Source organism: Pristiophorus japonicus, chromosome 6 (assembly GCF_044704955.1).
Source record: "Pristiophorus japonicus isolate sPriJap1 chromosome 6, sPriJap1.hap1, whole genome shotgun sequence".
Taxonomy (NCBI): domain Eukaryota; kingdom Metazoa; phylum Chordata; class Chondrichthyes; family Pristiophoridae; genus Pristiophorus; species Pristiophorus japonicus.
In genome coordinates, this window is record NC_091982.1 from 86,312,025 (window position 1) to 86,456,203 (window position 144,179).

The following is a 144,179-nucleotide window of genomic DNA, read 5'->3' on the forward strand; positions in this document are numbered from 1 at the left end:
CTTCCAGGTGAAACAGCGGTTTACTTGTATATCTTGCAATTTAACATACTGTATTCGCTGCTCACAATGCAGTCTCCTCTACATTGGAGAGACCAAATGTAGATTGGGTGACCGCTTTGTGGAACACCTCCATTCAGTCGGTAAGAGTGATTCCGAGCTTCTGATCACCTGTCACCACACTCACCTCCAAAAACAAGTGTGAGGAGCTCATGGACATCTGTCATTGGAACATCGGTCATTGAAAGTTGGCATGCAGGTACAGCAAGTGGTGATGAAGGCAAATGGCATGTTGGCCTTCATAGCGAGAAGATTTGAGTATAGGAGCAGGGAGGCCTTACTTCAGTTGTACAGAACCTTGGTGAGGCCACACCTTGAATATTGTGTGCGGTTTTGGTCTCCTAATCTGAGGAAGGACATTCTTGCTATTGAGGGAGTGTAGCAAAGGTTCACCAGACTGATTCAGGGATGACAGGACTGACAAATCAAGAAAGATTGGATTGACTAGGCTTATGTTCACTGGAATTTAGAAGAATGAGAGGGGATCTCATAGAAACATATAAAATTCTGACGGGATTGGACAGGTTAGATGCAGGAAGAATGTTCCCGATGATGGGGAAGTCCAGAACCAGGGGTCACAGTCTAAGGATAAGGGGTAAGCCATTTAGGACCGAGATAAGGAGAAACTTCTTCACTCAGAGAATTGTGAACCTGTGGAATTCTGTACCACAGAAAGTTGTTGAGGCCAGTTCGTTAGATGTATTCAAAAGAGAGTTAGATTGTGGCCTTTATGGCTAAAGGGATCAAGGGGTATGGAGAGAAAGCAGGAATGGGATACTAAAATTGCATGATCAGCCATGATCATATTGAATGGTGGTGCAGGCTCGAAGGGCTGAATGGCCTACTCCTGCACCTATTTTCTATGTTTCTAAGTTTCTATGTTTCTATTCCCACTAAACTGCTGACCACCCAACTTCCTTTTTTGGCTACCATGTTAGCCAACATTGTTAACGGTTCTCTGTCCTCAGGTACTGTTCCCCTCTCCGTCAAATCTGCTGCCATCACCCCTCTCCTCAAAAAAACAACTCTTGACCCCACTTTGCTTGCTAGCTATCACCCCAGCTCCAATCTCCCTTTCCTGTCCAAAGTACTTGAACGTGTTGTTGCCTCCCAAATCCATGACCATCTTTCCATGAAATAAATGTTTGAATACCTTCAATCTGGCTTTCGCCCCTGCCACAGTATTGAAACAGCACTCATCAAAGTCACAAATGACATCCTTTTTAAGTGTGACAAAGGTAAACTATCCCTCCTCATCCTTCGCGACCTGTCTGGTGCCTTTGACACAGTTGACCACTCCATCCTCCTCCAACGCCTCTCCCCCATCGTCCAGCTAAGTGGGTTTGCACTCATCTGGTTCCATTCTTATCCAATCGTAGCCAGAAAATCTCCTGCAATGGCTTCTCTTCCCACCCCCGCATCATTACCTCTGCTGTCCCCCAAGATCTGTCCTTGGACCCCTCTTATTTCTCATCTATATGCTGCCCTTTGGCGATATCATCCAAAAACACAGAGTCAGTTTCCACATGTCGCTGACAACAGCTAGCTCTACCTCTACACCTCTTCTCTCGACCCCTGCTTGGTGTCTAAATTGTCAGATTGCTTGTCCGATGAGCAGAAATTTTCTCCAATTAAATATTGGGAAGACCGAAGCCGTTATCTTTGGTTCCCGCCACAAACTGCGTTCCCTAACCAGTGACTCCATCCCTCTTCCTAGCATCTATCTCAGGGTGAAAAAGACTGTTTGCAACCTAGGTGTCATATTTGACCTTGAAATTAGTTTCCAGCCACATATCCGTGGCATAACTAAAACCACCTTTTTCCACCTCCATAGCATTGCCCATCTCTGCCCCTGCCTCAGATCTTCTGCTGCTGAAACCCTCATTCATGCCTTTGTTACCTCTAGACTTGACTACCCCAACTCACTGCTGGCCGGCCTCACACGTTCTACACTACATAAACGAGTGGTCATCCAAAACTCAACAGCACATGCACCAGGTCAAGATCACCCATCACCCCTGTGCTTTCTGACCTAAATTGGCTCCCAGTTAAAACAACGCCTCGATTTCAAAATTCTCGGCCTTGTTTACAAATCTCTCCATGGCCCCTCCCTATCTCTGCAATATTATTCAGCCCCACAAGATGTCTGCACTCCTCAAATTCTGGCCTCTTAAACATCCCTCATTATAACTGCTCAACCATCGGTGGTCATGCCTTCAGCTGTTTGGGCTTTATGCTCTGGAACTCCCTCCCTAAACCTCTCCACCTCTCTACCTCTCTTTCCTCCTTTAAGACGCTACTTAAAATCTACCTCTTTAAACAAGCCTTTGGTTATCTGCCTTAATTTCTTCTTTTGTGCCTCGGTGTCAAATGTGTCTGTTTTGTCTTGTAACACTGTGGTGAAGTGCCTTGGGATGTTTTACTACATTGAGCATGAGATGGAGCATTGCAGCGAGGAAGATCGAGAAGAACGTTGGCGCGATGATGCAACCTTGCTTGACCCCGGTCCGGACGTGGATTGGGTCTGTGGTGGATCTGTTGGTCACGGCTTGCATGTCGTCGCGGAGTAGGCGGAGGATGAGGACAAACTTTTGGGGGCAGCCGAAACGGAGGAGGACGCTTTACAGACCTCGCAGTTAACAGTGTCAAAGGCCTTTGTGAGGTCAAGGAAGGCCATGTAAACAAGCTCCCCGTTGTAGTGGATCTAAACTATAGAACTAGTGGAAACCTGTTCAACCTTTGTCTCCTCAAGGCTAGGTCTAAGACTGTCCCATCCTCTGTCATTGAACTACAGTACGCAGATGACGCTTGGGTCTGCACACATTTAGAGACTGAACTCCAAGCCATAGTCAACATCTTCACCGAGGCGTACAAAGACATTGGACTTACACTAAACATCCGTAAAAGAAAGGTCCTCCACCAACCTGAACCCACCACAGAGTACTGCCCCCCAGTCATCAAAATCCACGGTGCGGCCTTGGACAACACGGACCACTTTCCATACCTCCAGAGCCTTCTACCATTAAGGGCAGACATCAATGACGAGGTCCAACACTGCCTCCAGTGCGCCAGCACAGCCTTCGGTCGCCTGAGGAAGAGAGTGTTCGAAGACCAGGCCCTCAATTCTGGCACCAAGCTTATGGTCTACAGGGCTGTAGTGATACCCGCCCTCCTATATGGCTCAGATACAGTAGACTCCTCAAATCGCTGGAGAAATACCACCAACGATGTCTCCGCAACATCCTGTAAAACCCCTGGGAGGATAGATGCACCAACATCTGTGTTCTCGATCAGGCCAACATCCGCAGCATCGAAGCACTGACCACACTCTACCAGCTCCGTTGGGCGGGCCACATTATCCGCATGCCCGACACAAGACTCCCAAAGCAAGCGCTCTACTCATAGAAACATAGAAACTAGGTGCAGGAGTAGGCCATTCGGCCCTTCTAGCCTGCACCGCCATTCAATGAGTTCATGGTCACTCTTCCCCAAGGGGCCTCGCACAACAGGATTGCTAATTAGTCCTTTCTCATTACACATCACCCAGTCTAGGATGGCCAGCCCTCTAGTTGGGTCCTCGACATATTGGTCGAGAAAACCATCCCTAATACACTCCAGGAAATCCTCCTCCACCGCATTGCTACCAGTTTGGTTAGCCCAATCAATATGTAGATTAAAGTCGCCCATGATAACTGCTCTACCTTTATTGCACGCATCCCTAATTTCTTGTTTGATGCTGTCCCCAACCTCACTACTACTGTTTGGTGGTCTGTATACAACTCCCACTATTATTATAATAATTCTCCACTCCACTCCCACTCTGATCTCACTGTTCTTGGCCTCTTACACTGTTCCAACAATTTCAGAACATAACCTCTGTCAATATTTTTTCAAATGGCAGCTGTTGATGCTTCTGCCATTCCCATTTGCACTTCTTCGAGACTCATCTTTGGTTTCATTACTTGTCCCATCACCATTTCCTTTTGCTTTGCATTTTCATCCCTTTTGTCATTCAATCACTCCTGCCTTCCATCCGATCACAGATCTTCCCTTTTATTCTTTCCTCCCCTCCCCCCTTTCCTTGCCTCTGCACCGCTTAAAACCTGTTACATCTTTAACTTTTTCCAGTTCTGACAAAAGGTCATCAACCCGAAACATTAAATGTTTCTCTTTCCACTGATGCTGCCTGGCCTGTTGAGTGTTTCCAGCATTTTCTGTTCCTGTGTTAATCCTGTACCTGTGAGTAACCCGATCTTAAATGACTGAAAATTATTTAATATACAAAAGTGTTTTCTAGTTAGATTGGGGTATCGTAGTCAGTTCCTTTGTAAATATTTAACAAATGCATTCAAACACTGGCAAACGTACCTATTATGTCCTTGCGGGCAAATATTTTAGAGCCTCCTCGAAGGCTTGCAAAATGAGCGCAATTAGCGGAAGCTCACAGTGATTAATTCACCCTGGGGGTGGGGCCTGCTTTGTGGGCGGGGCCTGCTTCTAGTTTTGAAAACTAGCGCAAACTCGAGTTGCGCTGAACGTAATTTTCAGTTAAAATTCCGCGTACATTTGCGCTGGTCACACCGATATCGTGAGAATTGCGGCAAAAGAACAGGGCAATCAAATGGAAACTCCAGGACCTAATATTTAAGGTTACACAAAATAAAAACAATGTTAGCAACTAGAAAGAAGCAGGACTGTTACACAGAATCTGGTTTCAAGAATGTTATTTTACAAAAAGGGGGACAAGGTAAAGCGCATTCTGCTTTCAATTAATAAAAAGATGCTTACAAAACAAATTTTCAAAATAAATGCATTCAGCTAGGCAGAAATAATTGTCATTTATATTTAACATTCTTCTTGGTTTTGGAGGACAGCTTCGAGCAGTTATCTTTGATTAAGTTGATGTAATCCCAGTGTTTGGTTGCAGTACAAGGCAAATAAAGTACTAGGTTGCATCAACAGAGGGACAAAGTACAAATCAATAGAGTTTACATTCTGTTGCCTTAAGCAGCTCACAGTCGATTCACAGAAAGGTAAAGGTAAATTGGCTCACATTATAGGGAGTTCCTGGGGTGCAACTCATAACCCATATTATGAAATATTTTGTTCAGTCCTCTGCTATGCTGAGTGTGAAATAAATCCCAACAGTATTTTGAACAAAAAATAATAATGGTGATTTTAAACCCTGCCCACTGACATTTCACTCTCTTCCCACAATCCTCAACTTCAACCTGCTCATCTGATTAGGCCATTGGCAGATCCTTCTTTAAATATGCAGATCGGACTCTGAGGACATCATTGGACCCCGATTACTATTTAACCAGTGCCCTGAGCGAGGAAACCGTTGGAGCTTTTCCGTCAAGTGATGCTAGCAGAAAGAAGAATTGGGGCCAGAAGAGTCCCAAAGAGGTACGTTTATTCTACTTTTCTTGTGGGGTCAGGAAGAGCAGGAGTGCTCCACCGGGCCCCACCTGGAAATGTTAGGTCAGCACTGCCCCGGGCTTCCCCTTTTGATTGCGAGGCCCTCCCTTCCCTTATACTTAACTGAGTGGCGGGAACTGTTCCCGTTGTCCCCACTGGCAGCTTCCTGTCACCAGACATTCCAATCCCTCTGACCGCTTCCCGCCGTTTTCGGGCAAGCAGGCAGATGAGGCCCAGGGGTTTCTCAGGTCAGAGTGTTTGCCATTTGCTTCGATCCCTACCCACCCACTTTCTGCCCCAAGCTAATGGCAGGGCGAAGTTTTCCCCCATCCTGACTAGCAATCCCATCCTCTATGTTCAGAGTAGCCATTTGATGAATAATTAAACAGTTTTATTACTAAATAGAATAACACAATGCTATTTAAATATATCCGTTTCACTTTTCTCTCCCACCTGCTCCTACCATCCATACACAAGTAAACAGTGCAGACCAGTTCATTCATCTCAACTTGAAAATAAAATAAAAATGTCTATCCTCATGTTTTTACTGCGTATAATTTTATATCATTTTTCTTTTCAGACCTCTACAACTCATTATTTGTTGGATGCAGCACGAAGATTCCATTTTATTTGATGGTTGGTTATACTAGAATAAACTAACTACAGGTGGGTATTACTTAACGGGTAGGATATGTGGACCCATTGTATGGCCAATTCAATGTATAAATACATCACATCTCACGACCTTAGTATGGACTCAATTTTCCCCAGTGATTTGCACCATTTTTTTGGTGCAGGTGGCTTTTTTTGGTCTAAGTTAAAAAACCACAGTTTCCCCGATCAATTTGTGCCAGCGTAACTCAGTTAGTTATGACTTTTTTAGGTACTTTTTTTCAGTCAAAGGGAATCCTGTCAACCGTGCTAATTCTGGCCATTTAGGCAAGTTTGGCCAGTCTGAGTTACTCCAGTTCTTCTTTGGCCAACGTATGTAGCCTCTGTAGAAAAATCTTCTGGAGAGTTAAGGAAATCGGCGCAGGTAAGGAAATCGGTGCAGGCAAATGCAGCAGATGCCCGGATAGCAGCAGCAGGAGAGGTAAGAGAGAGGGGGAGAGAGGCGGGAGGAGGCCTGTCGAATATAGTTAGGTGCGGGGACCGGGAGGGAGAAAGCTGTTCGGGCTGGGATAGGGGCGGGGGAGCTGACCGGGAGGCCATTCGACCAGGGCTAGGGGCGGGGGAGCGGACTGGGAGGGCGTTCGAACAGGGCTAGGGGCGGGGGATCGGACCTGGAGGCCACTCGGCCAGGGCTAGGAGCAGGGATCGACACCGGTTTCTGGAGAGGAGGGGGGGGGAGGCGAGGCTTTAATAATTTAATGGAGGTAAATTGCTGTAATGTATGTTATTGTGTTTGTGAAGTTGCTGCAATGTATTTTAAGGTGTTTTTAAGTTGCTGCAATGTATTTTATTGTGTTTGTGCAGGTTTGCGAGCTGAGCTGTGTTACTTTCCAGCCTCAGCCCGCATTGTGTCCCTCATTACCATGGCAACCCGATCCTTTTGGCGCAGATCAAGGCTCCACTCCCAAAACTAAAGGACAGCTTAGGCTGCGTCAAAATGAAGAAATCAAGTGGGGAAATTTAGAACTTTTTTTTTTGGCGTACTTGGGCTCCCAAAAAATGGGCGTAACTTTTCAAGTACACCAAAAAAAAGCTTTGGGGAAAATTGAGCCCAATGGTTCTTTCTGTCATGTGCTGTTGCAATCAGATTATTATTATTGTTACATTACCTCAGCAAGCTGAATCTATTTGTTTTCATAGTAATAGCAGGCTCAACAACTTTGCTGCTGGAATTATTTGCTCAGCTATATTTGTAGCCCCTAGTGTATCGATTTAATGTACACTGACTGAGGGAATCATAGGTGATTCCTCGAACGAGGATGACTTGCTTCCACTTGAGTTCACAGATGTTTCAATGAAGGACCCGATATTCCAGTCCTGAACTCCAATTGAGGGGGTAGAAGATGTCTGTGCATGGATTTTTTTAACGTGTGGTGACCATTGCACATCAGCCACCACACCCGCTTGACAGAGCTAGGCCTTTATCCAGTGGCCAGGGTTAACCAGGACGACTGGAGACCTGCTCTGCTGCATGGACCTAGTGCGCACACATATCGCAGTGTGGGCTGGCCCGTGCTGCCCCTGGGCTCTCGGCTCTTCTGGGCCCTGTACCCTCATTCGCCGCACCTCTGCCACAATCTCCTGCCACACCTCCGCACCAGACATTTGCCGAACCCCCGTCAGAATCACGCACCAAATCTCAGCCACAATCCCTCATCATTCCTCCGCCCCGATCACTCGTCGCAAGTCCGCCATGACCTTCCCACTCCTCTGCTGTAGCAGGACCCCGCCGATGCTTCTGCCCAAGCTCCAAACGGCAACCTGGATCCTGATGATGTCACCCAGTCGCCTACCTCGAAACCATCCCACATTTGTGTCAGCTCGCACTGGAAGCTGTGTATGCTCCAGCTCTTTTTATAGCCCCGAACTGCAGAGATGTTCTCTCACAGGTCAGGGTGGCCCATTGAGGGAATAGAATACTAATGAATATCATGCTTCAATGTGGGTTGTGTATCATAAATGCCTCAATATAAATAAAAAGATATGGGTTAGCTCTAGATATGTGCCATTCTATTTTTGTTTAAAATGAACAAAATATACATGTACATTAGTTACAGTGATTAATATTTGATGCAGTAAAATGTTTATTTTTATTATTAGGCATTAAACCGCTGGATTTCAAGGCTTTAGAATATAGGGGCTAAAAATCCACTGAGAATTCCATCAGTGACCCTGCCTGATAGTCTGGGGCTGTGAACTTCCCAGCATTTTCCCAATCTTGGTGGTTGCTAGGGGTGCATCTTGAGTGCCATGCCAGACAGGGAAGGTTGCCTACTCTGAAGGCCCAGAAAAAATCATCCCTAAAAAAAAAAATATTCTTTTAAAGAAAAATAATTGTTGTAACCAAAATGCCTTCTGTGGTCCAGCGCTGGATCCCCACACAAGGCCCACGTGTGCTCCTGCAGCTGCTGGTATATTCTCTTACACTGGGCATACTGGCCATTGTTGTCCGAGCAGGCCAGGGATGAGGAAACTTTCAGCTTTGGAGCCCCCAACCCCTGATCATGACTTCTCTGATGAGGGTTACTTGTTTTTGGGCAGTACTTGATGAATAGAACCGTAACACAAGAATGCCATCGCTTCATCATGCATGTCTAACTTTAATTAACACTGTGCTTCAAATCTGCATGCTGATAGTTTGCACTGCAGTCTTTCCTCACGCTGTCTGATGGGACAGCAACATCAGTTGAATTTATCATGTGTTTAAATATTTATTCAACATTTTATATATTTCTATTATTTTCACCATTTGCTCCTCTGATATTTTTCCTGTAATGTTTTTATTTATAAACATCAGTATTCTGGGCATATGAGCATTAAGGTATAAAGTAATTATAAAGTGTGGGCTTTGGCAGTATGTCTGATGGTTTGACAGTTTGACTTTACGGTTTACATTTTCATTCTAAGCAGTTAATATTAGTTGTACAGTCTCCCTTAATGGTTCCAGATCAATCTGCTGGTGGTTGAGGATAGAATCCACAGCTGGAGCCCAGGGGAAGGCTTTATGTAAAAAGAAAGTGGCTAATTTATTGTCAGCCTTGTCAGGTTAACCAGTTACATGGTGTAGTAATCACTCTGGAAGCAGTACAGATTTAGAGCCAAAATGTGAATACCAGGGGATTATTTTGTGCATTCATGTTGGCATTTAATATTATTGTACAACTCAATTTTTTTCCCCTTACTCTGATCCTTATTGAATATTTCACAAACAAAAGCATGTGTATTGCTTCAGGATACTGTCCAATTACGGCCAGTTGCTGCTTTTCAATAAGAGGCCGGTTCGAACCATTGAATGACCACTGGTCATTGTGTTGTAACAAAATAGGTTTGAAACATTTGCTAGAACTTGACAAGAGTAATAGTTTCATAGAGCAGTAAAGGTCACAATTAATAAGGTGCTTGTGCTGCTGTCTCTCAATGAATGTCAGAAAAGCAGATCAGATGCAGTCGAACAGCTTCAATCTCCCTTGGGTACTGACTAATGTCTGCTCATTTTAAGGACACAACTAAGATTTATGGGGTTCTCCATCACGAATCTAATCTGTACTATTGCTGTCATCAATGGCGTGAAAAGGATATGAAATGTAAGCATAGAGTATTAGATGGGTTAAGGGTATGCAGAAAGCAGGATATCTTTGTTTGATTAGCGGGAGTTGTTCATTCTTGTACATGCACTCAGGAGATGGAAGTTGAGCATCAACCTGCATTGTGCACTGGGGGTGAGGTGTGGGGAGTGGGCTATTTCAGGTCTTTCTTATTTTGGGGTGAGAATGCCTTAATAATAAAAACAAATATGTCTTCACTTTGACTTTCATCTTCAGGGATACTGAATTAAAGTGCATCGAGGAAGTTGAAAGCTAGAAAGGTAGGAAGAAGTGAAACAACGCACATTAATAAAATTGGGGTCTTTGAGTAACAATTATAAGCCCATATTTTGCTGAGACGGGGCATCCTGTGGTGTGTCCTGTTCATTAGATTTGTTCGTGCACCTTTTGGTTTCAACGTTTTTTTTCCTCACAAAGTTTTTGGAAGTGCGAGCTGATAACAGTGCAACAAGGGTAACAGGGCCTCTGGGACCTTGGTCAACAATGGGACCAACATTTATCTCCTTAACCAATGATATTTAAGGATTGAGAATGAAACAGAGGAAGGACTAACAAGGAGGGTGAATTAAAGTTAGGGCATTAAAATCTGATGTTCACAGATGTCTGGGACTCTATGGTGAACAGTTAGTTATAAGTTTGTCTAAATGTGGAAGTCCTGTGACGGGACAAAAACAGATGAAATCTGGAAGCGATCGCTAGTGTGTGCTCCATTGTGCAACAGACACAAAAGCAATATTAAAATTGTATTAAAATTGGATTCAATGCCAAATCAGGTATAGATAGAAAAATATAGAGGGAAAGAAAGATTGTATTAATAGACAGAGAGAAAACTACACAGAAAGGAAAGGTAAGAAAAAAATACACAAATTTAAAATCTGAATTTTTGAAATCTCTATGAACAATTAGAACCTGAAAGAATGAGTCGCCACACTTTTAATTGTTCACATTCTGGGCCAGAGAGGTTGATTGGCAATCATTAACAATTATTATATCATTAAAAGGGTACTTATGCTGTTAATTACTAGTTTTCACCTTCTGTGGTGAGTTTAATGTGCCAGTGCAGCAACTTTATGAAAATCCTGCGGAGGATAAGTGTGAGATATAATTTTCGCGAAGCTAACGATGGAGTGGCGTAAATTGTGGCGATTCGCAATTCATGCGGTATCTCTTCCTCGCCACATGTTGCTGGCCGATTCGCACATTAATAATGGCGTGCATCATTCAGACACTGTTATTTTTTTCAGCAAATTTGACCTTTTGTAAAGAAAAACAGTATTAAAAATCAAGAGTTTATTTTGTAGATGCTGTAAATGTTTCCATCATTTAAAAATGTCAATGGCAATATTGTCTCACTCATTTTCAGAAGCATATTTGATCGAAGGGCATTAATATATTCAACGATTCACATTTCAATTTTTTGGCAAAGGGAAAATATGCCGACTAAGCCTTTTGTTATTTATAAGAGGGGAGTCATTTTCTCTCTTTGATGCTAAAGCCTCATCTGCAGTCTTTCATTCCCCATATTCTTTTCCCATTGCCTAAATCTTATAAAAAGTGTCCTTTATAAAGTTGGGAGATTATTATAGTGACAATCTGTGTGGGTGGGGGGAGCGAGTTTAACTCCCCAAAATATGGGGAGTAGTTTATTCATGAGGAGATATTATCATTCTTGTGACAGAGGCATTAATTTATGTATAAATTACATCAGTGGTTTTCACTCAACATGTGGTGGATGAACTGCAGCACCAATTTAGATTATAGTATTGATGTAAATGTAATAATGTTTGATTATTCTTGTTTACTTCTTTACAGTGATAATTAAAATACTCTATGATATTTGGAGCAGGGTGTGTGTGTATGTGTGTTTGTATGTGTCAGTAAATGGCTTATTTATTTAGTTAAAAATAGTGTGTATTTGGCAATAAAATAACACCTGCACTAGATACCACTGACCCACTTATTCATAAGAACATAAGCAATAGGAGCAGGAATAGGCCATTTGGCCCCTCGAGCCTGCTCTGCCATTCAATAAGATCATGGCTGATCTGATCATGGACTCAGATCCATTTCCCTGCCCATTCCCCAGAACCCTTTACTCCTTTATTGCTCAAAAATCTGTCTATCTCCACCTTAAACATATACAACGACCAGCCTCCACAGCTCTCTGGGGGAGAGAATTCCATAGATTTACAACCCTCTGAGAGAAGAAATTTCTCTTCATCTCAGTTTTAAATGGGCGGCCCCTTATTCTAAGACTATGGATTAGACTTTCCACTTTTGTGCAGTTCGGCCAAAAATGGGCATTATTTCCAGCGTGGGTGGTAAAAATAGGATTTAAGATCGCCGGAGTATCACTCATTTTCAAAACCCTAACTTTCCATTTTTGAAAATGACCGTTACTGCGAGCAATCTGAAATGGGCGTTAGCGTTAATATTTTTTGCCCTTCTGCCGTAAAGTATCGCTGACCAAAGCAACGGCATGGCAACGCTCGTTTCCCACATTTCAGGAGGTCAGGGGTCATCATTACATGCGTATAAGAGGAGACAGAGAGAGAGGAAGCAGAGAGGGACTGAACGCATGTGTGGGTGTGGTGTGTGCTTCTTTGGCTATTATGGGAGGCACGAGAGAGATTCACCAGCAGCAAAAAGCCTACTAAGCACAAAGAAGGTAGTTGGCACTGAGTTTTTGTGGAAAAAATAATATTTAACATAGAAGGGATGGATGAGGCAACCCAGCACACTGTGGAGACTGAGGACGCTGGTGAAAGCAATGAGCTGGGAGAGGAACAATTGGGAGGACGCAAAAGAGCAAGGGGTTTCTCGGACGAGACAAATGCCTCCCTCATGCAGGAGGTCGAGTCACGCTGGGGTCAATTGACCCAGGGAGGGCATGGGAAGCCCACCTCAAAGTCCTACCAGAAGATATGGGCTGAGAAAGCCGAGGTGGTCTCGTCGGCGACCAACAAGGTGCGTGTGGGCAACCAATGCCGCAAGCGATGGAACGACCTTGTCGGATCCGCCAGAGTAGGTATTACATTTATTTATATGTACTTATATATTTATATAAATTGGAATTGTAAGTGTAATGAGTGATTAAAATCAGATGTGATGTCTTGCACTTATACCAGGAAGATTGTACTCAAAGTCCGCAGTCACGGTGTACATCTTTAGGTAAAGAATGATCATTTTCATTATAATCATGATTACATCTGTCGGTTATGTGTTGTATCAGTACCTAGCAATGATATCATGCAATGATCTTATGCCATGTTGTGCTGTTGTTACCTTTTACAGAAGAAGCTTTTGAGGAATAGGGCTGAGCAGAGGCGAACGGGTGGGGGGGGCCACCAGTTATCATCAACCTCACTGACATCAAGGAGCAGGTGCTGGCACTAGTTGGGACCCACCCCCTGGTCGGCTACGCAAGCAGCAGCAGAGCCTGATGTAATGCCACGTGAGTAAAATATTCACCATTGCGCGATGTAAAGTCAATAGATGCCACACCCACTCATATCCAACCAATATTATATGATAGATGAATCATTAAATTCTTCTCTAAATAATGATGTCCTCATGAGAATCATTGCAATGCAGAATTTGGTGATGGTCATCAAATGTGATGCCTGTGATGATGTTGCTTTTGTTGTGCATATGCTGTGTGTAGTGTGGGACTCACCTTGTGACCCTAACACCCCCTTCTCCTCTAATAACCTAATTTATGTTTTGCAGCTCAGCCAGCAGCTTGGCCCCATGCAAGAACACTGAGCCCAGAAGCTGGGGTTGCGGGGACGGACTCGCCGGACTCTCCTCCATCTGGTGCTGAGGAGCACCGATTTTTGTCCGCGCATCTGCTGGGTCCCTTCTCAATGGATCACAGTGCCGACTTCGAGGAATCTGCATCCCCAACCTCCAGAATCCATTCGACACCGATGATATCTAGTGCCCCTGTGGCCATTCACACATCCACCGTGGAGGTATCGGGCCCAAGCACCTTGCCACAGGGCACCCCAGGTATCTCCAGGATGGCACCGACCAAGCAGAGGTTGGTTCGACATGGCAGGTCTGCTCGACGAGCGGCAGATCTGAGCGGGGACATGGTACATTTGTCCAAGGGGAGTATTGACATAGGTCAGCAGATTCAACAGACACCTCGGGACCATCCTCTCCCAGAACTGTCCAAGCAGCGGTTCTGCCGTCATCCCCCCCAATGAAGCAGCACCTGAGGAGCTCCTCGGCCAGGTGGCTTGGAGTCAGGAGGGGAAGGGGTAGAGATGGGGAGGAGAAGCGTGGGGAGGAAGGAAAGTGAGGTACATGGCTGCAGGTGTTGTCTTGGGCATATTTTTATGTTGTTGCTGCTATTTTTGTGCGAGGGTCGGGGGACGGGGCGAGGGGGTTACCTTGCAGGTTTGCATTTGTGTTCTGTGTTGCTGGAAATGGTGACCAATCGAATGATATAAATGTGATAAATTTGTTGTGGGGTGGGGCAGGATAGGGTGGAATGTTTTTACAATTATAATTATGATTTCACACAAATGGTTGGATTAAATATTTTTTATTTAACATAACCTTGTTGCGCATTGTCTCAGATAGCTGCACCTACACACTGGTGATTCCTTAACATGAAAGGGTATAATTACACTTAACTTGAATCAACTTAAACTTTAACTGTCACTAAGGTGATGCACACCATTGATGTATGATCTGCACACCCAGCAGTGATGCGGCTTTGCAAATAACAGCAACGATCTTTCAAGCAAAGCACTCATTTATGAGCTGCTGACGTAAGAGACTTGCAGCTATGTAGCCACCACAGGCCCTTCCCTCTGGTCTAGAGGGGGGTGGGGGCAAGGTTTCATCGTCAGCCTCATTATCTGGCCAGAAGTCAGCATCCAGCTCCTTGTCCTCCTCTTCCTCTCTCTCCTGAGGTGCACTGGCAGTCCCTTCTGGCAATTCTTGTCCCCTCCTGATAGCCAAGTTGTGCAGCATGCAGCACACCACCACAAATTGAGCAACCTGCTCAGGGTGGTATTTTAACTCGCCTTCTGAGTGGTCCAGGCATCTAGAGTGCTGCTTAAGCACTCCAATGGTATTCTCGACAATATTGCGTGTGGCTCTGTGGCTCTTGTTGTATCGCTTCTCAGCTTCGGTGTGGGTGTCACGCAGGGGTTCATCAGCCAGGTGGCGAGGCCATATCCTTTGTCATCAAGCATCCAGCATTGACCTTGTGGCTGACTGGTAAACATGTCAGATACAGTGCTCTCACACAGGATGTGAGCATCATGGATGCTGCCCGGAAATTTGGCATTTACTGCCACAATGATTTGCTGGTGGTCGACAACGAGTTGCACATTCAGGGAGTGGAATCCCTTGCAGTTCCTAAAAACATCTGCATCCTGAAAAGGTGCCCGCATTGCGATGTGCATACAATCTATGGCTCCCTGCACCTTGGGGAAGTTAGCAATTCGGTAGAATCCTAAAGTCCTCTCAGTGTGAGCCTCCCTGGTCATGGGGAAACTGATAAAGTCCATCCTGCGTGCGTAAAGGGCTTCAGAGCAAAGGGCTAATGGGGAAATGTGTGGCATGCTGAGATGTAGTGCAAATGTCGCCAGCTGAGGCCTGAAAGGAACCTGACTGAGGTGAACAATCAGCCATAATCTTATTGAATGGTGGTGCAGGCTCGAAGGGCCGAGTGGCCTACTCCTGCACCTATTTTCTATGTTTCTATGTTTCTATGTTTCTATGTTTCTGAAGCATAGAATGAAAGTGCCACGGTGACCTTGACCTCAACGGACAGTGTGGTCCTGATGATGCTGGCAGGCTGCAGATCTTCCCTGATGAGCTGGCATATCTCACTGATAACCTCCTTGTGGAAGCACAGTCTCCGAATGCAGGTGTTATCGGACAAGTTGAGGTAAGACCGCTTCCCCCTGTATATGCAGGCGGTGTAAGGTCTGGTCCTCCTCATCAGTTTGGCACATCTTAGATTGGGCACATAATGCTGTCGAATATATCTTCTGCCATCTGTAGTCAGAAGCATGTGCGTACTCATCAAGACAGGCTGCGAAATGACAGGCCCCATTCCAATAACTATCAGTGTTACACCAATTATTCACAAACAATAAATGTCCCCACTAAGACACCTAAAGTAAATTCCAATCATCCACAGTATGATAAGATGTTTGTCCAGATGATCACATCACCTTAAAAGATCTCCAGAGAACATCCAAATTTCCCCGAAGTTGAAGCAGAGCAGCCTTTTAAATGAAGCGACGTGCGACTTAGAAAATGGCATCCATACCGCTGTGATTAGTTCAGGTCAGAGCAACTTTTTCACAGCAATTTTTTCGGCGAGTGATATTGTCGGCGAGATGTGTGCGCGGTGCCGAAAGTATCGCTCGGCTATTAGTTTCCACAAATATGATCTTTACGACAAAAAATAATGGCTGGGCACTATTATTAAATATTGCCGTTAATTGCATGCCGAAGTAACGCTGGCCGATATTATGGGCGTTGGTTTCGCCCATTCTGATCTTTCCGTCCCAAGAAAAGGTGGGCGGGTGGCATTATTTTTTATTGGCGTTACGTACATGCCGAAAGTAACGCTCGGCAATAAATGACTGAGAAATGGGCATTACTTTCCATTTTGTGGCTAAAGGGGTGATATATGGGCGTTATACCTCATTTCAGCGTTAAAATGGACATTAAGTGGGCAGTATGCATGCAAAAATAATGGAAAATCTACCCCTACGTCCCCTAGTTTTAGTTTCCCCTATGAGTGGAAATATACACTCTACATCCACCTTGTCAAGCCCCCTCATTATCTTATAAGTTTCAATAAGATCACCTCTCATTTTTCTGAACTCCAATATGTATAGGCCCAACCTACTCAACCTATCCTCATAAGTCAACCCCCTCATCTCCGGAATCAACATAGTGAACCTTCTCTAAACAGCCCCCATTGCAAGTATATCCTTCCTTAAATACGGAGACCAAAACTGTACACAATACTCCAGGTGTGGCCTCACCAATACCCTGTACAGTTGTAGCAGGACTTCTCTGCTTTTATACTCCATCCCCCTTGCAATAAAGACCAAAATTCCATTTGCCTTTCTGATTACTTGCTGTACCTGCATACTAACTTTTTGTGTTTCATGCACAAGGACCTTCAGGTCTCCTCCATGCTGAATTGGGATGATTGACTCATCACTATTACTATCTCATTCTGTTGCTCTACGACATGGTGCCTGGTTTACAGCAGCAAGGTGAGAACACAAGACTGATCCAACTCAGCCCACCCAGAAGGCTCACTATGGCAGGGTAACAAGATGAATAATCGGCTTCAAGTTATTTTTTAAATGATAAAAATAATCAAATATTTAATTACCGTAATTGCAATTCCACTAGCAGCAATCAAATTAAGGGGTATTACTTCTTTAATAGGATTGATAAAAATGATTATCCCGAACAGTAACATACATTGGAAGAAAAACACAATTTGTTGTATGATTCCAAAGGTAGTAAAACTCAGAAAATACAAATCTGAACATGTTATACAACAATACCAACTTGCATTTATATAGTGCCTTTAACGTAGGGAAACATTCCAATGTCCTTCAAAGGAGCATAATCAGACAAATATTTACAGCATAGCTGGAGATATTATGACGGTGACTAAACGTATGGTCAAAGATGTAGGTTTTAAGGAGAGTCTTAAAGGAGGAGAGAGCTGGAGAGGTGGAGAGGTTAAGGAAGGGAATTCCAGAACATCGGAATTCGAGGCATTTAGACAGCTGAAGGCACGGCCACCAATGGTGGGGGGAAGGGAGTGAGATCTGTGAAAGAAGCCAGAGTTGGAGGTTTGCGGAGGGTTGTCGGACTGGAGGAAATAGGAAGGCCATGGAAGGATTTAATATGAGAATTAAAATTGAGGCATTGGCAGACTGGGAGCCAAAGTAAGTCAACGAGTATTGGGGTTGATGGGCGAGCAGGATGAGGTGTAGGTTATGACATGGGCAGCACAGTTTTGGATGAGCTCAAGTTTGTGGAGGGTGGAAGATGGGAGGCCAGCCAGGAGAACATTGGAATAGTCAAGTCTGGATGTAACAAAAGCATGGTTGAAGGTTTAATAATGCTTTAAGAGCTATAAATTTCTTGGTTCACTACTTATAGTGAAAAGGTAGAATTGTCCGACATCCAGCTCTAGATGAGCATACATCTCCTCCAATTAAATATTGGGAAGACTAAAGTCATTCTCTTTGATCCCGCTGCAGATTCCAATTCCTAGCCACCAACTCCATCCCCCTCCCTGGTCACCGTCTGATGCTGAATCACACTGTAGCAACCTCAGCGTTTATGACCCTGAGCTGAACTTCTCACTCCATATCCTCTCCTCCAAGAGCACCTACTTTGATCACCTTAATATCGCCCAATTCTGCCACTGCCTCAGCTATCAGCTGTTGAAACCCTCATCCAAGCCTTTGTTACCTCTAGACTTGACGATTGCAATGCTCTCTTGGCCAGATTCCCACTTTTCACCCTCTATAAACTTGAGCGCATCAAAAACTCAGCTGGCTCGATCATAACTCACACCAAATCCCATTCACCCAGTTCACCTACGTTGGGGCTGGCAATGCCTCGAATTTAAACTGCTCATTCTTGTTTTGAAATACCTGCATGGCCACACCCATCTTTATCTCTCCTCCTCCAGGCCCACAGCCCTCTGAGATCGCTGCGCTCCTCCAATTATGGCCTCTTGCATACCCTGATTTCCAGCGACCCACCATTGGCAGCTGTGCCTTTGGCTACCTCGGCCCTAAGCTCTGGAATTCATTCCCTAAACTTCTCTGCCTCTCTCTTTCTCCCTCTCCTCCTTTAGGATGCTCCTTAAAACTTACCAACCTGTGTTAATATCTCTATGTAGTTCAGCGTCAATTTTGTTTGAATTTGCTCATCTGAAGTGCCTTGGGATATTTTACTACATTAAAGGTGCTACATAAATGCACGTTGTTGTTATTGTTAATGCTACCTAACTCTTTACTAAAATTTGTGAATGGTGGAAGATAATGCTATAAGTAACTAAAAACTTGTAAAATATAGAACAATGAACCAGCAGAGGAAAGCAAACTTTCACTGAAATAAAGAGAAAATGTAATTCCTCATGTGGCAAGTCAACATGAAAATAAAGCTTTAAAATCGCCAACTCATTTTTGAAATCTGTGGAGGCCTGTGCTACTCTATTTACTTGAAATGGCTTTAGCAGCTATAATAGCAGGTTCATTCCAGGCCCAAGCAACAGATCACAGATCTGCTGGTTCATGTGAATATATTTTACTGTCACATATAATAATCATTTTATATTCTATGAGGCAGTGTTCCAGTGCCAGATATTCATTTTGGTTTTCCAAATGGCATGTCAGGACTATTGAAATAAACTCCACACTGCATCATGAAAAGGCATTGACCTTCTCAAAAGGATTGCTGCCGTTTTTCGTGCTTGATTTGGAAGTGATGATCATAGCAATGAATATGCTGCAGTGTCAGGTTGTCACATTAATTTACAGCCTTGGACTCATTGGCAAACAACAGCACTTTAACATGAGAGGAAATCTCCAGAGTTCTAATTTAGTTACCTCAAAATTTTGCAGTTTTTTTCCTGGTTATCCATCATGGTTCCAAGCTAAATTAGTCCAACTTCTTTGAGATCTGTCCCGTTGTAAACTTGCCTTTCCAGAATTGTTCATGAAAATCTGCCTTTTTTGTCACTGATGTTGAACTTTAATTAGTTCGGCTTTTTTTCTTCTTAACACAGCTAGAGTTAATTGCCACAATATTCCTAATCATAAGTGAGCAGACAAGTTATAATTGGAAATCCCAAGGGTCATCTTTCAGCTCACCCGCCCCCCTCTCGGGTACATAACCTTACATAAATTTTAAAATGGGAAAACCTAGATCCAGTCTAAAATCGAACCTGTCTATGTAATGAAAAGGGCCAAGAACTACATGCAGTAAAATAGCTGATACAATTTATTCCTCTGATAAGAGCACAAGAAATAAGAGCAGGAGTAGGCCATTCAACATGATCACGGCTAATCCTCTACCTCAACTCCACTATCCTTGTAAGGACATAACAAAATGTGAAACGGAAAAGGCCATTCAGCCAATCAAGCCATTCCCTCCAATGGGCTATGTACAATTTACTTTAATTTATTTAAAGCAATGGTGATAATTTACAGCAGTTAAAATACACATACTATTATTGCCAGGATAATTGCTTGATGGCCTGTACAACAAGAAGCATGTGGTATCAAATTTAAACACAAGTCCTCCACCTCCAATAGAATAAACAGAAACTTGTATTGGTACACAATGAAGAGGATTAAAGTATATATTGAAAATAGTATACAGCCAGATATGTATCCCTAAATCAGGCAAAATGATGCTACAACCGCCTGCAGTCTGCTTTGTGAGCATCATCAAGTATGACAGTCAGTTGAACTTTCAAACCATTGAGGGCTAAAATCTATTATAATGCTAGGAAAATCCCTTAGGTTCTATCAGCCCTATTTTCCACTGTTGCTGATAATAACAATAAGTTAAAAATAAAAGGTGATAATGCATGCAGTGGAACAGATCCATAAGACATCACTTGCAGGACAGTCAAAAATGGTAAGAGAAACAAACCTAAAATTATGTAAAAATGGCCACCATAAATGACAAAGAACAATCAACACTGCATTGTGAGAACCTTATTTCCCAATAAGATTACTGCTCTGTAATCATTCTTTATTATCCATTATCCTAAATGTAACCCTCACAGCTAATAGGAAGGTTGTTTCCCTCTATGGTGGCAATTGGAGCACTTAACCTTTTACTCTGATGAAAGACCAAACATTTCCCATCCTGACTGCTATAATATCACCTGAAAGCAGCAGTGATGTAATAAAGGCTCTTAGTTACATAATATAGTTTACTCTAGAAATAGTGCAGATATAATGGTTTTTACCATATGATAACTATGGTGAATTGGACATAAGAAACTAATTAAATATTGGTTTTGGTAAATTCATCCTAAATTTAAGTGGAATTGTCTCCTTGATCAAAGTTTTATCTATCATACACTACTATTAATCTACCGTTGTATTTTAGTAAATATATTGCAATAAATCACTTTAAAGGAACATTGATCTGGAATTCTCTGTTAAAAGCAAGGCTAATGGTGCTCACCGTTATTAATGGGTAGATGCTACAATAACTTCAGGAAAGGAGTAAAGGTGTGGTTAAATGTGAATACCCTAAAGTGGCTGTCCGAATTGCGCTGCTCCACTGTTAGATTCGCAAAAGTGGCATCTTGTCCTTACCCTCCATTTTTTTAAGAACTTGCTATATTTATCCATTAATTGTCCATTAACCTTGCTACAGAAAGTTAAATCTTGTCGTTACAAGTTTTTAACAATGTGATAAGTGTTCATTACTGTCAATCAACCTCTCTGGCACCAAAAATTAACTATTACAAGTGTGGAATCTCATTCCTTCAGGTTTTGAAATTTTAGGGGCGATTTTAAAAATGCCAATTTTTCTTTCTTATTTTTTCTTTCTGTCTCTATTTCCTCTCTCTCTTAATCTAATCTTTCTTTCCCTCTCCTTCTTTCTCTTTCTGTACCTGATTCGACATTGAATTCATCCCCTTCAATTCACCCTCTTTCTCAGTCCTTCCGATGTTTATTTCCCAATCCTTAAATCTCATTGGTTAAGGAGATACCCTGCTGCTTGCCCTAGCTACTCAGGTCCCAGATGTCCTGTTGCCCTCGCTTAGTCATTATCAGCTCACACTTCCAGCAACTTTTTGGGCAAAAATACGTTTAAGCTGAAGGATGCTGGGGCATGTCTAACCATAGCAAACTCTGGTCCATTGTGTTCATGAACAGGGTGTTTGTCAGACTTTCCCTCCATTGGCAAATGTACAAAATGATTCTCATTGAGATCCTTTGTTTGATCAGTTGTAAGTAATGGTAGCATCGAAAAATGACACAAAACTATTCTCCCTGGACAAGACAAGGATTGCCAAACATTTTAATACATTTACTAATTAATACAATAATATATTAAGGAGCATCAAGTAAACAGTAGTTTAACATTTGTAGCTTTCTGCAGATCTTAAAAAATAAGAAAGGTTTTGTAGTCGGTAATGCTCGAGGGACAGATTGTCTTTTTTTTAATTGCCTCAGTTTGTAAAGTGAAGACAGTAATTTTCCTCTGCTTTTTTTCTGTTGCACAGCAAAATGCATTATATAGTGGTAACATTGCACTGCATTTCTGCAATTTGTCAATCATTTTGAAGTTAAGTACTTTACATTAACAGATGTACAGGATGATGAGTATGTCAGAATATGAAAAACCTTATGTTTAAGTTATATTTCAAAGATACAATCAATTTGCTGTCAATTGAGAAACACTAGTAACACAAATTTGAATTAAATCTCTTGGCAGGGTCTTGGTGCTTCATGACAAGATATGAGATATATAACAAACCACTAAGAGACAGTTGTTGAGGAGTCATATAAGTTACAAGGCGTGGATTTGCATAAGCAAATTTTTTAAAAATAAATTATCTTGCAATTTTATGCTGGAAGTTTAAAGGTGTCATTAAGGACAAGAACATGCAATTCTGGCAGTGTTCCAGTTTCAGCATTTTTTCATTTATCAGAAGACGTTTAGAACGGTGTATTGCCTATTGTGCCACAACTATGCCTATCCATCATACTGTGATAATATAGCACCTTGTCAAACTCTCTGTCAACGATTCTCATTTAAGCATTGCTGTTGCAGATTTTGGGAGATGAGCTATAGTTATTATTCAGATGCTATGCAGGTGCACACATCACCAGATGGCCTATCTGTCCTTTTTCAAAGTTGATTATGAAGAAATCATGCAATTTTTCAAGTGTTTAGTGATAATGGAAGTTTTTATCGTTGAGTAAAATATTTGACCCACCAATGACCTTTACGTTTTTTTGAATCACCACTTGTCAAAAATGCTAGGACAGTAAAAGTTTAACAAAAGGGTTTAGTCTCCGAGTCTGACTGCTTAACTGTTTGCAGATTGTTTGTTTAACTTTGATTTAAAAAAGGTACATGTGGCAAAGTTACTATTCACTACTACAAAAATTGAATAAATTATTTCCTTTACATATATCACTGAAAGAAGGGAAAGAACGATATGATATTGTTCTGCCAATATACCGACATATGTCCCTCTACCGAGTGTCTCCTTCAGCATAAATGTTTTAAGAACATAAGAAATAGGAGCAGGAGTAGGCTACCTGACCCCTCGAGCCTGCTCCGCCATTCAATAAGAACATGGCTGATCTGATCATGGACTCAGCTCCACTTCCCTGCCTGCTCCCCATAACCCTTTATTCCATTATCACTCAAAAATCTGTCTATCTCCACCTTAAATATATTCAATGACCCAGCCTCCACAGCTTTCTGGGGCAGAGAATTTCATAGATTTACAACCTTCTGAGAGAAAAAATTCCTCCTCATCTCAGTTTTAAATGGGTGGCCCCTTATTCTGAGACTATGGGCTCAATTTTCCCCAACCCCTTTTTTTGACGCACTTACCCTAAATGCGCCAAATTTGCGCGCTGGAAATGGCGCCAAAAAAAGTGGCCCCATCCTGCCCGCTCTGCCGAGTCTCCCGTGTCCTAGCGCGACGTACATCGTGCAGTGGGGGGGAGCGGAGCAACAGCCCAGCGCAGAAAACACTGCTGGCAGCTGTCCGCATGCGCAGTGTAGTCTGCGCGCATGCTCCTCGCCCTCCCAGCATGCCCTGCAGGCTGTGAGCAGGACCCGATGCTTGCAGCCCCTATCCCTGGCTGAAGGGACGCCCCGATGTTTGCCGCACCCTATCCCTGGCCGAAAGGACGCCCCGATGTTCGCCGCACCCTATCCCTGGCCGAAGGAACGCCTCAATGTTTGCCGCACCCTATCCCTGGCCGAAGGGACGCCGCAATGTTCGCCTGATGAGTGGGGAATATCCTGCAGTATTTATTCAGGGTCGCTCAGAGTTGTCAGAAACGGAGTGCAGAAGTTGGGAATTTGGTAATGGGAATTCAGTGCAGAGAGGGGTAGGAGGTTCTGTTTTTTGGCTTCAATACTTGTAGTGATTCATGTTACATATTTAAATATTTCATATAATCTACCTATAACTTAAACTAGATCAAGTAATGAGTTAAAAAACTATAAGCTAAGTTGATTAAATAGATGTTGAAAGGTTGTTTCCCCTGGCTGAGATTATCCACTTTGGACCCAAGAAAGATAGATCAGAATAAATGGTGTGAAGCTCGGAACTGTGGTGCTTTAAATGTACTAACCTGCGCCAAATTCTTAACTACGCTGTGGCCAGCTCTGTTTTTCAGAGCTGGCCACATATGTTGACCTAAGTCGATTTGGAGTAAATTTTAACTGGCCAAAGTGGCATTGTCATGTATTCAACCAGCATTGTAACCCATGTATAAACTGACCTAAGTTGTACACCGTGAGAACACTGACCACTAGGTGGTGAACTTGTGGGAGACACTCCTAACCTAGACCTTCAGAGATAAAAGGGGAAGCTCCACCCACTTCCTGCACTTGAGTGCTAAGGAATAAAGGACAGGTCACAGACTGACCTTCTCTCAAACATGGGCCTCGTGTGCATTTATACTGTATAGTAAGGACGTATCAATGGCGACAAGAAACTGGGATTTAAACCACGTGAGCATGGCCACTAGCAGAACAGACGAGAGGTACTGTGTTAAGGAATGGTTGGGACAGAGATTCAACATTTTTAAAGCAGCACACAATTCTCCAGGCAGACAAGGGCAGTCGGGCATGCCCCAACATGTAGTCGAACCCAGAGGGGGAGTTCGACAGAGACAATGGCAAGCTGAACGGCGATTCACGCCATTGCAAGGGACAATGCGGCTAGTAATGGGGCCATCAACACCTGTTAATGGCGCACTCAAGGGCAATAACAGGGGCAGTCAGGGATGATCGACTGGCAAGGGACCTTTTGATTCAAACCGCAGCTCATGCTGGAGGCGTGGAGGCACACACTCAGCCGGAGCTTGCAGAGGTGAGCAAAATACCTGCAGAAATTGCAGAAATGAACGCTGGGGGAAATCGCTGGAAGCTGAAGTTCAGCGAGTTCATGTGGAGCACGTATACAGTTCATACACCAGGACGCCACCGATAATGATGAAAGTGCTCCTCAATGGCATCCCAGTATCAATGGAGTTAGACACGGGGGCCAGCCAGTCCCTGATGGGTATCAAACAGCTCGAAAAGTTGTGGGCGTCCAAGGCCAGGAGGCCAAAATTATCGCCGATTGACACACAGCTACGGACTTACACAAAGCAGATCATTCCAGTGCTAGGCAGCGCCACGGTAGTCGTGACCCACAAAGATTCGGAGAACAGACTGCCACTCTGGATTGTCCCAGGGGACGGTCCCGCACTACTGGGGAGGAGTTGGCTTGCTGTCATGAACTGGAAATGGAGCGATGTCAATGCAATTTCCTCTGTGGAGCGAGTATCACGCTCACAGATCCTGGACAAATTTGACTCATTATTTCAACCCGACATTGGCACTTTCATGGGGGCCAAGGTAGTGATTCACATAAACCCGGACGCCAGGCCAGTACACCACAAGGCCAGAGCGGTGCCGTACGTGATGCGGGAAAAGATAGAAGGCGAATTGGACCGACTGCTGAGGGAAGGCATCATCTCGCCAGTTGAATTCAGTGACTGGGTGAGCCCGATTGTGCCGGTGCTCAAGGCGGATGGGTCGGTCAGGATATGTGGTGATTACAAGGCCACCATCAATCACTCCAAGACCAGTACCCACTACCGAGAGCGGAGGACCTCTTTGCGATGCTATCCGGTGGCAAACTTTTTTCAAAATTAGACCTGACCTCAGCTTACATGACCCAGGAGCTGGCGAGTGAGTCGAAGAAGCTGACCACCATCACGACACACAAGGGGTTTTTTGAGTACAACAGATGTCCGTTCAGGATTCGCTCGGCCGCCGCGATTTTCCAATGAAATATGGAAAGCCTCCTCAAGTCGATTCCAGGGACGGTGGTTTTTCAGGACGACATGCTCATTACGGGTTACGATACTGAAGAACACCTCCACAACCTGGAGGAGGTGCTACGCTGACTGGACCGGGTAGGGCTGCGACTGAAAAAGGCAAAGTGCGTCTTCCTAGCTCCAGAGGTAGAATTCCTGGAGATGAGGGTAGCAGCAGATGGGATCAGCCCTACTGCGTCCAAGACGGAAGCGATCCAGAGAGCACCCAGACCCCGTAACACGACAGAGCTGCATTAATTCCTGGGGCTCCTGAACTATTTTGGTAACTTTCTTCCCAAATTGAGCACGCTGCTAGAGCCGCTACACGTGCTCCTACGCAAAGGTCGCGAATGGGTCTGGGGGGACAGTCAGGAAAGGGCTTTTAATAGAGCACGCAATTTGTTATGTTCCAACAATCTGTTAATGCTATATGACCCATGTAAGAAACTTGTGTTAACGTGCGATGCGTCGTCCTATGGTGTCGGTGTGTGTTGCAGCATGTCAATGCCAAGGGTCAGTTACAGCCGGTAGCTTATGCCTTCAGAAGTCTGTCCCAGGCAGAAAGCGGCTACGGGATGGTAGAAAAGGAGGCGCTCGCATGTGTATATGCGGTAAAGAAAATGCACCAGTACCTGTTTGACAGGAAATTTGAGCTGGAGACAGATCACAAATCCGTTTATCACGCCTCCTGTTGGCCTATAGATCCCGACCACACTCACTCACAGGGGTTCCACCCGCAGAGCTGCTAATGAAAAGGACGCTCAAAACCCGGTTATCCCTTATACACCATGAAAGAAATTGTCGAGAGCAGGCGCCAGTCACAATATGACTACCATGACAGGAATGCGAGGGCGCGATGTATTGATGTAAATGATCCTGTTTTTGTCCTCAACTACGCTGCAGGGCCCAAATGGCTCGCAGGCACTGTGGTTGCCAAAGAGGGAAATAGGATTCTGGTCGTTAAACTTACCAATGGACAAATCTGCCGCAAACATGTGGATCAAACAAAAAGGAGGTTCAGCAATCCCATAGAAGAAGCAGAGGAAGAACACGATGTAGAGTTCACTCCACCACAGGTGACCGAACACAGGAACCAAAGGGAGCAGAGCTCAGTCACTGTGGGCAGTCCGGACAGGCCTGAGGCACTGCAAACAGCAGACACTCAGGCCAGCGCCCAACAACTGGAGCCCCAACTCAGGCACTCTACAAGGGAGCGTAAACCACCAGAGAGACTTAACCTGTGATCCCAATAAGACTTTGGGGTGGGAGGTGATGTCATGTATTCAACCAGCATTGTAACCCATGTATAAACTGACCTAAGTTGTACACCGTGAGAACACTGACCACTAGGTGGTGAACTTGTGGGAGACACTCCTAACCTAGACCTTCAGAGATAAAAGGGGAAGCTCCATCCACTTCCTGCACTTGAGTGCCAAGGAATAAAGGTCACAGGCTGACCTTCTCTCAAGCATGGCCTCATGTGCATTTATACTGTATAGTAAGGACGTATCAGGCATAAATGTCCAAAACTAGTGTAAGTGGCTGGGAACGCCCCCTTTTGAAAAAAAAAACTCAACTCAAAAAAATCGTACTTAACTGAGTTACTCTGGAGCAAGTTTATTGGGGAAAATGGCATTTTTTAACTTACGCCAGTAAAACCAACTTACTCCAAAAAAATTAGAGCAAGTCATTGCCAAAATTGGGCCCATGGTCCCCTAATTTTAGGTTCCCCCATGAGTGGAAATATCCTCTCTGCAGCCACCTTGTTGAGCTCCCTCATTATCTTATATGTTTCGATAAGATCACCTCTCATTCTTCTGAACTCCAATGAGTATCGCCCCAACCTACTCAATCTATCTTCATAAATCAACCCCCTCATCTCTGAATCAACCTAGTGAACCTTCTCTGCACAGCCTCTAATGCAAGTATATCCTTCCTTAAATACGGAGACCAAAACTGTACGCAATACTCCAGGTGTGGTCTCACCAATACCCTGTACAGTCATAGCAGGACTGTTTTTATACTCCATCCCCCTTGCAATAAAGGCCAACATTCCATTTGCCTTCCTGATTACTTGCTGTATCAGCATACTCACTTTTTGTGTTTCATGCACAAGGACCCCCAGGTCTCTCTGTACTACAGCACTTTGCAATTTTTTTCCATTTAAGTTAGAATTTGCTTTTCTATTTTTTTCTGCCAAAGTGGATAACCTCACATTTTTCCACATTATACTCCATCTGCTAATTTTTTCCCACTCACTTAGCCTGTCTATATCCCTTTTCAGATTTACATCAAGCCAGAGAAGGAGACAGCTTGGTCAATAGGATAGGCTTTAAGAAGCTTCGGAGAGGCATTTTAGAGAGGGAATTCCAGAACTTATCATCTAGACTGCTAGAAGCACAGATGCCAATGGTGGGGTGAAGGAAGTGAGGTAGAGGCCAGAATTCAAGTTACACTGCAGCAACTCTCTAGTCTTACTTTGACAGCACATTATGCAGTGAGCTACTCATGGAGTGAAATGGGAAAAGAATGAAAATATGGACTTCTAAAATGTGAAGTTAATGAGTGTGGGAATTTAGTGGTATAAGCTGTGGGTGAGTAGTACAAAACTTATGCTTCTTATTCAACTGAAATTTAAGCTTAGATTTTAACTTGTGTAACTGCAAGTCAGTTGGCAGTTAACTGTCAGTCAATTGTATGTAGAGCACTGGCTAGGAGTTAATTAGATTCTGTATAGTTGGGCGCTGACTGATGAGTATAAAACTGGTTTGTGTAGAAAGGGAAGTAGCTGCAAAAGCACATCAAAGAGTGAGAGTAAGAACTTTGAAAATGGGGATTTGATGAAAATGGTAATTAGATGCATCGGGAGTAGGAGGAACTAAGTATAACAGTTAATATTAAATGCAAGTAATATATACTTACAAGTAGAACAAACTAAGGAAATCTAAAAAAGGCAGCAGGGGAAGGGCAGTGATGTGTCATTCCTGCAAGATGTGGGAGTTTTGCACATCAGGTGTTGACTCAGGAATACATGGCTGTGCCACCAATTCACATTGCTCAAGCTCAAAATCTCAGAATTTGAGAAGGAGGTCAGAGATTAATCATACTGATGAGAGATAGGGAGCAGGCAGTGGAGGAGAAAACATGGGCGACTACCCAAAGAATAGTGAAATGGAGGAAGGAACGGTTAGAACAGGAGCGTTCAGAGTAGCTTATGCTCCCAAACATTTTTTAAACTCTAACTTTCTGGGAGCAAAATGATTCTGGGCAGCTCCATTAAATAAATATCAATGGCACCAACAGACAAGAGATGACTTAAATAGGGAATAAGTTAAAAACACAGCTAGAAATACAGTTAGTGATTGGAATTTCATTAGGGGCTGACATGTCCAGACAAATAGTCCTGGATGCTTTATTGCCTCCAAAGTGCTAGAGTAAGGAACATATTGCATAGACTGGAAAGACTTTGCAAAGGGGGAAGAGAGCAATCAGTCATTGGTATCCACATGGGAACCAATGATGTAAGTAAGGAAGGGCCTGAAATCCTTCAATATGCATTTAGGAGTTTAGAATACAAGTTTAGGAACAGAAAGATTAAGGAAATCAAGGCATGACTGAAGGTGTGGTGTCAGGAAGAGGGACTCCATTCTGTTGGGCATTGACACCAGTCTTGCAACAAATTGGAGTTTATTTCACAAGGATGGGCTACATCTGAACAGGTAGCATGCAAATATATAGGCAATACAGTTAAATAGAGATGTAATGAGGTATTTAAACGAGGAAAGATATTGGGCTGGAAAAATAAAACCATCTCGGATCAGCTAATAGTAAAAGGTGAAATAGATGGGGATAATATTAATGCAGAAAACAATTTAGCAAGAGGGACATGGAGCAGGGGAATAAATAAAATATACTCGTTATAAACAGCAAAAGATTGAAGTAAAGATAAGGGGTAACTTAGACAAAAAAGCATGGGACAAGGAGCAATGCTAATAAAAGGTTAAAATTGAAGTATTGCAATGAACAGAATGTTGGAAGTGAACTGGTGGAATTGTTTTACAGGAAATTCTTGAGTTAACAGTACGAACAGAAACCTCATTACAAACTGGACAAGAATGGAAAATAAACATATTGGGATACAATATATTTAGGAGAGAGAGAAAAAATAAGAAAGGAGGCAGAGTGGTAACATTTGTTAAAAAAAAGTATAATGTATTTGCTTCATGGGTTCTTTGTTTATGAATTCATAGCAACACATTGCTATTAAGAACTAGTTGGTTTATTAACAAAGGTTTTACAATCATACGACACATTACCAGTTTATCCACAAGGCTCACAACTGCATACCTCATTGTGGATGACCTGACCCAACTGACTGGGGTTTTGTTGAGTTTTGTGAACATCACATGACTGTCTAAGCCACTTACAATGCAACAGCTCTACATTATTTTTGTAGAACAACAAATCAAAACCGACAAATTATACTTTTGACGTTAATAGATCAAATTAAAATTTGGTTGCCAGGGGTGATGATGCACTCCAGTCCCTCCAACACCTACCTCTCATGGTATGCCATGAGCGTGCCAGTGGACACCGCGTGCTCCATCTCCAGGGACACCCTGGCTCAAAAGTAACAGCGGAAGAGAGGCAGGCAGTCAGGCCGAACGACTCCCTCGACCGCCCGCTGTCTGGACCGGTTAATAGCTACCTTGGCCATGCCCAGGAGCAATCCTAAGAAGAGGCCTTCTGACCTGCCCGCTCCCCTCCGTACAGGATGCCCAAAAACCAGGAGCGTGGTACTGAAGTGCAACCAGAAGTTGAGAAGCAGCCCCTTCAAATATTGGAACAGGGGATGCAACTTGATGCACTCCACGTATACGTGGAACACGGACACATCCAGACCGCAGAAATTACAGGCGGCCTGGGACTCCTTGAACCGACTTAAAAACCAATTGCATGGGACTGCCCCATGCAACAAATAAAGGGAGGACTCCCGTGTAGAGAGCACTCCATTGGGGACCCCCGCCTCCTCCGGCCGGCAAGATGGTACGTCATGGCGTGTCCGGATGGCAGACGAGCAAAGTGAAGAGTGTGCAAGAGCAGCCTGTACAGGAATCCGCTCCGCACAGAACTGAAAGGCACGGAGGGGATTGCCCGGAGGAGTGTCAAGTTGTGAGGCGCCGGCACCCGAGGGAGGTTTTGGGGCTTGGCGCCGATGAGGAATTCCATCCATACGGGGGTCAGTTCAGATGGGCAGCAGCTCTACAACCTGTGAGCATACTCACAGGTGCATACTTTGCAAAAAGGAATACAGGGCAGGGAGGGTTGATGTGGTCAAGGAAGGGCTACACACTGAGAAAATATGTTTAGAGCTCAAAGATAAAATAAGGGCTTGTTATTTGAGTAAGGATGAATTACAAACCTCAAATTGCGAGAAAAAAATGGAGGAGGAAATCTGCAGTTGGGTTAGTGAGATGAGTAGGAATGACAAAATTATTGTTCTGGAGATTTTAAATATCCATTTATTGATTAGAACTGAGAGGGAGTAATGGAGAAAAGGGACTGGATTTCCTAAAATGTGTACAGTGCTGCTTTCTCAAGCAGTATGTCAGGCCGACAAGGGTTGCTAGATCTGGTTAAGAGTAATGAAATAAATCAGGTAGATGAGCTATATGTGGGTGAGCATCTTGCGAATCGTGACCACAATATGATAAGGTTTAAGATCTAGCTGGAAAAGGGTAGGTCAGCACAAAAACTAGAACACAGTTTAGATTAGTGCAGATTTAAGAAAGATGAGGAGCAAGCTAGCTGAGGTGAGATGGAAAGACAAATTGATACACAGGACTGTGGGGCAAAAATGAGATCGTTTTTTAAAAAGTGATTACAAAGGTACAGAATAACTATATTCCATTATAAAAGAAGGACATTGTTGTATATGGAGAAAGAGTCAGACTGAACACTGTGAGCTCAAAGTAAAGTGTGACCTTAATCTTTTATTGCAGGTCTCCAGCGTGCCTCTCCAACCTGTGAAGCCTCCTTCAATACTTGTGCTCCCAAGGGATTATGGGATCCCTTGAGACTCCAGAGGATGAGCCCTCTGGTGGCTGTACAGAATAAATACAAGTCCATATATATAACAACATTCCCCCCAAAAGTCAATAGTGTAACTATTTACAATATGAGTCGGTCTGGGGCCCTTCTTGCCTTGGTTGATCATCTCGGTGTGAAAGCTGATGTTGTTGAATCATTTGTTGGGCCCTCACTGGGCTGCTGTGCAGCTGGCCTTGCTGGGCTGCCTGGTGTGTTGGGCCCTGCAGGGCTGCTATGGATGATGGGTTCTGCTTCATGGTCAACCGTGGTGCCGGTTGCCACTGGTGTGTATGTTGGAGGATCAAAAAAGGTAGGGTCCAAGGTGGGTTGCTCAGGGTAGTCCGTGAATCTGAGTTTGATTTGGTCCAAGTGGTTCCGGTGAATGAGTCCATTTGAAAGTTTGACCCGAAACACCCTGCTCCCCTCCTTGGCCACGACAATGCTGGGAAGCCACTTGGGACCTTGTCCATAATTTAATACAAATACAGGATCATTGATTTCAATCTCGCGTGACACATTTGCGCTATTATGGTATGCACTTTGTTGAAGCCGCCTGCTCTCTACCTGTTTGTGTCGATCAGGGTGAACTAACGAGAGCCTTGTCTTAAGTGCTCTTTTCATGAGCAGTTCAGCAGGTGGGATCCCAGTGAGTGAGTGGGGTCTTGTGCGGTAGCTAAGCAGGACTCGGGATAGGCGAGTCTGCAATGAGCCTTCATTTACCCTCTTCAAGCCTTGCTTGATAGTTTGTCCTGCTCTCTCTGCCTGACCATTGGATGCTGGTTGAAACGGGACAGATGTCACATGTTTGATCCCGTTATGGGTCGAATTCTTTGAACTCAGCTCTGGTAAAACATATCCCATTGTCGCTCACCAGGCCATCAGGTAAGCCGTGTGTGGCAAACATGGCCCCAGGCTTTCAGTAGTGGCAGCGGACGTGCTAGCTGATATTATCTCACATTCAGTCAACTTGGAGTACGCGTCTACAACCATAAGGAACATTTTACCCAAGAATGGGCCTGCATAGTCGACGTGTACCCTAGACCACGGTTTGGAGGGCGAAGACCATAAACTTAGCGGTGCCTCCCTGGGTACATTGCTTAACTGCAAGCGTGTATTTTATCTGTGAATGCAGAACTCTAAGTCCGCATCGATACCGGGCCATCACACATGGGATTAGGCTATCGCTTTCATCATTACGATGCCTGGGTGGGTACTGTGGAGGTCATTGAAGAAGGTGTCTCTGCCCTTCCTGGGGACCACTACTCGACTGCCACACAGAAGACAGTCTGCCTGGATAGACATTTCATTTTTGCGCCGCTGGAACGGCTTTATCTCTTCCTACATTTCCACTGGGACACTGGATCAACTCCCGTGAAGCACACAGCTTTTGACTAGAGATAATAAGGGGTCCTGGCTTGTCCAGGTTTTGATCTGCCGGGCAGTGACGGGTGATTGCTCACTTTCAAATGCTTCCATAGCCATGGCTAAATCTGCGGGCTGCGCCATTTCCACTCCTGTGGTGGGCAATGACAGCCTACTGAGAGCATTGGCGCAGTTTTCTGTGCCTGGCCTGTGGCGGATGGCGTAGTTGTATGCGGACAACGTGAGCGCACATCTCTGGATGCGGGCCGATGCATTGGTATTTATCCCTTTACTCTCAGAAAACAGGGATATAAGTGGCTATGGTCAGTTTTCAATTCGAATTTTAGCCTAAACAGGTATTGATGCATTCTCTTTACCCCATAGACACACACTAACGCTTCTTTTTCAATCATGCTGTAGGCTCTCTCAGCCTTAGACAGACTCCTGGAAGCATAAGCAACCGATTGCATTTTCTTAGCTTGTTGCAATACACACCCGACGCCATATGACGACACATCACATGCTAGTACCAAACGCTTACATGGATCATACAATACAAGCAATTTGTTTGCGCATAACAATTTTCTCGCTTTTACAAAGGCATTTTCTTGGCTTTTGCCCCAAACCCATTCATCCCCTTTTCGTAGTAAGACATGTAGTGGTTCTAATAGTGTGCTGAGACCCAGTAAGAAGTTACCAAAGTAGTTCAAGAGCCCCAGAAACAACCGCAGCTCCATCACGTTCTGTGGCCTCGGTGCGTTCGTGATTGCCTCCGTCTTTGAATTGGTGGACTTGATGCCGTCCGCCGCAATCCTCCTACCCAAGAACTCCACTTCAGGTGCCAGGAAAACGTGCTTCGAGCATTTTAACCTGAGCCCCACGAGGTTGATTTGACTAAGAACCTCCTCCAGGTTCTGCAGGTGCTCGACTGTATTCCGACCTGTGACCAAGATGTCATCTTGGAAGACTACAGTGTGCAGGACCGACTTCAGTAAACTTTCCATGTTTCTCTGGAATATCGCCGCCGCTGATCGGATTCCAAATGGGCATCTGTTATAAATAAAAAGACCTTTGTTCGTGTTAATGCAAGTGAGGGCCTTCGATGATTACTCCAGTTCCTGCATCATGTAGGCTGAAGTAAGATCCAGCTTCGTGAATGTCTTTCCTCCCGCCAGCGTTGCAAAGTGGTCGTTGGCCTTTGGTAGTGGGTATTGGTCCTGCAGCGAGAAACAATTGATAGTTACTTTGTAATCGCCACAGATTCTGACAGTGCCGTCTCCCTTGAGGACTGGGACAATAGGACTGGCCCACTCGCTAAACTCGATCGGTGAAATGATGCCCTCTCGTTGCAATCGGTCTAGCCCGATCTCTACCCTTTCTCTCATCATGTACGGTACTGCTCTCGCCTTGTGATGGATGGGTCATCCCCCCGGAATTAGGTGGATCTACACTTTTGCTCCTTGGAATTTGCCAATGCCTGGTTCGAACAGCGAAGGAAATTTGTTTAAGACCTGGGCACACGAAGTGTCATCAGCGGGCGATAACGGTCGGACGTCGTTCCAGTTCCAGCGTATCTTCCCCAGCCAGCTCCTGCCGAGCAGCGTGGGAGCTTCGCCCGGTACCATCCAGAGTGGTAGCTTGTGCACCGCTCCATCGTAGGAGACCTTTGCGGTAGCACTGCCGATTGCAGGAATCAGTTCTTTCGTGTAAGTTCTTAGTTTCGTGCGAACTGGAGTTGAGACTGGCCTTGAAGCCTTGTTGCACCACAACCTTTTGAAAGTCTTTTTGCCCATGGATGGACTGGATCGCGCCTGTGTCCAGCTCCATTGACACCAGGAATCCATTTAGTTCAATATTCAGCAATTCATGGTGAATGTGCGCACCCCATGTTACTCTGCCTCCTTGGTCTGAGGCTCTGCTTCGTCATGATCCTCCATGGATCTGTCCTCCTCTGCAACATAGTGGTTTGCAGGTTTAACAGGCGTTGCAGCTTGCCTGCACACTCTTTGGAGGTGTCCCATTGTTCCACAGCCCTTGTAAATGTCCTCTTTGAATCAGCACGAATGAAAACAATGATCACTCCCGCAGTGCCAACAAGGTGTTAATGGCCTAGCATTCATCACCCTTGATGGTGGACTCTGAGTCATCTGTGGACGTGCAGCTGCAGGTATGTGTGACCTGCCCTGTATGTTACGATTCGAAAACAACGTCATTTTGTTCACAGTACTTGTAGCAGTACTTGTGTGCTGAGAGATTTGCTTCATATTGTCACTGGTGGCAATGAATGCCTGGGCTATTACTATGACCTTACTCAAGGTTGGGGTCCCTACAGTTAAAAGTTTGCGAAGTATGGTTTCGTGGCCGATGCCACTTACGAAAAAGTCTCTGAGCATGTGCTCCAAATGTCCTTCAAATTCACAATATCCTGCAAGGCATCTTAGCTCAGCGACATATCTCGCCACTTCCTGGCCTTCAGACCGTTTGTAGGTGTAGAACCGGTACCTCGCCATCAGAACGCTTTCCTTCGGGTTCAAATGCTCTCGGACCAGTGTGCACAACTCGTCGTATGATTTCGCCGTGGGTTTCGGTGGAGAGAGCAGATTCTTCATGAGGCCATACGTTGGTGCCCCACAAATGGTGAGGAGGATTGCCCTTCATTTGGCAGCGCTCTCTTCCCCATCTAGCTCGTTGGCCACAAAGTATTGGTTGAGTCGCTCCACAAAAGTTTCCCAATCATCTCCCTCCGAGAATTTCTCCAGGATGCCCACTGTTCTCTGCATCTTTGGGTTTGCTATCTGTATCTCGTCGTCAGTTGTTGTGTATGGAGAAAGAGTCAGACTGAACACTGTGAGCTCAAAGTAAAGTGTGACCGTAGTCTTTTATTGCAGGTCTCCAGAGTGCCTCTCCAACTTGTGAAGCCTCCTTAAATACCTGTGCTCTCAAGGGATTATGGGATCCCTTGGGACTCCAGCGGATGAGCCCTCTGGTGGCTGTACAGAGTAAATACAAGTCCACATATATAACAGACATTACTGGTAGTTTCGGGATGCAATGGATAAATAGAGGTTAGAAACCAATTACAATTGGAGATGAGGATGATAAAATCAAAGTAATGAAAAATTAAAGGAGAAAATGAGAAAATAAGATACGATGTTAAGAGAAGGATAAAGAAATCTATGGGGAAAATAATTCAAAGAACATCAAAAGGAACAGTAAAGTATTCCACCAATATGTCAGTAAAAAAAGAATTGTTAAAAGCGAGGTGGAACTCCTGGGAGGAGAGGATTGGCAATTTTTAGATTATAACCAAAAAATGACAGAAGTATGCAATAAGTTAATTCCCTCGATCTTTACTAAAGAGAAAGGTATCAGAGAGTAGGTGAATCCTAAAGTGGTTGAGAACAAGATGAGCAATATTATGATGGATAAAAGGAACATTTTAGACAAGTTATTTAAGCTAAAGGAAGACACAGTACCAGGATCTGACAGGATATATTCTAGGATCCTGACGGAGATGAGAGAGAAAATTACAGAGCCGCTAGACATTACAGGAGGAATTTTAACCTTAAAAACGGGTGGGTTTAGAGCGTGGGGGCAATTAAATTGTTAAAATTCAGATTCCCGACGTGAACCCACCTCCAACCTGCCCACTTTCAGTTTTACCGGAAACAGGATGGGGTGGACAGCTCACTCGCTGCCAGGAGATGCAACGTCAATTTAAATATTACAATGAGCCTGAAAGCTCCTCTTTAACTTCCATGTTATTTTTAATGAAGCTGGACGGGTCTTACACACGTTGTAAAACCCGGCAGTTACGGCAATGTGAGGACTACTGCATCCAGGAGGCAAGTGCATTTACACCTATCTCCTGGATTCAGGGTCCCTGCCTAACCACCCCCACGATCAGAGACTCCCCGGGTTTCCCACCTACATTGGAGCCCCTCCTCCCCCCAACCCGACTTCCTCATGAAAATTCAGGGCTATATTTCAGCTCTCTATTGAGTGTCGATGTGTTCCAGAGGACTAGATGGTTGCCCATGTAGTACCCATTAAAAAAATGGATCTAATCTAGGTAATTATAAGGAACTTAGCTTAACATCTGACCAATTTTGATCTAAGGTCATTGACCTGAAATGTTAACTCTGTTTCTCTTTCCACAGATAGATGCTTCCGGATCTGCTGAGTATTTCCAGCATTGGCAGTATTTGCTTTAACTTAACAAATGTGCTAGGGATAATTTTAGAGTCTTTAATTAAGGATGACATTTTCATGTGTCTAATTAAAGTAAAGTAGTTCGAAGTAATCAGCACGGATTTTAAAAAGACCACTCGTGCTTGGCAAACCTTTAAGAAAGTAACAGACATGGTAAATGGGGACAATCCAGTGGATGTAGTGTGCATGGACTTTTGGAAAGCCTTTGACATGGTACTATATGTGCAATTAGTAGAGAAGATTACAAGGAATGGAATTAGGGGGGAGGCCAGTAAAATGTGATTGGAAGGAAACACGGAAATTTCCTCATGGCGTCTTCTGCTTTGCTGCCATGACTTTAACGGAAGCCTGATTTATGCACGTAAATTTGGTTTTCTTTAAACTTCTGCTGACATTATGGTAGCGAAGTAGAAAAAGTCCCAAGGAACTTCCCGATGAAAGAGTAACAGTACAGGGCTATCTTTCACAGTAGTTAGAAATGGGTATAGGTGTCCCACAGGGTTTCATTCTGCTGCCACGTATGTTCACATGTATGTAAACAAGGATTTGGATATAGGCCTTGAGAGAATGATGTTGATATTTACAGATGATACCAAAATAGGAGGCATTTCTTCCTCATTATTGGGTCAAAATCCATTAATTTCCTACCTAGCACCATCAGCATAAGGCTGCAGTGGCTCAGGGAGAATAGGTAACCGAGAAGGGCAGGTAGGGATGGGCAATAAATGTGACACATGAAAGCAGGCATGGTTTTGGTTCATATTTTATGCTGAATATTTAGCTTCCGTAACTAGAGGCACAACACAAGGATTGTGGTCAGTTCATCCCCTTGTGTGCTAGTGCAACAGCCAAGTGTTTCTTGGCTCATCTCAGTGAACCACATGTAATCACACCCATGAGTGGAAATATCTAATTTTTTGCTCGATTCCTCACACTGAAAATATTCTGAGAAATGTTCAAAATGGAAATCACCTCAAAATATCCTGGAGATGCAAAGAATAACGTTACTCAATTTCAGAAGCGATTAATAACTTTTTTGTTTAGAACCCACAATACTGCATCTCTTGTCTTCTGCAACAATTTCATATTGTTTTCAACCTTGTTACAGGAGCTAAAATTGTTATGGTACATTTTTAATGCTGTTTGTACCACAAATTTCTAGAAATTGTCGCAGAATTGATAGATTCAGAGCAAGTTATCTGACATTGCTTAGAAATGTATAAATAGCATCACTTTCAGTAATTCTTTGATATTCTGTGCTGTGAAATCACCTGGATTGCTTAGTAGTTTTCAGACCCCAATGGATATCCTACTTGTAAGACAATAGATGTATAAACTTGCTTGTACTTTCTATTTATATTGATAAAACCATCAGTGTTATTTATCTCTGCCATCTGAACCTATATAATTTGCATTAATCTACCTGGCTGATCTAACAGGAAGCAGCTTTGAGAAATATTCTGGGATCGTTTATACTTCTCAGCGGACACACAATTCATTTACTTTGTGTAACCACTAAGATTAGTGCTAGAAGGTGTATTTTTGCAGCGTTGTGAGAAGGTAGTTAGTGAGTTTTCAGACATTCTTAATTCCAAAAAAACAAATGCTTACTTTAAATTTGACTTTTTTTAATTAAATTTAGATTTTAAAATTCTGGAGGATAAATTGGAATGGGAATCACAATACGCGATTAACCCCCACCTGTTGTTTGAAATGCAGGCAGCTTCATGCTGCCTGCTCATTAGCACAATTTCTATGTGCAGCCACCTTTTCCCCGGTGGTCCAGTGAGGCTGTGGTCTTCTGCAATGGCAGTGCGGCTCCCCTTAAAGGGGAGGGCTCACAGCCACTGCCGCCATGTTTTTCTTTGTCGGCCGACTGCCATGTTGCCCAACAATTATGCCCCCGGGTTCGGCCGGGCCACCAACAGGCAGCTTGGCACCACCTCTTGGGTGCCAGGCCACTGGCCCGGCCGAAATCCTCTCTGGTGGCCCAGTGGGCCAAAAGTTTAAAAATCATGAAGGCTCTCCCCTTTAAGTGAAGGGGAGAGACGTGGTGACACGGTGCCGTGATGATGTCATTGCACTGCCCCCAACTTCCACCCCTCAGTTGCTGTCACCACCACGTCTTTACCACTCGGGTGTAGTTACCGCGCCTATTATGACTGACTTCCGGATCAAAACAAAAAAGAAAACCAAAGAGCGCAATTTCGCGAAAGAGTTGACCTGAACCGCAGCAGCGGTAAAAACCATTGAAACCGGGGGGAAATTTGTACCCCCCAGGTGTGGTCTCACCAGGGCCCTATATAATTGCAGTAAGACATCTTTACACTTATTATATAATAGATCGGAAGGTTTGATCCTCTGTGAGTTCTGAGAAATCAATAGCTGGTCTCTACATTTGGGACACTGCTCAGGATGTTTCAGTGATTTGGCAAAGGTTTACAACTTACTATGAGAATTTCATATGGAAGAATTCCATGTTCTATAACTCCGTGGTGCAGGACTACAGAAAGTTCTGGCAAATGCGGATTCTCATAAGGTTTGGAGACCAATACCTTCTTTCAAGCAATATTTTATTGCATAGACACAAATATCTAAACTTAGAGGAGACCCAAATGGACTGGAGACATAAGCAGCAGGAAGGAAAGCCCAGGGATAAACTAGTCTTCTGGGGTGCATTAGATGTATTGCTCTGTACTTTTGTAGCTATCCACCAATGCTCTGTATTAGATCAGAGAAGGCTATAGTGCAAGAAGTCTGAGCACCAATGCATGTTGAAAAATAAGAATGTGCGTGTCTAAATATAGGGTTCTATTAGGACTTGGAATCATCATCATAGGCAGTCCCTCGGAATCGAGGAAGACTTGCTTCTACTCTAAAAAATGAGTCCTTCGGTGGCTGAACAGTTCAATACGAGAACTACAGACTCTGTCATAGGTGAGACAGATAGTCATTGAGGGAAAGGGTGGGTGGGACAGGTTTGCCGCACGCTCTTTCCACTGCCTGCGCTTGATTTCTGCATGCTCTCGCCGATGAGATTCGAGGTGCGCAGCACCCTCCCGTATGCACTGGATTCAACATGGCTGCATCAGGTGTATGCCAGTGACCATTGGGGCTCCGACGGTCACGACCTCTGGTGGCAGGTAAAACCCAGTCCTTGGTACAGGTTGTATTTACAAGTTGAGACGGTCCGGGGCCTTCCGCTCCCTGGTTGATCTTCTCAGTTCGAACCCAAGCTTGGGTGAGTTAGTAGGACCATTGTTGCATTGCGGAGCAGTTGGTCTGACAGGACTGTCGGGGATGGTAGGTTCGTCTTCGTGAATAACATAAGGTTTGGATGTGAGTTGATTGGTCGATGATGATGTCATCTTCAATTTGTTCTGGGTTGTCTGTGAATCGCAGTTTGGTTTGGTCGATATGCCTCTAGCACGTTTGGCCATTTAACAGTTTGAGTACAAACACCCTATTCCCCTCCTTGGCAAAAACCGTGCCAGCAACCCACTTTGGACCATGACCATAATGCAGGACAAACACAGGGTCATAAACAGCAATGTCATGTTATACTACTGCGCGATCGTGGTACCATTGCTGCCGTTGATTTCTGGTTTCGACATGATCATTGAGATCTGAGTGTACAAAGGAGAGCCTGGTTTTGAGACCTTTCTTCATTAACAGTTCGACAGGAGGGACCCCGGTGAGCGACTGGGGTCTCGTCCGGTAACTGAGCAGAATACGGGACAAGCGGGTCTATAGAAAGCCGTGAGTAACGTGTTTTAGGCTCTGGTTAAAGGTCTGGACAGCCCGCTCCACTTGACCATTAGATGTGGGTTTGAAAGGGGCAGACCTGACATGCTTGATGCCATTACGGGTCATAAACTCGTGGAACTCCGAACTGGTGAAACACGGTCTGTTGTCTCTGACAAGGACGTCGGGCAGGCCGTGGGTGGCGAACATGGCTCAGAGGCTTTCAGTAGTGGCTGTGGACGTGCTGGATGACATGATTACGCATTCAATCCAAACCGTGGTCAAGGATCCACTAAACGTTTTGTCGAGAAAGGGGCCGGCAAAGTCTATGTGGATTCTTGACCATGGTTTGGATGGCCATGACCACAGACTCAGCGTTACTCAGTTGCATGCAAGTGTTGCACTGATGCACGCATGACTCCAAGTCTAAGTCAATACCGGGCCACCAAACGTGAGACCTGGCAATGGCCTTCATCATGACAATGTCTGGATTGGTATTGTGTAAACCTCGCACAAAAGTTTCCCTGCCTTTTTTTGGCATAACAACATGATTACCCCATTACAGACAATCAGATTGAATAGACAATTCATCTTTGCGGCGGCTATAAGACTTAATTTCAATGCTTGCTCGGTTGCGGACATATTCGCTGAAGATGCCCCATTGTTGCACAGCTTTTGCACACATATTTCTTGAATCGGCATTGTTGGGCCCAATGATAGCCCCCGCAACGCCAACAAGGTGAGATTTGATTCACCCCCGATGACGGATTTTGAGCAGTTACAGGTCGTACGAACACGGACGAAGAGGCCCTGCCATGTGCAGCTCTGCCTGCCAATGATATTACTTTATGCACAGTACTTGCCGGTGAGTTTCGATGCTGGGAAGATATCTGTTTCGAGTTTTCGTTCGTGGACATGTATGCCTGGGCAATCGTGATGGCCCTGCTCAGGTCTAGAGGTTCAGCTTTTGAAGGATGACCTCGTGGCCAATGCCAAGCACGAAAAAATCCCGTAGCATTTCCTCCAACGCAGCTCCGAAGTTGCACGACCCAGCGAGACGTCACAGGTCGGTGAAAATTCCACCATGTCCTGGCCCTCGGAGCGATTGTGCGTATAGAAATGATACCTCGCCATGATGATGCTTTCGTTCGGTTTAAAGTAGTTCCGCACCAGCGTACACAATTCATCGTAAATCTTATCCATTGGTCAAGTTGGTGAGAGTAGATTCTTGATAAGGCCATACATTTTTGACCCACAAATGGGGAGGAGAACTGCCCTGCGCTTAATTGCGTTATCGGTTCCTTCCAATCTATTGGCTACGAAGTACTGGTCGAGGCAATCAGTGAAATTCTCCTTCCATGAATCTCTCCAAAATTCCAACAGACATGGTTGCGTGAAAGTTCATATTTTTAACTCATCGCCAATTGTTAAGTATCGAATAACTCCATGAGGCTATGTACGGTGAGCTAGTTCAGGCATAACCTTACTCCAGTTTATTTATTCTCAAAATGAGGATTCAACATGGCTGCCAGCATTATATACACGGCTTGCACGTGTCTGCCAGTGACCATTTGGACTCCGACAGTCGCGCCCTCCGGTGGTAGGTAAAACCCAGTTAACATACATAACACTAACGTTGATGCATCTGTCCTCCCAGGGGATTTGTAGGATCTTGCGGAGACACCGTTGGTGGTATTTTTTGGAATACAATGTTCTGCTATTGATTTTTGGTGTTAAAAAGTGCACAGAAGGGAAGCAACTGCAAATAAATAAAATACCTGTGTTTACAACTGCTATGTCTGATATTTAATGTTGGATCTAACATGGTCCCATTTGTGAAGCTGTACTGTTCAGCAGTTCACTTTGTTACACCGTGTATTTGTGATAAATAAACTAACTCCTATGACTGCATCTGAACCTGGGGAAAACATGTGCTAAACGTGTGATCTAAAACTGGAAAAGAAAATGACAACTGTTATTGTCTGTTATTTTGTGAGTATTTAGTTCAGTGGATTTCTTACTTTGAAAAGGTATTCGTGTTGATTATGTGCATTCACTTCTGGGATTGGTGTTTGTATTACTGAATGGTGGAGTACAAATGTCCACTGATCTGGCTGAAAGGTTACCAATGGAAATTAGTTTACAGAAATCTCAAATCAGTTCCCAGGGGGAACAACTCCAGATCATGTCTAGCCTTAATTCAGCACAATTGGTTAGTAATTTGGAATTGTTGCATTAAAAGATCATAAGATGGCTGGTATAGAAATTTATATTGCTGCAGTCAGGCTTCTTTTCAAAGATTGGGGTTGATGTCAAAAGATTTAGAACTCAAGAAGATAAGAAATAGGAGCAGCAGCAAGCCAACCATCCTTTGAGCCTTCTCGGCCATTTAATATCATGACTGATCTTCAACTTCAGCTCCACTCTCCCGTCTGATCCCCATATCCCTAATTCCCTTAGAATCCTAAAATGTACCCATCTCAGCTTTGAATATATTTGATGACTGTAAAGAAATAAGGTGCCTGGGGGTGTAATTGCACTAAAGATTGGGGGCGGCAAACTTCCAGGGCTGGGACTTTAAGCGCCCGGATTGTAAAACGTAGAAACATAGAAACATAGGCTCCAAGTTTCCACATGATTTGCTCCTGATTTTTAGGAGCAACTGGTGGAGAATGGACTATCTTAGAAATCGCAATTCTCCACATTTTTTTTTCTGCAGTTCTAGTCAGTTAGAACAGTTTCACTTTGGAACAGAATTTTTTCTTCAAAAGGGGGCATGTCCGGCCACTGATGCCTGATTTGAAAGTTTCCACAGTGAAAACATACTCCAAACTAACTTAGAATGGAGCAAGTGAAGATTTTTGTAGGCCTGAAAAAACCTTGTCGACACATTAAAAAAAAATCAGGCGCAGGTTACAAATTAGGCGTCCAGAACGAGGTGGGGGGGGGGGGGGGGAAGTCATTAAATTCTACAATAAATCCTTATTTATACTTATACAAATATTATACAAATAAATCCAACCTGAAAAAAAATTTATAAGCAAAGAAAAGATTAAATAAACCATCTTCCTACCTGTGTGAAAGTGATTCAGGCAGGGAGAATGCTGCAGGAAGCCTCACAAGTTGAGGCAGCCGTTCCCGACGGCAGGGGGGGAGGGAGTGAGGGCCCGACCGACCGCAGCGGGGGGGGAGGCAGGGAGGAGGCAGCTGTTCCCGATGGCGGGCGGGGGGGGAGGAGGCAGTGAGAAGGCTGCAGGAAGCCTCAGAAGTTGAGGCAGCCATTCCCGATGGCGGGGGGGGGAGGCCGTCGGGAAACGGCTGCCTCAACTTCTGAGGCTTCCTGCAGCCTTCTCACTGCTGCAAGAAGCCTCAGTGCTGATCATGGAAGGGCAATGTGCTTTTATTAAAAAATTAAAAAAAATTAAACAGCTACAAAGAACTACAAAAATGGCCGAGTGCCAATGTTTCCTTCACACTGCGCGTGCGCGAACGCTCCAACGCGCACGCGCAGGGTTGCCGGCACGAAAAAAAACTAATTTAAATGGTACCCGCCCCTTCCCACTTACAAAATCGTCGCGAATGGTAGGCTCCGCCCCCTGGGCGCCGCGCCCAGCTGCCATGGAGCTACAGGGCACTCCAGAATCGCGCCTTTTTTTTTCAGGCGCCGTTTTCGCCGTGAAAAACGGGCGCCCAGCTCAGAGGGGCACCCGTTTTTTAGCGTGTGGAAACTTGGGGCCATAGAAAGTAAGTGTAGGAGCAGGCCATTCGGCCCTTTGAGCCTGCACCACCATTCAATATGATCATGGCTGATCATGCAACTTCAGTACCCCACTCCTGCTTTCTCTCCATACCGCTTGATCCCTTTAGCCGTAAGGACCACATCTAACTCCCTTTTGAATATATCTAACAAACTGGCCTCAACAACTTTCTGTGGTAGAGAATTCCACAGGTTAATAATTCTCTGAGTGAAGAAGTTTCTCCTCATCTCGGTCCTAAATGGCTTACCCCTTATCCTTCGACTGGCTCTGGACTTCCCCAACATCGGGAACATTCTTCCTGCATCTAACCTGTCCAATCCCATCAGAATTGTATATGTTTCTATGAGATCCCCTCTCATCCTTCTAAATTCCAGTGAATATAAGCCTACTCGATCCAATCTTTCTTCATATGTCAGTCCTGCCATCCCAGGAATCAGTTTGGTGAACCTTCGCTGCACTCTTTCAATAGCAAGAATGTCCTTCCTCAGATTAAGAGATCAAATCTGCACACAATACTCAAGGTATGGTCTCACCAAGACCCTGTACAACTGCAGTAAGACCTCCCTGCTCCTATACTCAAGTCCCCGAGCTATGAAGGCCAGCATGCCATTTGCTTTCTTTACTGCCTGCTGTACCTGCATGCCTACCTTCAATGACTGATGTACCATGACACCCAGGTCTCGTTGCACCTCCCCTTTTACTAATCCTTCACCATTCAGATAATATTCTGCCTTCATGTTTTTACCACCAAAGTGGATAACCTCACATTTATCCACATTATACTGCATCTGCCATGCATTTGCCCATTCACCTAACCTGTCCAAGTCCACCTGCAGCCTCTTAGCACCCTCCTCATAGCTCGCACTGTCCCCCAGGTTAGTGTTAGCTGCAAACTTGGAGATATTACATTCAATTCCTTTATCTAAATCATTCATGTATATTGTAAGTAGCTCGGGTCTCAGCACTGAACCCTGTGGCACCCCACTAGTCACTGCCTGCCATTCTGAAAAGGATCCGTTTACTCCCACTCTTTGCTTCCTGTCTGCCAATCAGTTCTCTATCCACATCGATACATTACCCCCAATACCATGTGCTTTGATTTTGCACACTAATCTCTTGTGTGGGACCTTGTCAAAAGCCTTTTGAAAGTCCAAATACACCACATCCACTGGTTCTCCCTTATCCACTCTACTAGTTACATATTCAAAAAACTCTAGAAGATTTGTCAAGCATGATTTCCCTTTCATAAATCCATGCTGACTTGGATTGATCCTGTCACTGCTTTCCAAATGCGCTGTTATTACATCTTTAATAATTGATTCCAGCAATTTCCCCACCACCGATGTCAGGCTAACCGGTCGATAATTCCCTGTTTTCTTTCTCCCTCCTTTTTTAAAAAGTGGGGTTACATTAGCTACCCTCCAATCCATAGGAACTGAACCAGAGTCCATGGAATGTTTGAAAATGACCATCAATGCATTTACTATTTCAAGGGCCACTTCCTTAAGTACTCTGGGATGCAGACTATCAATCCCTGGGAATTTTTCAGCCTTCAGTCCCTTCAATTTCTCTAACACCATTTCCTGACTAATAAGGATTTCCCTCAGTTCCCCCTTCTCGCTAGACCCTCAGTCCCCTAGTATTTTCGGGAGGTTATTTGTGTCTTCCTTAGTGAAGACAGAACCAAAGTATTTGTTCAATTGGTCTGCCAACTCTTTGTTCCCCATTATAAATTCACCTGATTCTGACTGCAAGGGACCTACATTTGTCTTCACTAATCTTTTTCTCTTTACATATCTATAGAAGCTTTTGCAGACAGTTTTGATGTTCCCTGCACGCTTACTCTCATACTCTATTTTCCCCCTCCTAATTAAATCCTTAGTCCTCCTCTGCTGAATTCTAAATTTCTCCCAGTCCCCAGGTTTGCTGCTTTTTCTGGCCAATTGATATGCCTCTTCCTTGGATTTAACACTTTCCCTAATTTCCCTTGTTAGCCACAGTTGAGCCACCTTCCCTTTTTTATTCTTACGCCACACAGGGATGTACAATTGTTGTAGTTTATCTCTGTGATATTTAAAAGTCCCGCCCCCGACGCGGAATTGCCCTTATCACTTCTGAAAGGAAGCGGATTGCAATCTCCCGCACTCCACTTGCTCTGTGGGTGGTAACCGGGGTGCTACTGGGACGAGGAAGACACGTTTCAATGCCCCTCCCCTTCACTTAAAGGGGAGGACTGCTGCGCACTCTGCACGGCCTCTGATGGCATCCACTGCACCACCAGGTCAGCATGTGACTGGGCCGGCAGCCCGGCACCCAAGACGGAGTGTCAGGCTGCACAATGGCTAGGGTCGCCACCTTTGAGCCAACCCGAGAGTCAGCCAACAAAGAAAGATGCCGTCCCAGGGTGTTAGTGCCCTTCCCTTTAAGCACCACCTCAAGAGCAGATGTCGGCCAGCTTCGCGATCCACAATCGTTGATGTGTGCTTACGCCAGCCTCACAGTCTGCGGGGCAATTTCCCCCGTGGGACATTAAGAGGTCAGCGCGGGGCGGTGAAAGGGTTGCCGTGTGTGGTTAAATGCCGATGACATCATTGGTGGTTGCGCTGCAGCCTGGGATGCTAACTGCGTGGCGCGGCGCTACTGTGTCAGTGCCTCCATAAACTCCCGGGCCATTTTCCAGGAGTCGGTAATGCCCCCTCCCCCAGGCGAAACCTGTCTAGCGCCCCGTTAGAGCCCCCCCAGAGGCACTAACAGGGCTATAAAAAGGGGCAATTTTGTTACCCTTATGTTTACAACTGCTACTTCTGACAGTTAATTTTGGATCTCAGATGGCTGCAATTGTGAAGCTGCAAAATGGTCACATACATCGTGATACGCGATTAATCCGTGCCCGTTGCCTGTGATGCAGGCAGCACATCGAATTCGTGCTGCCTTCTGTTTTAAATGATTGCTACGGCAGCCAGTTGAGGTAAGAGAATTGCTCCCTAAAGACCCTCTGTGGATATTGCCTCCTGCTGAGAGCTCTTCTCCCCGTCCTCCTGTTCCCTCTTCGAGCAGCTTGTCCTGCTCTGCGTGGCCTCTCTTCATTCTCTCAGTCATGCTCAATTCCAAGCCACTAATACTAAGCCACGTCTGCAAGCAACTGGTTTCAGCAAAAATAGCTCAGCACCAGCCAGACCACTCCCTGTAGACTCGTGAAACTTTGGACAAATATAGAAAAGCTCCAAAAATGTGTAGAATTACACCAACAGCCAGAAAAAATAATCCATCAACTAACCTATAACTAGTTCAGGATCCCGTAATATTGCGCTGATGTGGGACCTTCATACCATTTAACGTCGTGTTCAGCTGTGTGAAGTTAAGAAAAGGCATAGGCTGCAGCATGACACTCGAAAATGGCAGCACTGATATTAAATCAGCGTTTCACACATCATGATCTGCTTGCTCTGCATGTTTCCGGCAGTCATTAATGCGCATAAAATAACGACCAGAGAGTGAGATAAATTAAAACTTTGAATGTTTGATCACGGTGACTTTTAAACATTGTTCACAAAGAAAATTGCATTACATATCTGGAAATTAACTTCACAAATGCTGACACTGCGATTGAGGAGGGAGCAACCTTTATACATTTACAAATACATTAGCTTAAAAACAAGTGATGTTTTTGTAGAGACCACAAAGAATGGTCAAGGTTGAAAGACAAGACTATCAGCATGTACCATCATAAAAATTCATCATCCAAGATGCTTATCACACTGAAAGGACAGATGGGGAACAACCTGTTATCATCTGTAGAACATGGCATGGAAAATTAAGTCATTTATTACTCTAATTATGTGCAATGACTACTAACAATAAAGCTTTCTCCCAATGACCGATTGATATCTGTTGACCATTCTAGGTTTACAGAAAACAAAACATAATCCATAAACACTTGCACATGGTACGTAGCTCTAGAAATTCAAGGGTTTAGCACTGGCTGTTAAGGCCCATTTTTCAAAAAAATGGCGGCTGTCTTGCTTCCGTCCGCTTCCGGGGGGTCCCGCAGCAACCGCCATTTTTCGGCAGGTCGGCAGCGCTGCCAATGCCCACACTTGCTGGAGATATTTAGATTAGGCAGATTATCATGTCAGTGAGTGTGCAACGCTTACTTGACACATGATCTGCCATTTGCCGTTCACCGCTCAACTTACCAGCCTGTGTTAATCATGACCAGCTGACTAAGCATTCACTTGCAGGAAGGAGCCTCCAGCTATCATCAACAACTTGCAGCTGACATGGTTGTTCAGTTTGACTGGCTCTGTGCAACTTTCTGCAACTCTTGCAGCTTTCTAAATTTGTTTCAAGTCCTGAGGTGACAGGGAGTGCTGGTGCAAGTGGAGAACACCTTCATTCTCATTTAAAGGCTTCTGCTCACATTCATGGGGGCTCTATTTGCAGTTTCCCTCACACTTGAGTATCATCAAGAGAGGGAGCGGAGGCAGCAAAGAAGAGAAAATGCACGCCGAGGGAGGCGGATGAGAGTCTGGAGGGCTCTCAATTGGAGGCCTTACCTACCTAGGGTCTTCCGAGAGCACTTCTCTTAACTCCACTTAAGTCAGGAGCAGTGTATTAGGAGGCTCCGGTTCATCACGGAGGTGGTCGCAGAGTTCTGCCACCTTCAGCAACTAGACCTGCAGCCTCAGAGCAAGGCGACTACAACTCTGCAAGTAGCTCTCAAGATCACCGTGACCTCAATTTCTTCGCCAGCAGATCCTTCCTGTCTACAGCAAGAGATGTAGCTAACATTTCGCAGTTTGACATCCGTCAATGCATCCAGGTCACAGAGGCTCTCTACATCTGAAGAAGGGACTGGGTTGACTTCTTTCTGAGCAGAGAGAAACAGGAGGAGCGTGCATGTGGCTTTGCAAGGAGAGTGGGCTTCCCCATGGTACAGGGTGCCATCGAATGCACACACGTGGCTTTGCGGGTGCCGTATAACAATCCTGAGCTGTTCCGTAACTGCCAAGGCTACCACTCACTTAATATGCAGTTGTTGTGTGACCGCGACCAGCACATCATGATGGTCAATGCCCGCTATCCGGGCAGCCGTCTTGATGCCTTCATCCTGCATCAGTCCGGTGTGCCAGCATCTTCCAGCCACCATGTCAAATGCAAGGGTGGCTGCTCGGTGACAAGGGCTATCTGCTCTGCACCTATTTGATGACTCCACTCTGCAATCCTACCACTCCTCCCCAGCACTCATATATTGACAGCCTTGCTGCCACTAGGAACATCACTGAGCAGACCATTGGGCTGCTGAAGGAATAGTTCCTCTGCCTTGACCACTTGCGAGGAATCCTCCACTACTCGCCGGAATGGGTGTTCCATTTTGTGGTGGTCTGCTGCATGCTCCACAACTTGGCCATCACGAGAGTGCAGCTCTTGGCAAGAGGAACTGTGGGATTGCCTCAGGAGGAGGACAAGGGAGAGGAGGAAGAAGAAGAAGAAGAAGAGGAGAACAAGGAGGAAGGGAGGAGGCTGGCAGAAAATCTGACTTCCAGACGTGCTGTCCATGAACATCTCATCAGACCCGGATTTATTGCATGAAATTCTAGATCCCGTTGCTCACCACAGCTCCATCATACCATCGCTCTGTCATGGAACATCACAGTCCTTCACCACAAAACAAACATTCCAAACAAAATTAATACATTTATCACTATTCAATCAACATTAATTACCCTTAATGCCTGTCATTTGTGTGCCATTTTATATTCTAGTGCTCCTACGCAGTGCTCCCCCAGTGACTGCAGCACGGCTGGTGAAATGCTGCTAACTTTTCATGGGTAGCCCACTGATGGGCTTGCAGGAAGACCTCAACCAGATGTGGACCTCGAAGGCTCAGCTGTAGGCTGCACCACCTCATTTTGGACGGCAGCAGTCTGGGCGGACTGGCTGACAGGCAGCAGCAAGGGCAATGGCAGAGTGTCAGTGGTGGAAGAAGAAATAAAAACATAAGAAATAGGAGCTGGAGTAGGCCACCTGGCCCCTTGAGCCTACTCTGCCATGTAATAAGATCATGGCTGATCTGATCATGGACTCAGCTCCACTTCCCTGCCTGCTCCTCATAACCCTTTATTCCCTTATTGCTCAAAAATCTGCCTATCTCTGCCTAAATATATTCAATGATCCAGCCTCCACAGCTCTCTGGGGCAGAGAATTCCATAGATTTACAACCCTCTGAGAGAAAATATTCCTCCTCATCTCAGTTTTAAATGGGCAGCTTCTTATTCTGAGACTATGCCCCCTAGTTTTAGTTTCCCCTATGAGTGAAAATATCCTCTCTGCATCTACCTTATTCAGCCCCCTTATTATCTTATATGTTGCGATAAGATCACCTCTCATTCTTCTGAACTTCAATGAGTATAAGCCCAACCTACTCAACTTATCTTCATAAGTCAACCCCTTCTTCTCCGGAATCAACCTCATGAACCTTCTCTGAACAGCCTCCAATGCAAGTATATCCTTCCTTAAATACGGAGATCAAAACTGTATGCAGTTCTCCAGGTGTGGTCTCACCAATACCCTATACAGTTGTAGCAAGACTTCCCTGCTTTTATACTCTATCCCCCTTGCAATACAGGTGAACATTCCATTTGCCTTCCTGATTATTTGCTGTACCTGCATACTAACTTTTTGTGTTTCATGCACAAGGACCCCCAGGTCCCTCTGTACTGCAGCACTTTGCAATTTTTCTCCATTTAACTAATAACTTGCTCTTTGATTATTTCTGCCAAAGTGGATAACCTTACATTTTCCCATATTATACTCTATCTGCCAAATTTTTGCCCATTCACTTAGCCTGTCTATATCCCTTTGCAGACTTTTTGTGTCCGCAAAATTTGCTTTCCCACCCATCTTTGTATCATCAGCAAACTTGGCTACATTACACTCAGTCCCTTCATCCAAGTCATTAATATAGATTATAAATAGTTGAGGACCCAGCATCAATCTCTCCGGCACCCCACTTGTCACTGTTTGCCAACAGGAAAGTGACCGATTTATCCCTGTTTTCTGTTAGTTAGCCAATCCTCTATCCATGCTGATATGTTACTCCCAACCCGGTGAACTTTTATCTTGTGCAGTAGCCTTTTAATATGGCACCTTATCTAATGCCTTCTGGAAATCCAAATACACCACATCCTGAGAGGACAGCATGTCCTTGCTCCAAAGACCAATTGCCAATCCCACACAGCAGCGCCTCAGCATTCCAAGCTATCTGTTGACATCCTGCAAGCTCCTTTCGACACTGGCAAACCCAGCCACGATAGCAGAAGTCTGAGCTTGTGTGGCAGCAAGCTGAGACTGCATGAGAGCTTCCACTGCAGCACTGAGATCTTGGGTCACTTCTGCCAGGGCTACAATGAAAGCCGCAACATTGCCCATCACACACAGCATCATGGCTGGCTGCACAAGATCTTTCCTGAAGTTGTCCATCATTTCCAGCCTGGAAATCATGACTCCACACTCTGCACATAGCCCCGTCCAATGTTGGAGCTGGACTACTCCATGCTCCTTGACTTTGAAAAGAGGCTCTCTGGTAGACTAGCCATTGCACCGAGCATTTTGATGTGCATGGCCAGCACCCTTTTTCTGAAGGCTTCCCCATTGAGGTCATCATCTGAGTTGTGTGCAGTAGAACTTGTCCGCGATCTCGTTGTCCTCTAAGGAGCTGGCCCCCGAGCTACCCTTACCTCTTGGCCTTGCTGCAGCCCACTCATGCCCGGTATCTCAACATGTGCAGATCCTGTACATTCTGCACAGTGCCAATTTCTGAGCTGGTGTCTGCGAGTGTCAAATGCAGTGACAAAGTATTGTCTTCTTCTTTTTCTGTTTCTCCAACTTCTCTATAGAGGGACAGGCTGGCCTACTGGCAATTCTTGGGTATCTGAAAGCAGAAAGGCACAAGAGTCGGATTGTGGTGAGTGGAGGTGTGGGGGAAAGCAAGATATCCAAAATACAACATCAGCAGCTTGTAAGCGAGAACTCAGATATTTTTAAGAAAAAAAAGAAGGAAAAACTTGTATATATTGAGAGCCATTCATGACCTCAGGGTGTCCAAAAGCACTTTACAGCCAATGAAGTACTTTTGAAGTGTAGTTACCATTGTAATGTAGGAAATGCGGCAGTCAGTTTGGATACAAATAGCAATGTGTTGATGATCAGATCATCTATTTTAGTGGCTGGCTCTGCTGCACAGGAGGGCAGGAAAAAGAGTGGGAGAGCGATAGTAATAGGGGATTCAATGGTAAGGGGAATAGATAGGCGTTTCTGCGGCCGCAACCGAGACTCCAGGATGGCATGTTGCCTCCCTGGTGCAAGGGTCAAGGATGTCTCGGAGCGGGTGCAGGATATTTTGAAAAGGGAGGGTGAACAGCCAGTTGTCGTGGTGCACATTGGTACCAACGATATTGGTAAAAAAAGGGATGAGGTCCTACGAAACAAATTTAAGGAGCTAGGAGCTAAAATAAAACGTAGGACCTCAAAGTAGTAATCTCAGGATTGCTACCAGTGCCACGTGCTAGTCAGAGTAAGAATCGCAGGATAGCTCAGATGAATACATGGCTTGAGCAGTGGTGCAGCAGGGAGGGATTCAAATTCCTCGGGCATTGGAACCGGTTCAGGGGGAGGTGGGACCAGTACAAACCGGATGGTCTGCACCTGGGCAGGACCTGAACCAATGTCCTAGGGGGAGTGTTTGCTAATGCTGTTGGGGAGGAGTTAAACTAATATGGCAGAGGGATGGGAACCAATGCAGGGAGACAGAGGGAAACAAAAAGGAGACAAAAGCTAAAGACAGAAAGGAGATGAATAAAAGTGGAGGGCAGAGAAACCCAAGGCAAAAAACAAAAAGGGCCACTGTACAGCAAAATTCTAAATGGTCAAAGTGTAATAAAAAGGCAAGCATGAAAGCTCGGTGCCTCAATGCAAGGAGTATTCGGAACCCAGGAGAGGGCTCTGAGCTAGATAGAGTGGGTGAGAGCTCAGATGAACAGGACCCCAAGAAAGAATGCAAAAGGCAGGAGGTAACAGAGCAGAGTAGCACTGGGGTAAGTGTAAACCACAAGGTGATAGGAAGGGACAATATATATGAATATAAAGGGGCTGCAGGAGGGGTCAAAATTAAAAATCATGGTTTAAAAACTAGTATTAAAACACTACCTAAACGCAGCATTCGAAATAAAGTAAATGAGTTGACGGCACAAATCATTACAAATGGGTATGATTTGGTGGCCATTACAGAAATGTGGCTGCAGGGGGGCCAAGACTGGGAATTAAACATACAGGGGTATCTGACAATTCGGAAAGATAGACAAGAAGGGAAAGGAGGTAGGGTAGCTCTGTTAATAAAGGATGATATCAGGGCAGTTGTGAGAGACAATATTGGCTCTAATGAAAAAAATGTTGAATCATTGTGGGTGGAGATTAGAGATAGTAAGGGGAAAAAGTCACTGGTGGGCGTAGTTTATAGGCCCCCAAATAATAACTTCATGGTGGGGCGGACAATAATCAAGGGAATAATGGAGGCATGTGAAAAAGGAATGGCGGTAATCATGGGGGATTTTAACCTACATATCGATTGGTCAACTCAAATCGCACGGGGTAGCCTCGAGGAGGACGTCATAGAATGCATAGGGGATTGTTTCTTAGAACAGTATGTTACAGAACCTACAAGGGAGCAAGCTATCTTAGATCTGGTCCTGTGTAATGAGACAGGAATAATAAACGAACTCTGAGTAAAAGATCCTCTTGGAATGAGTGATCACAGTATGGTTGAATTTGTAATACAGATTGAGGGTGAGGAAGTAGTGTCTCAAACGAGCGTACCATGCTTAAACAAAGGGGACTACAGTGGGATGAGGGCAGAGTTGGCTAAAGTAGACTGGAAACACAGACTAAACGTTGGCACAATTGAGGAACAGTGGAGGACTTTTAAGGAGCTCTTTCATAGTGCTCAACAAAAATATATTCCAGTGAAAAAGAAGGGCGGTAAGAGATGGGATAACCAGCCGTGGATAACCAAGGAAATAAAGGAGAGTATCAAATTAAAAACCAATGCGTATAAGGTGGCCAAGGTTAGTGGGAAACTAGAAGATTGGGAACATTTTAAACGACAGCAAAGAATGACTAAGAAAGCAATTTAGAAAGGAAAGATAGATTACGAAAGTAAACTTGCGCAAAATATAAAAACAGATAGTAAAAGCTTTTACCGATACATAAAACGGAAAAGAGTGACTAAAGTAAATGTTGGTCCCTTAGAAGATGAGAAGGGGGATGTAATAATGGGAAATGTGGAAATGGCTGAGACCTTAAACAATTATTTTGCTTCGGTCTTCACAGTGGAAGACACAAAAACCATGCCAAAAATTGCTGGTCACGGGAATGTGGGAAGGGAGGACCTTGAGATAATCACTATCACTAGTGGGGTAGTGCTGGATAGGTTAATGGGACTCAAGGTAGACAAGTCCCCTGGTCCTGATGAAATGCATCCCAGGGTATTAAAAGAGATGGCGGAAGTTATAGCAGATGCATTCGTTATAATCTACCAAAATTCTCTGGACTCTGGGGAGGTACCAGCGGATTGGAAAGCAGCTAATGTAACGCCTCTGTTTAAAAAAGGGGGCAGATAAAAGGCAGGTAACTCCAGGATGGTTAGTTTAACATCTGTAGTCGGGAAAATGCTTGAAGCTATCATTAAGGAAGAAATAGCGGGATATCTAGATGGGAATAGTGCAATCAGGCAGACGCAACATGGATTCATGAAGGGGAAATCATGTTTAACTAATTTACTGGAATTCTTTAAGGATATAACGAGCATGGTGGATAGAGGTGTACCGATGGATGTGGTGTATTTAGATTTCCAAAAGGCATTCGATAAGGTGCCACACAAAAGGTTACTGCAGAAGATAGAGGTACGCGGAGTCAGAGGAAATGTATTAGCATGGATAGAGAATTGGCTGGCGAACAGAAAGCAGAGAGTCGGGATAAATGGGTCCTTTTCGGGTTGGAAATCGGTGGTTAGTGGTGTGCCACAGGGATCGGTGCTGGGACCACAACTGTTTACAATATACATAGATGACCTGGAAGAGGGGACAGAGTGTAGTGTAACAACATTTGCAGATGACACTAAGATTAGTGAGAAAGCAGGTTTTGTGGAGGACATAGAGAGGCTGCAAAGAGATTTGGATAGGTTAAGCGAATGGGCTAAAGTTTGGCAGATGGAATATAATGTCGGAAAGTGTGAGCTCATCCACCTTGGAAAAAGAACAGTAAAAGGGAATATTATTTGAATGGGGAGAAATTACAACATGCTGTGGTGCAGAGGAACCTGGGGGTCCTTGTGCATGGATCCCAAAAAGTTAGTTTGCAGGTGCAGCAGGTAATCAGGAAGGCGAATGGAATGTTGGCCTTCTTTGCGAGAGGATGGAGTACAAAAGCAGGGAGGTCCTGCTGCAACTGTACAGGGTATTGGTGAGGCCGCACCTGGAGTACTGCGTGCAGTTTTGGTCACCTTACTTAAGGAAGGATATACTAGCTTTGGAGGGGGTACAAAGACGATTCACTCGGCTGATTCCGGAGAGGAGAGGGTTACCTTATGATGATAGATTGAGTAAACTGGGTTTTTACTCGTTGGAGTTCAGAAGGATGAGGGGTGATCTTATAGAAACATTTAAAATAATGAAAGGGATAAACAAGATAGAGGCAGAGAGTTTGTTTCCACTGGTCGGGGAGACTAGAACTAGGGGGCACAGCCTCAAAATACGGGGGAGCCAATTTAAAACCGAGTTGAGAAGGAATTTCTTCTCCCAGAGGGTTGTGAATCTGTGGAATTCTCTGCCCAAGGAAGCAGTTGAGGCTAGCTCATTGAATGTATTCAAATCACAGATAGATAGATTTTTAACCAATGAGGGAATTAAGGGTTACGGGGAGCGGGCGGGTAAGGGGAGCTGAGTCCACGGCCAGATCAGCCATGATCTTGCTGAATGGCGGAGCAGGCTCGAGGGGCTAGATGGCCTACTCCTGTTCCTAATTCTTACGTTCTTATGTTCTTATGATGTTGGTTGAGGGATAAATGTTGTCCAGAATACCAGGGAGAACTCCCCTGCTCCTCTTCAAAATAATGCAGTGGGATCTTTTACATCCACCTGAGAGAGCAAACGAGGCCTTGGTTTAATGTCTCATTCAAAAGTTGCCACTTCTGGCAGTGCAGCACTCCCTCAGTACTGCGCTGAAGTTTCAGCCCAGATTTTGCACTCAAGTCTTGGAGTGCGGCTTGAACCCAAGAACTTCTGACTCAGAGTGCTGCCACTGAGCCGCTTGATCTTTGTGCTCTAAAAGGAACACTATGTTTTACTTGAAGTAAAACTTCTTCAGAGCATTTCAATGAAATGTTGTATTTTTTCATGAATGACAACAATGAATAAATTAAACATCATGGCCCCAAGTTTCCACATGATTTGCTCCTGATTTTTAGGAGCAACTAGTGTAGAACGGAATATCTTAGAAATCGGAATTCTCGTCATTTAGTTTGCTCCAGTTCTAGTCAGTTAGAACAGTTTCACTTTGGAACAGAATTTTTTTTTCAAAAGGGGGCGTGTCCGGCCACTTACGCCTGATTTCAAAGTTTCGTGAGTGAAAACTTACTCCATACTAACTTAGAATGTAGTAAGTGAAGATTTTTGTATGCTCGAAAAACCCTTGTCTACACTTTAGAAAATCAGGCGTAGGTTACAAATTAGGCGTAGGGAACGAGGTGGCGGGGGGGAGTGGGGGGAAGTCATTAAACTCTACAATCAATCCTTAGTTATACTTATACAAATATTATACAAATAAATCCAACCTGAATAAAAATTTATAAGCAAAGAAAAGATTAAATAAACCATGTTCCTACCTGTGTGAAATAGCATCAGCCTTCGAGCTGCTGTGCTTCAGGCAGGCCTTTCATGTTGGAGACAGGCAGGGGTGTGGCGTCAGTGTCTCGACAGCAGCGGCAGCAAGCTTCGAGCTGAGCTGCAGTGCTTGAGGCAGGCCTTCATTCCCTTCGTGGCTGGCCACGAAGAAGCAGCACCAGACGGACCCGAGGCCATTCGGCCATGAGATATCAGCGGCGTAAGTGGCTGGCCGGCAGCCGAAGAAAGAGCAGTGGACCGACGTGAGGCTATTCGGCCATAGGATACCAGCGGCGTCAGTGGCTGGCCGGCAGCCGAAGAATCAACACCTGATACACGCAGCTCTTTATGGTGCTTGAGGCCATTCGGCCATGCTTTAGGGGCGGCGTCAGTGGCTCAACGGCAGCTGAAGATACAGCAGCAGCCTTCGAGCTGTGAGGGGGACTGAGGCCATTTGGACAGGGAGAGGCAGCCACATCGACAGTTTTATATTTAAATTTGCAGAATGGGTGCTGCATTGTCAACACCACATAATGGCTTTCCATCTTTGTTCTTGGTGGACGTTGATCCATTGCAAAGTTGAATTGGCACTCTTATTTCTCCAAACACACAGTCCTTAATTTGCATGCACCAATGCAGCACCGGTTCTGCAAGTTTAGCAGTGAAAAGCTGCATTCACTGATTTCAGCAGGTGATTTATTCAGCAGTGCTGCTAAAAGCACTCCCTCACACACAGAAATATCAAAAAAAATTAAATTACAAGCCTTTGCAGGGGTCCAAGAAACAAATCTTCACTTTTTCTGCAGTATTTTTAAAAATGGCCGAGTGCCAATGTTTGTGTGACACACTCCAACGCGCACGCGCAGGGTTGCCGGCACCACGAAGGCTAATTTAAATTGTACCCGCCCCCTGCTACTTAGAAAATCGGCGCAAGTGTTAGGCTCCGCCCCCTACTGCGAAGAGCGCGCCGCGCCAAGCAGACATCGAGCTCTAAGGAGCTCGAGAATATCGGACTTTTTTTTAGGCACAGTTTTCGGCGCGAAAAACAGGCGCCCAGCTCGGAGGTGCGCCGTTTTCGCCGCGGGACGAAACTTGGGGCCCATAAAGGGCACTTCAGAGACATGGAAAGCAGTGGGAGATGAACATTCAGATAATTAAACAAGGTTTATTTAAAAAAAGAATCCAAACATGTCACTGAGACTGCACTCACATTGGGCTCAAAATTGGCCCACACCTTTTTTCGGCGCACTCACCAGAGATGCGCCACTTTTCTGCTCCGAAAAAATCGGTCCCCACTTTGAACGCTGTCTGGCCTCTCCAGGGTATTCACGCAGCGTGGCCAGTCAGGTTAGAGGCGGAGCCAGTATCCCGCACTGAAAACAGTGCCGGGACATCTGCACATGCGTGTTGGAGTGTGCGCGCATGCGCAGTAGCTCCTGCCCCCAGCCTCTCAGTGTGCGTGCTGCAGCGTGGGACCCGACCATCATCATCATCATCATCATCAGACCGGCTGCTGGTGTGTCCCGCCCCTATCCCAGGCCGAGTGGCCTACCGCACAGGCCGGCCCACTGCCTTCCTGGGCTGAAGATGAAGGTAGGGTAGGACTTACTTACTTCTATTTTTTATTTGGATATTTTGAAAAAATTATGTAAATATGTTTTGTCTTTCATGAATAGTGGTGACCATTTGTCAAGCCTATTTACCTGGTGCTATTGTGAAATAAGAACATAAGTGACGGAGGAACACTGAGAGAATATCTTATTTATTGAAGTAGACTTTATTTTGAGAATATGGGCTCAATATTGCCCCAGCATAATCATTACAAACAAATAGTTGCTTAAATTAGTTGTGAGATTAGGGCAATTTAATTCAACTATCTTTTACTTCTTTTATTTTTGTAGTTTAAGCTTCCATGAATGCCTCTATTGTATAGTAAATTAACTTTGCGAAGTTTGTCATAGGATGTCCTGTATAGCTGTTTGATCCTATTCACATTCTTTAGAAACATAGAAACATAGAAAGTAGGTGCAGGAATAGGCCATTCGGCCCTTCGAGCCTGCACCACCATTCAATATGATCATGGCTGATCATTCATCTCAGTACCCCTTTCCTGCTTTCTCTCCATACCCCTTGATCCCTTTAGCCATAAGGGCCACATCCAACTCCCTTTTGAATATATCTAACGAACTGGCATCAACATCTCTCTGCGGAAGAGAATTCCACAGGTTAACAATTCTCTGAGTGAAGAAGTTTCTCCTCATCTCGGTCCTAAATGGCTTACTCCTTATCCTTAGACTGTGACCCCTGGTTCTGGACTCCTCCAACATCGGGAACATTCTTCCTGCATCTAACCTGTCCAGTCCCGTCAGAATTTTTAATGTTTCTATGAGATCCCCTCTCATTCTTCTAAACTCCAGTGAATACAGGCCCAGTCGTTCCAGTCTCTCCTCATATGTCAGTCCTGCCATCCCGGGAATCAGTCTGGTGAACTTTCACTGTACTCCCTCAATAGCAACAACGTCCTTCCTCAGATTAGGAGACCAAAATTGAACACAATATTCCAGCTGAGGCCTCACTAAGGCTCTGTACAGCGGCAGCAAGACCTCCCTGCTCCTATACTCAAATTCCCTAGCTATGAAGGTCAGCATGCCATTTGCCTTCTTCACCGCTTGCTGTACCTGCATGCCAACCTTCAATGACTGATGTACCATGACACCCAGGTATCATTTCACCTCCCCTTTTCCTAATCTGCAGCCATTCAGATAATATTCTGCCTTCATGTTTTTGCCACCAAAGTGGATAACCTCACATTTATCCACATTCTACTGCATCTGCCATGCATTTACCCACTCACCTAGCCTGTCTAAGTCACCCTGCAGCCTCTTATCATCCTCCTCACAGCTCACACCGCCACCCAGCTTAGTGTCATCTGCAAACTTGGAGATATTACTCTCAATTCCTTCATCTAAATCATTGATGTATATTGTAAATAGCTGGGGTCCCAGCACTGAGCCCTGCGGCACCCCACTAGTCACTGCCTGCCATTCTGAAAAGGACCCGTTTATCCCGACTTTCTGCTTCCTGTCTGCCAACCAGTTCTCTATCCATGTCAATACATTACCCCCAATACCATGTGCTTTAATTTTGCACACCAATCAAGCCATTAAATTCTGCTGGCCTCCGATGTACCTACCTGCGCTGATTTCTTAACTCTCCGCAAGGGTTTTCACAAGCGGCCACAGGTGGCCACATTCGCTGGCCTAAGTTAGTTTGGAGTAACTATTATCTGGATAAAGTGGCCTAAATGGCCAAAACCGACGTAGGTGGCTGGTATCATATCGCCCCCTTTTGAAAAAAAAACTAAACTAAAAAAAATCCGAACTAACTCACTTACACTGGCGCAAATTGAATGTGCAAAATGGGGATTTTTAATGTACTCCAGAAAAATCAAGTTGCTCCAAAAAAAACGGGCAACTCCTGGCCAATTTTGAGCCCATAACAACTGCAACATCAAACCAAAGTCGTTTCACTTTGTATCAATGCTGCAGTTATAGTGGGAGTGCAGCCTCAATCCAGAGTGAGGGCCTGACCTGACATCGGAGGGAAGCAAATCAAGGCTCTCTGGAGGAGTTGCACTGTACAGCTTTGGCACTTATGCTAAACTTGGAGTATGAATAAACAGCATTATCTACAAAAGGTAATTTGTAAATAATGCTGTGTACTTCCACAACAAAATTATTCGGTATTGAGTAAGATTGGTCAGTGAAACTATAAAGAGAGAGATACTTCTAAGTATATGTTTTTGCTTAAATGCTATTGAAGGCCTTTTCTCATCTGGTAAATTATTGAAGATACTTTAAAAAGACTGAAAGCAAAGTTGGTTGTAATAGCCTTATTTCTCATGTCATAGTGTTATTACATCATAAGTCACATCTTCCGTGACAAAGTTGTAAACTGTCGATCGATGAAAGTTTGTGCTGTAACATATACCGGTGGAGGATTCCCTATTGATGCAATGTGTAACCCAATCAGATACCTAATTATATGGAAAGTATTACAATTTCACCAGACACAGCCCAGAGACTCTCTGGCAGCCTGGAGCTTAATGTGAAAACATATGGAGGTGAATTTTGACTTGGGCAGTAACGGACAGCAGCGAATCAGCTGCCTGTTTCACACTCCCTCCGATTGAGGATAAAACAGGCTGTCGATTTGCCCATTTTCACATTACTGCCCAAGAGTTTCGCCCCTAGCTACTTTTAGTGAAGTTTTCAGAGCAAATTCGTATTATCTGGGCGATACTCTCCATTTGGAAGGTTTCCATTTTTGCAGTGACTGTGGCCCTGTAATATTCTTTGACTGGAAGAATTTATTTTAATATAATTTCAAAAATATGTTTTTTTTTTAAAAATAATTGGGTTCCAAAAACCCTTAAGCAGGGCACTTCATTAATGTTAGTTTTTAATTCCTTTTGCATTTTCCCCAATGATATGAACTCCTAAGGATTGAAATCATACTCTGGCGATATTAGTATCTAATGTGTTGACAGTTTGTATAAAATTTCTCTGATCGTTTATTTTAATGAAGGCTTAAAAATGAACAAGATAATATCTTTGCTAAAATACTGGGTGGACAGTGTTATGTTGTAGTGTGATTTCAATTGTTCAGTTGTACTGCAGCTTTTCTCTCTCCCCACATCACTTGGAGACGTGGGGACACTGGTTTGTTCAGATCACTTGAAATAGTGGGGACACTGGTTTGTTCAGTTTTGATACCTTTCTTTAAAAAGGAAGGTTTATCATTGCTCCTAAGAATCCAGTAATCGACAGAGGTAGATAGTTGTCAATTTCTGATAGCTTAGCCAATGAAACTCGTCTGGTCAGAACTTGTACTGCTAGTGACCCTGGTTGGTATACTGTTGAGGCCTTTTGTTAAGGAACAGTATTGTTAACCACAACTTCAACTAGCATAGGCAACTCCAGACATATCACCCATGGTCCTTGGCAAAGGGTTAGTGATACCCACAACAATTAATTAGTATGGGGCCTACTGTTTATTTAGGTCTGACACAATGCATCAATCTGCTCGTCTCGACTTCCTTTCCTCTGATGTAATATAAATGGCACCGAAATACATTAGATTTTTCGATTGGGTCTCAAGGGTTATCCAGGTGGTGCATTATTAATACTCACCCGACTGTGAGCCCCATTGGATTTTGTGGTGTCAGCTTCATGTACATAGCGTGGGTGAGCTACCAGCCCAGAACTTGGTGTTAAGGGACTGCCACAAATGAGAAGGTGGGAAATCGTGACGGTGTGGTGCAAAATTGAAAGGTAATACTGGGATGAAAATGCCGGTCACATTTACAAAGGTTTCCAAAATGTTTAATATTGTTTCTAAAGGACGCTTGGGTAACAAAACTGGCTGGCACAACCTAGTAACTCTCTTAATAAATGTGGAAGGAGGAAACAGACTATTTTTCCAAGGGATGGAGCAGCACAACACCGAGCCCACTTGAAGGCTGGTAAAGAAGAAATGGCATGAAATGATAGCAAGAGATGACTTTCCAGTCTATCTTCCTCATTGGACAGCATTGTAGCATGGCTGGAAGGAACTGGTGCTCGGGAACTTGAGGGCACAGCTGACTATTGCTGCTACTGGTGGTACCAGCTCTATGGTGCATGTTACGTGCAGGTGTCCAAAAGGTAGAGTTCAGTTTCTACCTTCCTGGTGATTTCAAGCAGAAAATTATGGTGGCTATTTACTGAATCTTCTTCTTCTTAGGCGGTCCCTCGTATCGAGGATGACTTGTTTCCATGCCAAAAAGGGATGAGTTCACAGGTGTTTCATTAAAGGATCTGATATTCCAGGTCCCGAACTACATGTTGAAGGGTGGAAGATGCCTGTGCATGGATTTTTTTAACGTGTGGTGGCCGTTGCACACCAGCCACCACACAGGCTTGACAGAGCTAGGTCTTGGGTCCAGTGGCAAGGATTATTCAAGATGACTGGAGACCAGCTCTGCTGCACAGACCTAGTGCGCACACATATCGCAGTGTGGGCTGGCCTGTGCTGCCCCTGGGCCCTCGCCTCTTCTGGGCCATGTACTCACACCTCTCCTGGACCCTGATCATGTCGCGCTATAATCTCTCCCTGCTCCTTCACCCCAACTTCGCCTCTCCTACTGTACCTGCTCACGCTCCAATTAGTGACTTGGATTTTAGTGACATCCAATCCAGTCGCCCTCCTTCAAGTCATCACCCTTCTGAACCGGCTCATGCTGTACCTTGCAGTGGTATGCAGTGGCTGCCGCTCACCACTCCTTTTATGGCCCCAGCCTGCCGCTGATGTTCCCACGCAGGTCGGGGCTGCCACGCTGAATACTGCTTACTGTTTACTGAACACCCTTATCGGTACTAAGACCATTCAGGAATAAAATTAGGAAATACTTCTACATACAAAGGGTGGTAAGGTTTGGAACTCTCTTCCATAAATGACAATTGATGCTAGATCAATAAATTTTAAATCTGAGATTGATAGATGGTTATTAATCAAAGTTATTATGGATATGGGGCAAAGGTGGGTATCTGGAATTAGATTCAGCCATGATCTCATTGAATGGCGGAACAGTTTTGAGGGGCTAAATGGCCTAATCTTATTCCTATGTTCCTATGATCCAAAGTAATAAAAAACAGATTTTGCAACAAAATAAAGAAATTAAGTTTAAGAAGATTGTGGAATCAAAAGCTTCTAGCTTTTTTACATATGGACTGAGTCTCCTATAACAGTGCACTTGTAATGTTAAATTTTATTATAGTCTAAGTTATTATTATAATGCTGTAAGAGAATTAGTTCAGCTTTACTATTCAAAAATAGAAAACATTCAAAGAGAAGTATCGGAGGCTCCAAATCACAGCTTCTAAAGCTGCACAAACACAAAGTATGCCAAATAATGTTATTTACTTGTAGTCATTGTCAGAGTAATAACCATGTTAAAGACTGGGATTGATGCTTTCACAAAGAACTGTTTAAAAATATGAGCTTCTGGTTGTACGTGCAGGTAGGCTGTGAAACATGCATAGAGGCAACATTAACTGTGCCTAATTCTCCCTATAAGGGGTATTATTACTGTATATTTGTCATTGAGTGATGCAACATCACTGGTAGGAACCAATAACTTATGGTTATAACGTTGCTGTATTTGATATTTTACATATTATTGTTAAATGTGTTACATTCATATACTACACCTTCTCTAAAACAGTAATTAGACAATCATCATCATAGGTAGTCCCTCAGAATCGAGGAAGACTTGCTTCCACTCCTAAGTTCTTTGATGGCTGAACAGTCAAATACGGGAGCCACAGACTTTGTCAGTGGGACAGATAGTCGTTGAGGGAAGAGGTGGGTGGGACTGGTTTGCCGCATGCTCTTTCCGCTTTCTGCGCTTGATTTCTGCATGCTCTTGGCGTTGAGACTCGAGGTGCTCAGCGCCCTCTCAGATGCACTTCCTCCACTTAGGGTGGTCTTGGGCCAGGGACTCCCAGGTGTCAGTGGGGATGTTGCACTTTATCAGGGAGGCTTTGAGGATGTCCTTGTAGCATTTCCGCTGCTCACATTTAGCTCGTTTGCCATGAAGGAGCTCCGAGTAGAGCGCTTGCTTTGGGAGTCTCGTGTCTGGCGTGCAGACTATGTGGCCTGCCCAGCGGAGCTGATCGCGTGTGGTCAGTGCTTCAATGTTTGGGATGTTAGCCTGAGTGAGGACACTGATGTTGATGCGCCTGTCCTCCCAAGGGATTTGTAGGATCTTGTGGAGACATCGTTGGTGATATTTCTCCAGCAACTTGAGCTGTCTACTGTACATGGTCCATGTCTCTGAGCCATACAGGAGGGCAGGTATTATTACAGCCCTGCAGACCATGAGCTTGGTGGAAGTTTTGAGGGCCTGGTCTTCAAACACTCTTTTTCTCAGGCAGCCGAAGGCAGCACCGGCACACTGGAGGCGGTGTTGGATCTTGTCGTCGATGCCTGCTCTTGTTGCTAGGAGGCTCCCGAGATATGGGACGTGGTCCACGGTGTCCAGGGTCACGCCGTGGATCTTGATGACTGGAGGGCAGTGCTGTGCGGTGAGGACAGGCTGGTGGAGGACCTTTGTCTCACGGGTGTTTAGCGTAAGGCCCATGCTATCGTACGCCTCAATAAATACGTCGACTATGTCCTGGAGTGCAACCTCCGTATGTGCACAGACGCAGGCATCGTCCACGTACTGTAGCTTGACGACAGAGCTTGGGGTGGTCTTGGATCTGGCCTGGAGACGGCGCAGTTTGAACAGGTTCCCACTGGTTCTGTAGTTTAGTTCCACTCTAGCGGGGAGCTTGTTGACTGTGAGGTGGAGCATGGTAGCGAGAAAGATTGAGAAAAGGGTTGGGGCGATGACACAGCCCTGTTTGACCCCGGTCCGGAAATGGATTGGGTCTGTGATGGATCCGTTGGTCAGGATCATGGCCTGTATGTCATCGTGGCGCAGGCAGAGGATGGTGTTGAACTTTTGGGGGCATCCAAAATGGAGGAGGACGCTCCATAGACCCTCATAGAGTGTCAAAGGCCTTTGTAAGGTCAAAGAAGGCCATGTATAAGGGCTGGCACTGTTCCCTGCATTTTCCTGTAGCTGTCGCGCTGCAAAAATCATGTCCGTTGTACCCCGTAGGGGACGAAATCTGCACTGAGATTTCGGGAGGAGCTGCCCGGCCACGGGAAGAAGACAGTTGAGGAGGACTCTAGCGACGACTTTCCCAGTGGCTGATAGCAGGGAGATTCCTCTGTAGTTGCCGCAGTCAGACTTGTCCCCTTTTTTAAAGATGGTCACGATTACTGCATCTCTGAGATCCCCAGCATGCTCTCCTCCCTCCAGATGAGAGAGATGAGTTTGTGTATTCGTGCCAGCAGTGCCTCTCTGCCATACTTCAATGCCTCAGTAGGGATTCCGTCCGCATCCCTAGCCTTGTTGTTTTTAAGTTTACTTGTAAATCACGTTAAAATAATAGAAAATGCTTTGTGTTGTCCATGTTGCCTGATGCACCAGTCACCTGTTTGATACATGTGTGGGCAGCACATTGACTGTAACTGCAGTTGCTTCCTCCGCTAGCTGGGAAGAAGGTGGAACTATAGAAGTTTACAGAACAGAAGGAGGTTTTTCATCCATCGTATCCATGTCAGCTTATTGCCAAAACAACTCGAAACTAATCCCACTCCCCTACTTTCTCCCCATTGCACTGTATTTTCTTCTTTAAATATTTCACCACTTTTCCCTCAAAAGATACAGAACTAGTGGCAAAAAAGTTGAAGGCTTAGGTCACCGTGACTGCCACTGGCACTGTGTTCCCTATGTCACAGGTTGTCCTGTAGCTGGCACAGCTCTGTAACATTATAAAGTGTGCAGAGCCAATTCCTCTTCACCATTGCCAGTAGATGAGCCAAAGCTTGTAGAGACAGTTTGTGACATCTTGTTAGTTGCGAACAGTCTAGTTCTGATGCCTATTGATCTCCCTGGGATGCCTTCTTTCATTTTGTACCACCTTTAACCATGAAATAATATACCTGGACTGCTTCAAAACCCCCTTATCAATAATTTTATATCTGTAATTTTGCATCTGTCCCTGTACGGCTGAAGTCTTCAGTGACAATTGGATTAAAACTTCCTTGCTGTCACGGCAAAATAAAAGCCATACTAGCAAAACAAAAAAATCCAAAAAAATAATTAAAGAAGAAAATAACCAAGGAAAGTTAAAAACTAATATTAAATATATACTATACATGAAATAATGGGTAAAAATGGGCCGAATGGGTTATTTCTGTGTAGTAATTTTCTATGATTCTCTGAAAAGATTCTTCCCCTTTAAGAGCTTCATCACACATAGGGCTCCCCTATGGGTCAGTCCAGATGCGCTCAGAAAGCAATCTGGCAAGAAAAGTAGGAAATCGCACCTTCAGTCTATTTAAATATTTTTACATAATGTTGTATCCCTTAATGAGGCTTTCGCAGATTTTGTGCTCAAGCAATCTACGCCTGCACAAACGGCAAAGCACATTATGAAATCTATCATTTTGGGTTGAAATGCATTAAGTGCTTTTAAAACAATTGATGCCACAAATATGCAAAGTGATGAAGGCACCTTTCTTCATACCAATGACCATATCCTGCGTCCCACGATTACTTTATTGCTGGTGATGGCCCAGAGTAAGAAAAGGTAGCTTTAAAATTATTGTTAATGTACTTATCTTTAGTAGGTGTAGTCTTTAGAGATGCCTGCTCCTTGGTGTTCTTGTGGTTCCTTCTGATTGTCGGTCATCTACTGGTTTTAAAGTATCCAATTCTTTGCTTATTTAATGTCAGGAATTTATCTTTTATCTCTGACAGTCGAGGTTAATTTGAGGGATCTATGCCAGATCTTTGCTGGTTTGCTGATGAGTTTGCAACTGTACCTCTTGGTGCTGTCATGTGAGATGGATGAATATATGATTCCTTGCTGTTTGCTGTGAGCCATAGCTCAGTTGGTAGCACTCTCGCCTCTGAGTCAAAAGGTTGTGAATTCAAGTCCCACTCCAAAGACTTAAGCACAAAATCTAGAGAATGCTGCGCTGCTGCTGTCTTCCAGATGAGATGTTAAATCAAGGCCCCATCTGTCCTTTCAGGTGGATATAAAAAATCCCATGGCACTATTTCGAAGAAGAGCAGGGAAGTTATCCCCGGTGTCCTGGGCAGTATTTATCCCTCAAACAACATCACAAAACAGATCATCTGGTCAATATCACATTGCTGTTTGTTAGACCTCGCCATGTTTCCATACATTACAACAGTGTCTACACTTCAAAATACTTTGTTGGCTGGAAAGCGCTTTGGGACATCCTGAGGTCGTGAAAAGCATTATATAAATGCACGTCTTTACTTTTTTCTATAGATGCATTTACAGTACATTACAAGCTTAGTATCACTGCAAGTTGATTTCAGTTTTAGAGTGAAACTATATTTTTATGGTATAGATCGGATGCTTTGTTATGGTGTTGGGTGGGGTCTGAATTTCGGACCCGAGCCTTTAACCTCTTTTTACATTTCCTTCTCACATTTTTTCTCTCTTTCCCTCAATGGTCAATATCTCATGTGTTATTGTGTTAAAATTATTGTGAAGCACCTTGGGACGTTTAACTACGTTAAAGGCGCTCTATAAATAAAAGTTATTATTATTATTAACACTATAACTGCAGCATCAATGTAAGCCAAAGCCACTTTATACCAATGTTACAGTTGTCATTTAAATGTACCTTAGGAAGACTTGCATGATCGATTGATGCTGCTGAAATTGTCAAGTAGTTGAACCTTATGATTTCTCAGTAAAACAGAGTTGAATTACTCATCTCTACAACTGATTACTCCTTTGCCAGAAAGAAGAGCTCTTCTTCAGGCAATGCATGATAGGAAACAAAAACATTTGAGTTGTAGCTTGAGAGTGAAGAGTAACTAAGAACTGAGCAGAAAACCAGCAAACAGAAATTTCTATGTAAATAAATATATATTCTGTATTATATTCTCAGCAGCGGTCAGAGTAAAATTATTTTACTCTTCCTATTGTCACTGCTGTGGCATCAAACAGACGAAAAGGGCTGCTTTAAATCCAAAATAATCCATGAGTTTACATCCCTATACGTCATCACCCCTTTCCATATCTGTAATCTCCTCCTGCCCTACATTTAAATTCAGTTAATTAAATAAATCTGGAATTTAAAAAAAATAGCTGGTATCAGTAATGGTGACGATGAAACTACCGGATTGCCGTAAAATCCCATTTGTGTCCTTTAGGGAAGGAAATCTGTCATCCTTTCCTGGTCTGGCCTAGACGTGACTCCAGACCCACAACAATGTAGTGAACTCTTAATGACCCTCTGAAATGGCCACCACCCGCTGAAGGGCAATTAGGGATGGACAATAAACGCTGGCCTTGCCGGAGACACCCACATCCCATGAACAAATAAATTTGAAAAAATACCCTCCCGATATTTCAGTTCTTCTAATTCTGACTATTTGTGCACCCTCTCTGTTTGTAGCTGTGGGGGCTATTTTCTCTGGACACTTTAGGCAGTAAAGAGCCTCTGAGATGGCCAAGATGGCGCCTTGAGCTGAAATGTCAGTTTAGCCCGTGTTTAGCACAGGGAGTCATCTTGGTAAAGGAGTTGACGCTTGCGCTAGGAACGGCTGCCCGGAGGATCGTTAAAAGACTGCTTGCCAATTAAATTGCCTGCTAGTACTCATTAAAGAGTCTGCATGGCATTTTGGTGGATAACTTTGAACTAACGCCCTCTCCTAACAGCAAACAGCTGAATAGAAGTACACAAGTCGTTGCTGAGGATTTTGGGCGCTACTTAAAGGCATAATCAACTTTCACTGTTCTCTTGCTGTTGGAGATTTGAAGAGGGTCAGTTGGTCAAGACTTCACCAACACTCTATCAACATTTATTCTGGAAATTCTCTGAGGACATCACCTATAAAGAGTAAGTGCTACTCCACCTTATAGGAGTCACCAGGAGAAAGAGAATGCTTAGTTAAGGGTACCTTGCTAGAGGGCCACCTTGGTCTGCAGGAGGAATGGGAGGAGGACATAAGGCCAGGCGGAGCAGCACCAGCTGCTGCAGAAGAGAGGGGCAGGAGGGTGAGGTAGACTCCATCCCTGCTGTAGGTACAGGACATCCCTCCTCCTCTGGACTTCCTCCACCAGGACTTCCAGTACCACGTCCAAAACCCTGTGTGCCCTCTTCTTCGGCCCCTAAGCCATCCTGAAACCCCATAGAACTGTGAAGGTTGGGTCAATTAATATATTTAAGGTGGAGATAGACAAATTTTTGAATGATAAGGGAGTCAAGGGTTATAGGGAGCGTGCAGGGAAGTGGAGTTGAAGCCAAGATCAGATCAGCCATGGTATCTATTTTTCTGATTATGCCTCTGTGAAAGTCCTTGGAACACTTTTTCCACATTAAAGACAAGTTGCATTTATATAGTGCCATTAACATAGTAAAACATCCAAAGGTACTTCACAAACAAAATTTGATTATAACATAAGCAGATCTAAGGACAGGTGATCAAAAGCTTCTTCAAATTGGTACATTTCCTTCTTCTTCTTAGGCAGTTCCATGGAGTCGAGCATGACTTGCTTCCACACTAAAATGAGTTGTAAGGTGACTGATGAGACCAATGCGGGATCTACAGTCTCTGTCACAGGTGGGCTGATGGTGGTTGGAGGGACGGGTGGGTGGGGTCCTGGATTTGTTGTACACTCCTTCCGCTGTTTGTACTTGGCCTCTGCATGCTCCTGGCAAAGAGACTCCAAGTGTTCGGTGCCTTCTCGGATGCTTCTCCTTCACTTTGAGCATTCTTGGGCCAGGGAATCCCAAGAGTCGGTGGAGATGTTGCATATTTTCAAGGAGGCTTTGAGGTTGTCCTTGAAGCATTTTCTGTGCCCTCCTGAGGCTCGCTTGCAGTGACCTAGCTCAGAGTAGAGCGCTTGTTTCGGGAGTCTAGTAACAGGCATGCAGACAATATTGGCCTCTCCATCGGAGCTGATCAAGCATGGGCAATGCCTCGATGCTGGGGATGTTAGCCTGAGAGAGAAAACGTTGACGTTAGTGCACATATCCTGCCAATAAATTTGCAGGGTTTTGCAGAGGCAGTGTTGGTGGTAGTTCTCCAGTGCTTTGAGGTGCCTACTGTACATAGTCCATGTCTCTTAAACATATAGGAGGGCGGGTATCACTACCGCTCTGTAGACCATGAGCTTGGTACCAGGTTTGAGACCGTGGTCTTCAAACACTCTTTTCCTCAGGCGGTTGAAGGCTGTACTGCCACACTGAAGACAGTGTTGGACTTCATCATCGATATCTGTCCTTGCTGATAGTTGGCTCCCAAGATATGGGAAGTGGTCCACATTGTCCAAGGTCTCATCATGGATCTTGATAATCGGGGGGCAGTACAGTGTGGCAGGGGCAGGTTGGTAGAGAACCTTTGTCTTATGGATGTTTAATGTAAGGCTCAGATTCTCCTACGCTTCAGTGACGATGTTAACGATGGTTTGGAGTTTGGACTCGGAGTGTGCACAAACACAAGCATCATCTGCATATTGCAATTCAATGATAGAGGTTGGAACAACCTTGGATCTGGACTGGCGGCGTGGGAGGTTGAATAATTTCCCGCTTGTCCTGTAGATTAACTCCACTTCAGCGGGGAGCTTGTTAAAGGTGAGATGAAGCATTGCAGTGAGGAAGATTGAGAAGAGCATTGGTGCGATGACACAGCCTTGCTTGACTCCAGTCTGCACTTGTATTGGGTCTGTGGTGGATCCGTTGTAAAGAATCACAGCTTGCATGTCATCGTGAAGCAGGTGGAGAATGGTGACAAATCTTTGAGGACAGCCGAATTTGAGAAGGACACTCCATGATCCCTCACAGTTGACAGAGTCGAAGGCCTTTTTGAGGTCAAAGAAAGCCATGTACAGAGATTGATGCTGCTCCCTACATTTTTCTTGGTTACTCTACCAGAAAACATCAAGACTGGTTCAATGAGAACGACTCTTGGTTATTCTACCAGAAAACATAAAGACTGATTCAATGAGAACGATCAGGAGATCCAGGAGCTAATAAACCAGAAATGCAAGACATTTTTGAATTGGAAACAACACCACAACTCGAGTGAAAGAAAGCAGATCTACAGACAACTGTTGACCAAGGTCCAACAAAAAGCTTAGGGCCTAAAGAACAGATGGTAGGTGGAAAAAGCATAGGAGATCCAGCAACTAGCCGACAATCATGACGTGCGTGGGTTTTATAGCACAATCAAGACCAGCTATGGCCCAAGCAATCAAGGTCCTATTTCACTGAGAGCCAAGAATGGAGAGGTGCTCATCAAGGACAGAGAGGCAGTCAGTGCCCACTGGAAGGAGTATTTCGAGGATCTCCTCAGCCAAGAATCTATCTTTGACGTGAGTGTCTTTGATGCCATCCCACAACATGCTACCCGTCACCTCCTCGGCACAATCCCAGCCTGGCATGAGGTTGAAAAGGACATCCAACAATTAAAAAACAACAAGGCATCAGGAGCAGATGGAATCCCCGCTGAAGTACCAAAGCATGGTGGAGAAATACTCTTGGCCCAAATCCATGACCTCATCTCTCTTATCTGGAAAGAGGAGAGCATGCTAGGGGATCTCAGAGAGGCCATAATTGTGACCATCTTAAGAAAGGTGACAAATTTGACTGCGGTAATTACAGAGGAGATTTCCTGCTGTCTGCTGCAGAGAAAATCATCGCACAAATCCTCTTCAATCTCCTCCCACTGGTTGAAGAACTCCTCTCAGGTGGATTTCACCCACTAAGGAGCACAACGGACATGATCTTCAATTGGTACATTTTAAGGAGCGTTGTAAAGGAAGAAAGAGAAGTAGAGAAGTTTAGGAAAGAATTCTGAAGCGAAGGGCCTAGGCAGCTGAAGGCACAGCCACCAATAGTGAAGCGAAGCAAATTGTGGGTGTGCAAGTGACTAGAATGAGAGGAACGCAGAGATCTCAGAGGGTTGTAGGGCTGGAGGAAGTTAGAGATAGGGAGGGACAAGGTCATGGTGGGATTTAAAAACAAGGATGAAAGTTTAAAAACAGAGGCATTGCCGGACCAGGAGCTAGTGTAGGTTAACAAGCAATGGGGTGATGGTTGAAAAGGAGTTGGTGCGAGTTAGGATACGGACAACGGAGTTTTGAATGGGCTCAAGTTATGGAGGGTGCAAGGTGGAAAGCCAGCCAGGAGAGCATTGGAATAGTTGAGTCTAGAGGTAACAAAAGCATGGTTGAGGGTTTCAGCAGCAGATTAGCTGAGGCAGGGGCGGAGACGAGCAATGTTACGGAGGTGAAAGTCGGTTCCCTTGGTGATGGCACAGATATGTGGTCGTAAGCTCAGCTCAACGTCAAATAGGACACCGATGTTGTGAACAGTCTTGTTCACTTGTTCAGCCTCAGAAAGTGGCCAAGGAGAGGGATGGAGTCGGTGGCGAGAAGTTGAGTTAGAGTTGATAGAGTTTCTTTCAATCTTGGTTCACCCGCAGGAGGCAGTGGGGCTTGTTTGAGGATGGAATTTGAAATCTTATTGCTTTAATATTTTTTAATCACTACCACCTGATCACTAAGCTACAATTGGCAAAAATGCCTCCCCAGTTAACATCAGTGAGAAATGTGTATGCAATGAATCTAGGGTGTGACATCTGTAACATGTTTTCAATCATGGTAACTATGCTTAACACGTCAAAATAAAATATTAAAGCCAATAGTAGATCTCACTGAATGTTGCTCATCGATAGTCTGGGGCCTAGAACATGGTACCCTAAGCTTCCCACCACTGTGGTTATCCTTGCCTCGTGTCTGGGTCTGTTGTAGACTCATTTATAGAAATAAGAACATAAGAATTAGGAACAGGAGTGGGCCATCTAGCCCCTCGAGCCTGCTCCGCCATTCAACAAGATCATGGCTGATCTGGCCGTGGACTCAGCTCCACTTACCTGCCCGCTCCCCGTAACCCTTAATTCCCTTATTGGTTAAAAATCTATCTATCTGTGATTTGAATACATTCAATGAGCTAGCCTCAACTGCTTCCTTGGGCAGACAATTCCACAGATTCACAACCCTCTAGGAGAAGAAATTCCTTCTCAACTCGGTTTTAAAATGGCTCCCCCGTATTTTGAGGCTGTGCCCGCTAGTTCTAGTCTCCACGACCAGTGGAAACAACCTCTCTGCCTCTATCTTGTCTATCCCTTTCATTATTTTAAAGATCACCCCTCATCCTTCTGAACTCCAACGAGTAAAGACCCAGTCTACTCAATCTATCATCATAAGGTAATCCCCTTATCTCCGGAATCAGCCAAGTAAATCGTCTCTGTACCCCCTCCAAAGCTAGTTCATCCTTCCTTAAGTAAGGTGACCAAAACTGTACTCAGTACTCCAGATGCGGCCTCACCAATACCCTGTACAGTTGCAGCAGGATCTCCCTGCTTTTGTACTCCATCCCTCTCGCAATGAAGGCCAACATTCCATTCGCCTTCCTGATTACCTGCTGCACCTGCAAACTAACTTTTTGGGATTCATGCACAAGGACCCCCAGGTCCCTCTGCACCGCAGCATGTTCTTATTTCTCCCCATTCAAATAATATTCTCTTTTACTGTTTATTTTTCCAAGGTGGATGACCTCACATTTTCCGACGTTGTATTCCATCTGCCAAACCTTCGCCCATTCGCTTAACCTGTCTAAATCACTTTGCAGCCTCTCTGTGTCCTCTACACAACCCGCTTTCCCACTAATCTTTGTGCCATCTGCAAATTTTGTTACACTACACTCTGTCCCCTCTTCTAGGTCATCTATGTATATTGTAAACAGTTGTGGTCCCAGCACCGATCCCTGTGGCACACCACTAACCACTGATTTCCAACCCGAAAAGGACCCATTTATCCCGACTCTCTGCTTTCTGTTAGCCAGCCAATTCTCGATCCATGCTAATACATTTCCTCTGACTCCGCATACCTTTATCTTCTGCAGTAACCTTTTGTGTGGCACCTTATCGAATGCCTTTTAGAAATCTAAATACACCACATCCATCGGTGCACCTCTATCCACCATGCTCGTGATATCCTCAAAGAATTCTAGTAAATTAGTTAAACATGATTTCCCCTTCATGAATCCATGTTGCGTCTGCTTGATTGCACTATTCCTATCTAGATGTCCTGCTATTTCTTCCAAAATGATAGCTTCAAGCATTTTCCCCACTACAGATGTTAACCTAACCGGCCTATAGTTACATGCCTTTTGTCTGCCCCCTTTTTTAAACAGAGGCGTTACATTAGCTGCTTTCCAATCCACTGGTACCTCCCCAGAGTCCAGAGAATTTTGGTACATTATAACGAATGAATCTGCTATAACTTCCGCCATTTCTTTTAATACCCTGGGATGCATTTCATCAGGATCAGGGGTCTTGTCTACCTTGAGTCCCATTAGCCTGTCCAGCACTACCCCCCTAGTGATAGTGATTATCTCAAGGTCCTCCCTTCCCACATTGTTGTATCATGCAACTACTAGGATGGTAGAAGGCAAACTAGGCGGACAGTATTCATCTATGTTCCTATGATGGTTACTGTGGCTGAACACTGAAGTTCCAGAACTCCTTCTCTAAAGTAATAGTCTCAGAGTGGCTCTAACTCCAATGCCAGAAATGGTCCTCAGATTGATTCCTGGATTTGAGGCTAGTAGGAAACCTGGTAGCTGGTGCTGAGACAGAGGAGGTAGAAAGAGTCAATATATGTGATACAGAGGCTGACTGACTCCTCTGTCATGAGCTAGCTGGTTTGAATCTACTTCTTGAAAGAACAACAACATGGCTTCAGAACAGGGAGAGGATGATACCTTAAATTGATACGATGCATGCTAGAAATTGTCATCTCAGCTATTTGGGAAGTACAGTAGTGAACCAGGATGCTAGAGGTAGAGCTGACCTTAAGTGTTCCTTCTGCAGGGCAAAGTGATTCCACAGGTTGGAGGACAGCTGGAATCAAGAATGTCAAAATCCTAATAGCAAGGAGACTTGCCTGAGGATTTCCACTGTACAAACTGAGACAAACCTGGGTTAGGTCATGTTTACCTTGTTAGTACTTATATGGAATAGAATTGTTTGAAAAGGATATATTGCAGGGTAGGTGAGGAACTGTCACAAAGACTTCATCTCTGAGAATTTTGTTTTTGCAGAATGTGACTGAGGAAGAAAATGGAAAGGTGTGCACAATATTATTTGTGAATACAATGGACCAATGTAGAAAATAACCAATTAGAAAAGAGGAAAAAATAAACATAACCAGCGGGGAAGAAGAAATTTGATGGACGATCATGACAGTCACATACATGTCCATCTGTTTATATGTTTGCTTTGGGATGTTTATGCTTTCTATTTGTAAAGGGCACAAATCTCTTTAGGCAGCTGCTCTGAAACAAGATCTAGTTATTGATATTATACATTATTTTGCTATGGGTACCCTTAAGGGAATTTAACTTGAGCTGTCTTTTTGTACTGTGACTCAAGGAACAAGAAACATGACTGTAGGGGTGTTTACTTGCACGTAATACATCTATTCCAAAGAGAAACAAAATGAAAATGTTAATCTGTAATGCCAGTTCTAAAATAAAATATAAAATAACTAAGCTGCTAGTCAGTGTGAGTCACTGGGAGCAAAGATTGGCAGATAGGTTGTGATAATACATAAAATGAAAATGTGAGGCAATAGGTAACCTTTTCAACTTTGCACAGTCTGCTTTTCAATACCATAAATTATAAAATGTCCTCATCAGTGAGTTATAAATGAAAACCAATATGACTGCTGTGCGAGGACTGCCATTTACAGGACTAAACAAGTAATAAATGTCATAGATTCTTGAAAGGGAACTTAACATTTTCCTGATAATTGTGTGCTTATTAAAAATATTAAGGGGATATTAATTTTGAAGGGGAGTTTCCAATATGGCTAAACATAATTTAGCAACAGAATCAGACTGAGGGTGTATGAAACTTGACATAATTTATTTTTCACAAATAAAAAAACCATTGAATGGACTCCGATGTTGGTGGAAAGAAGAACCATGTCAGATGTACTTGCAGTCTATGCAAGCATCCATTCCCTGAATTCATCAAGTAGTCTGCATGTTGCAGTGTGCAAGCACGATTGCTTTCTATGTAGAGGCAGGCAGCAGCTCTGAATAGAATACTATTTTTACACTTTAATAACTTCCATTGCAATCAAGATAAAACTGACGATATTTGCAATGTTCTGCCCATTCAGTCTTGCAATTCAGTATGGCTGCCATTAGAATCAGCCTTTTATATACATAAAAAGATGACAACAAAAAGATGACAACAATGACAAACAAGCTTCTCCATTCTTTCTTTTAGTGTAGTGCTGCTCTGCATTTAGTCACATAGCCTGTCTGCTTAATTCTAGAGAAATACATTTTACATCCATTATAACAGCATTTAATCACATGACATTGTCTATATTTTCGACCAAATTTACTGATTTCCCCCATACCATATTACAGAAATATGAATGAGGCCGTTTATTTCTGCAAGACAAAGAAATACAATCACAGTCTTAAAGATCTGGCAAATGCCACTTGATAGGAAAGACAAATTCACTCACTCTGGTTTAAAAACATAGAAAGAAACATAGAAATTTACAGTGCAGAAGGATGCCATTTTGGCCCATCGTGTCCATGCCCTATTATAAAACGTAACCTTATTTTTAATTGATGTCACTCTATGTTTCAATGCAGTTTTCCAATTGCAACTCTCACTCCTTAACATTCCCTTGATATTTATAGCTCTCCATGAGTCATGTGGGGTGGTGCCAGATGACTGCAAATTTTACACTGCTGTTTAAAAAAGGGGAGAGGGATAAACCCAACAACTACAGGCCAGTCAGCTTAATGTTGGTTATGGCAAAAATTAATTGGCATTTGGAAAAGTATGGGTTAATAAATGAAAGTCAACACAGATTTTTTTAAAGGCAAGACATGTTTGGCTAACTTGTTCGAGTTCTTTGATGAAGTAACGGAGAGTTGATAAGGAAGTGCAGTTGATGTTTTTTACATGGACTTTCAAAAGGCGTTTGACAAAGTACAACGCAATAGACATGTTAGCAAAATTAAAGCCCGTGGGATTAGAGGGACAGTGGCAGCATGGATACAAAATTAGCTGAGGGACAGAAAGCAGAGAGTAGTGGTGAATGGCTGTTCTTTAGACTGAAGGGAAGTGTACAGTGGTGTTCCACAGGGGTTGGTATTAGGACTACTGCACTTTTTGATAAATATTAACGAACTAGATTTGGGTTTATACGGCATCATTTAAAAGTTTGCAGATGATACAAAACTCAGAAATACATTAAACAAAGAGGAGGATAGTAACACTCTTCAGGAGGACATAGACGAACTGGTAAAATGGGCAGACACATGGCAGATGACATTTTACACACAAAAGTGTAAAGTGATACATTTTGGTACAAAGAATGAAGAGAGGCAATATGAACTCAATGGCACAATTTTAAGGCTGCATCTATTTGCAACACCAGATTTCTAATTGGTCCTCTTGGAGGACAAGACACCCCCAACAGTTTGTCTGGAATGTGTCATTTGATGCTGCCTGCTGTAGACAACCCTGCAATGTTTAATTTGATCCAGTCATGGCAAACTACGGAATATGGAAGTATAGTTAGCTTTATGAAGATCCTCTGTTAAAGCATTCTGCAATTCTAATTATAGTTGTCCTTGGCTGGTATTTACAGAGAGTTTGTTTCCACGGGCTGGAGTATCTAGGACCAGGGGCACAGTCTCCGGATAAGGGGTTGTCCATTTAAGACTGAGATGAGGAGGAATTTGTTCACTCAGAGGTTTGTGAATCTTTGGAATTCTTTCCCCCAAAGGGGATGCTCAATCATTGAGTATATTCAACACTGAGATAGATAGATTTTTGGATGCTAAGGGAATCAAGGGATCTAGAGATTGGGCGGGAAAGTGGAGTTGAGGTCGAAGATCAACCATGATTTTATTGAATGGTGGAGCAGGCTTGAGGGGCTGTATGGCCTAGTCCTGCTCCCAATTCTTATGTTCTTATGGTCTCCTCCCTCTACGAGCTCCCCTCTCCCCTCTCTGAGCTCCCCTCACCAAGCTCCCCTTTCCTCTCTCCCCTCTCCGGGCTCCTCTCTCTCCTCTCCAAGCACCTCTTTCCCCCCCCACATTGCCCTGACCCTGCCCCCTCCCCCCATCTGACCCCCTGACCTTCTCTACCAGGAGCCAAGGAAAGCATACCCCTCATGCCACAGCTGTCCCAATGTCGAGTGCACTTGTGTGACCAGATCGAGTGCACATGTGCAGCATCACATGGGGGCGCATGCGCAGTGGGATTCAGAACACTGTGGAAATAATCACCCCCCAATTTTAAAGGGGTGTTGGAACAGAGAGAGCTGATGGTGTGTACACAAATCTTTGAAGATGGTCGGACAAGTTAAGGAGGTTGTTAAGAAAGCATATGGAATCTTTGGCTTTATTAATAGAGGAATAGAGTAAAGCAAAGAAGTTACGCGAACCCTTTATAAAACACTGGTTAGGCCTCAGCTGGATTACTGTGTTCAGTTATGTGAAAAGACTGGAGAAGCTGGAATTGTTCTCCTTAGAACAGAGAAGGTTAAGAGGAAATTTGATAGAGGTGTTCAAACTCATAAATAAAGAGGGGTTGGTAACCAAAGTACACAGATTTAAGGTGATTGGGAAACGAACCAGAGGCAACATGAGGAAACCTTGTTTTGCACAGCTAATTGTTTTGATCTGGAATGCACTGCCTGAAAAGGTGGTGGAACAAGATTTAATAGTGTAATATATAGCTCCATTTAGTGGACAACTGCTCCACCTAGTGGACTACTGTGGGAATGCAGCCATTGCTGTTTATAAGAATAAACAGGAATGGAGCCATCTTATAGTCTGAGTGTGTTGTGATGTCGCAGAGAATATACCACAAATAGTAACATTCAAAAGAAAATTTGATAAATACTTGAAGGGAAAAAATTACAGTGCTGGGGAAAGAGCAGGGGAGTGGGATTAATTGGACAGCTCTACCAAAGAGCTGGCACAGGCACGATAGGCTGAATGACCTCCTTCTGTGCTGTATCATTCTATGATTCTATGTACTTCTAGTATATACCTTTCATTTTCTGAGTCCTTGCCAACTACATATCTAAATTAATGGTATAGATCTATTTAACTACTTTATTAACAACTTAAAATTCAAAACGTTCACTTCCACAGTACTAATGCTGTACAATAAGTGGGCTGGATTTCCAGTCTTATGCCGCCCTTGTTAGCACCTGGAGAGGCGGCAATGGCAGTGGCAAGCACTTCCGGGCGGGCGGCCAGCTTCCAGCGCCCACCGAGACATCCGATGCCGGATTTGCGGGGGCGCGGAGCATTACCGCATGGAGGTGGCGAGCCGGTGTGCAACGTCCCAGTTTGTGACACCGGCTCGATATTTGGATTGCACCCGACCCATAGCACTCCATAGAGCGTCCTGGTGGGAATGCCTGTGGAAACGGATGTTCCAAGCTGAAGCAGCCACAGTGAGGTAAGTAATGACGACCTGAGGTAAGTGTGATTGATTTTTTTTTTACATTTATGGGCCCCAAGTTTCCACATGATTTGCTCCTGATTTTTAGGAGCAACTGGTGGAGAACGGAGTATCTTAGAAATCGCAATTCTCCACGTTTAAGTTTTCTGCAGTTCAAGTCAGGTAGGACAGTTTCACTTTTGAACAGAATTTTTTTTTCAAAAGGGGGCGTGTCCGGCCACTGACGCCTGATTTGAAAGTTTCCACAGTGAAAACGTACTCCAAACTAACTTAGAATGGAGCAAGTGAAGATTTTTGTAGGCCTGAAAAAACCTTGTCTACACATTAAAAAATCAGGCGCAGGTTACAAATTAGGCGTCCGGAACGAGGTGGGGGGGGGTGGGGGGGTAGGGAAGTCATTACATTCCACAATAAATCCTTATTTATACTTATACAAATATTATACAAATAATTCCAACCTGAATAAAAATTTATAAGCAAAGAAAAGATTAAATAAACCATGTTCCTACCTGTGTGAAAGTGCTTCAGCCAGGGAGAATGCTGCAGGAAGCCTCACAAGTTGAGGCAGCCGTTCCCGACGGCAGGGCGGGGGAGGAGGCAGTGAGGGCCCGACCGATGGCAGCGGGGGACAGGCAGGGAGAAGGCTGCAGGAAGCCTCAGAAGTTGAGGCAGCCATTCCCGATGGCAGGGGGGGGGGCGGGGAGGCCCCCCTGCCGTTGGTCGGGCCCGTCGGGAAACGGCTGCCTCAACTTCTGAGGCTTCCTGCCGCCTTCTCACTGCTGCAAGAAGCCTCAGTGCTGATCATGGAAGGGCAATGTGGTTTTATTAAAAAATGTTAAAAATTAAACAGCTACAAAGAACTACAAAAATGGCCGAGTGCCAATGTTTTCTTCACACTGCGCGTGCGCGAACGCTCCAACGCACACACGCAGGGTTGCCGGCACGAAAAAATCTCATTTAAATGGTACCCACCCCCTCCTACTTACAAAATCAGCGAGTGGTAGGCTCCGCCCCCTGGGCGCCGTGCCAAGCTGACATCGAGCTGCAAAGCGCTCGAGAATGGCGCTTTATTTTTTAGGCGCGGTTTTCGGCGCGAAAAATGGGCGGCCAGCTCAGAGGGGCGCCTGTTTTGCCGCGTGTGGAAACTTGGAGCCATAGTGTGGTGGGGTGAATTATTTATTGGGAATATTTTTGGTGTTTTTTGTTCAGAATTTTTTCCCCCGAGGCCTCTCTTTGGTCACTCTGAGCCCGGCTGTTTAGCGCAGGATTTTCACTTGCTCAGCTGGCTTAGCGCCCTAAAAGATGTATAATGTCTTCCTTGGCGCTCCGCTCCAATCTCAGCGCCCAACTGATGAATTTTGACACGGCAGACACAAACCATTTGCTGGTGCAAAATTTACCGCTCTGCCTGGATTAACGCCGGAACAGAGGCACATCCGAATTTCCACCCCAGTATATCTAACCAGAAACAGTTATGGTAGCATAGTGATTATGTTACTGGACTAGTAATTCAGAGGCCTGGACTAATAATCTGGAGATGAGAGTTCCAATTGAACCACAGCAGCTTAAGGAATTTAAATTCAATTAATTCAATAAATGTGAAATTAAAAAGCTAGTATCTATAATGGTGACCATGAAACTACCGAATTGTCACAAATGCCCATCTCATTTACTAATGTCCTTGAGGGAAGGAAATCTGCCATCCTTACCTGGTCTGGTCTTCATATGACTCCAAGCCTACAGCAATGTGGTTGAATCTTAACTGCCCTCTGAAATGATCTAAGAAGCCACTCAGTTGCACCAAACCGCTACGACAAAGTCAGCGCTGTGGGAGGTTCCCTCCAAGTTACACACCATCCTGACATGGAAGTATACTGCCGTTCCTTCATTATCTCTGGGTCAAAATCCTGGAACTCCCTCCATAACTGTGGGAGTACCTGCACCACACAGGCTGTAGCAGTCAAGAAGACAACTCACCACCACCTTCTCAAGGGCAATTAGGGATGGGCAATAAATGCTGGTCTTGCCAGCGACACCCACATCCCATGAATGAATGATTAAAAAAAAATGCTTTCAGGGTGAAACGCTTATTATTGTCCCTATTGAATATTTATCACAATAATGCCTTTTAGATATGGCCGCCAGAATGGTCCAGGCATCAGAAACGTTTCAAGATGCCAATCGTGCTCTCTATTATGCTGCGCAATGAGCGACATGTAGTATTCCTGCTCAGCTTCCGTCTGGGTTATGCATAAGGGTGTCATGAGCCAGGTCCAGGTGGCGAGGCCGTACCCGTTGTCCCCCAGCAGCCAGCTCCGCCCTTCTGGCTGCTGCTGAAACATGGCAGATATAGCGCTCTCGCGTAGGATGAACACATCATAGGTGCTGCCAGGGTATCTCGCATCAACTATCATGATGCGATGCATGTCGTTATGGAGTGGAAGCCTTTTCTGTTCCTGTACATCTTGGAATCCTCCAAAGGTGTTCATAAGGCGATGTGGGTACATCAATGCAGCCGTTTACCTTGATATAGCCAGCAATCCTGGTGAAGTCCACAGCCCCTTTCACGCATTGCCTGGGCGGTCATGGGGAACTTTATGTAGTCATTTCTCCGTACATATAATGCAGCTGTCACCTGCCGAATGCAGATATGTGTTACATGTTGAGAAATGGCGCACACATCCCCAGTTGTGGCCTGGAATGATCCAGATACATAAAATGAAAGTGCAGCTGTAGCCTTTACTTCAACTGACAAAGCAGACCTCCTGATGCTTCTCAGTTGCAGGTCTGCTTTTATTAACTCACAGATCTCGGTTACAACTTCTTTGCGGAAAATCTGCGGTCTCACACAGTCTGCATCACTCAGGTGCAAGTATGATGCCTGTCTCGATATACCCGATGTGGGTAAGGCTCCTGCCCATCATCCTACGTGCTCTGAGGTCCTCAGGTGATGCTGCCTAATTAATCTTCTCCTCCACAGCACCATCATGCAGAAGGCTTGCATGAGGTATGGCATTGTCAATATTGCTCCCATAATTAAATTGTAGCTTTGCCACAACCTCAAAACAGCAGGACACAGCACTCAAAGCTCTTCTTTCCTCTCTCTCTCTCTCCAAGGTGCACACCCTAGTATGGGCCAGACCCTGGGCTGTGCATATGCAATAAGCTTGCTTAGAACAGGAAGCTAGGCGTTCTATGTAGACATTTGGGGCAACAGAGTCAAATGCAATTCTTCAATTTATGATTTTTTTTCAAAGTAGCACCCCACCACCTCTCCTCTCCTCACTGGGCTCGAGGGTTGGAGCATCAGCCAGCAGAATCATTCCCTCACCCGGTCACAGGGGGCTCGGTACTCGCCCCATCCCTCCCCCCATCCCCCCCCCCCTCGGGCTTCTTTTGAAGCTGCTGAGGCGGACAGTATTGAGGATGAAAACAGAGCTTTTAGAAATTGATCATTTATAGCCTAAGGGTTCTCAGCCTTTGTATAAGTGGCTGGCAGTTCAGTTCGGCTTCCTCCCCCACCTCGGGCTTCTTTTGAAGCCAAGCCCCGAGACGCTGTGTCCGGGCGAGGGATCGATTCTGCTGACCGAAGCTCCGACCCTCGAGCCCGGCGAGGAGACGTTTGGTGGTGGGGTGGTATTTTGAAAAAAATCAAAAATTAAAAAAATTGCATTAGACTTTCAATTTCTCCTTTTTGACTTTAAAAAAATTAACATTTATGATGCATATTCTTTACTTTCTTGACTCCCTCCAAAACTTTGGCTAAAAACAATGGTGCCTTTCTGTGCCGATTTTATAATGTGCACTGCTTTTTCTTAAGTATCCAGAAGTTTTTTTCGGAGTGGTCACATATGCCATCCTAGGAAAAATGTAAGTTGGCCAAACTTGCTTAAATCTAAAAAATTGGCGCCAACATCAGGTTACGCCCCCGATGACGCAACAAAATCTTAATCGAATAAAATCCTACCTAACTGAATTATGCTGGCACAGAAACTCTGGGGAAACTTGGAGATTTTTATTTACTCCAAAAAAAACAATGCAGATAATTGGGGGAAATTGAGCCTAATATAACTTTAAAAAAAAATGTATCAGTAATCATTGCTGGAGCCAGGAAGGGCAGGAGTGTTCCCTCCGACTCCAGAGCATGCCATCGATGTCCCCCATCAGTTGCCACTCCACCCTCCCTCCCAGACCTAACCTGCTGCAACCCGATAGTGATTTCTTTAAGTGGATGAGCTGCTTGCCTAGATTATTGAAATGCAGCCCAAGACCCAATTTCTGGCCTGCCCGATTGGGGTCCATGCTGTCAATGCAGCACGGGTCTTAGACTTAAAAATGGACCACACTTTGTACACTTTGAATCACTTTATCGGCCCCCTTCACATTCACTTGCATTGCCAAGCGTGAGAAGCTCTTCAGGGTGAAAATTGGTTATGATCCATTTTTGGGTCCATAACCAGCAGTGCATCGACAGCATCTGCCAAAACTGGAGTCTTGAGGCCAGCCTAAAGTTGGTCCCAATTAATTTTTTTTTGCATGAACTCCTCCATAGGCAGATGCTGCATTTGTTTAAGATGAAGGTAAGTCCAGGGAGAGAAGATTGGAATGATAATAGCGGGTTGGGGGAGCGAGGCGATCACAAGGACTGTGTTATGGGGGGACAATCCTGCTTCCACTGGCTTCACAGGAACTTTTGGTGATGGTTGTTGCTTAGGCCACAGCGACTGTTTTAAGAATCCCAAGCAATGCAGGCTTGCCCAATCCAAACCAATTTCTGCAAGGCCCCTTATGAAAAGCCATATTGATCAATATGGTGGCGCCCTTTATGCATGTGCAAATCTGGCGCAGAATGCTGTGCCCTGAAATTAATCCTTTTTGCCCCCATTATCTGCCCAGAAGTTTTGAAAGGGTAAATAGTGAACATTCATTTTTTTCAAATCCATAATCATTACTTTGATCGCAGGTATCCTCCTAATATTTCCATGGCTCCAACATCCACTCGATAATGTGATGGCCAAACCTGCACTCAAGCCTCCAACTATGGCCGAAATATTCTCTTATAAAGATCATCATTGCAGATTGAGTGAACTGGTAATAAAGGAATTAATACTAAAAAGCATAAAGAGGGCGTTTAGAAGGTTTTTTTTTACACAAAAGGTTATTAGATTATTGATACGTATGTGAACCTGTAATTACCATGTCTAACCACCAAAGGGCTTATCACCAGGAGTCCCAAGAGATCCCACAATCCCTTGGGAGCACCTGTATATAACGAGACCTCACAGGCTGGAGAGGCACTCTGAGATCTGTAATAACGGACTACGGTCACACTTACTTTGAGCTTGCAGTATCTAGTCTGATTCCTTAACCAAGACATAACAACTGGCGACGAGAAACAGATGACGAATCCCAATGCAACAATGCAGAGAACTATGGGCATTCTAGAGAATTTTCAGAGGGAGATGATTGGGAAACCTTCGTGGAGCAACGTGACCAATGCTTCATGGCCAATGCGCTGGAAGGAGAAGGGAACGCTGCCAAATAAAGGGCGATCCTCCTCACCATTTGTGGGGCATCAATGTATGGTCTCATGAAAAACCTGCTCGCTCCAGCAAAACCCACAGACAAGTGGTAGGATGAGTTGTGCACACTGGTCCGGGAGCATCTAAACCCGAAAGAAAGCGTTCTGATGGCGAGGTATTGGTTCTATACGTACAAGAGGTCTGAAGGTCAGGAAGTGGTGAGCTACATCACCAGAGCCTTGCAGGACATTGCAAATTTGGAGGACACTTGGAGCATATGCTCAGGGACTTCTTTGTACTTGGCATTGGCCATGAAGTAATACTTCACAAACTTTTGACTGTAGAGACCCCAATCTTGAGTAAAGCCATAGCGACAGCCCAGGCGTTTATCTCCACCAGTGACAATACCAAACAAATTTCCCAGCACTCCAGTGCTACTGCAAGTACTGTGAACAAAGTAATGTTGTTTTCGAATCGAAATGTACGTGGCAGGACTTACACGCCTACAGCTGCATGTCTGCAGATGACTCAGAGTCCGCCATCAAGGGTGGTGAATACAAGGCAATTAATGCCTTGTTGGCGCTGCGGGGGTGATCATCGATTGCATTCATGCCACTTCAAAGGATACGTTTGCAAGGGCTGTGGAAAAGCGGACATCTCTAATGTATGTGCAGGCGAGCTGCAAACCCTGCTAATCCTGCAAACCACCATGTTGCAGAGGAGTAAAGATCCACGGTGGATCATGACGAACCAGAGCCTCAGACCGATGAGGCAGAGGTATATGGGGTACACACATTTACCACAAGGTGTCCTCTGATAATGCTGAAGGTTGAATTAAATGGACTCACAGTGTCCATGGAGGTAGACATGGTCGCAAGCCCATCCATAATGAGTAAAAAGACTTACGATAAGTTGTGGTGCAACAAGGCTTCAAGGCCTGTCCTGATTCACATTCGTACCAAACTTATAACGTATACAAAGGAACTGATTCCCGTAATTGGCAGTGCTACTGTAAAGGTCTCCTACGATGGAGCGGTGCATGATTTACCACTCTGGGTGGTACTGGGCGATGGCCCCACGCTGTTCATCAGGAGCTGGCTGGGAAAGATATGCTGGAACTGGGACGACGTCCGAGTGTTTTTGTCCATCAACGACACCTCATGTGCCCAGGTCTAAGCAAATTCCCCTCGCTGTTCGAAGCAGGCATCGAGAAGTTCCAAGGAGCAAAAGTGCAGATCCATTCGATTCCGGGGGCGCGACCCATCCATCACAAGGCGAGAGTGGTACCTTACATGATGAGAGAGAGGGTGGAGATCAAATGGACAGGCTGCACTGAGAGGGCATCATTTCACCGATCTAATTCAATGAGTGGGCCAGTTCGATTTTTTCAGTCCTCAAGGGAGATGGCACCGTCAGAATCTGTGGTGATTATAAAGTAACGATCAAACGTTTCTCACTGCAGGATCAATACCAGCTACCAAAGGCAGACGATGTATTTGCGACGCTGGCGGGTGGGAAAACGTTCACGAAGCTGGACTTGACCTCGGCCGACATGACGCAGGAGCTGGAGGAATCTTTGAAAGGCCTCACCTGCATCAACACGCAAAAGGTCTTTTCGTTTACAACAGATGCTCATTTGGGATTCGATTGGCCGCGGCGATATTCAAGAAGAACATGTAAAGCTTGCTGAAGTCGGTTCCGCGTACCGTGGTCTCCCAGGACGACATCTTGGTTACAGGTCGGGACACCGTCGAGCACCTGCAGAACCTGGAGGAGGTTCTTAGTCGGCTTAATCGTGTGGGGCTCAGGCTAAAATGCTTGAAGTGCGTTTTCCTGATGCCTGAAGTGGAGTTCCGATTCGAAGACGGAGGCAATCAAAAACGCACCAAGATCACAGAACGTGATGGAGCTGCGGTCATTTCTAGAACTCCTGAACTATTTTGGTAACTTCTTACCGGGTCTTAGCACATTGTTAGAAACCCTGCACTCTTTACTGCGTAAAGGAGATGAATGGGTATGAGGTAAAAACCAAGAAAATGCCTTTGAGAAAGCTAGGAAGCTGTTATATTCAAACAAATTGCTTGTGATGTACGATCCATGTAAACGTTGTTACTAGCATGTGATGCACCGTCGTACGGGGTCAGATGTGTATTGCAACAAGCTAATGAATTTGGGAAATTGCAACGAGTTGCTTATGCATCCAGAACTCTGTCTAAGGCCGAGAGGGCCAACAGTACGATCGAAAAAAAAGTGTTAGCGTGTGTTTATGGGGTAAAGAAAATGCATCAATATCTGTTCGGGCTCAAATTTGAATTGGAAACCGACCATAAGCCGCTTATAGCCCTCTTTTCTGAAAATAAGGGGATAAATACGAATGCATCGGCCCGCATCCAGAGATGGGCGCTCAAGTTGTCCGCATACAACTACGCCATCCGCCACAAACCAGGTACAGAAAACTGTGCCGATGCTCTCAGTAGGCTACCAGCCATTGCCCACCAACGGGGTGGAGATAGCACAGCCTGCAGATTTAGTTATAGAAACATAGAAAATAGGTGCAGGAGTAGGCTATTCAGTCCTTCGAGCCTGCACCGCCATTCAATAAGATCATGGCTGATCATTCCTTCAGTACCCCTTTCCTGCTTTCTCTCCATACCCCTTGATCCCCTTAACCGTAAGGGCCATATCTAACTCCCTCTTGAACTGGTATCAACAACTCTCTGCAGCAGGGAATTCCACAGGTCAACAACTCTCTGAGTGAAGAGGTTTCTCCTCATCTCAGTCCTAAATGGCCTACCCCTTATCCTAAGACTATGTCCCTTGGTTCTGGACTTCCCCAGCATCGAGAACATTCTTCCCGCATCTAATCTGTCCAGTCCCGTCAGAATTTTATATGTTTCTATGAGATCCCCTCTCATCCTTCTAAATGCCAGTGAATAAAGGCCCAGTTGATCCAGTCTCTCCTCATATGACAGCCCAGCCATCCCTGGAATCAGTCTGGTGAACCTTCGCTGCACTCCCTCAATAGCAAGAACGTCTTTCCTCAGACTAGGAGACCAAAACTAATCACAATATTCCAGGTGAGGCCTCACGAAGGCCCTGTACAACTGCAGTAAGACCTCCCTGCTCCTATATTCAAATCCCCTAGCTATGAAGGCCAACATACCATTTACCTTCTTTACCGTCTGCTGTACCTGCGTGCCCACTTTCAGTGACTGATGAACCATGACACCCAGGTCTTGTTGCACCTCCCCTTTTTCTAGTCTGCCGCCATTCAGATAATATTCTGCCTTCGTATTTTTGCCCCCAAAATGGATAACCTCACAATTATCTACATTATAATACATCTGCCATGTATTTGGCCACTCACCTAACCTGTCCAAGTCACCCTGCAGCCTCTTAGTATCCTCCTCACAGCTCACACCGCCACCCAGTTTAGTGTCATCTGCAAACTTGGAGATATTACACTCTATTCCTTCATCAAAATCGTTAATATATATTGTAAAGAGCTGGGGTCCCAGCACTGAGCCCTGCGGCACCCCATTAGTAACAGCCTGCCATTCTGAAAAGGACCCGTTTATCCCGACTCTCTGCTTCCTGTCTGCCAATCAGTTCTCTATCCAAGTCAGTACATTACCCCCAATACCATGCACTTTGATTTTGTACACCAATCTCTTGTGCGGGACCTTGTCAAAAGCCTTTTGAAAGTCCAAATACACCACTTCCACTGGTTCTTCCTTGTTATGGTAATGGAAGCATTTGAGAGTGAGCAATCACCTGTTACCACCCGACAGATTAGAACTTGGACAAGCCAGGACCCTTTACTGTCCTTAGTAAAAAACTGTGTGCTCCACGGGAGTTGGTCTAGTGTCCCGTTAGTGATGCAGGAAGAAATAAAGCAGTACCAGCGGCGCAATGATGATATGTCTATTGGCAGACTGCCTCCTATGGGGTAATCAGGTAGTTGTGCCAAAAAAGGGCAGGGACACTTTCATTAGTGATCTCCACAGGACCCACCCAGGTATTGTAATGATGAAAACGATAGCCAGATCCCCGGTATCGATGCAGACTTAGAGTCCTGTGTGCAGAAATGTAATACATGCTTCCAGTTAAGCAATGCACCCAGGGAGGTGCCACTAAGTTTATGGTCTTGGACCTCCAAACCGTGGTCTAGGGTTCGTGTTGACTATGCAGGCCCATTCTTGGGGAAAAACGCATGGCCTGCCTGATGTCCTTGTAAGTGACAATGGGCCGTGCTTTACCAGTGCCGAATTCAAGGAATTCATGACCCGCAATGGGGTCAAACATGTCATGTCTGCCCCGTTGAAGCCAGCGTCCAACAGTCAAGCAGAACGAGCAGTTCAAACAATCAAGCAGAGCTAGAAAAGGTAACTGAAGGCTCACTGCAGACTCGCTTATCCCGAGTCCTGCTTAGTTACCGTACAAGACTCCACTCACTCACTGGGGTCCCTCTTGCTGAACTGCTCATGAAAAAGGCACTTAAGACAAGGCTCTCGTTAGTCCACCCTGATCTACATGAACAAGTAGAGAGCAGGCGGCTTCAATAGAATACATATCATGATCGTGCAAATGTATCACACAAAATTAAAGTAAATGATCCTGTATTTGTGTTGAATTATGGACAAGGTCCCAAGTGAATTGCTGGCACTGTTTTGGCCAAAGAGGGGAGTAGGGGTTTGTGGTCCAACTTGCAAATGGACTCACCTGCAGAAAACACTTGGACCAAACCAAACTCAGATTTACGGACTATCCAGAACAACCCACAATAGACTCTACCTTTTTCGATCCTCCAACACACACACAAGTGGCAACTGACCCAGCGGTTGACCACGAAGCAGAACCCATCACCCGCAGCAGCCTAGCAAGACTCACCACCCCCAGCAGTCCAGCAAGGCCAGCTGCGCAGCAGCCCAGCGAAGGCCCAACAAACGATTCACCAACACCAGCATTTGCACCGAGACGATCAACCAGGGAAAGGAAGTCCATAGATTGACTCACATTGTAAATAGTTACACTATTGAATTTGGGCGGGGGAGTTTTGTTATATATGTAAACCTGTAATTACCATGTCTAACCACCAGAGGGCTTATCCCCTGGAGTCCCAAGGGATCCCACAATCCCTTGGGAGCACCGATATTTTAGGAGGCCTCACAGGCTGGAGAGGCACTCTGAGATTTGTAATAAAGGACTACGGTCACACTTACTTTGAGCTTGCAGTATCTAGTCTGACTCCTTATCCAAGACATAACAATTATAGTGCCGCAATTTCACAAACCGTGGCAGGTCCGGGGTGGTCGGGGTCGGTGGTGGGTTGCGATCACGCTCCTGGCTCCAGCCCGCACTGTGAAAAGAATCTTCCCTAGCTTGGGCTTGTAGGTTCCCGGCCAATTAAAAAGAAGTGGGTTTGATGATGTCATTTGATGACATCATCAAATGATGTCACCACAGTAACTTCCTTTTACTTGAGGCATTGAGCTACTGCAAACACTGACAAGCATTGCACAAGATGCACGGCTGCATCTAGGCTCTCCCATGATTCCTTCCAGATGCTTATGGAGTGAGTCACAGCTTGTAGGGAGGTTCTCTTCCTTTCCAATGGGTGAAAGAGAACTCCCCAGGACACCAACGCAGCCTGGTTGCACATTGCACAGGAGGGCACAAGCAGGATGTCATCAGGAGGACCTGGCTGCAGTGGCGTAAACCTTTCAATGATCTCAGTGGATCACGAAACATTACTGCAAAGCCGCACTCAAACTCATCCTGCTGTGCCACTCATCACCTCCCCATCACTCTGCCTTCCCTACCCTACTCATGCACAACCTTACTTACACCAACTTACCTTGCACCTCCACCCATCCCTCTCTATCTACATTATCGCATCCTCATCTCACTAGCCACACCACACCTCATCCTTGTACCAACTAACAACACACAATAGTAGGCACTTGGGTATTTTAGCCAATGTTCATGTAGAGTTTCTGCTAATGTGTTGTCAAATATTGAAATCTTTTTTTTGAACACTTTGCGTTTGTAGATAGATTTGTGTGCACCTTTGGAAGTGGCTCAGTGAGTTGTTGTGAATGGTCAGACATAAGGGTACACTTCACAATGCTGAGTGTGAAAGGAATGGATTGGACATTGCAGGGATGGTTTAAGGTGTTGGTGTGTGCATCATGTGGCAGCCAGGGTGTATAGCATCAAGTGAAGTAAATCTGGCCATGGTGAGGCCATCCCTTGCGTCCCGGGCAGCAATGTAGTCGGGTGCTGATGCCCTGGGGTAGAAATTGCCCTTCGACGGAAACGGGGTGCACCTACCAGTTCTTAAGTGTTCTGGCCACCGCAATAGATGCGGTGGCCTATCCAGCGAAATTCAGCTCCTCAGGGTTTTTTTCCAGTGGGTAGTAAGTCGATCATCATGGGGGCCGAAGTGGGAGTGGAGCAGAGTGGCCGTCACAAGCGGGACGGAAGTGGGGGCGGGACGGAGTATCCGCAGCTGTCTGTCATCAGTGCCGCACTGATGACGTCATCGTGCTGGCGGGTCACACCGCCTTGCCCCTTCGGTTAAAGGGGAGAGCCGCTGTGAATTCAGCATTCATTTTAGTTAGGCCCACTGGGCCACCAGGGAGGGTTTCGGCTGGGCCAGAAGCCTGGCACTCAAGAGGGGGTGCCAGGCTGCCTGTTGGCAGCCCAGCAAAACCCAGGGGCATAATTGTCGGCTTGACCTGGTCGACGGAAAAAAATAACATGATGGCCGCTGCATTGCACGCTCCCCTTTAAGAGCGGCCGTGCCACCATTTCACAGAGAGTGAACCGGCAGAAACCAATCTTTGTTTGAAGAGAATTTTTTGTTTTATATCGCAGTTTAAAGCCAGGACGAAACCATTCTCTGTTTGAATTGGGTGCAGTTTGTTTAATGTACATAGCTTTGATTTTTGTTAGTTGTTAAATTTGGATAAATATTCAATTATATTTGTTTGATGATTTTATGAATTGTATGCAATATATAGTACATATATAGGCACTTCCCTCCTATTAGCCTTAGGCTCCTCACAGCCTTAATGTGGCACTGATTGGAAGGGGCAATTTCAGCTCTCTGTGTTCTGTGTAGCATCATGCGGAGAAGGTTAGTATTGTTATGGGTGATACTGGTTTGTTTAGTGATGTTGGTGTTGAGGCTGATCGTGATGGGAGTCTGAGGACCAAGGTGAGATTTTTTCAAGGGCACCGATGCTGATGAAATAGATGATAGCTGAAGTTGAGATGACAGAACCGATCTGCCAATAGTGAGAGAGGTTGCTCCAAGGAGGTGACAGTGGGTAGAGTATTCACTGCAAACACTTCCAACCTGCACACTGCTCAAAAATGTCTTCCAAATCCTGAAGGATTCAGCTTTTGAGACTGTAAAATGAACAGCTGTGAAATGGTAGGTTTTATACCACTTCAGCTGTCAGCTAGTCAAAGCAATGGATAGTCATTGAGAACCCAACACACTTACCTGATGTGTTCCCTGAGGGATGTGAACCTTGTAAAAATCTTGGAAAAATGATAAGTACCTGGTAAAATTATTTTTAAATACCTTTAAAGTACCTCTTAATGATGTTAATTGGCTGGTCCACCACTTGGTGTCGGGTCTGTGAACCGCAGCCAGACCTGGCACTTTGGAAACTGTTAAGGAGGTGGGTTCAGAGCGGGATCACACTGTCAATCACGGCCATTTTGACAGCGGGCCCACCTCCAAACCCACCAGGGCTGGTAAGATTCAGACCTCGAAGTGACCATTGAAACTTTATTAATAGCAGTATTTAAGAAGTAGTTACACAGCTGAATAGAAAACATATTAAAGGACATGGGGAAAGAACAGCGAAATGGGATTACAGTAGATTACCCCAATGTATAGCAAACATGGTCAATGGCTCGATGGATTGACAGGCCTCCTTCTCTGCTGATGTTTCTATGATTAATCATCCACCATCATTGGCCACTCTTTCAGCCACAAAGACATCAACTTCTAGAACTATCCCAAAACCTCTTCATTTTGTCACTTTCCTCATTATATACCTTCAAAAGCCACTTCAAACTCTTCCTTTGCCCTCCTCTCAAACTCTTCTTTTCTCTTTCTGGCCTATGAGCATCCACCTTTCTGTTACATCCTGACAAGTACTCCAAAACATTTATTTTCATAAGGATACGGAAATTTAAGTTCATGCTCTACATTGTTTGAGGTAAACAAAATACTGCTGGTTATCAAGTAGAAAAGGACAATTATCAATTATAAGCAGCAGCCAATTTTTGGCATGTCTGGGAAAGAAATCTTCAAAGCATTCCATTCAATTAAATGAATTAATGACTTATCCATGTATAAAATTAATCACAGGCATCAATATTTTGTCATCCTAATAATGGGTCAATATTAAAAGTCAAGACTTAGGGTACATTGTGACCAGTTTTCTCTTGGGCCAGATTACCACCTTGCATTAAAATATTGTTACCTGGAATTAGTTACAATATTAGTGTTTTACCACCCGTCAAAATATTATTCAGTTTTCAAAATTCAGATTGGTCGGTTAATACAAAAATTCAACAATAAAATAAAAACAGAAGACACATAAATGTACTTAGGTTATGTCAATCGAAGTATAGAGAACAGCTTTATTATCACCTAAATTAATTCATTGTTACATTGTTTTCCAGTTCAAGTTTGCGGGAAAATAGCTGATTTATTTTGAAAAGGAAGGTTGAATCTTGGGTCATCTTAGAAGCATGGCTGAAAACAAACATGGATGGTTTAAGTAACTGAGCACAGAGTCTCTAACTAAAGAAGAATCAGAAGAGTTGAGAAGTGTTTGTAATAATTAAATAGAGAGAAGCTGCGTTATACAGTGAAAGGAATGACTTTACCTTTTCCTGCTTCTTCCTTTCTGTACTTCAATTTGGTGGCACCACGTGGATCTGCCAGAGTGCTCCTTCAACCTCCTGGCCCCGTCACCTTATGCTGTCAGTGTTCTAGTTGTACCATTTTCCATTCTCAACCTTCTTGATTTACTACTTAAAAGATAGCACATTCTTGATTTTCCACGTTACTTTCTCAAACTTCTAAAACTTTTAGCTATCTTACCTCAGCCTGTTGACTCATTGACTCAGCCAGTTGGCTTTCAAACTCACTGCCTCAACTTCATAATTCTATTCTGCACCACCTTTCCTCTCTGCTGACTTATCCTCTCAACCTCCTGACACTGTCAGCTTGTGACACACCTTCCCAAGGCCTCTGACCCAGTGTTGCAGCCTGCTGACTCACTCACCCAGCCTTAAACCCGGTCACCTTGGCAAGTTTCCAGAATATGCTGCTTTGTTGCTTCAGTGTCCTGACACGACTGAGTTGATGCATCTGCATCATGACCCTGCCATCACACTGTTCATGATCCCTGATCTTAACTACAGACTCACTTTCCCAGTCTTCTGGGTCTTGCTGATTCTTTTCATTGTTTTCTTCTCATAAGTACAAATTCAGTTGAAGACACAGTGACTAACTTTTCTATTTTTTATTTCAGTGTTAGTAAAAGAAGGGACTTGATTTCAACAGCAATATCTATGTTGAATATATTTCCCTTTATGGTTGCAGGAGAGAACTGAGTTCAATATCAAAGTCTGTGTTAAGTCCTCGTCCCTTGATGTAATTGAATCTAAATGTCATAAGATGCATCATAATGCTGATTATGCAATAAAGCAAAACAAAACAGACATATGAGCAATTTGTGAACCCATTTTTATAAATGAATATTACCCTGCTATCAAATACACACTGACAACCACATTTGCTTTAAAAAGATATAAATGTTTGAAGGAGTGGTCAAAACCTGATACTTGAATTATAAATAAGTGGAATTTTAGTGTATCATTATGCTTATTTGCTATCACATAATTAGTATTGAATAATAATCCAATATGCAAACAATTACATCAATCTTATCGAACAGCAGCATCAGCGTCAGATTGAGGGGGAGTTGATCAGTTCTTGGTGAAGATGTCCCACTGGGGGCGGGAGGGGGAAATGGGACTTTAATTCCCTCCACCCGGCGGAAACCGGGCAGTACAGGAGCAAAAATCAAAGTGGTCCATTTCCCACTCTTTTCCACCGCTGGCTATCTTAGGCCTGGGCAGCTGAGGCACTCGCCTGACTCAGGTAGGAGTCTCATCAATTTGTGCAAATCAAGGACCTATTATTTAGTTAGGACCCTCAAACCATTTTCAAGGCCACTGATGGGAGAGTGGAGACACTACACAGTAAAAGCTGTCAGCCCAGAACCAGAGACTCTCCAAGGTAAGTTAAGAACTTATTTTGGGGACCAGAAGGAGCAGGAGTACAAAAACAATTTGGGCTGCTGCTGTCCCCAGATTCCCCACATTCTCTAAAAAGTGCCCATCGACTTACATTGTAAGGGCCGTCCCATATTGTACCAGCCCGATCCCGGCAACCTCCCTCCAGACACACGTTTGGCCAAACAGCTCGTTGGCTCTACTTCACTGAGGCCCGGTCATTACAATGGACCGACCGGCAACACCCCCACCCCGCTGCACCTGTCGGGCAGTCTGCCTGCTCCATTTGTTGGCCAAATGCCCAGGAGTCTGACAAGGAAGAAACAGCCCAAGGTGAGGAAGGAGCAGAAGATGAAGGGTACAAACATCAGCTTCGAGGCCGAGATTCTTGGAATCAGTTGATTGCGGTGTGGTTTGCTTTATCTCCTTATTCCCCTCAAACCTTTCCCCAATCCGCTTCAGCATTTGCAGTCCTCAGTATCTCCTCTACAGGCCTTCCAACCCACAATAAAGATCCTCTGGCATATGAGATCCTGACAATAGAGGCTCATAACCTGCTATAAAACCACACTACAGTAAAATTTGAAAATGTAGAAAAGGTAAATGCTTTGATGGCTATTACAATAATACCTTAACATCATTTGTCACCCATGTGTCAGCCCATAATACTTTTCTTAAATGTTTGTTTCACTCTCCTACTACTCCTTCCGAGATTTCTCCCGTGGCTTCAGCATGACTGGCTCAAGTGAGGACCCTTGAGATGCTTGTGGTTGGCAAATTCTAGGAGTTCAGACCTGAGAAGCCTCAAATGCAGACTGCAGCATTCCAGCTGCTGCCTTTCCGGCACCATGGCAGGCATCATTTCGAAGCCACCTACCCATTGACTATGATGGAGAGATGTGTAACGGGCGGCTGAATTATTATCGGTCATTTTATACCACTGCCCAATGCCAAAATTACCCCCTTAAGGTCAGGACATCACTTTCAAATTTACAGAAGCATACCATAGATCTGTGAATCAATGTGCATTATTCCTGTATACATGGGCAAGTCTGTGCTAACTGTATGAGTGTACATGGAATAATTGTAGTGATGCTGGTTCATAATTCTTCCCACTGAGGACTTCTTGCCTCAATTACAGCTGTGACGAGGGATGATATGTTAGAAGAATCATCAAATGAGGCCATACGGATTAAACTGAAAAACAAAAAAGGGGCAATCACACTTCTGGGAGTGTACTATAGACCCCCAAATAGTCAAAGGGAGATTGAAAGGCAAATATGTAGGTACATTTCTGAGAAGTGCTGAAACAATAGGGCAGTAATAGTAGGGGATTTCAACTACCCTAAAATTAACTGGGATAACTTCAGTGAAAAAGGAAAAGAGGGTGCAGAATACTTAAAATGCATTCAGGAGAACTTTTTTTAGCTAATACGCAGCAAACCCAACAAGAAAGGGGGCAGTTCTAGACTTGGTTTTAGGGAATGACACTGCGCAGGAGGAAGGGTATATCAGTGGAAGAACATTTTGTTGGTAGTGATCATAATTCAGTTAGATTAGGGCAGTTATGGAAAAGGACAAAGGTAAACCAGGAGTAAAAGTTCTCAATTGGGGAAAAGCTGATTTTACTAAACTGAGATGTGATTTAACAAAAGTGGACTGGAAACAGCTACTTGAAGGTAAATCAGTATCAGAGCAGTGGGAGGCATTCAAGGAGGAGATAGTGAGGGTTCAGAGCAAATATGTTCACACAAAAAAAAGGGTGACACTCCTAAATCTAGAGCCCCCTGCATGTCAAGGAGCATAGAGGGTAGGTAAAAAAGGGAAGCTTATGTCAGATACCAAGAGTTAAACATTGCAGAAAGCCTTGAGGAGAATAAAAAGTATAGTGGTGAAGTTAAAAAGGAAATTTGGAAAGCAAAGAGAGGGCATGAAAAAATATTTCCAAGTAAAATCAAGAAAAACCCAAAGGTGTTTTATAAATACATAAAGAACAAGAAGATAACTAAAGAAAGAGTAGGGCCTATTAGAGACCAAAAAGGTAACCTGTTTGTTGAGGCAGAAGATGTGGGTATGGTTCGTAATGAATACTTTGCGTCTGTCTTCACAAAAGAGAGGGACAATGTAGACATTGTAGTTAAGGAGGAGGAGTTTAAAATATTAGATGAGATAAGCATAGTGAAAGAGGAAGTATTAAGGGGTTTATCATCTCTGAAATTAGATAAATTGCCAGGCCCAGATGAAATGTATTCAAGCTGTTAAGAGAAGCAAGAGAGGAAATAGCAGAGACTTTGACCACCATTTTCCAATCCCCTCTGGCTGGGCTACAGTCATGGTGCCAGAGGACTGGAGGACTGCTAACGTTGTACCATTGTTTAAAAAGGGAGAAAGAGATCGACTGAGTAATTACACACCAGTCAACCTAACCTCGGTGGTGAGCAAATAATTGGAAAATAATTCTGAGGGACAATATTAATCATCATTTAGAAAGGCACGGATTAATCAAGGACAGTCAGCATGGATTTTTTAAGGGAAGGTCATGTCTGACTAACTTGATTAAAATTTTTGAGGAGGTAACAAAGTGGGTCGATGAGTTTTATGTAGTTTACATGGATTTTAACAAGGCTTTTGGTAAGGTTCCAAATGGCAGACTGGTCACAAAAGTAAGAGCCCATGGGATCCATGGGAAAGTAGCAAGTTGGATTCAAAATTAGCTCAGTGGCAGAAAGCAAAGGCTAATGGTTGATGGTTGTCTTTATGACTGGCAGGCAGTTTCCTGTGGGGTCCGCATGGCTTAGTACCAGGTTCCTTGCTTTTTGTGGTATATAATCAATGATTTAGACTTTAATGTAGATGAAATGATTAAGATGTTTGCAGGTGGTACAAAAATTGGCCATGCAGTTAATAGTGAGGTACTGCAGGAAGCTATCAATGGACTGGCAGCAAAGTGGCAAATAAAATTCAATCCGGAGGACTGTTGTGTAATTCATTTTGGGATGGCTAACAAGGCAAGGAAATACACAATATATCGAAGGTTACTGAGAAGTGTAGAGGAACAGAGGTACCTTGGCGTGCATGTCCACAGATTCCTGAAGATAGCAGGACAGGTATAGAATATAAGAACAGGGATGTTATGATGGAACTGTATAAAACAGTAGAAAGGCCACCAGTACAGTACTGCACACAGTTGTGGTCACTGAGGCAATTTACGAGGATGTTGGCAGGACTGGAAAATTTTGGCTATGAGGAAAGATTGGATAGACTGGGATTGTTTTCTTTGGAACCGAGGAGGCTGAGGGGAGCCTTACTTGAGGTGTATAAAATTCTGAGGTGGCTAGATAGAGTGGATAGGAAGGACCTATTCGCCTTAGCAGAGAGGTCAATAACCAGGGGAAATAGATTTAAATTAATTAGTAGAAGGAATAGAGGGGTGCTGAGTAAAACTATTTTTACCCAGAGGGTGCTGGGAGTCTGGAACTCATTGTTTGAAAGTGTGGTAGAGGCAGAAAACCTCATCACAGTTAAAAGTACTTGGATATTCACTTGAAGTGCCATAACCTACAGGGCTATGGACCAAGAACTGGTAAGTGGGATAAGGTTGGATAGCTCTTTTTCGGCCAGCACAGAAATGCTTGGCCGAATCAGAATAGATAGGGTAGATAGAGAGAAACTATTTACGCTGGTTGGGGATTCTAGGACTAGGGGGCATAGTCTAAAAATTACAGCCAGACCTTCCAGGGGTGAAATTAGGAAATACTTCTACACACAAAGGGTAGCAGAAGTTTGGAACTCTTTGCCACAAATGGCAACTGATGTTAAATCTAAGATTGATAGCTTTTTGTTAATAAATGGTTTTAAGGGATATGGGCCAAAGGTGGGTATATGGAGTTAGGTCGCGGATCAGCCATGATCTCTTTGAATGGCGGAACAGACTTGAGGGGCTCAATGGCCGACTCCTGTTCTTATGTTCCTATGTTAATTTCTATCACTCCATGATTCTATATCCCATAAAGTCTAAATTGGACTTTCCTCTACACAAAGTAAACTAGACAATAACAGGCATTAAAAAAAATAAAGTTTAACTTTTCTGGAAATATTAAGTTCAGAAATGATTTAAATACTGACATCATTGTGTGGGTGACCAAGAGACAAGGCAAGAGCAGGAAGGTAGTGCAGGAGTCCCCTGCGGTCATCTCCCTCCAAAACAGATATACTGTTTTGGATACTATTGGGGGAGATTTAACACTGCTGTTGCCAATTTAAATGAATCTAAGGGTTAAGTCATGGCACGAGAGCTCGGACACGAGTTGTGCTCTTCCGATACTATGTTGGAAATCAGGGACGCCTCCGGTGTCCCTGACGATTACGTGTGCAGGAAGTGTATCTGCCTGCAGCTCCTGACGGACCGCGTTGCGGAATTGGAGCTGCGGGTGGATTCAGTCTGGAGCATCCACAATGCTGAGAATGATGTGAATAGCATGTTTAGCATGCGGTCATCCCCCTGCAAAACAGATACACCGCTTTGAGTACTGTTGAGGGGGATGACTCATCAGGGGGAAGCAGCAGCAGCCAAGTTCATGGCACCGTGGCTGGCTCTGCTGCACAGAAGAGCAGGAAAAAGAATGGGGGAGCGATAGTGATAGGGGATTCAATTGTAAGGGGAATAGATAGGCGATTCTGCGGCTGCAACCGAGAATGTTGGGGAAGTTCAGAACCAGGGGCCACAGTCTAAGGATAAGGGGTAAGCCATTTAGGACCGAAATGAGAAGAAACTTCTTCACCCAGAGAGTGGTGAACCTGTGGAATTCTATATCACAGAAAGTTGTTGAGGCCTATTCACTAAATATATTCAAAAAGGATTTAGATGTAGTCCTTACTACTAGGGGGATCAAGAGGTATGACGAGAAAGCAGGAATAGGGTACTGAAGTTGCATGTTCAGCCATGCACTCATTGAATTGTGGTGCAGGCTCGAAGGGCCGAATGGCCTACTCCTGCACCTATTTTCTATGTTTCTATGTTTCTATGAGATGACTTACCAGGGCAAGGCACCAGCAGCCAGGTTCATGGCACCATGGGTGGCTCTGCTGCACAGAAGGGCGGGAAAAAGAATGGGAGTGCTATAGTGATAGGGGACTCGATTGTAAGGGGAATAGATAGGAGTTTCTGCGGCCGCAACCGAGATGCCAGGATGGTATGTTGCCTCCCTGGTGCAAGGGTCAAGGATGTCACAGAGTGGCTGCAGAGCATTCTGGAGAGGGAGGGTGAACAGCCAGTGGTCGTGGTACATGTAGGTATCAACGATGTAGGTAAGAAGCGGGAAGAGGTCCTACAAGCTGAATTTAGGGAGCTAGGAGTTAAATTAAAAAGTAGGATCTCAAAGGTAGTAATCTCTGGATTGCTACCAGTGCCACGTGCTAATCAGAGTAGAGGGAGCAGGATAGTTAGAATAAATATGTGGCTTGAGCAGTGATGCAAGAGGGAGGGATTCAAATTCCTGGGACATTGGAACCAGTTCTGGGGGAAGTGGGACCTGTACAAAAGGGATGGTCTGCACTTGGGCAGGACTGGAACTGAGGTCCTGAGGGTAACATTTGCTAATGCAGTTTGGGAGTGTTTAAACTAATATGGCAGGGGGATGGGAACCTATGCAGTGAGACAGGGCGAATTAATATGGAGTCAGAAACAGATGGTGGGAAGGTAAAAAGCAATAGTGGAAGGCCGAGTAAACAAAGGCAAGAAACAAGTGGGCCACACTACATCATAATTCTAAAAGGACAAAGGGTGTTAAAAAAAAAAGCCTGAAGGCTTTGTGTCTTAATGCAAGGAGTATCCGTAATAAGGTGGATGAATTAACTGTGCAATTAGATGTCAACAGATATGATGTGATTGGGATTACAGATACGTGGCTCCAGGATGATCAGGGCTGGGAACTCAACATCCAAGGGTATTCAGGAAGGATAGAATAAAAGGAAAGGGAGGTGGGGTAGCATTGCTGGATAAAGAGGAGATTAATGCAATAGTTAGGAAGGACATTAGCTTGGATGATGTGGAATCTATATGGGTAGAGCTGCAGAACACCAAAGGGCATAAAATGTTAGTGGGAATTGTGTACAGACCTCCAAACAGTGGTAATGATGTTGGGGAGGGCATCAAACAGGAAATTAGGGGTGCATGCAATAAAGGTGTAGCAGTTATCATGGGTGACTTTAATATGCATATATATTGGGCTAACAAAACTGGAAGCAATACGGTGGAGGAGGATTTCCTGGAGTGCATAAGGGATGGTGTTCTAGACCAATATGTCGAGGAACCAACTAGGGGGGAGGCCATCTTAGACTGGGTGTTGTGTAATGAGAGAGGATTAATTAGCAATCTCGTTGTGCGAGGCCCCTTGGGGAAGAGTGACCATAATATGGTGGAATTCTACATTAGGATGGAGAATGAAACAGTTAATTCAGAGACCATGGCCCAGAACATAAAGAAGGGTAACTTTGAAGGTATGAGGCGTGAATTGGCTAGGATAGATTGGCGAATTATACTTGAGGGGTTGACAGTGGATGGGCAATGGCAGACATTTAGAGACTGCATGGATGAACTACAACAATTGTACATCCCTGTCTGGCGTAAAAATAAAAAAGGGAAGGTGGCTCAACCGTGGCTATCAAGGGAAATCAGGGAGAGTATTAAAGCCAAAGAAGTGTCATACAAATTGGCCAGAAATAGCAATGAACCCGGGGACTGGGAGAAATTTAGAACTCAGCAGAGGAGGACAAAGGGTTTAATTAGGACAGGGAAAATGGAGTATGAGAGGAAGCTTGCAGGGAACATTAAAACAGACTGCAAAAGCTTCTATAGATATGTAAAGAGAAAAAGGTTCGTAAAGATAAACGTAGGTTCCCTGCAGTCAGAATCAGGGGAAGTCATAACTGGGAACAAAGAAATGGCAGACCAATTGAACAAGTACTTTGGTTTGGTATTCACTAAGGAGGACACAAACAACCTTCCAGATATAAAAGGGGTCAGAGGTTCTCGTAAGAAGGAGGAACTGAGGGAAATCCTTATTAGTCGGGAAACTGTGTTGGGGAAATTGATGGGATTGAAGGCCGATAAATCCCCAGGGCCTGATGGACTGCATCCCAGAGTACTTAAGGTGGTAGCTTTGGAAATAGCGGATGCATTGACAGTCATTTTCCAACATTCCATAGACTCTGGATCAGTTCCTATGGAGTGGAGGGTAGCCAATGTAACCCCACTTTTTAAAAAAGGAGGGAGAGAGAAAACAGGGAATTATAGACCGGTCAGCCTGACATCGGTAGTAGGTAAAATGATGGAATCAATTATTAAGGATATCTTGGCAGCGCATTTGGAAAGAGGTGACATGATAGGTCCAAGTCAGCATGGATTTGTGAAAGGGAAATAATGCTTGACATATCTTCTGGAATTTTTTGAGGATGTTTCCAGTAGAGTGGACAAGGGAGAACCAGTTGATGTGGTGTATTTGGACTTTCAGAAGGCTTTCTACAAGGTCCCACACAAGAGATTAATGTGCAAAGTTAAAGCACATGGGATTGGAGGCAGTGTGCTGACATGGATTGAGAACTGGTTGTCAGACAGGAGGCAAAGAGTAGGAGTTAATGGGTACTTTTCAGAATGGCAGGCAGTGACTAGTGGGGTACCGCAAGGTTCTGTGCTGAGGCCCCAGCTGTTTACATTGTACATTAATGATTTAGACGAGGGGATTAAATGTAGTATCTCCAAATTTGCAGATGACACCAAGTTGGGTGGCAGTGTGAGCTGCGAGGAGGATGCTATGAGGCTGCAGAGTGACTTGGATAGGTTAGGTGAGTGGGCAAATGCATGGCAGATGAAGTATAATGTAAATAAATGTGAGGTTATCCACTTTGGTGGTAAAAACAGAGAGACAGACTATTATCTGAATGGTTACAGATTAGGAAAAGGGGAGGTGCAACGAGACCTGGGTGTCATGGTACATCAGTCATTGAAGGTTGGCATGCAGGTACAGCAGGCGGTTAAGAAAGCAAATGGCATGTTGGCCTTCATAGCGAAGGGATTTGAGTACGGGGCAGGGAGGCCTTACTACAGTTGTACAGGGCCTTGGTGAGGCCACACCTGGAGTATTGTGTGCAGTTTTTGTCTCCTAACTTGAGGAAGGACATTCTTGCTATTGAGGGAGTGCAGCGAAGGTTCACCAGACTGATTCCTGGGATAGCGGGACTGACATATCAAGAAAGACTGGATCAACTGTGCTTGCATTCACTGGAGTTCAGAAGAATGAGAGGGGACCTCATAGAAACGTTTAAAATTCTGATGGGTTTAGACAGGTTAGATGCAGGAAGAATGTTCCCAATGTTGGGGAAGTCCAGAACCAAGGGTCAGAGTCTAAAGATAAGGGATAAGCCATTTAGGACCGAGATGAGGAGAAACTTCTTCACCCAGAGAGTGGTGAACCTGTGGAATTTTCTATCACAGAAAGTTGTTGAGGCCTATTCACTAAATATGTTCAAAAAGGATTTAGATGTAGTCCTTGCTACTAGGGGATCAAGGGGTATGGCGAGAAAGCAAGAATGGGGTACTGAAGTTGCATGTTCAGCCATGAACTCATTGAATGGCGGCGCAGGCTCGAAGGGCCGAATGGCCTACTCCTGCACCTATTTTCTATCTATATTTCTATCATTAATGCCATAGAATTTTAAATAAACATGCTATTAAGTACAGATTTTATTGCAGAGGCAGCAAATTTAAAAATCTTTTAAAAAATGTATTAAACTTTGAACCAGAGCATTTCCAGAGCTTAAAGTAAAAGACAGCCATTCAAACTTTATACAGGTTTATAGACAATATTAATAACATTCTTGCAGTGATACCATTCGAACCACTTTCAATTTTAATGATGTTGCTGTTTATGGAAAACAGTTTGCTCCCAAGATTGCTAGTTCTGGGAATAAAAACCATGCATTTGTTATTATTAGGACTATATGCTGTGTTACATCCAGCATTTTACTGATCTTTTAATTTTGCAAGTGCTTCTCTCAGCAATAACACAGAACAAAAAGATAAATTAATAAATAAAACCAGAAGCTGTAACTATTACTGCAATATATGTAGGCTATTAACATATTTAGTCTAATGTGTTATCTTCAAAAGCTGCTATAGAAAACTAAAATAGGAAATAGCAAAGTGAAGAAATAGCACCTAGGAATCCCTATATATAGTTAACCCTACATAATAAATAAATTTAGATTCCGAGCAGTGAATTTCAATGTGCCAAAACACTTCTGATTCTCTGTTCCATAGAATTGCTGGTTCAAACATTCAACCATAGGTTTTATAGAAAGAGCCATACTGCTCTTAATAATTAGACAGTGAGTGGAACTGACTGCATGCAAGTGACAAAATTGAGGGTGTATCCTATGAAATTCAGTTGGGATAACAAATATTTTAAACGTTGTCTCTTAAAAGAGACAGAGACAGAGGGAGGGAGTTTTGTGCCACTGTATAAGTAGGATTTAGGGATCAAACTCCATGAGCAGCCTTTATCTTATACATATTCCTTTACCTATATATTTACTTTTTATCCCTTAACCATTTTTTAAATCAGAGAATACATAGCGTGATGGTGAGTAAGGTGTACCGCTGGAAGACATGTATCTGATATGTCGCAGTACTGAGGAGGGACTGTGAAGTTTAGCTGATTTTAGGGGTAGTCCTATATTTTGGTAACACATGGGTGACCCTGGGCTTTGGTAGTGATTCTGGGCTTTGGCAACACCAGAATGGGATCCTAGGGTTTGGTAGAATTGTGGGGGGGAACCGGGGTGTAATTTGGGTTTGACTCGCTGATGGATCCTGGTGTCAATCAGCAGTGAGGGGTGGAGGGAAGGCACATGGCAACAATGGTTGGTAACTTTCTAAGCGCTCTCTGGAAACACGGAATTCATAGCTTTGTGTGTGGCTGTCCGGATGTGTGTGCGTCTTTGCTCTAAATGTTTGTCTTTAATTAGTGACACTTACGAGATAGAATATTTACATTTTCCAACTATCAACAGAACACAGATGATGCCAATCAGCCTGTTTGCCCCAATAGCTTTCATTAATTCAATCTCTTCTGCCTCCCATCCTATCACAGACCTTTCCTTTTGTTCTTTCCTCCCGTCCCTCCTTTCCCTGCCCCTACACTTGCTTAAAAAACTGTTACAGCTCTAACTTTTTCCAGTTCTGTTGAAGGATCATCAACCTGGAACATTAACTCTGTTTCTCTCGCCACGGATGCTGCCTGACCTGCTGAGTATTTCTGAGATTTTCTGTTTTTATTTCAGGTTTATAGCCTAATATCTATGTGTGGATATTCAATTATAATTCCAGCATCCGCAGTATTTTGCTTATGTACTGCAATAATTGAACTGGACCAAATAACTGGTGCAGTCTGGAAAATTGTGCACACTGCACATGCTGAGATTGCAGGATCTGCCTTTACCAGAGCCAAAAGCGACAGAGGTCATGAAGTTAAGTTTTGCCATGACGCTATGGACTGGCTTTTTTTATCGAGTCCCTCATTTACATGTCTGTACAAGACTCAGAGGATTGTAAAACACAAGAACATAAGAAATAGGAGCAGGAATAGACCATACGGCCCCTCGAGCCTGCTCCGCCATTTAATACGATCTTGGCTGATCCGATCATGGATTCAGGTCCACTTCCCTGCCCGTTCCCCATAACCCCTTTTTCCCTTATCGGTTAAGAAACTGTCTATCTCTGTCTTAAATTTATTCAATGTCCCAGCTTCCACATCTCTCTAAGGCAGCGAATTCCACAGATTTACAACCCTCTGAGAAAATAAATTTCTCCTCACCTCAGTTTTAAATGGGCAGCCCCTAATTCTAAGATTATGCCCCCTAGTTCGAGTCTCCCCCATCAGTGGAAACATTCTCTCTGAATCCACCTTATAATCCCTTATAATCTTATACGTTTTGATAAGATAGATCATCTCTCAATCTTCTGAATGCCAATGAATAGAGGCCCAACCTACTCAACCTTTCCTCATAAGTCAACCCCCTCATCTCCGGAATCAAGCTAGTGAACCTTCTCTGAACTGCCTCCAAAGCAAGTATATCCTTTTGTAAATATGGAAACCAAAACTGCACGCAGTATTCCAGGTGTGGCCTCACCAATACCCTGTATAACTGTAGCAAGACTTTCCTGCTTTTATACTCCATCCCCTTTGTAATAAAGGTCAAAATTCCATTGGCTTTCCTGATCACTTGCTGTACCTGCATACTAATCTTTTGTGTTTCATGCACAAGTACCCCCAGGTCCCTCTGTCCTGCAGCACTTTGCAATCTTTCTCCATTTAAATAATAACTTGCTCTTTGATTTTTATCTGCCAAAGTGCATGACCACACCCTTTCCAACATTATACTCCATCTGCCAAATTTTTGCCCACTCACTTAGCCTGTCCACATCCTTTTGCAGATTTTTTGTGTCCTCCTCACACATTGCTTTTCCTCCCATCTTTGTATCGGCAGCAACCTTGGCTATATTACACTCGATCCCGTCTTCCAAGTCGTTAATATAGATTGTAAATCGTTGGAGTCCAAGCACTGATCCCTGCGGAAGCCCACTAGTTACTCATTGCCAACCCGAGAATGAACCATTTATCCTGACTCTCTGTTTTCTGTTCGTTAGCCAATCCTCTATCCATGCTAATATATTACCCCCAACCCCGTGAACTTTTATGTTATGCAGTAACCTTTTATGTGGTACCTTGTCAAATGCCTTCTGGATGTCCAAATACACGACATCCACTGGTTCCCCTTTATCCACCCTATTCGTTACATCCTCAAATAATTCCAGAAAATTTGTCAAATATGACTTCCCCTTCATAAATCCATGCTGACTCTGCCTGACCGAATTTTGCTTTTCCAAATGTCCCACTACTACTTCTTTAATAATGGACTCCAACATTTTCCCAACCACAGATGTTAGGTTAAATGGTCTATAGTTTCCCGCTTTTTGTCTACCTTTTTTTAATTAAGGTGTTACATTTTCAGTTTTACAATCTCCTGGGATCTCCCCAGAATCTAGGGAATTTTGGTAAATTACAATGAGTGCATCCACTATCCCTGCTGCTACTTCTCTTAAGACCCGAGGATGCAAGCCATCAGGTCCAGGGGATTTATCTACCTTTAGTCCCATTATCTTACTCAGTACCACCTCCTTATTGATTGTGATTGTGTTAAGTTCCTCCCCCCCTATAGCCCCTTGACTATCCACTGTTGGGATATTGTTAGTTTTCTCTACCGTAAAGACTGATACAAAATATTTGTTCAGTTTCTACCATCTTCATGTTCCCCATTACTAATTCCCTGGTCTCGTCCTCTAAGGGACCAACATTTACTTTAGCCACTCTATTCCTTTTTATATAATGCTATAGAAAGTCTTGCTATCTGTTTTTATATTTTGTGCTAATTTACTTTCATTGTCTATTTTCCCTTTCGTAATCATTTTTTTAGTCATTCTTTGCTGGCCTTTAAAAGCTTCCCAATCTTTTGTCCTCCCACTAGTTTTGGCTACTCTGTATGCCCTTGTTTTTAATTGGATACCGTCCTTTATTTCTTTAGTTAGCCACGGATGGCTATCTTTTCTCTTACACCCTTTCCTCCTCACTGGAATATATTTTTCTTGAGAGTTGTGAAATATCTCCTTAAATGTACACCACTATTCATCAACTGTCTTACACTTTAATCTATCTTCCCAGTCTACTTTAGCAAACCTTGCCCTCATACCTTCATGGTCTCCATTATTTAAGCTTAGTACGCTGGTTAGAGATCCAACTTTCTCACCCTCCATCTGAATTTGAAATTCAATCATGCTATTGTAGCCAGAAAGCTATAGGTTTCTAACTGAAGTAGTACAATTATTCTCAAAAGTCTCCCCGAAAAGAACAAGATACAATTGTTCTCCCTGCTCAAAAATTAAATGATTGGTATTGTGAATTGCTCAGACCCAATCACCTGCCTGTTGAATTGGTTTCCATTGGACTGAGAACCTCCACAACTTAAAACCTTTGTTGCTAATAATAAGTAAGTGCAACCTCTATTGTATTGCAACAATCTTCCTTACCACAAGCATGTGGAAAGAGGATGCATAAGGCATATGTCACTGAGAACTGCTGATGTTCAGCTAGATTTAAGTTCTAAGTGGTCTTGGAGCACTGTAAAACAAGTCTTTGTACACACATCTCAGAACAACACTGTAGATGGAGGGGATACTAAAAGGAGTACAACATCTATGTAGAATGATATAGAATTTACAACACAGAAACAGGCCATTCAGCCCAACTGATCTGTGGCGGTGTTTATGCTCCACATAAGTCTCTTCCCACCTTGCTTCATGTATTCCTTTCTCCCTCGTATACTTAGCTAGCTTCCCCCTAAATGTATCTATGCTATTGAGCTGAACAACTTATCTAGTTCCCTTTCCTCTCAGGCTACGACTGTGGTCCTTCCAATCTCCTCCCGGCACCACCCCTTGAGAAATGGCATAAAAGGACATTTTCAGCCGTTGACATCGTTTCACCAGGCGTTCCGCAATTCTCCAACCAAAGTTGTGGCAGGAGATCAGGAGAATCCCCAGGGAATTTCCAGGCACGGTTCTCAAGCAATTAACACTACTCAAGAATAAAGAACTCTGCCAGCAGACTCACTGCATCACTGTCTGATCCTGCAAATATTATGCAAGCAAAACAATTTGCCCAGTATATAAACTATTGTAAAGCTCTGAATAAAATCGAGAATAATGAAAAAATTATACTGGTAAATGACAGAAGCATTTCCAGAAAAAAAACTGTTCCCCTATTGCAGTCTGTAAGTAATGCAAGAGGATTTTTTGATTTTCAGCATGTATTTTGTTGTGCATTTAACTGATATGACCTTTATATTTGTTTACCTGAAGGTTGACTGCTTGCTTCATTTTGCTTGTTATTTGTGCAGGTCATACCCAGGGAGCTGTTGCATACACATTGAAGAAGACAAAGACAGAAGAGGCTGAGAATTGTTACTTTAACCTTAATTGTTTTTCTTCTGCATCATGCATCACTTGAGGCACTGCTAATGTATCCCTGACCTCAATTCATCCAAAGTAATTGTGGATGGGATGGCAAAGCACCAATGGTGAACAGAAGCTCTTAGGGCTGAAATTTTCCTGAAAAATGGATTGAGGCACTTCATCTCTGATGGGATACTTTACTTCTGTTTGATTGATTGGCCGAGGCTTGTCAGAGGCCCTTTGTAGCACAGGGTGAGGGATTGCATCACTCTTGAGGAAAGGCTGGTGACAGAACTGCACGGTTTGGCTATTTGTGCAGAATATAACATGTGAATGCCTTGTCCACAACAACCCCTGGATTGCAGGATACACAAATTGCAGGAAATGAACGTTGATTCAGAAAAAGTAAAATATTTGTCAAACTTAGAATGGAATCAGTCCCAATTGTACATCTTCTGCCAGCACACTCCAAGATCGACAGGGTGCTAAGACTCATTTTTTACACCAATAGAGGAAATAGATGAATGTTCATCTCTCCACAGCCAACCCTATATCCCAGGAATCAAATGGTCCACTCATTACACCAATAGAAATTAGATACTTCATTCCACTGAATCATCAGTGAATTAATTATTTTATAAATAATCTTCTTTTAAAACAATTATTTTGCTGTGACCGGTTATGATGACAAGGTATTGCATCCTGGGATCAACTGCAGAAGATATTTATTTTCTTGTGAATGTGTGCTGTCATTTTTAAAAGGTACAGATCAATCTCAACTTTACAATGATTAAAACTGCATAATTTGGGAAGTATTCAATAAATCTGGATGTCTCAATATGGTTCCTTTTGAGTTTTACATTTTGGTTCAGATCTCTCCCATACTTAGCTCCAACATTTCACTGATGCAAATTTACTTTGGGATTGCACACAAATAACAACAGCTGAGTGTAAAAAGGTAAATAACAAGTACAAATGACTGAGCTGATTTCTTTCAAATGTTTTGACATTTTGGAGTCTAACTTTTGTTTGTGCACAACATCTGAACCTCTGTTGGAGTTTTAACTGTCACCAGAGCAGAAGCTTTATGTTTAAGTGATCATCTCTTACACATAAACGAACAAAAGCAGCTAGCACAGGGAGGTAATGTGCTATTTGTTTGATCCCTCTCAGTTATGCAGAGGATTGTGATCATGCCAGTTTAGAAGAACAATTTGTCTTAGCTCTTTAATTGTGATTTATGTAGCTTCAATTTCTTCTTCTTTGAAAAGAAAATTTCACAGTCTAACGTCATCAGAAGAATGGACTCTTCAAAATTAAATTCAGCTGTGCTGCCTTTGCACACAGAAGAAAAGTTTAATGTAAAATTGGAGTGACACTTTCTGATATTAGAAGAGGTTGCAGCCAAACCATTCAAAGACCAATTAAGACCAATCACATAAGCATCTTAAACATGGCATGTGTTCTGGATGATAAATGGTTGTTGGGGTTGGTCCACTTGATATTCTTACATTGTGCCGATATTAGGATGGACATTTCATGAATCCAGAACGAATTCACAACAGCAACAGCAGGATTTATAGTATAGCATGCCTTCTGTATAGTTACTGATACCAGCAATCAGATATGTTACATTCCATGCACATTTGTTACAAAGTACTTACAGCATAGAAACATGCCATTCGGCCCAACAGTCCATGACGGCGGTTATACTCCACAAGCCTTCTTCACCTAACCCTGTCCTTCTATTTCTTTCTTCCATGTTTGACTCTCTCCAATCCGGTTTCTGCCCCTGCCACAGTACCAAAACGGCTCTCATTAAAGTCACAAATAACATCCTTTGTGACAGTGACAAAGGCAAACTATACCTTCTCATTCTTCTTGACTTGTCTGCAGCCTTTGATACGCTATCCTCTATCCTTCTATCCTCTCCAACACTTCTCCACCATCGTCCAGCTGGGTGGGACTGCACTCGCCTGGTTCCATTCTTATCTATTTAATCGTAGCTCGGGAATCACCTGCAAAGGCTTCAATTCCCACTCCCGCATCGTTATCTTTGGTGTCGCCAACGGATCTATCCTTGGCACCCTCCTATTTCTCATCTACAAATTTCCCCCGGCGACATCATCCGAAAATACACCGTCAGTTTCCACATGTACACTGATGACACAAAGCTCTTCCTCACTACCACTTCTCTCGACACCTCCTCCGTCTCTAAATTGTCGGACATTCAGTTCTGGATGAACAGAAATTTTCTCCAATTGAATATTGGGTAGACCGAGGCCGTTGTTTTCGGTCCCCGCCACAAACTCCGTTCCCTAGCCATTGACTCCATCCCTCTCCCCAACTCTTGTCTGAGGCTGAACCAGACTGCTCGCAACCTTGCTGTGATATTTGACCCTGAAATAAGCTTTCGACCACATATTCGCAGCATAACTAAGATTTCCTATTTCCACCTCCGTAACATCGCCCATCTCCGCCCATGCCTCAGCTCATCCTCTGCTGAAGCCCTCATCCATGCCTTTGTTACCTTTGGACTTGACTATTCCAACACACTCCTGGTTGGCCTCCCACATTCTACCCTAAGTAAAATAAAGGTGATCCAATACTCGGCTGCTCATGTCCTAACTCGCACCAAGTCCCTCTCACCCATCACCCCTGTGCTCACTGACCTACATTGGTTCCTGGTTAAACAATGCCTTGATTTCAATATTCTCATCCTTGTTTTCAAATCACTCCATGGCCTCACCCCTCCCTATCTCTGTAACCTCCTCCAGCCCCACAACCCTCCGAGATGTCTGCGCTCCTCTAATTCTACCCTCTTGAACATCCCTGATTATAATTGCTCAACCATTGGTGGCTGTGCCTTCTGTTGCCTGGGCCCTAAGCTCTGGAATTCCATGCCTACACCTCTCCGCTTCTCTACCTCTCTTCCTCGCTTTCCTCCTTCAAGATGCTCCATAAAACCTACCTCTGTGACCAAGCTTTTGGTCACCTGCCCTAATTTCTCCTTATGCGGCTCGGTAAATCTCATAATACTATGTGAAGCCCCTTGGAACATTTGACTATGTTAAAGGCGCTATATAAATACAAGATATAATGTTGTTATTCTTCATGTGCTTATCTAGCTTCCCCATAAATGCATCTATGCTATTCACTTTAACTGCTTCCTGTGGTAGCAAGTTCCACATTCTAACCACTCTCTGCGTATTTTTTATTAGTGACTATCTTATATTTATAGCCCCTAGTTCTGGTCTCACCCACAAGTGGAAACATCTTCTCTACCTCTACCCTATCGAACCCTATCCTAAAGACCTCGATCAGGTCACCCTCTTAGTTTTCTCTTTTCTGGAGAAAAGAGCCCCAGCCTGGTCACTCTTTACTGATAGGTGCAACCTCTCAGTTCTGGTATCATTCTCGTAAATCTTTTTTGCACCTTCTTCAGTGCCTCTATATCCTTTTTATAATATGGAGACCAGAACTTTTCACCGCACTGCAAGTGTGCTTTATCCTAGGTTCTATATAAGTTCAACATAACCTCTCTGCTTTTCAATGTTATCCCTCTAGAAATGAACCCCAGTGCTTTGTTTGTTTTCTCTGGTATTATTCATGTCCGTCACTACTTTTAATGAGTTGTGTGTCTGTACTTCCTGATCCCTTTGTTCCTCTCATCCACTTAGACATACAGCTGCGATTTCCCCAACCTTAGTGGGTCCATGTCGGATGATATTGCTGGCAGGTCCTGACCTCGCTGCTGGCTCCAGCCTGCAGTCCAAAATGATTTTCCCCTGATTGGGCTTGTTAAGCCCACCCAGCATGTTTGTCGGCGAATTGAAGGAAGAATGTCTAATGACATAATTTGATAACGCGTTATCAGATGGTTTACTTAAAGGGACCATGTGCAAATTTATTTTGACATTTGTGCTGCCAGTGTTTGTTATGTATGCAATAAAGGTACAAACTGAGTACTGTTTAACTAAGCCAGGTACAACCTTGGTTCTGCTTTATTACGGCCCAAATTGCCTGACTCTCAAAATGGTTGGCATTTTATACCTGAGCAGCACCATGTGCGTGTTGCTCAGTGGCCTCCAACAATGATGCCATCTGGTAGCTACAAACAGAATGTACATACATGACATTAACATCCTCTGAGATCTTATCACAGACTTTCACAGGTTGAGACGGTCCGGTGCTTTGTGCTCCCGGGTTGACCGTCTCAGTTCGATTCCAGCCTTGGGTGAGTGTGCGGGGTATATTGTGCCTGATGGCTGGATGACTTGTTGGGGGTGGCAGTGGCCATGTCAGGAATTGCAAGTCAATTTTTATTGAACAGGTCCGTGATAGAAATTCCGGGTTCACTGATGACCCTTGAGTCCTTTGAAGACTGCTGGTAGGTTGGTTAGTCGCCAATCGTTTCTTCGTCCGACTGCTCTGGCTCATCTGTATGCCTCAGCTTTGTTTGATCCATGTGTTTCCTGCAAGTTTGCCCATTCTTGGGCTTAATAACAAATACTCTGTTGCCCTCCTTGGCCATGACAGTACCAGCGATCCATTTGGGACCCTGATCATAACTCAACACATATACAGGATCATTAACAGAAATCTCACGTGACACAGTTGTGCGATTGTGGTACCGTTGTTGACTCAGTCTTCTATATTCAACATGATTACTTAAATCCGGGTGTATAAGAGATAACTTGGTCTTAAGACCTCTTTTCATCATGAGTTCAGCAGGCGAGAATCCCCTGTGAGTGGGTGGGGTCATGTCCTGTAATTGAGCAGTATGCAGGACAAGTGGATCTGTCGTGACCCTTGGGTTACTCTCCTCATGCTTTGTTTGATAATTTGTACTGCACGTTCTGCTTGCCCATTGGATGCAGGCCTGAACAGTACTGACCTTACATGTTTTATGCCATTAAGTTTTACAAACTCCTGAAACTCTTGACTGGTGAAGCACCACCCATTGTCGCTCACCACTATGTCAGGCAGACCATGTGTCGTGAACATCACATTGAGATTCTCTATGGTTGCCGTGGACGTTCTGGATGACATGATTATGCATTCTATCCACTTCAAATAAGCATCCACCACCACTAAAAACTTCTTGCCCAGGAAGGGACCTGCAAAATCTACATGGATCTTGGACCAAGGTTTGAATGGCCATGACCACAGACTCACTGGCGATCCCGCTGGTGCTTTGCTGAGCTGCATGCAGGTGTTGCACTGATGCACGCATGCTTCCAGCTCAGAATCAATTCCTGGCTACCATACGTGGAACCTGGCAATGGCCTTCATCATCACTATACCAGGATGTGTGCTGTGTAACTCACACACAAACTTTTCTCTCCCTTTCTTAGGCATTACAACTCAATTGCCCCGCAATATGCAATCTGCGTGAATAGACAGTTCATCCTTGAGACGAATGTACGGTTTGGCCTCCTTGCTTAGGTATGGCAGACTAATCCCCTTTGAGGATGCAACCCTTTACTACAGATAATAGCGTGTCCTGGCTGGTCCAGGTCTCAACTTGTTGAGCCGTGACAGGGGTACCTTCACTCTCAAAAACATCCATAATTAACATTAAATCTGCTGGTTGTGGCAGTCCCACCTCCGGTGTGGGCAACGGCAACTGGCTTAAAGCATCAGCACAATTTTCTGTGCCATGTCTGTGGCGAATGACATAATTATAGGCAGATAAACTCAGTGCCCACCTTTAGATGTGGGATGAAGCGTTGGTATTGATACCTTTGCTCTCAGAAAACAACAAAATGAGTGGCTTTGGTCTCTAATTCAAACCTCAAACCGAACAGGTATTGATGCATCTTTTTAACATCGTACACATAAGCCAATGCTTCTTTTTCTAGCATACTGTAGGCTCTTTCTGTGTTAGACAACATTTTGGATGCACACGCGACAGGTTTAAGTTTCCTCAACTCATTGGCTTGTTGTAACACACAACCAATTCCATATGACGATGCGTCACAGACCAAAACTAAACGTTTACATGGGTCATAATGTACCAGCAGCTTGTTTGAGCAAAGCAGATTGGTGGCTTTCTCGAAAGCTCTGTCTTGCAATGCGCCCCACACCCAGTTGTTGCCTTTTCTCAATAGCATGCGCAGTAGTTCAAGTAAGGTGCTCAATTTAGGTAGGAAGTTACCAAAGTAGTTGAGTAGACCTAGTAACAAACACAGCTCCATCACATTCTTCAGCTTGGGTGCATGCTTGATGGCTTTGGTTTTCATGTCAGTAGCTCTGATGCCACCAGCGGCGATTTTCCTCCCAAGGAATTCGACCTCCGGTGCCATGAAGAAGCACTTCGAGCGTTTAAGTCTGAGTCCCACTCTGTCCAAATGCAGTAGAACCTCTTCCAGGTTGTTTTGATGTTCCTTGGAGTCACGGCCGGTGATCTTGGAAAACAACGGTTCTAGGAATGGACTTCAGTAGACTTTCCATATTCCTCTGGAATATTGTTGTAGCCGAGTGAATTCCAAACGGGCACCTGTGGTAAATAAACAGTCCTTTGTGTGTGTTACTGCACGTAAGTCTCTTCGACGTCTCGACCAGCTCCTGCGTCATATAGGCCGACGTCAAGTCCAGTTTTGTGAACAACTTCTCTCCGGCTCACGTCGCAAACAAGTCATCAGCCTTCGGTGACGGGTAATGATCTTGTTTCGAAACCCTGTTGATCGTAGCCATGTAGTCTCCACAGATTCTGACTGTGCCACCACTTTTCAGCACAGGAACAATGGGGCTGGCCCATTCATTAAATTCGACCGGTGATATGATCCCTTCATGCTAGAGTCTGTCCAGTTCAATTTTGACCTTCTGCCTCATCATATACGGCACTGCCCGAGCGTTATGATGGACGGGTCTTACATCGGAGTCCACGTGGATCTGCACCTTGGCTCCCGTTAAGTTGCCGATATCCGATTCAAACAGCGAGGGGAACTTGCTCAATACTTGGGCACATGTATCTTCCGACGACGACAACGCCTTTATGTCGTTCCAGTCGCATCTGATTTTCTCCAACCAGCTCCTGCCGATACGTGTTGGGCCATTGCCTGAAACAATCCACAGCGGTAACTCGTGAACCGCACCATTATACGTCACTTTAATTTGTGCACTGCCTATCACCTTTATCTGTTCTTTGGTGTACGTCCGCAGCTTGGCGTTAACAGGGCTCAGCCTGGGCCTCACAGTCTTGGTATCCCACAGCTTATTAAATGCCCTCTCGTTCATGATCGATTGACTTGCCCCTGTGTCCAGTTCCATCAATACTAGTATCCCGTTAAACTTCACATTAATCAAAATTGGTTTACTCTTGGTTATGAAAGAGTACAGTCCATACACTTCCCCCTCTGGCATCTCGGATTGCGTATCCGGATCCGCGCTAGTCTGACTCTCATCCTCCATGTGGTGTGTCACAGCTCGCTTGCTCATCTGCGGACACTTGCGCTAGAGATGCCCCACTCTCAGACAGACTTTGCAACTATATTGCTTATATCGGCACTGCTGGTGCCGATGATTTCCCCCACAACGCCAACAAGGAGAGGTCGGATACATTCTCGTTGGCAGACTTTGGGCAGCCACAGGTTTCACGAAAGCAGCCGGACAGGCCCTGCCATGTGCTGCTCTGCCGACCGCCGAATCAATTGCATTTACAGTACTTGTTGAGGTTCGGTTCTTCACTGATATTTGCTTTAAATCCCTGTCCGTCGTCATACATGATTGAGCGATCTGGATGGCCCTTTTTAAATTCAAATCCTCCACTGTCAGAAGTTTGCGCAGGATCACCTTGTGGTTGATACTGACAACAAAGAAGTCCTGCAGCATGTCTGCCAACACCGTCCCAAACTTGCACGGTCCCTCTAGATGTCTCAGGTCGGCAACGAATTCCACCACGCTTTGTTCCTCCGATCGAACGTGTGTATAAAACCTGTACCTCGAGATGATGATGCCGTCGTCTGGCTTGAGGTGCTCCCATACCAATGTACACAACTCCTCATACGTTTTCTGTGTTGGATCAATAGGCATGAGTAGATTCTTTATCAGACTGTAGATCTTTGAACCGTGCACAGTGAGGAACATGGCCTGACGCCGATCTGCATTGTCGACCCCCTTCATTTTGTTGGCCACGAAGTACTGGTTCAAACGGCTCACAAAGTCTGCCCAATATTCTCCCTCCATGAATCGCTCTAAAAATCCAATCGTACTCATTTTGCAAAAAAAGGTTCTTGTATTCTCATCGCCAAATGTTATGTATACAATAAAGGTACAAACTGAGTACTGTTTAACTGAACAAGGTAAAATCTGGTTCTGCTTTATTACGGCCCAAAGTGCCTGACTCTCAAAATGGCTGGTCTTTTATACCTGAGCAGCAGCCTGTGCGTGCTGCTCAGTGGCCTCCAACAATGACGCCATCTGGTGGCTACAACAGAATGTACATACATGGCAATGTTCTGCAGCATTGAAGTGCTTCAAACACTGACAATCATTGCACAAAGGTGCACGGCTACATCCAGGCTATCCCATGACTCCCTCCATGTGCTTATGAAGGGAGTCACAACACGCAGGGAGGTTCTCTTCCCTTCCAATGGTAGAAGAGACCTCCCCAAGAGACCAACACAGCCTGATTGTACATTGCACTGGAGGACACAAGCAGGGATGTTGTCAGGAGGACTTGTCTGCAGTAGCGCAAACTTTTCAATTATCTCATTCGGTCAGGAAACGTTACTGCAAAGCCACACTCAACCTCATCCTGCTGTGCCAATCATCATATCCCCATCACTTTGTCTTCCCTACCTTACTCCTGCACATCATTACTCACACCAACTCACCTTGTACCTCCACCCATCCCTCTCTATCTATATTATCACTTCACCATCTCACTAGCTAACCCTCACACTCACCCTCATCCTAGTCCAACCATGCCAACTAACAACACACAAGGGTAGGCACTTGGGTGTTTTATGCAATGTTCATGTAAAATTTTTGATAATATGGTGTCAAACATTGGAACATTTATTTTGAACACTTTGCATTATTGGACAGATCTGTGTGCACCTTTGGAAGTGGCTAAGTGAGTTGTAGTGAATGATGAGACATAACTGTAACCCCGCAATGATGTTGGGTGGTGCCAACCGGGTGCATCATGTGGCAGCTAGGGTGTACACTGTCAAGTGAGGCCATTCCTGGCATCCCGGGTAGCAATGTATTTGAATGCTGATGCCCTCTGTCCTGTGCAGCATCAGTTGATTGTGCAGAAGGTTAGTGTTTTTGTTGGTGCTGCTGGTGTGCCTGGTGCTGCTGCTTTTGGGGCTGATCATGATGGGATTCTGAGGACCAGGGTGAGATAATTTCAAGGGCACCAATGCTGATGTAATCAATGGCAGGTGAAAGGGATGACAGAAGGGATTCAATGATGAGAGGGATTGTTCAAATGAGGTGACATTGGATTGCCTCCCCCACGACTGCATGTCGGGTCTATTCAGCATTGACAAACCCAACATCTGACCCGCTGTCAAAAAAAAACATTTTCCCACCCGACCTGCCACCGATCGTGCCCGCTGACTCCCTGAAAAATTCCCCCTGCTTTTCCAAGAAGTATATGGCTACCTTATTCTTCCTACCAAAATGTACTATCTCACATTTATCTATATTAAAGTTCATTTGCCAATTACATGCCCATTCTGCAAGTTTATTAATGCGCTGTCATACTGTTTGATGCATTCAAGTCCCAGATGAGTCACAAATTCCTCCAGCAGCTTAATATCAGGACCTTTATGGTCACTGGGTCAAAATCCTGGCACTCTGTACCTATCTTAACAGGTTCAAGAGGAAGGCTCATCGCCACCTTCTTAAGTGCAAGGAGGGATGGGCAATAAATGGTGGCCTTGCTAATGATATCCATATCCTCAGAATAAAAAAGACCAAGGCCATCACCTCTGCGATTGACCCCATCTTTCACCCAAGTCTAATGTATTCCTTTGTAACCTGCAGAGCTGGCTATGATTAATGCTGTCCTTATTGGCCTCCTACCCTGCACCAACTTGTCCAAATTCTAGATAAGACATTATTAGTTGGATAATATGCTGCCATGAATTTAACTTTGAGGTCCTGGAGTGGAACTACTTGATACTTAATCCTCAAGTGGAAAGATGGCAACAAATTCTTTAACAGTAATTAAGAACAAAATATTGAAATATAATTATGTGACAATCAATTATGTTTGAGTTGAGCAACAACAAGAGCGCTTTATTGTAGTTAAATATTTAAATGTTGTTTATCAATTATAACACCTTGAAAATTAGGTCTGTTAATTCAGGCTTCAGTATTCTAGCATTGTAACGACAAGGCATGCAACTATTGTTTTCCTTTCTCAACAGTTTCAAATTTCTCTAATGCTATTTTCCAAGTATCATGCAACCAACATGTACACAACATTCTTGCCTTTTGTAGGAGCACATCAAAATATGAATAGCATAACATGAAGTGGTACATAGCTTTGTATGTAGTATCCAACTGTTTAAAAGATTGTTTCAGATTAATCCTTCATTGTTAAAGTATATTAAGCAAGATTTACCCTTTATTGTATTATAACTGTAATAGCTGAACAGATACCTATTTTACAAGACTGATAACACACTATATATTACATAAAACACAGCTATTTATTTGTATCTAAATTGTTTTGATATTAAGGCTAATCTTTCAAGAAAAGCCACATTTATTCTGTTAATCTTTAACTTAATGTTATGTTTAGGTTTCCTGTTAATGCGCTTTCATACCTTTTTATCATAATAATTGCATATTCTGTCGAGACATTTCTTTTGCATTTAACATTGAAAAAGATCCAGCTTTTTTTGTGCACATGCTGCTCTGCAACTGTATACTCGGGCTGACAAAGTGCACAGTAAGGAACTCTACTTATGACAGCCAAGCAACTTTAGAGGGTGCTTAGCAGTTAGCTCCAACAGTATGAAAAGGAGAACTGGACACATATTAAGTTTCTCGCTGTTTGTGTTCTTATGGGTTTTTGATTAATTAATCCCTTTTCTTGGGCTGCCTTTTGTTAAGGCTGAGCTGCCATATTTTTTCCCTGAGAAAGACCTGATGTTAACCATTGGGTATAGAGAAGGCTTGGACAAACCTGGATTAACAGCTTGCTCACAGCCAGTGCAGGCACATAATCAGCTATTCAACACAGGCAAAATAGATTGGGAATATTCTGAAACAGCAGGAGAACTAAGCATGAAAGCAGCCATGCTGTAATTTATTCATAAAATCTCTATTATAGAAATGCTCCATAATTTCTTGCCATATTCAATATTTAAAATGGCACTTTTACAATACAGACAAACTAATATAGGAGAAATATAAAATGTAGAGGTGAAATTTGAAGGTGATTGAATGAAATAGTTTCTATAAAATTAACATTATATCAAAAAACAAGAATATTTCTCTCAGATGTAATAAAGTGACATTCATTTGGAAGAACAACATTGCTTGTTCCTTTCATAGTCAGCCAACAGGAAAATGCAATGTAAAATAGAGCAGGCTAAGACATAACCCTAATATTATCTGATATTGATTTTTTTTTCTATTTTAACCCTTAAGCTGGGAAATATGTTGTCAACTGTTTGCAATTATGTACTGTAAGCACTATTATGCTGAGTGTGGCCACATAAACATTTTTTAAAAAGATCAACTTCTATATAAAGATTGAAAGAATCCTTTAAGCTTAACCTTCGAGCTATAGACTGCATCTCAAAACCATCAAAATCAAATCTACAATATTTTATCAATATAGTTTAGCATTCTTAAAACAGATGAATTTGGCTTGGAAGCATTAATTTTTAATAATACTAAGTTATTTTTTAAACAAAAAGGGAGAGAGCTGCTAAAAACTGAAGTATTCATTTTTCTTCCTTACTCTTCAGAATCTAGGAATTCAATTTCTACAGAACAGAACATGCTGATGGAATTTGATATAAAGGGTAGCGTGTGAAGAATTATTTTTCTGTTAATATTAAGATCAAGATGACTGACAATGGGTATTGCAGCTGGAATTCAACTATCTGTTTCCGAAATATTTGGTTATAACATTGTTTTATTATATTATAGTATATTATTACAATAGGAAGACAATTGTCCAGAATTTATTTAAAAATGAGCCAAACCTTTAAGCCAAAGAAGAAAACAGGATGCAGAAAAGGTGTCAAGGTGCCAAAAGAATGAACACCACAACAGAGTTGGCATTACTCCACTTTTTAGTTGTGAATTTTGTGAGTTGTGACTGGGGGAGAAATTTGCATCGTTTGCGCCTCCCGTTAGCACCCCCAGCACTGATGGGGCAAAAACAATTTCTCGCCTGAGGCGGGGAGCACTACTGCCTCCTGCAAAATTCCACGGGAGTTAGGGGAGGCACAAACAGGCAGCACACCGGGCTACTGTGCCGGCAATGATGACATCAATGGGTAGTGTCCCGTGAGGTCACCATGGGCGATGTTCGCGCCTACCTCATGGGTCATGAACCAGGCTGCACTCCGCTCGCAGGGTGAAAATTAAAGGGGAGGTGCATGTCGGCATTTTGTCTCAATGGCAGAATTACCAGTCCGGCTTTTCGGTGATGATTTTGTGGTGTTGGTGCCGCCATGTTGCAGCCGGGCACTCCGCTTCTGTGCCGGGCTGCTGCCACAGCACCCCACAACCCAATGGAGAAGTGATGACCCCTCGCTCCATTGCAGAGCTTGCAGCCTGCCCCCCCCCCCTTTAACGGGAGGGGAGGTATCTGTGTTCCCAGTAGCCCTAAGCAGCACCCCGGTCCTACCCCCAAGAGGAAATGAAGCGCTCGACATTGCGCTCCACTTCCTCTTGGGGACGGTAACCCCAATTTCGCGGCTGGTGCAGGATTTCCGTGCCGGGTGCAGGAAATCCTGCCTCGCCTTGGTTACTGCCGCCAAACAGGACATTTCCAAATTTCGACCCCACCTTATTTTGGCGGTGCACTGTCAGGTTGCTGGGTTTGAACATTGCCGCTATTATACATAGCTAAAGCAGCAGACAACGTCACTGTTATACACTGAAATAGCAAAAAAGGGAAGTTACACAAATGGAAAAAGGAAAATGAAATAAGAAGAAATTTAAAATGAAAGAGAAACAAAATCAAAAATGGTCTGAATTGGAGTATACTAGTGCCCTTACAATGGATCACCACAGCCTACCTCGTGGAGAGAAAGAAGATGGCGCCCGCACCACGAGGTGAAGCACCTGAAATCAAGATGGCCGCGACCAGACCACGAGGAGCAGCGTTGAGGGAACAACACGTGATGCTGAGCAATGAACCGGATTGGGGTAAAGATTGCAAGGTCCTCTTAAAGGAGACCGGCAACCCAGCACAATTTAAGGGACAGTTCCACTCTTTGTACAGCGATGCTGATGATACTAATGAAAAATATGTCATTGACAAATGCAAGTATCTAAATGTAACCTTGTACAGCGATGCCGATAGTACACAGGAAAGAGACGTAATTGACAAATGCAAATTTGTAAAGACAACTAACAATGTTGAGTCAGCTGATTGTGGTCGGAACCAATGTATCATGAATGTAAATGATGAAATGCTGTGTGATGCCGGATTCTACATGTACGCCGACAAAACTAAGGGCAACCTCCCGTGGGAAGCACCCAGGACCAGCGGACTACCCGATCATGTAGCCTGCGCCTCCGGGACCAATGTGATGCCCCAGGGAATGTGGCCACACACGCAGAGGGAGCATGCCCACTGTAGGGCCAGAAATCAGCGGACGGCACAGGCACCACCACTGGCACCCTGCCCCAGATCGGCCCTACCCCTCTGGCCACCAGGGCCAGCACCGGGAGCAAGAAGCCAGCACCCTGCAGCCCTCCCAACGGGACCTGGGATGAGCAGGCTTCCACCACCGCTAAAGAACAGCAGGGAGATCCTGCAGCCCTCAAAGGAGGACAGGGAGGCCACACATTCCTGTGGCTCTTCCCACCACTAGGCAACAGCAAAGGCCCTGAGACTCAGCCAGGTAAGCAATCCCAGCCCACCCAACTGGCAGGGGGCGCAGCGCCGCCATCAGACAACCTGGACAGAGTCCAGTTGCTCTGGAACTAGCATCCTCACCCACCTGCACCTACACCCCGGGGCAAGACTGTAATACCATGTATGTACCTCACCTGTAATATGTACTTGTTCCACTACTGCTAAACCCAAACAGTGATATAACCAATCCTACCTTTTATTCTCTGTACATGTACGCCAATGCAGATGTCGAGCCACACACATGGTCTATGTTTGGGGCGGGGGAGGGGGGGGCGGGAAATGGATGTATGTAGCCATAGATACACATGGATCACACCCAGAACCCACAATACCCTCACTACAACCTCCAATCGTCCACTGCTGACCATTTCCCAATGTCGTGGCAATAAGGACTTGGGGGTCTACAGGGAGAGAGCCATTCCCAAGCACAGACAAAATGTAAGGGCTTTGGGCGCTCAAGTCGAGGGCCAGAGCAAACAGTGCAAAAGCCAGTGGCACAAGACTAAGGGAGGTGTGATGTTGTGTATGTATAATGTATGTACTGTAACATTAGACCACTGAATGTATCTTCACACTGTATACACTATACCTGTACCACCAGAGGGTGCTACTGGTGGAGACCTAAGGGTCACCTGCACACTGCAGGTAACCAAGTATAAAAGGGAGCTCACCTCAATGTAGCCTCACTCAGGAGCTGCAATAAATGGACTAAGGTCACAACAGTTCAAGTACAATACTTTACCTTGTGGAGTCATTACCAGAGTGCTTACACATATAACAGAAGGCATGGCTGGATAGCGGAGGAGATCAGCAGTAGGAGGGTGGTGCCACAATCCTGGATACAATGTAGGAAGCGATTTAATGACCTTATGAGGGTAGGGAAGGTGAGTACAGTGGCTCATTCAACTACATCCTGATGTGCGTGTCACCCTAACCTTGTCACTCTTCCTTCCCAAGCCTACTCCTGCACACCACTCCTCACACCAACCTACTTTGCAGATGCACCCAACCCTCGCTGTTTATGCACTATCTCAAATCCCCATTTTACCATACACCACTGACACTCATCCTCATCTTTATGCAATGTCACACCTCTCCCTCATAGTCACCCTCAACAGATGTCATCCATCAACCTGTTCCACTCATTCCCTGACTCTCACTCAGAGGTCTCGTGTTCCCCTCCTTGCAGAAGAGAGTACAGAACACCAGGGAGAAGCAGCGAACCAGAGGTGGCCCTCTAGTCATAGCAATGCTCACAGCTGCAGAGGAGGAGGCACTTGAAATAAGTGGATGTTGGCAGTGAGAGATGGAGAGGTGGGGAGCTCCCAGCTACCTGGTGACAGAATTAAATATCACACAGCCACGTGGCATACAACAATCACTCGTGTTGACTTGCTATCAGCAGCCAGTGAAATATAATTATATGCATAATGTTTACTTAAAACATTCTTACCATGACAGTTCGAATTCATGAATTTAATCTCCCACAGACCCCTGAAGTGTTCAACAGGCGGTGGAGCCAGAGGAGCAAGAGGGCTCCTCAGAGGAAGTCGCTAACTCTGAGGGTGCACCATTACAGAACATATGCGCACCATACACCAGCTCAGATACACACAAAAGAATCTTACTGATTTATTTTTATTTTCCCCTTACTTTTCCCATGCCTTCCCACCTTTCTTTTTTTTTTCCTGAAAATACTTGCGAGTGCTGGAGTCAGGTTTCTGGATACCAGCCACCCCCTAGTATTTCCTCCGACTAGCCACTTTTCACATGTGAGTTGAGATAGTCTGTGTCAGCAGCCGATTCAGCCATGGAATGGGAGTGGGGTGGAATGGGGGAGGAGGGGGGGGCTCGGTGTCACATTCAAGTCCAATCCTGCTATTACCCAATATTCATGTGTGCACATTTGCTGGATAGCATTGTGTCTGATGCTTCCTGCCCCTAGCCCAGTGATCCCAAGGTGAAATGCAATACCTCGTAGAGCAGGACAAGATACTGATCTGTGCAGATAGGACAATTATATTTTTGTAATTGGAGTCTAAATTTAAGGAATGCACTACAGAATAAGGCCATTCTGAAGCCTTATCTTGGTATATATTTCTTTACTCATTTCTTCTGTTGAAAAGTGGAATCTGTATAAATTTAGAGTGTTGACATGTTTTATAATTAATTCAATGACTTCAAAAACAAATCCAAACATTTAATATAGTATAAAATGAAACATAATATGAAATACCTCTACTATTTACATTTCAGGGTTTAATCCAAACCATGTAGGATAGTATAAAATATATATGAAAATATTAAAGATAAGATGTCTAATCAAGAACCTTCAGTTCTGCTATTTGACAGATATCAAAGCTAAATAGTTGCCTATTACTCATAGCTAGAGTACCGTTTCTACCTAATTGGAAATATCTAATTGTTCTTGCATTTGGAATGTAGCTAAGAATTATTTAGGATATTGAGCAATGCATTAAACTGTAGCGGAATCAGTTTGAAGATATCTGTTCCTACTTAGACTAAAATTCAATTAAAAGGGAAGAGACATTGATATATAAAAGCAATTTAGGCCTACTTTTTATGGAAGAATGGTGGTCATTACCTTAATTCCAGTTCTAATTTTACTTTGGGTTGATAAAGTGATTGGCTACCTGTTCTGTACATATTCTGATTGTTACAATGACATTTTTAAAGAGAGCATACTTTTTATTAGTATTAACCATGCGTATTCCTTGGGTTTTGATTTTCCTGTTATGCAAGTTTTGTTTAGGACTTACTGAAATCTCAATGAGGGCAATATCTGAGCTTCCACCACCTGTCCTGCCAATGGCATGTTTTGGAAAAATCATAGGTACACTGCCCATCAAGTTTTCAATATGCACTGCCAGTGCGCAAATTCAGAATAATTGTGTGTGTGTGTATTTATTTCTACTATGGGTTATAGACAAACTGGTCATTGAGGTCATTTGGACCTGCCATTGGACACAGTCTGGAGGTGCTGCTTAACCAGAGGCATTTTGCCAACTCACCAAAATGGAAACATCTGCAATGATGATCAAAGCCTCAGGATCATCAAAAACCCTGCCGAGAATTATTCCGTGAGCCACCTAGAAGAGAAAGAAGAACAAACATTTATATACTGCCTTTTATGTCCTCAGGATATCCCAAAGTGCTTCACAGACAAAATAGTACTTTTGAAGTGCGCCGTTGTAATATGGAGAAACGTGGCAGCCAATTTACATAAAGCAAGGTCCCGCAAAGAGCAATGCGATAAATGACCAGATAATCTGTTTTGGTGGTGGTGGAATGAGGGATAAATGTTGGACAAGGGACTGTGCGTACACTCCTGCTCTTCTTCAAATTGTGCCATGGGATCCCACCCGAGAGAGCAGCCCTTGGTTTAAAATTTAATCGGAAATACGGGAGCTATGACAGATCAGCACTCCCTTAGTAACCTAAAGCACAGTATCGGCAGCAGAGTTTTCAGTAGCCCTGAATTGACCAGGGTCCATTCTGACCATATAGGAACATACAGCAAGAGCTCCATACAAGCATGACCAAGAAATACCAAAGGCCATCTTGTTTCTGAGTCCCCTGAGCATGCAGCTTTTAGCGTCCTGATGGAAAATTCATTACTGGCTCACCAGGGGCGCAAACCAACAGTGCCTGGCTGCTGATGAATACTCCGATCATGATGTATTCCTGGCGCAACCGAATTTCTCCCCCTGTGTTTATTTTTAGTTTTCGTGTGCAATTATGATGATGATATTTTTGTTTTAACTGCATTGGTAATCGTACAGTATCCTTAACTGTGCTGCAGTCATGTTCCTGAGCATTTTGTGACAGAGCAATGTGATTTGGACTTCAGTTCTTTGATTTTCCACCTACTAAATTTCCAGAGGCAGAGACAATATGACATTTATGTATCCAGATCTACTCTGGAGTAGCTTCTGGCAGAGGGTTATATAGCAGCAATAACAAGGAGGTCACCTGTCGATTACGGAATGCTATCTCGAGTGGGACAACCTAAATAGGACCAGGAAAAATAAACATAGAAAGGGAAAAAAACATTACTTTTTATTAATTACTTGTGACAGCATGAGGCTCAATGCTGTCTACAGAAGCTCACAATAATGAAGCTGTAGCTTGTGTTTTTTTTAAAAGAACCTGCAAATTAGCTGCTGAATTGCCGACTTGTCTATGGCCCTCGTTTTCATGAGCTGCAAGGCCCACCCACTTGCTGCCGATGGCCGATTAGAGACCGGGCGGTACTTTGCCTGAAAGATTCCTCTAAAAGAGGTGGCAGTACCGCCTGGCAGCAAAGACATGGAGTCGGGCCCAGGAAGGGGGGAACTCTGAAAAGTAAAAAACATTACCAAAGGAAATAAAAACACCGGAACACCTTCATCCATCCAAGTAAGTTGCTGTAAAGAAAATTTTTTAAAGCTGTTCACTAACCTTTTCTTGCAGGTCTTCATACCTACCCGTCGGGATAAGAACAGCTTCCATGCAACGGTCCTTCCCCCTGCTGGCGCCGACTCCCGCCCGCATCAATCTGGCATCTCGGCGGGCGGGAGGCCAATTACGTGACTTGGACGCCAGGGGGCGTCAGTGGGCGGTTCCCAGGAGTGCTTCCCTCGTGCCCCCTCTAGCCCAAGAGGAAACTGGGAGCGAGAGGAAAAAGGTAGCAAAACTTGGCAGCAGTCGGCAACAGCAGGTGGCTGTGGGTGATAAGGCCACCAATATGGGGGCCGATATCCCTGATTAAGTATGAAATGGTGAGGTTTCAGACATTCTTGCAATGAAAGTTCATTTTCCTTTCCTGTCGCTGGCCCTGCAGATTTTACAGATGACTCACATCCTACAACTGAGAAGAGAGGAGGCAAACTGCTCCCGTGGTCACAGGAAGAGATGAAGTGGTGAGCCAACGACCCTCCCTCCATTTGTTTATCCCCGCTCTGGCCTCCACTTAATTCCTCCTCATAGCAACACACGTTGAAATCAAGAACTTGTAGTAATGGGTGTGTCACTGCTCCTGTGTGCAGGCCTGCCGAGCTGTTAGTTGTATTTGTAATGTTCCGATTGTGTACTTTGGACCATGTTTTCGATGAATTCATATCAGCTTGTTCTTTCAACTGCATGTACAGTCAATTCCAGCTTTCTCAGATGGTACAGTCTGGGGACATGCGGTTTCATTGCTCTTTTTGTCTATGTGATAATGAATCCTTCCAGCAGTTGAGACAGAAATGTAAAACTGATCATAAAGCCTTTTATAAACATTCATTGTTTCAGCAACTAATGTAATTCAAATTAGTTGAGACTGGCCTGTCTCTTTAGGTAGTTCTCTAGTTTAACATACTGGGGACTAAATTGGGTAGTCCCCAAAAACAGGCGTGGGGATCGCGAGGGTAACCACACTGTTTATTGGCTGAAAGCATTAGCAGGGGGCCAATATCGTACTTGATACCACCAGAAGCTAGCTTGCTCCTCTGAAAGGGGAGATGCATTGAGGCTGGAGCAGGTGCTGGGAGTTGTTCAGGAAGTGAATCTGACCTCGGAAACATTGGGGCAGAAATTCCAGCCTCCCGGGTCCATACTGAGTTTCTACGGATCTGGTGATGCATCACAAAAGCTGGTTTCGCTGCACAATGCGCAAGTGCTGAAACTGGCTTTTGCAATCTGTCAAGCTGGAGCTTGACAGATCATCCGTATCTCGGCAGCCAGGACATTTGCACGGGCAAGTTTGCGGTATTTACCCATATCTTGCCCAGCAAATGTCCTGAAAACTCTTGCGCCAAATAAAAGCAGGCACATAGCCTACTTTTACAGACATAAGAGTCTTAAAATACACAAAAACATTTTAAAATAAAATTATAAAAACACATTTTATTGTTAAAACCATCCCCACTATGGTAAGTTTATTTTAAAACATAATTAAAAAACTTTGTTAACAATCGGAAAAATATATATTTTTGAAATGCATAAATAACTTTAAATGAATAAAAATATGTAGTGTATTTTTTCTATTTTTTATCATTGGTTTTGCGTGTTTTGAGGGCTGTTTCTCATTCATAATAATGAGAACTCCAACTTACGGATTTCCCATTATTATGAACGAGAACATACTTTACCTTGATTGGCTGCCCAGAGCCATGTGACTCCAGCTCCAGGCCTGCGCACGTGCCGACGTGCATGCGCTGTGACGAGCAGTCAGAGAAGGCCTCAGGACCGCCTGCTGTTGCCGACTGCGGGAACTCATGTGCATGCAGCAGGATAAGGTAAGTGCGCATTTTTTAACGATTTTTACATGATTGCCCGCGGGAAGCAGCTGACCGGGATTTTTGGGCCAATGAGTAATGGCTCAACATGGGAGAGAGTGGACTCCAACGTTTTTGGACACTGCACTGGAGGCCTTGGTGGATGAAGTGGAAAGGAGGAGAGATAATTGTATCAGCAACAGGCTAGGAAGCCCTCGAGACATGTGCTCAAAAGGAAGTGGGAGCAGATAGCCATGGAGCTCAATGCCAGGAGACATGCCCCGAGGACTTGGATGTAGTGCGGCAAGAAGTTCAATGACCTCACATGAGTGGTCAAGGTCAGTGAATGCATCGTCAAATGCCATATCCTACCAATTGCATTATTAGAAACATAGAAACATAGAAAATAGGGGCAGGAGTAGGCCATTCGGCCCTTCGAGCCTGCACCACCATTCAATATGATCATGGCTGATCATGCCACTTCAGTACCCCATTCCTGCTTTCTCTCCATACTCCTTGATCACTTCAGCCGTAAGGGCCACATCTAACTCCCTTTTGAATATATCAAATGAACTGGCCTCAACAACTTTCTGCAGTAGAGAATTCCACAGGTTCACAATTCTCTGAGTGAAGAAGTTTCTCCTCATCTCAGTCCTAAATGGCTTACCCCCTTACCCTTAGACTGTGACCCCTGGTTCTGGACTTCCCCAACATTGGGAAAATTCTTACTGCATCTAACCTGTCCAATCCCGTCAGAATTTTAAATGTTGCTATGAGGTCTCCTTTCATTCTTCTAAATTCCAGTGAGTATAAGCCTAGTCGATCCAATCTTTCTTCATATGTCAGTCCTGCCATCCCAGGAATCAGTCTGGTGAATCTTCACTGAACTCCCTCAATAGCAAGAATGTCCTTCCTCAGGTTAGGAGACCAAAACTGCACACAATACTCAAGGTGTGGCCTCACCAAGGCCCTGTAAAGCTGCAGTAAGACCTCCCTGCTCCTACACTCAAATCCCCTCGCTATGAAGGCCAGCATGCCATTAGCTTTCTTTATTGCCTGCTGTACCTGCAAGCCTACCTTCAATAACTGATGTACCTGATACCCAGGTCTTGTTGCACCTCCCCTTTTAATAATCTGTCACCATTCAGATAATAATCTGCCTTCCTGTTTTTGCTACCAAAGTTGATAACCTCACACTTATCCATATTATACTGCATTTGCCATGCATTTGCCCATTCATCTATCCTGTCCAAGTCCCCCTGCAGCCTCCTAGCATCCTCCTCACAGCTCACACCGCCACCCAGTTTAGTGTCATCTGCAAACTTGGAGATATTACACTCAATTCCGTCATCTAAATCATTAATGTATATTGTAAAGAGCTGGGGTCGCAGCACTGAGCCCTGCGGCTCTCCACTAGTCACTGCCTGCCATTCTGAAAAGGACTTGTTTATCCCGACTCTCTGTTTCCTGTCTGCCAACCAGTTCTCTATCCACGTCAGTACATTACCCCCAATACCATGTGTTTTGATTTTGCACACCAATCTCTTGTGCGGGACCTTGTCAAAAGCCTTTTCAAATTCCAAATACACCACATCCACTAGTTCTCCCTTGTCCACTCTTCTAGTTACATCCTCAAAAAATTCTAGAAGATTCGTCAAGCATGATTTCCCTTTCATAAATCCTTGCTGACTTGGACCGATCCTGTCACTGCTTTCCAAATGCGCTGCTATTTCGTTCTTAATAATTGATTCCAACATTTTCCCCACTACTGATGTCAGGCTAACCGGTCTATAATTACTCCATCCTTTTTAAAAAGTGGTGTTACATTAGCTACCCTCCAGTCCAGAGGAACTGATCCAGAGTCGATAGACTGTTGGAAAATGACCACCAACGCATCCACTATTTCTAGGGCCACTTCCTTAAGTACTCTGGGATGTGGACTATCAGGCCCCGGGGATTTATCGGCCTTCAATCCTATCAATTTCCCTAACACAATTTCCCGCCTAATAATGATATCCTTCAGTTCCTCCTTCTCACTACACCCATTGACCCCAGTACATTCGGAAGGTTATTTGTGTCTTCCTTCGTGAAGACAGAACCGAAGTATTTGTTCAATTGGTCTGCCATTTCTTTATTCCCCATTATAAATTCACCTGAATCCAACTGCAAGGGACCTACGTTTGTCTTCACTAATCTTTTTCTTTTCACATATTTATAGAAGCTTTTGCAGTCAGTTTTTATGTTCCCTGCAAGCTCCCTCTCGTATTCTATTTTCCCCCTCTTAATTAAACCCTTAGTTCTCCTCTGTTGAATTCTAAATTTCTCCCAGTCCTCAGGTTTGTTGCTTTTCTTAGCCAATTTATATGCCTTTTCCTTGGTTTTAACACTATCCTTAATTTCCCTTGTTAGCCACGGTTGAGTCACCTTCCCCATTTTATTTTTACTCCAGACAGGGATGAACAATTGCTGGAGTTCATCCATGTGATCTTTAAATGTTTGCCATTGCTTATCCACCGTCAACCCTTTAAGTGTCCTTTGCCAGTCTATTCTAGCCAATTCACGTCTCATACCATCGAAGTTACCTTTCCTTAAGTTCAGGACCCTAGTTTCTGAATTAACTGTGTCTCCCTCCATCTTAATAAAGAATTCAACCGTATTATGGTCACTCTTCCCCAAGGGGCCTCGCACAACAAGATTGCTCATTAGTCCCTTCTCGTTACACATCACCAAGTCTCGGATGGCCAGCTCCCTAGTTGGTTCCTTGACATATTGGTCTAGAAAACCATCCTTAATACACTCGAGGAAATCCTCCTCCACCGCATTGCTACCAGTTTGGTTAGCCCAATTGATATGTAGATTAAAGTTGCCTATGATAACTGCTGTACCTTTATTGCACACATCCCTTATTTCTTGTTTGATGTTGTCCCCAACCTCACTACTACTCCTTCTAAACTAACGTGGTACATATGCCGAAAGTTTTCAGTCTGTCTGTTTCCAGTCATTCCTTTAAATAATAATAATTAATACTGTTGATTAAATGTAAGACATCTGAGCAAAATTAGACTTAAAGGGCGCAGGTTCCGAACCCAGTCCAAATCTTGGCAGGAAGCTACCCAAGATTACCCAGCTTCATTACAATCCCACAGATTTATATTCCAATTAATTATGTGGATCATTAAAATTTAAAGTGTAATAATTTTATACTTACTCTTGCCGAAGCAACCCCCAAGCTGTTCCACTTCTTCCGGCACTGGTCTGCCTCATGCCTATCGTGGGCCACTGAGGATACAATCGCTGCGATATCGCCCCATATTTTCAGGTAGCTGCGGGGGGGAAGTTTCCCATGCCCACCCTGGGTCAACTGTCCCCACCTACTTTCTCACCTCATTTATGAGGGCCTCATAAGCTTCGTTGGAAAATGACTTAGCCCTCCTCCTCCCTGACAGCTACTTCTTGTGCACACTTGTATCGGATGACATACCTCCAACATTTAAGAATAAACACTCCAATTACAATTCTCCAACGCAATACTCAAATTACAGCTCTCCAACTCTGATCACTGCTCCTCTTTCGCTCTCTTTCTCTCTCTCTCCCTCTCTTTCACTGTTCTGAGCATGCGAGAATGACCCCTGAACTTCCGAATTGCGGGAAAACTTCTTTGCTAAAAATAAACGTGCATGCACAGAACGGCCATTGCTATGGACGCCAGCCTTGCATGACTGAATACATTGCTAATACCCATTTCACATCGCTAAAGCTATCGCCCAAAATAAAAAGCCGAAGCTAACAGTTTTAAAAATGGCCGATATTCCAGAGATCCTGAAAAATAAAAAAACCACTAGGCCGGAAATATCTCCCATCTTTGGGTGATAGCGATCTTCGTGAAAAGTCTAGCCCCTTGTAATCAGCAAAAAGTCCTTCAGCATCTGCCACACCACTCCCTGTAGACTTTTGCAACTTGAAACAACTGTAGAAAGCACTAAACTCTTGTATAATCATAGCAATAGCCAAAAGAATTCAACCAGCAACTAACTTGTAAGTAGTTAATGATCACTTTAAATGGTGCTGCAGAATGCATATTCAGCTGTGCGAAGTTAAGAGAGGACATTAGCTGGAGCATTGAGCTTCAAAGTAGCATCACTGGCGTCAAATCAGCATTACACACTGATTGATGTCATGATCTGCCTGCTCTGCATACTTCCGGTGGGCGTCCATTGTGCGAAAGCTATCACCATCACTAATATGGCATTTGGCGTGTTTTGCCGCAGAAATGTGCATGTGTTTCGCAAATGCCATTTTGTAGATAGCACCCAAAATAATGAGAGCGAACAATTGCAATTTTACGTCCACACATTCTTAATTATATTAATATGGTTCCAGATAATTGTGATTTCGTTAAAGTTATTTGGAAGAAGAAGCTTTCTGTTATTTGGAAGAAGTGGGATGAAATGTGATCATTTGAACACCAATATTTTCTCAATTTAAATTAGTATTCAGGCCTCACAATAAATAAAACATCTACCTGGGGCCAGTACACCACCAATTCTGTGAGATTTATGAATATGCCTCAGCCTGGTTTCTAATTTGACTGTTTGAATGGTGTAGGGTTCACACCAGAAAATATTAATAGATCTCTATTGAAACCTGCACATGGTATTGTATGTCCAATCTCCAGCCAAATCAAAACTTTGATACTTGCAGAAAGTGCCTGATTAATACATTGCTATTTATGAATGTATAATACATCTAGGGAAATTAGAAGTTCTGTAAATCATCTTCCTACAAGCAGTGACTGAGCTATTCCATTTAATATTTTCTAATTTGTCATGTCTATTGGTTGGCTACTTTTGATGGAGATGGGCTTCCATGTGACATTTAAATAACTGCCTCCCTTTTTGTGGGCCCTGAATTACAAGGACATGCTTCTTTCATCTAAATACTCATTTTCCCCAGGACTTCAAGACTGTATGTCCTTTCCTTCTTGGATCATCCCTTCCTCTTACAATCTAGCAAAACCTAATCATTACATTTTAATTTAGCTGTTTTTTCCTTTCCTACTCTTTTTAACCTTGACAGTTGTTGAGGAGTAATCTCCCTTTCTCCCTCACAGATCAACTGAGATAATAGATCGACACTCTCGCTGTAGTCAGACTCAAAGAGATAGGTTCAAAACGATTTATTCCAGCAAATGCAGGGGAAGATCTGTTCCTAGTTACCCAAGGCAGACTCTTCAAAAACCTGAAAGTCAGGCCGGTCTTTACACAGATTTTAGTGGGCCGGCCCATAACGAATCTTTTGAAGTGACAGTGATCGAAGACGCTACCTGTGACAATAACACAGATGTTTCTACAATCTTTGAAATGACAATTTAACTGCCACAAATAAAACAGATGTAAGGCAAAGACAAATAATGGAGAAAACATTCAATTCACAAAGCACAGAAACATTTGTTAACATAAAAGATGGGAACTTCATTCGATCTCAGCACAGCATTATTTGTTAACACATTTTTTAACATGAAAGGCGGGAATTTAGTTCGATCTCAGCACAGAAACATTTGTTAACCCTTATCAGACTGCCTGCTGTGTGAGCTGATCCCTTCATTATTTGTTATCACATTTGGTTCCCCTCTTGACTTATTTGAATGTGTTATCTCTGCCTCTCAAAATATGTTTGTTTCTACAGGTTTCACTTTATGGGCTCTTCTCAGCATGCTCCACATTCTTTAAGAGTTAAACACATAAACTGTTCTATGTATTCCTTCAAAATCCAAGATTCATTTTTCTATCATAGTTTAACATATAATTCCGGTAATTCCTGAACCTGCAACAGTAGTGTTCTGCACTCTACCTCTTGACCAAGGATTGAAGAAATTATCATGCAAAGGGTCAAGAGAATAGTTAATATTTGTCATGTCTGCTGCTCCTGTCATTCTCCCTGCTCTGTTGTTCTTGTAAGTGATGATACCATTACCAGCTCTAACCTGTGAGCTGCATGTTCTCATCGTGTAGAGCTGTAGTTTACATAAATGTACAAACACACTGTTAGTTCTTGCTCTGTTTAATTCCATATTTAATGCACATCCCATCTAGTTCATTTGTCAAAAAATGAAAATCTCTCTTGGTAAAATAATGGGTCTAAAGGTGGATAGGTCCCCTGGACCTCTTGGCTTAGCTCCTAGGGTCTTAAAAGTGGCTGCAGAGATAGTGGATGCATTTGTTGTAATTTATCAAAATTCCCTGGATTCTGGGTCGGTCCCAGTGGATTGGAAAACTGCAAATGTAATGCCATTATTTAAAAAAGGAGGCAGGCAAAAAGCAGGAAATTATAGACCAGTTAGCTTAACATCTGTCTTTGGGAAAAGGTTGTAGGCTATTATTAAGGAAGCAGTAATAGGACATTTGGAAAAGAATAATTCCATCAAGCAGAGTCAGCATGATTTTACGAAAGGGAAATCATGTTTGACAAATTGCTGGAGTTCTTTGAGGATGTAACGAGCAGGGTGGAGAAGGGAGAACAAGTGGATGTGGTGTACTTGGATTTCCAAAAGGCATTCAATAAGTTGTCACATAAAAGATTACTGCACAAGATAAAAGTTCACCGGGTTGCGGGTAATATATTAGCATGGATGGAAGTTTGGCTAATGAACAGAAAACAGAGAGTCGGGATAAATGGGTCATCTTCCGGTTGGCAAACAGTGACTAGTGGGTTGCCGCAGGGATCAGTGCTGGGTTCTCAACTATTTACAATCTATATTAATGACGTGGATGAAGGGACTGGGTATAATGTAGCCAAGTTTGCTGATGATACAAAAATGGGTGGGAAAGCAAATTGTGAGGAGGACACAAAAAATCTGCGAAGGGATATAGACAGGCTAAGTGAGTGGGCACAAATTTGGCAGATGAAGTATAATGTGGGGAAATGTGAGGTTATCCACTTTGGCAGAAAAAAATAGAGAAGCAAATTATAATTTAAATGGAGAAAAATTGTTAAGTGCTGCAGTACAGAGGGACCTGGGTTCTTGTGCATGAAACACAAAAAGTTAGTATGCAGGTACAGCAATTAATCTGGAAGGCAAATGGAATGTTGGCCTTTATTGCAAGGGGGATAGAGTATAAAAGCAGAGAAGTCCAGCTACAACTGTACATGGTATTGGTGAGGCCACACCTAGAGTACTGCATACAGCTTTGGTCTCCGTATTTAAGGAAGGATATACTTGCATTGGAGGCTGTTCAGAGAAGGTTCACTAGGTTGATTCCGGAGATGAGGAAGTTGACTTATGAAGATAGGTTGAGTAGGTTGGGCCTATACTCATTGGAGTTCAGAAGAATGAGAGGTGATCTTATGGAAAGATATAAGATAATGAGGGGGCTCGACAAGGGGGATGCAGAGAGGATATTTCCACTCATAGGGGGAACTAAAACTAGGGAGCATAGGGCCCAAGTTTCCACACAATAAAAAAACGGGTGCCCCTCCGAGCTGGGCGCCCGTTTTTCGCGCCTAAAACGGCGCCGGAAAAAAACCGCGTGATTCTGGAGTGCTTTGCAGCTCCTTGTCTGTTTGGCCCGGCACCCGGGGGGCGGAGCCGACACTCGCGCCGATTTTGTAAGTGGGAGGGGGCGGGTACCATTTAAATTAGTTTTTTTCCTGCCGGCAATGCTGCGCGTGCGCGTTGAAGCGTTCGCGCACGCGCAGTGCGAAGGAAACATTGGCACTCGGCCATTTTTGCAGTTCTTTGTAGCTGTTTAATTTTTGAACATTTTTTAATAAAAGCACATCAGTACTGAGGCTTCTTGCAGCCTTCTCACTGTCTCCTTCCCCCCCCCGCGGGAACTAATGGGCGTCTCCTCCCCCGCCCCGCGGGAACGAACGGGCGCCTCCTCCCCCGCCTCGCGGGAACGAACGGGCGCCTCCTCCCCACCCACCGCGGGAACGAACGGGCGCCTCCTCCCCCCCCGCGGGAACGAACGGGTGCCTCCTCCCCCCCCGCGGGAACGAACGGGCGCCTCCTCCCCCCCCCCCTCACGGGAATGAACGGGTGCCTCAACTTGTGAGGCTGACTGCAGCATTCTCCGTGCCTGAAGCACTTTCACACAGGTAGGATGATGGTTTATTTAATCTTTTCTTTGCTTATAAATGTTTATTCAGGTTGGATTTATTTGTATAATATTTGTAGGTATAAATAAGGATTTATTGTAGAATTTAATGACTTCCCTTCCCCCCCCCCCTCCCCCCCACCTGGTTCTGGATGCCTAATTTGTAACCTGCGCCTGATTTTTTAATGTGTAGAACAGGTTTTTTCAGTTCTTCAAAAATCTTCACTTGCTCCATTCTAAGTTAGTTTGGAGTACGTTTTCACTGTGGAAACTTTGAAATCAGGCATCAGTGGCCGGTCAGGTCCCCTTTTGAAGAAAAAATTCTGTTCCAAAGTAGAACTGTTCTACCTGACTAGAACTGCAGAAAAAAAAATGTGGAGAATTGCGATTTCTAAGATAGTCCGTTCTCCAATAGTTGCTCCTAAAAATCAGGCGCAAATCATGTGGAAACTTGGGCCCATTGTCTCAGAATAAGGGCCGCCCATTTAAAACTAAGATGAGGAGGAATCTCTTCTCTCAGAGGGTTTTAAATCTGTGGAATTCTCTGCCCCAGAGAGCTGTGGAGGCTGGGTCATTGAATATATTTAAGGCGGAGATAGACAGATTTTTGAGCGATAAGGGAATAAAGGGTTATGGGGTGTGGGCAGGGAAGTGGAGCTGAGTCCATGATCAGATGAGCCATGATCTTATTAAATGGTAGAACAGGCTGGAGGGGCCAGATGGTGTACTCCTGCTCCTATTTTTTATATTCTAATAATAAAATATGTCTATATCAATTTGTTAAATCTTATCTAGTGACTAGAATTTGTTTATTCTTTTTTGTACATGCACAGGAAAACAAATTATTTTTCCTTGATCTATTCCTTCAGCATTTCTCAGCTAAAATGAATCAACAAATCCTATATCCCTGCATTTATATTAAGAAATTCATCCAAGTCTTCAGAAATAAATTAGCAAAAATCATTGGGCTCAATTTTGCCCAACCTCCTTTGCTGGCATATTGCCAGAATTATGCCCGTTTTTCTAGGTCAGAAATGTGCCAGAAATATTTTGCCAAAGTTTCCCTGATGTATAATTCAAATTTGGAGCTGCACAGCGTATCCAGTTGCCTCGGGGGGCGGGGTGGGGGGCGGTGGTGGAGCCTGCTGTCTGTGTTGAAAATCTACGTTGCACCTTCTGCGCACGCACGGGAAAAAAAGTGACGTTTTTAACGTTATTTCAATGGACGTGCATGCACAGTACAGCTCCGGGTTGGCAATCGGCCATTTTTAAAGAGCCAGTTGTGTGTGTGACAATGCTGAATGCTGTGTGAGAGCATTGGCAAAATTGGAGCTGCAGCAATACAAGGTGCAAGGATCCAGAATTTCTTACAGGATGAAGTGGAGGCACTAGTTACTGTGATTGAGACCAGATGGTAGGAGCTGGACACCAGCAGAGGTCACATAAAAATTCCACCCAAAGAAATGAAGAAATGCTGGAACCAAGTTCAAAAGATTACTGCGCAATGGTGACCACCATGAGATCTGGGGGCCAGTGTAAAAAGAAGTGGCAGGACCTTGGTCAAGTATTTAGTGTAGGTAATATTTTCATTTATTCAATGGAATTGCAACTGTAAATGTGACCAGCTGTATATGTCCCACCCAGCAGAAAGACACCCTCTCTAAAAGCTGCATTTTCATCTTTGCAGTGGAGGGTGGCACATAATAAAAAGCAAAAGAACTCAAACAGGGGGAGGCCCGGCAAATCTGCAGCAACTGACACCCTTGGAAGAGGGGGTTGCTGCCTTGATGGGTGCTGCCTGGAGAAAAGCAATCACCACTGCATAGCTGCCCCCACACTCGAGGGAGAGGATAAGTCCTGCAAATTCCATAGTCTGGCTTTGCTAAATGTTAAGTACTGTGCGGGCTAGCCATGCTTTGGTTCCTGGGGATGTCTCCGTCAACTACGCTACGGTTGATGCAATGTGCTATCATTCATCGTGGTTCTTCAAGTCAACCTGCTGCATGGCCTGTGCTGTGTGAGCTTATTCATGCCACCCACTCTGCCCTCTCCTCTGCTGCTAAACATTTGTCAGTGTTCTGTTATATTTTGCAGAATTTGACGCCAACCCTGACAATGCAGAAGAAGATTCAGACGAGGATGAGCCTGAAGAGGAGAACATCTTCCAATCCCACCCTCCAGACCAAGAGCATGGGGGGGCGAGGGGGAGGGGATGGATGAAGCCCCTACTGTTTTACTGACTTTGGAGGAGGTTCAGGTGCCGCCCATTGAGGTGCCAGCCCCTTCCATGACTAGTGGTTTGAATGTTGGTGGGACATTCCATGCTTTCCTACGTCCGAAGCTACGGGTCCTACTGGTGTGGTGCAGTGAGGTACACCCAGAGCCCCACCGTCCGAGGCTGCGGGTCCCAGTGGTGTGGTGCAGCAAGACACACCCAGGGCCCCACCGTGTGAGGCTGCAGGTCCCAGTGGTGGGGTGCAATGAGGCACACCCAGGGTGAGAAGGGGAAGGAGACCTCTACAGCGCTCTCCTGGGGTGCAGGATCTAGGTGATGGCAATGAGTGTGGAGAGCATTGACCTCACGCAATCACTCCTGGACACCATCAATGGGTTGGGTGATGAGGTAGCGGGACCGTCGCGAGAAGTAACAGCAATCTCACGAGAAATGGGAACGATATCCAGGACCATGAGTGAGGGAATATCTCAGTCAGCTGAAACCATGTCAGTGACCATGAGGGAGGGAATGTCGCAGGTAGTTGAGACACTTTAGCTCAACGTGAGGGATGGAATGTTGCAGGTCGTTGAGACACTGTCAGGACGCATGAGGGACGGCATGTTGGAGTTAGCTGCTGCAATAAGGGAACACACCCAGACCCTGCAGCCATTGACAGAAACAACTGCCACTCCCACTCCAATCCCCATATCAGCCTCTGAAGAGCCCCAAGCCAGGCACTCCACAATGCCACCTGGGCCCTCCACATTGCCGCCAGCCGCCCCACTTCCCGCCCTCCCCCCACCCCCATACTACCCGAGATCTTAGAAAGAATAAGCTTGCTACCAACCCTAGAAACACTGTGCCACTGTCTGCGGGCAATCACCAAGAACAAGCACGGCGGGTGGTCTTAGAATAAGGTGGAGGAGAGATGGGTGCAAGCTTTCTTTGCTGCTGCTGCTGTTGTTGTTGTTGTTGTTGTTGATATTATTATTGCTACTGTTGCAACTCTTGTTCTGAAATTGAAAGATTTTTATAAGTTATGTAAATTTACAAGTTTAAAAGTTAGTAAGTGATCTTAAAGTTTGTAAGTGATCATAATTGAAAACTTTAAAGTTTGATACAAGAATAATTTTATTAAAGTTAAGTTAAGTACAAAGAACTGTAAGGAGTAGTTTTCGGTGGGGGGGTCAGCTTTCCCTTCTGACCTTATATGGGGGCGGTTTCGAATCGCTCCCACACCGTTGGTTCGAGACTCTGGAATTATGAAGGGACTGTGCCAGACTTGGACAGACAATCGGTTTCAAGGTAGGAAGCAGGTATGGCTTTATTGTGTTTAAAAAGAAGTAAAAGACGCATCTTTAATAACACACACAGAATAGTGATACCAATACACACTGAGGAGTATAACACGTTGAATAAAATAGTCAAATTACAGCCTGTGGGAAAAAGAATACAGCTTAAACTCGAAATGGGGTAAAGAGGAGAATGCAGATACATTTACACAAGTTATCCCAGCCTCCCCCTCCCAATTCCCCTAACTAACTAAGTTATAGCTCTGGGGGTTCAGGGGCTATGCTCACCAATCCCCTTTTTGACAGTTGCCGGTGAATCGTGGTTTCGGGGTTCTAGGCGAGCCGTACCCCGGATGGAGGAGAGGACTTTGTACTGCGTAGTCTTCAATTGGGGTGAGTCCGTTGATACGGTAAGTTGCGTTTTGGATGTATGGGGTAAGTACCCACTTTCTTTGGTTCGGAATAGTTTTAGTTAGTCCTTTTTGGTAATTTCTGAAATAAATATCGATTCTTCGGTTTTTGCTGAGTTGGTTTCGGTTGGTCGTTTCACTGGTTGTGGTGGCCCGGATTGTCAATTTGGTTGCTGACAACCTACCGTTTTGTGGGCCTCATGCTCGGTCAGTCCTTGATGATATCTTGTAGTTTCCTTCACTACTCCATTTCTTCACTCCCCACCTCCGGCTGCTTGTGTGCTCTTTCCCTTGTAAAACTGAGAATAGATATACCCCAAAAAGGCTTCCTTATCTCCCACCAAATATGGCCCAGCTCTTTGTTTAAATTGTGCAGCCCAGCTAACTGAAACTTGATTAAGTGGTTTTAATCTGGCATTGATAGGCTTTTCTGGGTTGATGAGCTCTTGTCCATTGTGATATTCTGGCCTGAGCCAGATATTTCTATGCCTGTTGAAAAGGTGTTGGAATATGTATGTGACATTTGGGTTCTCTGGGTGGGGTGGATAATGTTTCTTTCGTGGTCGATTGTTAAAATGTAAATGTCTTCTAGGGACAGGTTTCAAGGGTAAACAATTCCCAGACAATTTGATTAGCTCCAATGTCCAAACTGGCCCTTTAGAGATTGACCCCACGTCTTTTCTTGCAGACCCAACATTCACCTTTTAAACTTTCAAATTCGATT

The 144,179-nt window shown here is 44.2% G+C and overlaps 1 long non-coding RNA gene across 2 annotated transcripts; it reads left to right on the forward strand.

Annotated features, from left to right (window-relative positions):
* Positions 1-5,310: 5,310 nt before the first annotated feature.
* LOC139265184 (uncharacterized) lies at positions 5,311-111,768 on the forward strand. 2 transcript variants are annotated; one of them, XR_011593492.1, is made up of 4 exons: positions 5,311-5,466; positions 6,059-6,144; positions 9,972-10,015; positions 111,057-111,768. It is a non-coding gene; the product is annotated as an uncharacterized lncRNA (long non-coding RNA). The 2 variants fall into 2 exon arrangements; XR_011593493.1 differs by lacking the exon at positions 111,057-111,768 and adding an exon at positions 76,779-77,194.
* The last annotated feature ends 32,411 nt before the right edge of the window (positions 111,769-144,179 follow it).